Source organism: Somniosus microcephalus, chromosome 7 (genome assembly GCF_052327205.1).
Source record: "Somniosus microcephalus isolate GS21.2 chromosome 7, FLI_Smic_1.0, whole genome shotgun sequence".
Classification (NCBI taxonomy): Eukaryota; Metazoa; Chordata; class Chondrichthyes; order Squaliformes; family Somniosidae; genus Somniosus; species Somniosus microcephalus.
In genome coordinates, this window is record NC_140993.1 from 16,716,887 (window position 1) to 16,861,065 (window position 144,179).

The 144,179-nt window shown below is 45.9% G+C and overlaps 2 protein-coding genes across 2 annotated transcripts; one reads left to right on the forward strand and one right to left on the reverse strand.

Moving 5' to 3' along the window:
- Positions 1 to 11,967: 11,967 nt before the first annotated feature.
- Positions 11,968 to 29,584, forward strand: ttr (transthyretin (prealbumin, amyloidosis type I)). The gene is made up of 4 exons (XM_085992263.1): positions 11,968 to 12,075; positions 15,654 to 15,790; positions 18,596 to 18,731; positions 29,278 to 29,584. Exons 1-4 carry the CDS (start codon positions 12,013 to 12,015, stop codon positions 29,380 to 29,382), a joined length of 441 nt encoding a protein of 146 aa, XP_085848389.1. The 5' UTR covers positions 11,968 to 12,012; the 3' UTR covers positions 29,383 to 29,584.
- A 1,970-nt stretch (positions 29,585 to 31,554) lies between these two features.
- b4galt6 (UDP-Gal:betaGlcNAc beta 1,4- galactosyltransferase, polypeptide 6) lies at positions 31,555 to 119,811 on the reverse strand. Its single transcript, XM_085992262.1, has 9 exons — positions 119,176 to 119,811; positions 65,658 to 65,777; positions 56,073 to 56,186; positions 54,381 to 54,505; positions 52,362 to 52,478; positions 42,602 to 42,789; positions 40,503 to 40,625; positions 39,841 to 39,942; positions 31,555 to 37,660 (listed from the first exon to the last, which is right to left on the reverse strand). The coding sequence occupies exons 1-9, from the start codon at positions 119,282 to 119,284 to the stop codon at positions 37,513 to 37,515; spliced, it is 1,146 nt and encodes a 381-aa protein (XP_085848388.1). The 5' UTR covers positions 119,285 to 119,811; the 3' UTR covers positions 31,555 to 37,512.
- Positions 119,812 to 144,179: the final 24,368 nt, after the last annotated feature.

Sequence of the window (144,179 nt, forward strand, 5' to 3'; positions counted from 1 at the left end):
AGTTTTTATGTTCCCTGCAAGCTCTCATATTCAATTTTCCCCTTCTTAATTCAAATCAAAATCAAATCAAATCAACTTTTATTGTCATTGTTAGTGCACAAGTGCAGTACAACGAAATGTAGGCTTGCGGCTCCCGAGAGTGTACATTTGGATTAAGACATTTAAACATTCAACATACATTTGGCTTGCAGTATATTAGCATAAATATGACCATAATAAAGTGCATTGGCAGATGTGCAGGCTTTAGTGTTTATTTGTGGAGTTCAGTAGGATGACAGCCCTGGGAAAGAAGCTGTTCCTAAATCTGGTCGTACGGGTGCGAATGCACCTGTAGCGTCTCCCAGATGGTAGGAGGGTGAACAGACTGTGGCTGGGGTGGGTAGGGTCTTTGATGATGGACCGTGACCTCCGTAGACAGCGTTTCTGATATATGTGCTCTATGGTCGGTAGCCGGGTGCCGGTAATGCGTTGGGCAGTTTTGATTACCCGCTGCAGGGCTTTCCGGTCATAGGAGCTACAGCTGTCATACCATACAGTGATACAGTTTGTCAGGATGCTCTCTATAGTGCAGCGGTAAAAGTTAGAGAGGATCAGGGGTGACAGATTACATCCCTTCAGCCTCCTCAAGAAATATAGGCGCTGCTGGGCCTTCTTCACCAGAGAGGAGGTGTTGAGGGACCAGGAGAGGTCTTCCGTGATGTGGACTTCAAGGAACTTAAAGCTGTCCACCCTTTCCACCACAGCCCCATTGATGTGGATGGGGGTGTGACTTCCGCCTTTGGACTTCCTGAAGTCCACAATTATTTCTTTTGTTTTCTTGGTGTTAAGGGCCAGGTTGTTGTCGGCGCACCACTTCACGAGATGCTGGACCTCCTCCCTGTAGGCTGACTCATCGTTGTTGGTGATCTGGCCTACTACCGTGGTGTCATCTGCAAACTTGATGATGGTGTTGGAACCATTAACAGCCACACAGTTGTGGGTGAAGAGGGAGTAGAGGAGGGGGCTCAGCACACATCCTTGTGGGGCCCCCGTGTTCAGGGTCAGGGGGCGGGGGGGGGGAGGTGTGGTTACCTAATTTGACAGACTGGGGTCTGTTCGTTAGGAAGTCCAGGGTCCAGTTGCAGAGGGAAGTGTTCAGGCCAAGAGTTTGGAGTTTGGTGGCCAGCTTGTTGGGGATGATAGTGTTGAATGCTGAGCTGTAGTCTATAAACAGCATTCTGATGTAGGCCTCCTTACCATCTAGGTGATTCAGTGCCGAGTGTAGAGCAGTTGTGATTGCATCCTCCGTTGATCTGTTTGCACGATAGGCAAACTGGTGTTGGTCAAGGGCGGCAGGAATACTGGCTTTGATGTGGGCTAAGACCAGTCTCTCGAAACACTTCATTATGATGGGTGTGAGTGCGACAGGTCGATAGTCGTTCAGACACGTCACAGCCGTTTGTTTAGGCACAGGAATAATGGTAGCGGTCTTGAAGCATGTAGGGACTACTGCCTGGGCCAATGACAGATTGAAGATGGCGGTGAAGACATCAGCCAGCTGATCAGCACATTCCTTGAGTACCCGTCCAGGGATGCTATCCGGTCCAGCAGCCTTTCGTGTGTTCACTCCGCGTAGAACACCCCTTACGTCGGAGGTCGACAGAGTGAGCACCTGGTCTTCCGGGGGTGGCAAGGCTTTGGTAGCCGGCTCCATGTTGTCCCTGTCGAAGCGAGCGTAGAAGTTGTTAAGCTCCTCCGGAAGGGAGGCATCACTAACCGGGGGACTGGTGTTTTTGCCCTTGTAGTCAGTGATGGACTGGATGCCTTGCCACATGCGCCGGGGGTCCAAGGACAATCCCTTTGTCCTCCTTTGTTGAATCCTAAACTGCTCCCAATCTTCAGGTTTACTGCTTTTTCTGGCCAATTTATATGTCCTCTCCTTGGATCTTATGCTATCCCTAATTTCCCTTGTTAGTTACGGTTGAGTCACCTTTTTTGTTTTATTTTTATGCCAAACTGGGATGAACAAATTCTGTAGTTCATCCATGCGGTCTTTGAATGTTTGCCATTGCCTATCCACCGTCAACCCTTTGAGTGACATTCCCCAATCAATCCTACCCAACTCGCGCCTCATACCATCGTAGTTTCCTTTATTTAAATTCCAGACCCTAGTCTCTGAGTCAACTACTTCATTCTCCATCCTAATGAAGAATTCTATCATATTATGATCGCACCGACCCAAGGGGCCTCGTACAACAAGATTGCTAATTAATCCTTTCTCATTACATAATACCCAGTCTAAGATGGCCTGATCCCTGGTTGGTTCCTCGACATATTGGTCCAGGAAACCATCCCATAAACACTCCAGGAATTCCTCCTCCACAGTATTGTTACTAATTTGGTTAGCCCAATCTATATGTAGATTAAATTCACCCATGATGACTGCTGTGCCCTTATTGCACGCTTCTCTAATTTCCCTTTTAATGCCATCCCCAACCTGCGCATTACTGTTTGGAGGTCTATATATCATTCCCACTAACGTTTTCTGCCCCTTGGTATTTCTCAGTTCTACCCATACAGATTCCACCTCATCAGAGCTAATATCCTTCCTCACAATTGTGTTAATCCCTTCTTTAACCAGCAATGCTACCCCACCTCCCTTTCCTTTTTGTCTGTCTTTCCTGAATATTGAATACCCCTGGATGTTGAGTTCCCAGCCTTGGCCACCCTGGAGCCATGTTTCCGTAATCCCAATCAAATCATATTCGTTTACCTCTATTTGCGCAGCTAATTCATCCACCTTATTACGAATGCTCCTCGCATTAAGACACAAAGCCTTCAGGCTTGTTTTTTTAACGCTCTTAGACCTACTGGAATTATTATTTACTGTGGCCATGTTTGATTTAAACCATTGATTTCTCTGACTGCCACTTTTGTTTTTCTCCTTCCTATCTTTTGCTTTTATCCTTGTTTCCCTTTCCTCTGTCTCCCTGCTCAGGTTCCCAACCCCCTGCCATTTTAGTTTAAACCCTCCCCCAGAGCACTAGCAAACACTCCCCCTAGGACATCGGTCCCAGCCCTGCCCAGGTGCAAACTGTCCGGTTTGTACTGGTCCCACCTCCCCCAGAACCGGTTCCAATGTTCCAGGAATTTGAATCCCTCCCCCTTGCACCATTCCTCTAGCCACATATTCATCTGAAATATCCTTCTATTTCTACTCTGACTACCCTGAGATTACTACCTTTGAGGTCCTATTTTTTAATTTACCTCCTAACTCCCTATATTCAGCTTTTAGGACCTCATCCCATTTTTTACCTATATCGTTGGTACCTATATGCACCACAACAACTGGCTGTTCACCCTCCCCTTCCAAAATGTTCTGCAGCCGCTCTGAGACATCCTTGACCCTTGCACCAGGGAGGCAACACACCATCCTGGAGTCTCGTTTGCGGCCGCAGAAGTGCCTATCTTTTCCCCTTACAATAGAATCCCCTATTACTATAGCTCTACCCCCCTTTTTCCTCCCGTCCTGTGCAGCAGAGCCAGCCCTGGTGCCAGGAAGTTGGCTGCTGCTGCCTTCCTCTGATAAGCCATCCCCCTCAACAGTATTCAAAGTGGTATATCTGTTTGAGAGGGGGATGTCCACAGGGGGCTCCTGCACTACCTGCCTGCGCCTACTACTCTGTCTGTTGGTCACCCCTTCCCTTTCTGCCTGTCCAAACTTTGCCTGCGGTGTGACCAACTGCTTAAACGTGATATCCACGACGTCCTCAGCATCGCAAATGGTCCGGTATGTATCCAATCGCAGCTCCAGCGCCGCAATGCGGTCTGCCAGTAGCTGCAGCTGGATACACTTCCTGCACACATGGTTGTCAGGGACACAGGAAGTGTCCCTGAGTTCCCACATAGCGCAGGAGGAGCATACCACGGAACCGAGCTCACCTGCCATGACTTACCCTTTAATTAATTCCAATTAAATTAAATCAAATCAATCCCACCAATTACACTACAGTTAAATGATATAATTAAGGGCCCTGGTTTACCAACAGTCCCCGCTACACCACAGAGAGCTTAGAAACTATAAACCAGTTTAAAAAGAGAGAAATACTCACCAACCAAGCACTTACCTGCTTTCTGGTGACGTTACACTTCGATTACTTTTTACTTCTCTCCCTCCCTCTGAGCTCGGAGATTGGAGAATAGTACGCTCTGAGGCCTGCCTGGTCCTCGCCGCTGCTTTATAGCCTCACCGCCGAGTCTCCCGCAGGTCCACCGCTGCCACCGCTTGGAGGAGATTTGATAGAGGCGTTCAAAATCATGAAGTGTTTTTGATGGAGTAAATAAGGAGAAATTGTTTCCAGTGGCAGAAGGGCCAGTAACCAGAGGACACAGATTTAAGGTGATTGGCAAAAGAGGCAGAGAGGAGATGAGGAAATGTTTTTTTACGCAGTGAGTTGTTATGATCTGGAACGCGCTGCCTGAAAGGGCGGTGGAAGCAGATTCAATAGTAACTTTCAAAAGGGGAATTGGATAAATACTTGAAGGGAAAAAAATTACAGGGCTATGGGGAAAGAGTGGGGGAGTGGGATTCATTGGGTAGCTAGTGTCCTGACAAATAGTTATGCTTCAACCATCATCACTGAAACAGATTATCTGGTCTTTATCTCATTACTGTTTCTGAGATCTTGCTGTCCGAACACTGGCTGCCGCGTTTCCTACATTACAACAGTGACTACACTTCAAAAAGTACTTCATTGGCTGTAAAACGCTTTGGAATATCTTGAGGCTGTGAAAGGCGCTATAGAAATGCAATTTCTTTTTTATGGGGGAAATTAGATTTTTTTTAAATAGCTCTAATATAGAGCTACCCCAGGCACAATGGGCCAAAGGTCTCTTTCTGTACTGATAGTTCTAATATTACAACACTCTTAACCTTGCAATCATGTTAATAGCCCTGAAATTAGGATCGGGAGCTTGTCGCGCGTGCAAGCCCCCGATGTGCACTTACCCGGCACGCTGACATTTCAATCCTGGCCCGCATTGCATTTCCTCTCACTGGCCCGCTTGAGGTCCTGCCGCGCTGTGCGTGTGTGACCCAGCGGCGTACTTAGTGCGATGAGCCGGCTGGGATCACGTGAGCACAGGGCAACCAATGGGAGGTTGCAAAAGTTCATTCATGAGTTTGAGAGTAAGAGCTGTCAAACTCATGAAAACTCCTGGCCCCAAAACACTACTTAAACTTGAAAGAAAATTTAAAAAAACATCGCACTACTTAAATGAACCATAAATAACTGTGAAAAACTATTTTAAACAATAATTTTAAAATTTGAAAAAAATTATTATATAAAAAAAAATCGGGGCTAAAACTAAACTTACCTTACTGTAAATTCTTTAAAAATAATAAACTTGTGGAAAAAAATTTATAAATTGTATTAATAGACCACTTACCTGTAAAACTAAGTACTTACGTGTGGTTTTTCAATGCGTAAAAACCGGAGGCCTTTACACGTGCGCAACTCTCTAAAAACAAAGGAAATCCAAGTCGCACGCGCTGCCTGTGTACTCGCACGCGTTCAGCCTCTTAACCCCTTGGGTCAGAGGAGAGGAAATGCCGGTTTTCCCCGCATGCGCTGTGCATGCTGAAAACCGGCAATTCCTCCGGGCACACGCGTGAGTACCCCGTCCGTACTCACGCGTTGGGAGAGGAATTACTGGGCCAATATATATTTTTTACATTGGATATACGGCACAGAAACAGGCCATTCGGCCCAACCAGTCCATGCCGGCATTTATGCTCTACTCGAGCCTCCTCCCGTCTTTCCTCATCTAACCCTCTATTCCCTCTATCAGCATAACCCTCATATGCTTGTCTAGCCTCCCCTTAAATGCATCTATACTATTCGCCTCAACCACTCCCTGTGGTAGCGAGTTCCACATTCGCACCACTCTCTGGGTAAAGAGGTTTCTTCTGAATTCCTGATTGGATTTCTTGGTGAGTTTCTTATTTTGATGGCCTCTAGTTAAGCTCTTCCCCACAAGTGGAAACACTCTCTCTGTATCCACTCTATCAAAACCTTTCACAATTTTAAAGACCTCTATTAGGTCACCCCTCAGCCTTCTCTTTTCAAGAGTTTAAAGAGTGTGATGGAATACTCTCCACTTGCCTGGATGAGTGCAGCGCTAACAACAGTCAAGAAGCTCGACACCATCCAGGACAAAGCAGCTCGTTTGATTGGCACCCCATCCACCACCTTAAAAACATTCACTCCCTTCACCACCGGCGTACCGTGGCTGCAATGTGTACCATCTACAAGATGCAATGCAGCAACTCACCAAGGCTTCTTCGGCAGCACCTCCCAAACCCGCGACCTCTTCCATCTAGAAGGACAAGGGCAGCAGGCGCATGGGAACACCACCACCTCCAAGTTACCCTCCGAGTCACACACCATCCTGACTTTGAAATATATCGGCTGATTGTTCATCGTCGCTAGGTCAAAATCCTGGAACTCCCTCCCTAACAGCACTCACAGAATCACAGAATCACAGAAACCCCACAGTGCAGATAGAGGCCATTTCGGCCCATCGAGCCTGCACCGACACATATCCCACCCAATCCCCGTAACCCCTACGCCAACACATATCCCACCCTATCCCTGTAACCCCACATATTTAATCCCCCTAACACTAAGGGTCAATTTATCATAGCCAATCAACCTAACCCGCACATCATTGGACTGTGGGAGGAAACCGGAGCACCCGGAGAAAACCCACGCAAACACGGGGAGAATGTGCAAACTCCACACAGTCGCCCGAGGCCGGATTCGAACCCGGGTCTCTGGCGCTGTGAGGCAGCAGTGCTAACCACTATGCCACCGTGCTGTGGGAGTACCTTCACCACACGGACTGCAGCGGTTCAAGAAGGCAGCTCACCACCACCTTCTCGAGGGCAACTAGGGATGGGCAATAAATGCTGGCCTTGCCAGCGACGCCCACATCCCATGAATGAATTTTTAAAAATTAATGAAAAGACAGACTTGTATTTATTTATATAGCACCTTTCCCATCCTTGGGGGTCCCACAGCCAATGAAGTACTTGTGCAGCATCGTCACTTAGAAACGCGGCAGCCAATTTGCACAAGAAGGCATACGGGATACTTGCCTTTGTTAGCCGAGGCATGGATATAAGAGCAGGGAGGTTATGCTTGAACTGTATATGATCAGCCATGATCTCATTGAATGGCGGAACAAGCTTGAGGGGCCGAATGGCCTACTCCTGCTCCTATCTTCTATGTTTCTATGTATAAAACACTAGTTAGGCCTCAGCTAGAATACTGCATGCAGTTCTGGTCACCACATTACAGGAAGGATGTGATTGCACTAGAGAGGGTGCAGAGGAGATTTGCGAGGATGTTGCCTGGGCTGGGGAAGTTTAGCTATGAGGAAAGATTGGAGAGGCTGGGGTTGTTTTCTTTGGAACAGAGGAGGCTGAGGGGAGACCTAATTGAGATGTGTAAAATGATGAGGGGCCTAGATAGAGTGGATAGGAAGGACCTATTTCCCTTAGCAGAGGGGTCGATAACCAAGGGGCATAGATTTAAAGTAATTGGTCAGAAGTTTAGAGGGGATTTGAGGAGAAATTTTTTCACCCAGAGGGTGGTGGGGGTCTGGAACTCACTGCCTGAAAGGGTGGTAGAGGCAGAAACCCTCATCACATTGAAAATGTACTTGGATATGCACTTGAAGTGTCGTAACCTACAGGGCTACGGACCAAGAGTTGGGAAGTGGGATTAGGCTGGAGAGCTCTTTGTCGGCCGGCACGGACACGATGGGCCGAATGGCCTCCTTCGGTGCTGTAAATTTCTATGATTCTGTCCCACAAACAGCAATGTGATAATGACCAGATAATCTATCTTTTGTGATGTTGATTGAAGAATAAATATTGGCCCCAGGACACGGGGATAACTCCTCTGCTCTTCTTCAAAATAGTGCCACTTCTCCGTCCACCTGAGAGCGCAGCCAGGGCCTCGGTTTAACATCTCATCCGAATGACAGCACCTCCGACAGTGCGGCACTCCCTCAGCACTGCACTGGGTGTGTCAGCCTAGCTTTATGTGCTCAAGATGCTGGAGTGGGACTTGAACCCACGACCTTCTGACTCAGAGGCGAGTGTGCTGCCCACTGAGCCACAGCTGACACTGTGGTTGGGCACTGGTTTGATCTACGCTGTTGAAAGTTGCTAAGGGAATGGACCAAACACAGGTGAAGAACCTCCATGGGGTGAAGGTGGAGGTAGTGGAGAGAGAAAAGTTGGATGGAGGCTGTGTTTTACTCATGTGCCTCCTGGCTCTAGCAGCAGTCTCATAACAGGACATCTGTCTCTCCCTCCCCAGATACAGTTTGTGCATGACCTGGATATGGTGATTAGGGAAGGGCGAGGGGGGAAGGGGGAGGAGAGGGAGGGAGGAGAGGGTAGGGAGGGGAAGAGGGAGGGAGGAGAGGGAGGAGGGGAAGAGGGAGGGAGGAGGGGCACGGGAGGGAAAAGGGGAGGGGAGGAGGGAGGCGGGGGAGAGGAGGGAGGCGGGGGAGAGGAGGGAGGAGGGGGAGAGGAGGGAGGAGGGGGAGAGGAGGGAGGAGGGAGGAGGGGAGAGGAGGGAGGAGGGAGGAGGGGAGAGGAGGGAGGAGGGAGGGAGGAGATGGAGGGGTGAGGAGGGGGAGGAGAGGGGGAGAGGGGGAGAGGAGGGGGCGGGGAGGGAGGAGGAGGGAGGAGGGGCGGGGAGGGAGGAGGGGAGAGGAGGAGGGAGGAGGGGAGAGGAGGAGGGAGGATGGGAGAGGATGGAGGAGGGGAGAGGAGGGAGGAGGGGAGAGGAGGAAGGAGGGGAGAGGATGGAGGAGGAGAAGGGGAGGGGGAGGGGGAGGGAAGGGGAGGATGGAAGAGGAGGGGGAGAGGGAGGAGTGGGAGGGGGAGGAGGAGGGGGAGAGGGAGGAGTGGGAGGGGGAGGAGGAGAGGGAGGAGGGGGAGGAGTGGGAGGGGGAGGAGTGGGGAAGGAAGAGGGGGAGGGAGAGGATGGGGAGGGAGAGGATGGAGGATGGGAGGAGGGGCGGGGAGGGAGGAGGGGAGAGGAGGAGGGGAGAGGAGGAGGGGAGAGGAGGAAGGAGGGGAGAGGAGGAAGGAGGGGAGAGGAGGAAGGAGGAGAAGGGAGGGAGGGGAGGGGGAGGGAAGGGGAGGATGGAAGAGGAGGGGGAGAGGGAGGAGGAGGGGGAGAGGGAGGAGTGGGAGGGAGAGGAGGAGGGGGAGTGGGAGGAGTGGGAGGGGGAGGAGGAGGGGGAGAGGGAGGAGAGGGGAAGGAAGAGGGGGAGGGAGAGGATGGAGGATGGGAGGGGGGAGGTGGGAGGTGGGAGGATGGGGAGGGGAGAGTGAGGGAGGTGGAGAGGGAGAAGGGGAAGGAGCGGAAGAAGGGGAAGAGGGTGGAGAAGGGAGGAAAGAGGAAAAAATAAAGTTTAAAAACCCTGAAATGAAGGAAACTTCTTTCCACCATTTTATGTAGATTTCGAATACAAACAAAATGTGCTTCTTGCTGAAGATGAACATGACAATTTGTCCAGAACACGACAATCCCCACTTACCAATGGAGAAGGTCAGGTGAATTGGAATCTGTACGGGAAAGCTAGGAATTAATTTAATATAGGCCATTAATCCCTTCCCAAAAGTTACTGGTATAAGATCGGATATAGTAATCGATTGAGAACTCCGCTGATGTAAAAGGATTCAGAATGCAGCAATAAAATAGGACTAAAAACAAGAGCTCAGGGGCTGTGAGCCAATAGAAAGTAACGGTCCAGAAATTCGGGTCTCCACGGGTGAGTACGCACGGGGTACTCACCCGTAGGCCCAACGAAAGTGCAGATTTCGTGCACGCACTGCGCATGCGCGGGAAACCGGCACTTCCGTTCCCCTGAAAGAAGGGATTCAGAGTTTGAACGCGTGCGCAGGAGAGGCAGCGCGTGAGCATCGAACTTACTTTATTTTCCAGGTTTTCCCGGGAGGGTAAGTCTCCAGAAGTTAGACATTTAAAAAGCAGTTGCAAGGCCTGCTTTTAACAAGGTAAGTGGTGAATTAATTAAAATTAAAACATTTTTTCCACAGGTTTATTATTTTTAAATACTTTAAAGAAAGGTAAGTTTATTTTTAGCCCCGTTAGAAAATAAAATTATTTTTTTCAAAAATTTAAATTATTGTTTAAAATAGTTATTTCATGTAATTTATAGTTTATTTTAAAAATGTGATTAAAAAAAAAAATTATTTGAAGATTTAGTGATGTTTTGGGGCTTACAGTATTTATAGGTTTGACAGCCCTTCCTGTCAAACTTATGAATGAAGCATTCCCTGCTCCGATTGGCTCTCCATAGCCCACGTGATCCCAGGGGACGCATCGAACTAACTGCGCCCCTGGGATACGCAAGCACTGCGCGCCGGCAGTTGGAGCAGGCCCAGGACTGGAATCCCACGGGGGCCCACAGCTCAACGGCCGGCGCGCTAGGTAAGTGGTCGGGGGCTTACACCCGCGGGAAGCCCCCGACCTGAATTTCTGGGCCAATGAGTTGTTGTAAAAAAAAATCTTCTAAAACAAACAAGTACTGATGAACATATTAGTTTGCGACAGAGATTGCAATCCAAGGGATACATTAAAATGGGGGTGCAAAACTGTTCTATATATTAAAACTTACCCATCCAAATTATTTGATTATTTACATGTCATGAACAGGTACAGAAAATAATCAAAAAGACTAATGTAATGCTGGCCTTTATATCTGGAGGACTAGAATACAAGGGGGTAGAAGTTATGCTGCAGTTGTACAAAACCCTGGTTAGACCACACCTGGAGCACTGTGAGCAGTTCTGGGCACCACACCGTAGGAAGGATATATTGGCCTTGGAGGGAGTGCAGCGTAGGTTTACCAGAATGATACCCGGACTCGAAGGGTTAAATTACGAGATGAGATTACGCAAACTAGGGTTGTATAAAATTCCCTGGAATTTAGAAGATTAAGGGGTGATCTGATCGAAGTTTTCAGAATAGTAAGGGGAACGGATAGGTAGATAGAGAGACAAACTATTTCCGCTGGTTGGGGAGTCTAGGACTAGGGGACATAGTCTAAAAATTAGAGCCAGACCTTTCAGGAGTGAAGTTAGCAAACACTTCTACACACAAAGGATGGTAGAAGTTTGGCACTTTCTTCCACAAACAGCAATTGATGCCAGATCAGTTGTTAATTTTAAATTTGAGGTTGATATATTTTTGTTCACAAAGATATTAAGGGATGTGGGGCAAAGGCGGGAGTTAGATGGCAGATCAGCCTTGATCTCATTGAATGGCAGAACAGGCTCGAGGGGCTGAACGATCTCCTCCGGTTCCTAATGTAACAGGCTCGAGGGGCTGAACGGCCTCCTCCGGATCCTAATGTAACAGGCTCAAGGGGCTGAACGGCCTCCTCCGGTTCCTAATGTAACAGGCTCGAGGGGCTGAATGGCCTCCTCCTGTTCCTGTGTTCTGATTGCAAAATACACCACTAACAGCAAAAAAATCCAAACACTACACCAACCGTACTACTTTAATGTAAACTTCAATGCAAAGATAGAGTGGAAGCCGGCAATCTGAAGTAAAAAAAAAAATTGCAAACTTAGTTGGAAAAGTAAATTAAAGAGCTGTAGAAAACAGTTTTAAAAATCTTGCATCAACAGGCTGAACTAAAAATGTGGACATTGGCTGAAATGTCACTTTGCCGAACGAAATGCAGCCGTAAAAATCTCAGAAACTGTATTCACGGGAGGCTCTTTGCTGTTGCTGGCATTTCAAATAAATACTCTTTTTTCTACAAGTTACTTATTTTCCTGCTATTTACTGAGACAACAACGTGAGTCAGCAGTTTGCAGGTCAGAGAGCAGGTGACCTGAGCGGGGCTGCACTATAAAATGTCTCCCCTCCAGAAACCAGTGTCACCTTCTCGCACCGACCCTACGGAGGAGGAAGCAGAATGCTGCGCTCAACTTTGTTACTCGTCTTAGCCCTAACTGTCTTTCACACAGTAACAGCGACGGTAAGTGTTTATAATGGGGGGGGTTTCTCGGGTGGTAGCACCAGCTTCGATTGTGATCTTTTTCTTTCTTTCTTGCATTAGGCTGCGGGAGGCAAACACATTTTGCATGGGATGAAATAAGTAGAGAGTAAAACTGCACTGGGTAGGGGCATCAGCTAATCATGACCACTCCGGTTTTCCAAATCTACTAAATGTACAGAGCAATCATTTTTTTTCACAGCTCCCTCTTCTCCGAGTTCATGTCCCACACCAGGGACTTGAGCACATAAATCTAGGCTGACACTCCCAGTGCGGCGCTGAGGGAGCGCCGCACTGTCGGAGGTGCCGTCTTTCGGATGAGACGTTAAACCGAGGCCCCGTCTGCCCCCTCCCAGGTGGGCGTAAAAGATCCCATGGCCACTATTTCGAAGAAGAGCAGGGGGAGTCCTGGGGCCAATATTTATCCCTCAACCAACATCACGATCTGGTCATTATCGCATTGCTGTTTGTGGGATCTTGCCGTGCGCAAATTGGCTGCCGCGTTTCCCACATGACAACAGTGACTACACTCCAAAAAGTACCTCATTGGCTGTAAAGCGCTTTGGGATGTCCTAAGGTCGTGAAAGGCGCTATACAAATGCAAGTCTTTCTTTACTTTAATAGCGCCCTGTGACGCTCAAGCTCAGCTGCTCAAAGTCATCCCTCACTCACTCACTAAGCTGCCGAGACATTTGTTTCAACGACAGATGCTGAGTTTCTGGGAGAGTAAATATGAGTAAAGATTGTAAAATAGTGCCAATCACAACCTAATAATGTCCCAAAGCGCTTTACAGCCAATGAAGTACTTTTTGAAGTGTGGTCACTGTTGTAATGTGGGAAATGCAGCAGCCAATTTGCGCACAGCAAGCTCCCACAAACAGCAATGTGATAATGACCAGATCATCTGCTCTTTTTTATTGATGATATGCAGCAATCTAATCATCTAATCAGACCCTAGTTTCTGAACCTGTGCAACAGGGGAATAACTGTATTTAGCTGGTGCAAACCGCGTTTGGTGTTCATATTTTAATTAGGCACAAAATATTGATCTAGCGTCATACCCAATGTTTGATTCAAAAAACAACTTGGGGCACTGCCGATTGTGCAGTGGGTAAAGGCACTGCAGGCATACTAGATCAGAGGTCGCAGGTTCAATCCTCGGTCTGTGCTGAGTTAGTTAAGAAAGACCTGCATTTCTATAGCGCCGATCACAACCTCAGGACGTTCCAGAGCGCTTTACAACCAATGAGGTACTTTTTGGAGTGTAGTCACTGTTGTAATGTAGGAAACGCAGCAGCCAATTTGCGCACAGCAAGCTCCCACAAACAGCAATGTGATAATGGCCAGATAATCAGTTTTTTTAGTGGTGTTGATTGAGGGACACCGGGGAGAACTCCCCCCTGCTCTTCGAAATAGTGCCATGAGATCTCATCTGAAAGAAACTGTTCCCATTGGCAGAAAGGTCGAGAACCAGAGGACACAGATTTAAGGTGTTTGGCAAAAGAACCAAAGGCGACATGAGGAAAAACATCTTAATGCAGCAAGTGGTTAGGATCTGGAATACACTGCCTGCGAGGGTGGTGGAGGCAGATTCAATCACGGCTTTCAAAAGGGAGTTGGATAGGTACCTGATGAAAAAAAATGTGCAGGGCTACGAGGAAAGGGTGGGGGAGTGGGACTAGCTGAAGTGCTCTTGCAGAGAGCCGGCACGGGCACGACGGGATGAATGGCCTCCTTCTGTGCTGTAACCATTCTATGATTCTGTGATTCTATATTATGTCAATAGGGCTCTGTGTTCCTGTCATTAGAATGCATGAACCCATCTATGTTCAGAGATTTTAGTTCCATAGATGAAAAATGGGTTAAAACAGCAAAGCTATGGAGTATTATTATAATTTATCTTTTATCGCTCGTCTCCACCCCTGCCTCAGCTCATCTGCTGCGGAAACCCTCAACCATGCATTTGTTACCTCTAGACGCGACTATTCCAACACACTCCTGGCTGGCCTCCCACATTCCACCCTCCGTAAACTTGAGGTCATCCAAAACTTGGCTGCCCGTGTCATAACTCGCACCAAGTCCTGTTCGCCCATCACCCCTGTGCTCGCTGACCTACACCGGCTCCCGGTTAAGCAACACCTCGATTTTAAAATTCTTTCATTGTATTCAAATCCCAAATTCTGGTCTCTTGAGCATCCCCAATTTTAATCGCTCCACCATTGGCGGCCGTGCCTTCAGCTGCCTGGGCCCTGAGCTCTGGAATTCCCTCCCTAAACCTCTCCGCCTCTCTCTCCTTTTAAGACGCTCCTTAAAACCTAACTCTTTGACCAAGCTTTTGGTCACCTGTCCCAATATCTCCTTATGTGGCTCGGTGTCAAATTTTGTTTGATAATCGCTCCTGTGAAGCGCCTTGGGACGTTTTACTACGTTAAAGGTGCTATATAAAGACAAGTTGTTGTTGTTTAACCACGAAAGGCTCTGCTTCACTGAATGACTAGGGATGGGATAGCCAGAAAAAAAACCCAGGGTTATAATCTTTATTGGTATGTGTCAGCTTGGCTCAGTGGCAACACTTTTACCTCTAGGCCAGCAGGTTTGGGTATTAGCCCACACCATAGTTTGAGTGCATGGTCTAGGCGGACACTTCAGTGTAGTAGTGAGAGTGCTGTATTGTTGCAATTGCCATTTTTTGGATGAAGTATTAAACCGACTCAGTGGGCAGCACCCTCGCCTCTGAGTCAGCAGGTTGTGGGTTCAAGTCCCACTCCAGAGACTTGAGCACAAAATCTAGGCTGACACTCCCAGTGCAAAAGGTTTGTATGCAGGTACAGCAAGTAATTAGGAAAGCTAATAGAATGTTATTGTTTATTGCGAGGGGAATTGAATACAAAAGTAGGGAGGTTATGCTTCAGTTATACAGGGCATTGGTGAGACCACATCTGGAGTACTGTGTACAGTATTGGACTCCTTATTTAAGGAAGGATGTAAATGCGTTGGAAGCAGTTCAGAGAAGGTTTACTAGACTAATACCTGGAATGGGCGGGTTGCCTTACGAGGAAAGGTTGGACAGGCTAGGCTTGTATCCGCTGGAGTTTAGAAGAGTAAGAGGTGACTTGATTGAAACATATAAGATCCAGAGGGGTCTGGACAGGGTGGATGTTTCCTCTTGTGGGAGAATCTAGAACTAGGGGTCACTGTTTAAAAATAAGGGGTCGCCCATTTAAGACAGAGATGAGGAGAATTTTTTTCTCACAGAGGGTCGTGAGTCTTTGGAACTCTCTTCCTCAGAGGGCGGTGGAAGCAGAGTCTTTGAATATTTTTAAGGCAGAGGTAGATAGATTCTTGATAAGCAAGTGGGTGAAAGGTTATCGGGGGTAGGCGGGAATGTGGAGTAATCAGATCAGCCATGATCTTATTGAATGGCGGAGCAGGCTCGAGGGGCCGAGTGGCCGACTCCTGCTCCTAATTCGTATGTTAATTAAATTCTCTTTGTTTGTGCGCCTTTGCAGCTCCAAAAACTTTTTAATTCATCATCCCCGGTTTGTTTCTGTTCACTTTAGGATCATGGTGGCAGTGACAGAAAATGCCCAATCATTATCAAAGTCCTTAATGCTGTCAACGGAACGGCAGCTGCTAACCTTCATGTGCAAATCCTCAGGATGAACGAGGCCCGCAGCTGGCAGGAGCTCAACACTGGGTGAGTACCACAGCTGAGTGAAGGTTTCTCGGACTCCTCTACCTCTGGACCTACAGCTTTCCGGGTTTCCGTTTTCCAGGGGTTACGGTAGCAGTGGTTATGTTACTGGACTAAGTTCAAGTCCCACCACGGCAACTGGGGAATTTAAATTCAGTTAATTAAATAAATCTGGAATAAAAAGCTAGTACCGGTGATCATGAAACTACCAAACTGTCGTAAAAACCCATCTGGTTCACTAATGTCCTTTAGGGAAGGAAATCTGCCGCCCTTACCCGGTCTGGCCTATTTGGTGACTCCAGATCCACAATATGGTTTACTCTTAACTGCCTCTCTGAAATGGTGATTCATTCTCAAAAGGGCAATTAGGGACTGATCAGTAGTAAATCACACCAGTGCCCATCCACATAGTGTCAGCCGTGCCTCAGTGGGTCACACTCTCGCCTCCGACTCAGAAGGCCGTGGGTTCAAGTCAAACTTCAGAGACTTGAGTACATAATGCTAGGCTGCCACTCTCAGTGCAGTGCGGATGGAGTGCTGCACTGTCGGAGGTGCCATCTTTCGGGTGAGGCATTAAACCGAGGCCCCGTCTACCCCCTCAGGTGGACGTAAAGGATCCCAGGGCACCTTTCAGCTGTGCTGCTCCTGACCAGCACCAGGAATATTGGCCCCGTTACAGTCACTGGAAATGTACTGACTGAACAAAAACAAATCGATTGGCAGATAAAAAGTCAGAGTTAAGTAATTCATTGTGAGTCCAGTTGCCAATTTGCACATTTCACAACCATGTTACGCGATCCCTTGATAGGATCAGACTGGACTGTTATTCCATTGGTAGTGAACCACATGGGAACAGGAGTAGGCTATGCAAGCCCCTCGACCCTGTTCCGCCATTCAATTAAATCATGGCTAATCTGTATCTCAACTCCATCTACTCGCCAAGTTAATTTACTCTTCAGCATTGAATACAAATACATAATGGCCCAGAAATTCGTGTCGGGGGCTTCCCGCGGGTGCAAGCCCCCGACCTACACTTACCTAGCGCGCCGATAGTTGAGGCCTGGGCCTGCGTGGATTTCCTGTCTGTGGCCCGGTTCAGCTCCCGGCGCGCTGTGCTTGCGTGACCCAGCGGCGTACTTAGTGCGATGCGTCGGCTGGGATCACGTGAGCCATGGGCAACCAATCGGAGGAGGCAAAAGTCCATTCATGAGTTTGACATAAGACCTGTCAAACTCATGAAAACTCTGGGCGCCCAAAACAGTACATAACCTTAAAATAAATTTTTTTAAAACATCACACTATTTAAATCAACTATAAATCACATTAAATAACCATTTTAAACAATAATTTACATTTTTGAAAAAAATAATTTTATAAAAAAATCGGAGCTAAAAATACACTTACCTTACTGTAAAGTATTTAAAAATAATAAACCTGTGGAAAAAATGTTCTAATTTTAATTAATTGACCACTTACCTTTTAAAATGAAGTCCTTACGTCTGCTTTCTTAATGTGTAAAAATTGGAGGCCTTCACGCACGGGCAAGCCTGTCAAAAAAAAGGAAGTTCAACGCGCTCGCGCTGCCTCATACGTCGCACGTGTTTCACCTCTTAACCCCTGCTTTCAGGGGACCGGAAGTGCCGTTCTCCCGCGCCCGCGCTGCCTCATACGTCGCACGTGTTTCACCTCTTAACCCCTGCTTTCAGGGGACCGGAAGTGCCGTTCTCCCGCGCCCGCGCTGCCTCATACGTCGCACACGTTTCACCTCTTAACCCCTGCTTTCAGGGGACCGGAAGTGCCGTTTTCCCGCGCACAGCGCTGTGCATGCAAGAAACCGGCACTTCCATCGGGTCCACGCGTGGGTACCCCGTGCGTACTCACGTGTTGGGACCCGAATTACTGGGCCAATGAAGCAGTCCATGCCTGCATGCAGCAAGGCCTGGACGACATTCAGGCTTGGGCTGATAAGTGGCAGGTAACATTCGCGCCACAGACGTGCCAGGCAATGATTATCTCCAACAAGCGAGAGTCTAACCCACCGCCCTTGACATTCAACGGCATTACCATCGCCGAATCCCCCACCATCAACATCCTGGGGGTCACCATTGACCAGAAACTTAACTGGACCAACAAGAGCAGGTCAGAGGTTGGGTATTCTGCAGCAAGTGTCTCACCTCCTGACTCCCCAAAGCTTTTCCACCATCTACGAGGCACAAGTCAGGAGTGTGATGGAATACTCTCCACTTGCCTGGATGAGTGCAGCTCCAACAACACTCAAGAAGCTCGACACCATCCAGGACAAAGCAGCCCGTTTGATTGGTACCCCATCCACCACCTTAAACATTCACTCCCTCCACCACCGGCGCACCGTGGCTGCAGTGTGTACCATCTACAAGATGCACTGCAGCAACTCGCCAAGGCTTCTTTGACAGCACCTCCCAAACCCGCGACCTCTTCCACCTAGAAGGACAAGGGCAGCAGGTGCATGGGAACACCACCACCTCCAAGTTCCCCTCCAAGTCACACACCATCCTGACTTAGAAATATATCGACCGTTCCTTCATCGTCGCTGGGCCAAAATCCTGGAGCTCCCTCCCTAACAGCACTGTGGGAGCACCTTCACCACACAGACTGCAGCGGTTCAAGAAGGCGGCTCACCACCACATTCTCAAGGGCAACTAGGGATGGGCAATAAATGGGCAAGCCTTGCCAGTGACGCCCACACCCCAGGAGTGAATTTAAAAAAATGCTAATATAATTGTAAAACCACAGCTTTTAAATCTTTACTTCATTGCCTTTTCTTTGTAGTGTTACGGGACTGAATGGAGAAGTGCACAACCTGACCACCGAGGAGAACTTTCTTTCAGGATTGTACAAGGTTCACTTTAACACTGGTACTTACTGGAGGAACCTGGGATTTACCCCCTTTCACGAATGCGCTAATGTAAGTTTCATTTTAATTATTTTTCCAGTGTGGTTCAGTGGGCGGCATTCTCTCTCTCTCTCTCTCTCTCACCTCGGAGTCAGAAGGTTGTGGGTCCAAGTCCCACTCCAGAGATTTGAGCAAAATTATCTAGGCTGACACTCCAGGACAGGGCTAAGGGAGTGCTGCACTGTCGGAGGTGCCGTCTTTTGGATGAGACATTAAACTGAGGCCCTGTCTGCCCTCTCAGGTGGACGTAAAAGATATCATGGAACTATTTCGAAGAAGAGCAGGGGAGTTCTCCCCGGTGTCCTGGCCAATATTTATCCCTCAATCAACATCACTAAAAACAGATTATGTGTAATGCAGAATTATGCAGTTTAAAGAACAGAAAGTTGTACAGTAGAATTTCATGCATTTGCCTTCTATAAAAAAAACTAGCATTTATATAGCGCCTTTCACAGCCAACTAAGTACTTTTTGAAGTGAATCAACATCACTAAAACAGATTATCTGGCCATTATCACATTGCTGTTTGTGGGAGCTTGCTGTGCGCAAATTGGCTGCCGCGTTTCCTACATTACAACAGCGACTACACTTCAAAAAAGTACTTCATTGGTTGTAAAGCGCTTTGGGATGTCCCGAGATCGTTAAGGGCGCTATAGAAATGCAGGTCTTTCTTTCTTTCTTATAATCAACACAAAAGATTAACTTTGTAGAGTGAAAAATTAAAGGCTTCAATACTGCAACTACTGTTACAGTTTTCAAAAGAGAAACTCAGTCACATCAGTTCTGGAAATAAATTTCAGTTAACTGGGTTGCCAAACAATAGGAAGAATAAAAGGCCACAATTTCCGGGGATTCACCAATCCCCAGCAGGAATTCTGGATCACAGAATCACCTTCATCTCTTACATAGAATGTACAGCACAGAAACAGGCCACTGGGCCCAACTGGCCCATGCTCCACAGGAGCCTCCTCCTACCCCTCCTCATCTCACCCTATCAGCATATCCTTCGATTCCTTTCTCCCTCATGTGTTCATCTAGTTTCCCCTTAAATGCATCTATACTATTCGCCTCAACCACTCCCTGTGGTGACGAGCTCCACATTCCCACCACACTCTGGGTAAAGAAGTTTCTCCTGAATTCCTTATTGGATTTATTAGTGACTATCTTACATTTATGGCCCCTAGTTTTGGATTCTCATACAAGTGGAAAATATTTTCTCTACGTCTACCCCATCTTCTATTAAATGCTTACGTGGATTTACATAGGTGGCATAGTGGTTAGCACTGTTGCCTCACAGCGCCAGGGACCCGGGTTCAAATCCGGCCTCGGGTGACTGTCTGTGTGGAGTTTGCACATTCTCCCAGTGTTTGCGTGGGTTTCCTTCGGGTGCTCCGGTTTCCTCCCACAGTCCAAAGATGTGCGGGTTAGGTTGATTGGCCATGATAAAAATTGGCCCTTAGTGTTAGGGGGGATTAAATACATGGGGTTACGGGGATAGGGCTTGGGTGGGATGGCTGTCAGTGTAGGGATCGGGTGCTAGGGTTTGGATGATCAGCCATGATCGCATTGAATGGCGGAGCAGGCTCGAGGGGCCGAATGGCCTACTCCTGCTCCTATCTTCTATGTTTCTATATACAGCACAGAAACAGGCCATTCGGCCCAACCTGGCTGGGGAGTCTAGAACCAGGGGTCACAGTCTCAGAATAAGGTGGCGGCCATTTAGGACTGAGATGAGGAGAAATTTCTTCACTCAGAGCGTAGTGAATCTTTGGAATTCTCTGCCCCAGAGGACTGTGGAAGCTCAGTCATTGAGTATATTCAAGACAGGGATCGATAGGTTTTTGAAAATCAAGGGATATGGGGATAGTGCAGGAGAGTGGAGATGAGGTAGAAGATCAGCCATGATCTTATTGAATGGCTCGAGGGGCCGAATGGCCAACTCCTGCTCCTATTTCTATGTTCTTATGTTTATGCCGGCGTATATGCTCCACTCGAGCCTCCTCCCATCTTTCCTCATCTAACTCTATCAGCGTAACCCTCGATTCCCTTCTCCCCCATATGCTTGTCTAGCCTCCCCTTAAATGCATCTATACTATTCACTTCAACCACCCTGTGGTAGCGAGTTCCACATTCTCACCACTCTCTGGGTAAAGAAGTTTCTTCTGAATTCCCCATTTGATTACTTGGTGGCTATCTTATATTGATGGCCTCTAGTTTTGCTCTTCCCCACCAGTGGAAACACTCTGCCACATCCAGTCGTGTATGGTGGTGGACCATTAAACAACTGACAGGAGGAGGAGGCTTCACACTTGGTCAAATGCTGCCTTAATGTCAAGGGCAGTCACTCTCACCTCACCTCACCTCTGGAATTCAGCTCTTTTGTCAATGTTTGGACCAAGGCTGTAATGAGGTCGGGAGACGAGTGGTCTTGGCGGAACCCAAACTAGGCATCAGCGGGCAGGTTATTGGTGAGTAAATGCCGCTTGATAGCACTGTTGATGACACCTTCCATCCCCATCCTCAATGATGGCGGAGCCCAGCACGTGAGTGCAAAAGACAAGGCTGAAGTGCTTGCAACCATCTTCAGCCAGAAGTGCCAAGTGGATGATACATCTCGGCCTCCTCCTGAGGCCCCCGCCACCACAGAAGCCAGTCTTAAGCCAATTTGATTCACTCCACGTGATATCAAGAAATGGCTGAGCGCACTGGATACAGCAAAGGCTGTGGGCCCCGACAACATCCCAGCTGTCGGCCCCGACAACATCCCAGCTGTCGTGCTGAAGACTTGTACTCCAGAACTAGCCACGCCTCTAGCTAATCTGTTCCAGTACAGCTACAACACTGGCATCTACCTTGACAATGTGGAAAACTGCCCAGGTATGTCCTGTCCACAAAAAGTAGGACAAATCCAATCCAGCCAATTACCGCCCCATCAATCTACTCTCAATCATCAGCAAAGTGGAAGGTGTTGTCGACAGTGCTATCAAGCAGCACTTACTCACCAATAACCTACTCACTGATGCTCAGTTTGGGTTCTGCCAGGACCACTCGGCTCCAGACCTCATTACAGTCTTGGTCCAAACATGGACAAAGGAGCTGAATTCCAGAGGTGAGGTGAGAGTGACTGCCCTTGACATCAAAGCAGCATTTGACCATGTGTGGCATCAAGGAGCCCTAGTAAAATTGAAATCAATGGGAATCAGGGGGAAAACTCTCCACTGGCTGGAGTCATAACTAGCACAAAGGAAGATGGTTGTGGTTGTTGGAGGTCAATCATCACAGCCCCAGGACATCGCTGCATGAGTTCTTCAGGGCAGTGTCCTAGGCCCAACCATCTTCAGCTGCTTCATCAATGACCTTCCCGCCATCATAAGGTCAGAAGTGGGGATGTTCGCTGATGACTGCACAGTGTTCGGTTCCATTCGCATCTCCTCAGACAATGAAGCAGTCCATGCCCGCATGCAGCAAGACCTGGATGACATTCAGGCTCGGGCTGATAAGTGGCAGGTAACATTCGCGCCACACAAGTGCCAGGCAATGACTATAAGAAAGAAAGACTATCTCCAAAAAGAGAGCGTCTAACCACCGCCCCTTGACATTCAGCGGCATTACCCATCGCCGAATCCCCCACCATCAACATTCTGGGGGTCACCAGTAACCAGAAACTTAACTGGACCAGCCACATAAATACTGCGGCAACAAGAGCAGGTCAGAGGCTGGGTATTCTGCAGCGAGTGTCTCACCTCCTGACTCCCCAAAGCCTTTCCACCATCTACAAGACACAATTCAGGAGTGAGATGGAATACTCTCCACTTGCCTGGATGAGTGCAGCTCAAGCAACACTCAAAAAGCTCAACACCATCCAGGACAAAGCAGCCCGCTTGATCGGCACCTCATCCACCACCTTAAACATTCACTCCCTCCACCACCGGCGTACCGTGGCTGCAGTGTGTACCATCTACAAGATGCACTGCAGCAACTCACCAAGGTTTCTTCGGCAGCACCTCCCAAACCCGCAACCTCTTCCACCTAGAAGGACAAGGGCAGTGGGTGCATGGGAACACCACCACCTCCAAGTTCCCCTCCAAGTCACACACCATCCTGACTTGGAAATACATCGCCATTCCTTCATAGTCACTGGGTCAAAATCTTGGAACTCTCTCCCTAACAGCACTGTGGGAGCACCTTCACCACACAGACTGCAGCGGTTCAAGGCAGCGGCTCACCAGCATCTTCTCAAGGACTATTAGGGATGGGCAATAAATGCTGGCCTTGCCAGCGACGCCCAGATCCCAGGAACGAATTTTTAAAAAACTCTCTCTATGTCTACTCTATCAAAACCTCTAAGGTCACCCCTCAGCCTTCTCTTCACAAGAGTAAAGAGACCCAGCCTGTTCACCCTTTCCTGATAGGTATAACTATCATTATTCAAGGGATGAGTGCATCAATATTTTAGTGTTTGTGGTACAGCCGTGCGTATGTTGAAGTTAAGTGTAGTTAAAGGTTGACAATTGATTTTGATCCCTGGGATTCCATTAGCCAGGGAACAAAGGGGCCTTGTCCAAGCACTAATCCTGTTGGTTGCGGTTGTTTTTGCTGGCTTTTTCCACCGCCACACCCACTCTGGCGCTGAACACTTTCTTCCACCTAATTTGAATACGATCAGGGGCTTGTGCCAAGTAAGCCTCAAGTGAAGGACCTCAGAATGATTAGCATTCCCTGAAACCCGGGTTCAACATCGCTTTTTTTTTTTATCTATAAAAAAGTTCCATATTGTACAACGGCTAAACTGAATCTTCACTTCCCTTGATTCATTATGTACGAGTGATTTACGAGCATTAAAATATTGGCATACAGCACTGTAGTCCATTAGGCCACCCGTACAATAGTCAAAGCCGATTACTGATTAACTAGACCTCAAATAGCAACAACACACAATGTTACGGATACAAGAAGCTTATCGAGCATTCAAAACTGGAACTGAGCAGTTTCGTAGAATCATAGAATGAGACAGCACCAAAGGAGGCCATTCAGCCCATCGTGCCTGTGCCGGCTCTTTGGTCGAGCTCTCCAATTAGTCCCGCTCTCCTGATCTTTCCCCACACAGCCCTGCAAATTTTTCCTTTTTAATTATTTATCCAATTCCCTTTTGAAAGTTACTATTGAATCTGCTTCCCCCACCCTTTCAGGCAGTGCATAACGGCCCAGAAATTCGGGTCAGGGGCTTCCCGCGGGTGCAAGCCCCCGACCTGCACTTACCTTGCGCGCCGGCCGTTGAGCTGTAGGGCTCCGTGGAATTCCGATCCGGGGCCTGCTCCAACGGCCGGTGCGCAGTGCTTGCGTATCCCAGGGGCGCAGTTAGTTCGATGCGTTCCCTGGGATCACGTGGGCCATGGGCAGCCAATCGGAGCAGGGAATGCTCCATTCATAAATCTGACAGGAAGTGCTGTCAAGACTTATAAATACTACGGCCCCAAAATAGCACTAAGCCTTCAAATAAATTTTTTTAAAACATCACATTTTTTAAATAAACTATAAATTACATGAAATAACTATTTTAAACAATAATTTAAATTTTTGAAATTTTTTTTTTATATTCTAACGGGGCTAAAATTAAACTTACCTTGCTTTAAAGTATTTTAAAATAATAAACCTGTGGAAAAAATGTTTTAATTTTCATTAATTCACCAACCTTGTAAAAAGCAGGCCTTACGCCTGCTTTTTACATTTCTAACTTCTGCAGGCTTACCCTCCCAGAGAAACCTGTAAAAAAAACATAAGTTCGATGCGCACGCGCAGCCTCTCCTGCGCACGCGTTCGAACTCTAAACCCCTTCTTTCAGGGGAACGGAAGTGCCGGTTTCCCGCGCATGCGCAGTGCATGCAGGAAACCGGCACTTCCATCGGGCCTACGGGTGAGTACCCCGTGCGTACTCACCCGTGGAGACCCGAATTTCTGGGCCAATTATTAACTCACTGTGTAAAAAAAAAAAAATTCTCCTCATCTCCCCACTGAATTTTTGCTAAATATCTTAAATCTGTGTCCTCTGGTTACCGACCCTCCTGCTAATGGAAACTGTTTTTTTCCCCCCCATCTATTCTATCAAAAACACCTCTATTAATTCTCCCCATAACCTTCTCCCCTTTGCTCTAAGGAGAACAATCCCAGCTTCTCCAGTCTCTCCACATAACTGAAGTCCCTCATCCCTGGTACCATTCTAGTAATGTCCTCTATTGAACACAATACTCTGGGCTGAGGCATAACCAGTGAATTATAAACGTTTACCAGAGCTTCCTCCCTTTTGTACTCTGTGCCTCTATTTATAAAGCCAAGGATCCCGTATACTTTTTTTTTTTTTAACAGCCTCATCAACTTGTCCCGCCACTGTCAAAGATTTGTGTATTTGAACACCAGGTCTCGCTGGTCCTGCACCCTCTTGTTGAAATTGTACCATTTAGTTTATATTTCCTCTCCTCATTCTTCCTACCAAAATGCATCAGTTCACACCTTCGCGGCATTAAATTTAATCTGCCGTGTGTCTGCCCATTTCACCAGTCTGTCCACGTCCTCCGGAAGTCTGTCGCTATCCTTCTCATTGTTTGCTACATTTCCGATTTTCGTATCATCTGCAAACTTTGAAATTATACCCCCTGTACCCAAGTGCAGGTCATTAGTACATATCAGTGGTCCCAATACCGACCCCTGGGGGACACCACTGCACCACCCCCTCCAGTCTGAAAAGTAACTGTTCACCACTACTATCACAGGGGGTTTCTGTGATCTGCTTTCTGGCCCCTAGCCAATTTTGCAGCCATGTTTCCTGCTCCTATTTTTCTATGCTGCCACTGCCCCTTTAATCCCATTGACTTCAATTCTCCGAACAAGTCTATTATGCGGCACTTTATCAAACCCCTTTTGAAAGTCCATATACACAACATCAACCGCACTACCTTCATCAACCCTCTCCGTCATTTCGTCGAGGAACTCAACCAAGTTAGTCAGAGACGATTTGCCTTTAACAAATCGGTGTTGGCTGTCATTGATTAACCCATGTTCTTCCAAATTAATTTTGTCTCGGGTTGTCATCTCTAAAAGTTTCCCCACCACTGACATTAGGCTGACTGGCCTGTAGTTGCCGGGTTTATCCCACTCCCCCTTGTTTGAACAAGGGTGTAACATTTGCAATCCTCCAGTCCTCTGACACCGCTCCCATATCCAAGGAGGATTGGATGACTGTGGCCAGAGCCTCCACAATTTCCACCCTTACTTCCCTCAGTAACCCAGTAACATCCCATCCGGACCAGGTGACATTTCTACCTTGAGGGCTGCCATTTCAGTACCGCCTCTTTATCTATTTATATCCAATCCAAGTTCTCTACTCCCCTCCTTCTTTACTGTAACATTGGCAGCATCCTCTTCTCTCGTGAGGACAGATGCAAAGTGCTCAGTTAGTATCTCAGCCGTGCCCCCTGCCTCCACAAGATGGTATCTCTTGTTCATTAATCGGCTCAACCTTGCCTTTGACTGCCCTTTTACTCTTCATATGTTTATTAAAAAACTTTTAATGTTCCTTTTTATGTCACCTGCTAATCTTTTCTCATAGATTTTCTTTGCCCCTCATATTTCCCTTTTCAATTCTCCTCTGTACTTTCTGTATTCAGCTTGATTATCTACTGAATTATGAACCTGATATTTATCATAAACCTCCTTTATCTGTTTCATTTTAACCGGGTAGCGCTCTCACCTTTGAATCAGAAGGTCGTGAGTTCAAGTCCCGTCCCCAGAGAATTGAGCACATAAATCTCGGCTGACTCTCCAGTGCAGTGCTGAGGGAGCGCTGCACTGTCGGAGGGGCAGTGCTGAGGGAGCGCTGCACTGTCGGAGGTGCCGTCTTTCAGATGAGACGTTAAACCGAGGACCCGTCTGTCCTCTCGGGTGGACGTAAAAAATCCCATGGCACCAATTTGAAGAGGGGCAGGGAGTTCTTCCCGGTGTCCTGGCCAATATTTATCCTCCAACCAACATCACGAAGAAAAACAGATTATCTGGTCATTGCCGTTTGTGGGAGCTTGCTGTGCGCAAATTGGCTGCTGCGTTTCCTACATCACAACAGTGACTGCACTTCAAAAAGTACTTCATTGGCTGTAAAGCGCTTTGGGACGTCTTGCGGTCATGAAAGGCGCTACAGAAATGCAAGTTTTTCTTTTCTTTGTTTGAATATCTTTAGTCATCCCGGGAGCTCTAGCATTGGATGCCTTTCCTTTCCCCCTCGTGGGAATGTGCCTAGTCTGTACCCAAACTATCTCCTCTTTGACCTGCCAACCTTTGTTTCCAATCCACCTGGGCCAGACCCTTTTTTAACACACTGAGAATACTCAACTGGAAGAGGGCTAATTTCACCTTTGATTGTTCCTCGTCCATTTCCATAGCTACTCTGAACCTAATAGATATTGTGATCACTCTTTCCCAGATGCTCCCCCGCTGAAACATGCTTCACTTGCCCCACTTCATTCCCCAGAACGAGGTCCAGCACGGCTTCCTGCCTCGTTGCTCTGGAAATGTGCTGATCAAGAAAATTCTCTTGTACACGTTTCAGGAATTCCTCCCCCTCTTTGCTTTCAATAATCTGGGATTATTTAAATTGAAGAATTTCTGGATCTTTAAAAGATGTTTCTTTAAGATTATAACATTGTGCGGTCCATGTGAACACTTACTGGAAGGTTCTTGAACTAAAATGTCTAATATTCTTTTGATGATCAATTTGAGTCAAACACTGTGACCATCATCAAAACTACGTGTACTTTTTACTGCAATTCTGCTTTACATCTTCGCTGCACTTTGGGGAACATATAAAACCGTAGAACAGAAAACAAAAGCAAAAACACTGCGGATGCTGGAAACACGAAATAAAAACAGAAAATGCTGGAAGTACTCAGCAGGTCAGGCAGCATCTGTGGAGAGAGACACAGAGTTAATGGCCCAGAACTTCGGGTCTCCGCGGGTGAGTACGCACGGGGTACTCACCCATAAGCCCAATGGAAGTGCCGGTTTCCTGCATGCACTGCGCATGCGCGGGAAACCAGAACTTCCATTCCCCTGAAAGAAGGGGTTGAGAGGTGGAACGCGTGCGTCGGAGAGGCAGCGCGTGCGCATCGAACTTACGTTTTTTTTTGCAGGTTTTCCCGGGAGGGTAAGTCTCCAACAGTTACACTTTTAAAAAGCAGGCGCAAGGCCGGCTTTTTACAAGGTAAGTAGTGAATTAATTCAAATTAAAACATTTTTTCCCACAGGTTTATTATTTTTAAACACTTTAAAGAAAGGTAAGTTTATTTTTTAGCCCCGTTAGAAAATGTAATTTTTTCAAAATTTTAAATTATTGTTTAAAATAGTTATTTCATGTAATTTATAGTTATTTCATGTAATTTAGTTATTTTAAAAATGTGATTTAAAAAAAAAATTATTTGAAGATTTAGTGATGTTTTGGGGCTTATAGTATTTTTAGGTTTGACAGCTCTTCCTGTCAAACTTATGAATGAAGCATTCCCTGCTACCATTGGCTCTCCATGGCCCACGTGATCCCAGGGGATGCATCGAACTAACTGCGCCCCTGGGATACGCAAGCACTGCGCGTCGGCAGTTGGAGCAGGCCCCGGATCGGAATCCCACGTGGGCCCACAGCTCAACGGCCGGCGCGCTAGGTAAGTGCAGGTCGGGGGCTTGCACCCGCGGGAAGCCCCCGACCCGAATTTCTGGGCCAATGTTTTGGGTTGGTGACCTTTGATCAAAACTGGAAAAAGTTAAAGTTAGAGATGCAACAGGTTTTAAGCAAGTGCGGAGGGCAGGAAGGGACAAAAGGGGGAGTTCGGTGATCGGGGGCAGCATCTGTGGAGAGAGAGAGAGAGAGAGAGAGAGAGAGAGAGAAACCGAGTTAACGTGTCGGGTCCAGAAAAGCCCGTTTCTTCCACTACACCATGGCCTCCAACTAATCAAACCCAACCTTTCTGAGGAAGGTGATTTCCACACCAGGTAAAACTTCCAAAATAATCAGCTTCTTCCACATGTTCTTGCCACGCAATGAACAACCCTCCACACCGATCCGTAACATCAGCAAAATACTGCAGAGGCTAGAAATCTGAAATATAAACAAGGAATGCTGGAATTACTCAGCGGGTCAGGCAGCATGTCTGCGGAGAGAGAGAGAGAAACAGAGTCAACGTTTCAGGTCGGTGACCCCTTCGTCAGAACTGGAAGATGTTAAGAGCATAGGCCAGCCAATCCCAAATTATCAGCATCTACATTTGGAATTATTGTTTAAAGGGTCAAATCTAATCTTTTTAGAACTAGGAAACTAAAAAAAAGCAGACACTTACACATCAATGGGACAAAAGCAAAATACTGCGGAGGCTGGAAATCTGAACTATAAACACGGAATTGCTCAGCAGGTCAGGCAGCGTCTGGAGAGAGAGAGAGAGAGAGAGAAACTAGAGTTAACATTTCAGGTCAACAATCTACCATCTGAATGGTTCGGAGATTATTTTTTTTTTCCCCTCTCGTTTCAGGTGGTTTTTCGAGTGGACAGCTCCGCTCATCATCACTACATTCTCGCACTTCTTTTGAGTCCTTACTCCTACTCCTCTACAGGTGTCATCAACAACCCACACTAGGCCGCTTAAATGGGGCAACAAATTCTCCTTCTCCACCTCTGATGGCGTGGCCAGAAACTACAAACTATTTAGCAGGTGGCGAAAATCTTGTTCATGTGAATCAAAATTAAGCTAAATATTTGGTAGCTTTTGGCTTGAATTTCAATCATCTTGGCAACTGCTCAAAAACTGTGTGCAATAAAAACATTTCTTCACACCTAAACTTCTATCTATTTTGTTCATTTTAATCTATTAACAAAAGTTGTGTTCATTACCCATTTGTTAACTCTTATGGTTTAACTCTCCCCATTTACACCAACAAATTCAGTAAACAATACGTGGGGAAGATGCATAGCTAGAGATGAGGTGTGAGGCAACGGTTAACTGAGACAGCACGTCCCGAACGTGCGACTTCCACCATCTAGAAGGACAAGGGCAGCAGGTGCATGGGAGCACCGCCACCTCCAAGTTCCACGCACCATCCTGACTTGGAAATATATCGGCCGTTCCTTCATCGTCGCTGGGTCAAAATCCTGGTACTCCCTCCCTAACAGCACTGTGGGAGCACCTTCACCACACGGACTGCAGCGGTTCAAGAAGGCGACTCACCACCACCTTCTCAAGGGCAATTAGGGATGCCCGTGCATGTTGGTGTATATTTGTGTACTTAATTGTATTCATACGAGTGTGCGCTGGAAAGCAGCATGGGAACGAAAGGTAAACATTGCAAGGGGCTGTAAAAACGTGAGGCTTGAGAGGAGGTCCACGTGCAGGTAGAAGTTGGCAAAGAATGCAAGGGAACCACGGTATGCATTGCATGACTCTTTCGCAATCCAAGAACATTGAAGGTAAGGAGAGTGGTGACGTAAGAAAACTCACTAAGCACTTGGTTGAGTATAAAACAAGGCTTTAATCAACTGTTTCACAACCATGAGATTCTAATTACATCACTAGTTCCTGGTTACAAAAACGTCCTGGGCAAGCTGGGCCCACGCCCGAGTATTTATATTCCTTGGATGGTGCCACCAGTTGGCCGCCCAGTGTTATTTCACGAGTCATTTCTTCATGAATGATGAGATTCATGACAAGTGGTACACTGCATTTAGGGCAGAAGGGTAGGGCAGCATTTTTATTTTTCTTGCCCATATCAGGTCATTAAACTTTATGCCTTCCTGCGCTAGTGAAGTAGCGCACTATTCCCTCCACAACACTTGAGCCACCATTGAGCAGTCCATCACCTCCTTTGCCTCATCAGTCCCAAGAGGAGCGCTAGGTTCTCATCAAAATGGACTGCCTGCTGCTTGGAGGCTGGACACCCTGCCATCCCCTTAGCTGCTCGGTTGCGAGTCCCATAGATGGTAATCAGTGTGGAATCTCTCTCCCAGTTTGCCACAAGGGTCTCTTCCCATTTGCCAACGTGGTCGCCTGCATCTCTTGGCAAACAGAATTATAAGCTCTTCATTCATCCAGGCAGATCTTTGCAATACTGCAGAATGGGGAAAGAAATATGCAATTCTGGCCTTTGCACATTCCCGATTCTCATCGCTCCACCATTGGTGGCCGTGCCTTCAGCTGGCTTGGCCCCAAGCTCTGGAATTCCCTCTATAAACCTCTCCCTCCTCCTTTAAGAACATAAGAATTAGCAGCAGGAGTAGGTCATTTGGCCCCTCGAGCCTGCTCTACCATTCAATAAGATCATGGCTGATCATCTACCTCAACTTCACCTTCCTGCACTATCCCCAGGCGCTCCCGAAAACCTACCTCTTTGACCAAGCTCGTGGTCACCTGCCTTAATATCTTTGTGTGGCTCGCAACGTTCCCTTTAAGCTGTGCAGTGCTCTGCAGCGCTTGCGCAGCCGATGGGCCGGCTTTTAAATTGGAAAAACTGCGCATGTGCAGTATTTTGAATGGGCCGCGCACCCAAAAAAAATTAAATGGAACATTGGTGGCTCGGTACCAAATTTGGTTCCGCAACACTCCTGAAACACCTTGGGACCTTTTACTACGTTAAAGGCACTATATAAATGCAAGTTGTTGTTGTTTAGTGTGGCCACAAAGTACCTTAAAGCACTTATTTGCCTTTGACTACACCAGGTACAGAGGGTAAAACCAAAACATTTGTGAAGACGTCAAGCTTCCTATAAAATAAGATAGAATTGCATGGAGAGAGGTGGGAAAATTCAACACAAAGCCTTTGAGTGCTGGTATTGTTTATTTTCATAAAAGAATGATACAAAATATACAAATATTATTACAAACACACCACAAGACAACAGAGATCCTTAGAAATAATCCATTACGGTGAACAGTGCATTGTACAGCTTAGCATGCCTTTTAATTCTTCCTGCAACATGCTGCAATAAATTATTTTTGCCTATGAACTGTCTTTATACTGTATTTTTAAGGATGTAAAGAACATGTAATTGTATAGTATCTTACACAAACATGTGCTGTTATATGATTGGCAACTCCGCAAGTTTGATTATTGGAATTTGAACTAAAAACTTAAGTGTTGCTGCCACCAGTACATGTTTTCACTGACTGCAAGTGCAGTTTCTTCCCTTCCAGTTTTGGATGCAATACATATACATTTAATATATAAATAATATATCATATACATTTAATATATATTATCATATACATTTAATGTACACTTGATATATATCATATACTATGTTATCATATTTATATATATCATACATTTAATGTATATATATCATACATTTAATATATATACATTTAATATATATATTCTAAATATATATAAAAAATAAATGTGTATGTATGGATAAGAGTTAAAGTGCACAATCTTTTCAGTTACTGAAAAATAAAAGCATCGCACTACACTAGAAAGGCAAAACGTATATAATGATGTGCACTACCTTAAAGTTCTCTAGGGTTATAGCAGATATTGTTAGCAAGTATTCATGTTAAGATTGAAGAAAAACACAAAATAAAAGATGTGCCACGCATGTTAAGGTTTCCTTTTAACTCAAAATTTTAAATAGACTCAACTAGATTTTAGATTTTTTTTAAATAATCTGCCCTTCCATTCAGAGAATTTTAACAAAATGCATGACTAGATAAATATAATTCAGAGGAACAAGGGTGCAGAACAAGGAGGGGCTGGCTTTGACAATTTGATTTGATAGTTTAACGATCATTAATGATTGGTGGTTTAAGAATTAAAAACTTTTGTAAAATTGATTGGTGGATTAAGGTTAGCGAGACATCAAATTATATCAAAAACTATCTAAAGATTCTTAAACTGAGGCTGAAAATTAAAAGTGCAGTACTGCACTTTTAATTTTCAGCCTCAGTTTAAGAATCTTTAGATAGTTTTTGATATAATTTGATGTTTTTATTCACAGAAGTGAATCAATTACAGACATTTCCCTCCCACTTCATACCACTCACTGGTTGAGAGGATAAGCATGCAACTTTTGTCTCGGCCTCTGTCCATTCTGCTCTACCAGGAGAGAGCAGAGCCTGGAATGACAGCCTCCTAAGTTGCTTTTACCCCTTCTCTGTAGAGGACCCTGCAACTTTCAACTCTGTTTCCCCAAGACCTGATTGAGATTGGGATCTTGTCAGGCAATGAAGTGCAACAACGACACAGCTCTTTGGTGCACAAAGGCATTGTAACATGGAATTATCACCGGGAAGAGGGAGACCTATTCTTGAGAAAAATAATTTTATTCATGTGTGAATTTTTAGAATTCAGTATTGAATACCAGAGGCAAAAGCCTCCATTCCTACCTCGGGAAGTTCACGGCAAAGTGTGGGAAGCCCAGGAGCGGACGGTGCTCAAAGAAAATGAACAAGATACTAAAGGCACCCTATATTGTGAAACCTATTCTACAGAAACTAGAAAGGAACAGTCTGCTATTGGTAGGACTAACCTGCGTTATATTCCGTAACATCCCTGTTTGCAGTGAGTTCAGCTGTCCCACATCTCGTGTTGTGCTCCATGCTCCAAATGTCACCCTTAAGCCACAAAAGCCCAAATGAAGGTGAAGCCAGTTGTGAGAGTTGGGAAAGGGGGGGGGGGGCAACTTAAATCAAAGCTAGCAATGGAGAGGGAGGGGGCAAGGGAGAATGCAGTGACCCAAAAATGGGTTGAAACTAAAATCAGCCTAAACTGATTCAGAATAGTTGTAGGAACCCCAAACTCTTACAGCAACACTTTTTTTAAAAAGTGAACATTCATTATAAGATTTATTAGCACATTTTTGTCAAGATGCTTCATCTCCTACACCTCTGGACGTTACTCTTCAGTGCTTGCACAAGTGCAAGGTTCACCGATAATTTAAGCTTCCTTTCCTAGATAGCTAATGTAACCCCACTATTTAAAAAGGGTGGTAGAGAGAAAACGGGGAATTATAGACCGGTAAGCCTGACATCGGTAATGGGGAAAATGCTAGAGTCCATTATAAAAGATGTAATAACAGAGCACTTACAAAACAGTGACAGGATCGGGCAAAGTCAACATGGATTTACAAAAGGTAAATCATGCTTGTCTAATCTACTAGAATTTTTTGAGGATGTAACTGGTAGGATAAGGGAGACCCAGTGGATGTGGTGTATTTGGACTTTCAGAAGGCTTTCGATAAGGTCCTGCATAAGAGATTAGCGTGCAAAGTTAAAGCACATGGGATTGGGGGTAAGGTACTGTCTTGGGAGAACTGGTTGGCAGACAGGAAGCAAAGTTGGAATAAATGGGTCTTTTTCCGAGTGGCAGGCAGTGACTAGCGGGGTACCGCAGGGATCGGTGCTAGGACCCCAGCTATTCACAACATATATTAATGATCTAGATGAGGGAACTAGATGTAATATCTCCAAGTTTGCAGACGACACAAAGCTGGGTGGGCGTGTGTGCTGCGAGGAGGATGCAGAGAAACTCCAGTATGATTTGGATAGGTTGGGTGATTATACTGCATTTGCCATGCATCTGCCCAATGTGGATAAATGCGAGGTTATCCACTTCGGTGGCAAAAACAGGAAGACAGATTATCTGAATGGCAATAGATTGGGAAAAGGGGAAGTGCAACGAGACCTGGGTGTCCTTGTGCACCAGTCGCTGAAAGTAAGCATGCAGGTGCAGCAGGCGGTTAAGAAGGCAAATGGTATGTTGGCCTTCATAGCGAGAGGATTCGAGTACAGGAGCAAGAATGTCTTCCTGCAGTTGTACAGAGCCTCGGTGAGACCACACCTTGAGTATTGTGTGCAGTTTTGGTCGCCTTATCTGAGGAAGGATGTTCATGCCATGGAGGGAGTGCAGCGAAGATTCACCAGGCTGATACCTAGGATGGCAGGAATGACGTATGAGGAGATTGGGTCGATTAGGCTTATATTCGCTAGAGTTTAGAAGAATATGGGGATTTCATTGAAACTTACAAAATTCTAACAGGACTAGACAGACTAGATGCAGGAAGTATGTTCCCGATGGCGGGGGAGTCCAGAACCAGGGGTCACAGTCTAAGGATAAGGGGTAAGCCATTTAGGACTGAGATGAGGAGGAATTTCTTCACCCAGAGAGTGGTGAACCTGTGGAATTCTCTACCACACAAGGCAGTTGAGGCCAATTCATTAAATATATTCAAGAAGGAGTTGGATATATTTCTTAAGGCTAAAGGGATCAAGGGATATGGGGAGAAAGCAGGGACAGGGTACTGAGTTTGGATGATCAGCCATGATCTCATTAAATGGCGGAGCAGACTCGAGGGGCCGAATGGCCTACTCCTGCTCCTATCTTCTATGTTGCTATCCAGTATTCAGTTAGGTGGTTGGGACTAAACAGTACTGAAAAGTTTGCAACCGGCAGACAAACCAAAGCCAGAACTTTGAATGCAGGGTCAAAATCCTGGAACTCCCTCCCCAACAGCACTGTGGGAGCACCTTCACCACACGGACTGCAGCGGTTCAAGGCGTCAGCTCACCACCACCTTCTCATGGGCAACTAGGGATGGGCAATAAATGCTGGCCTTGCTAGCGACGCCCACATCCCATTAACGAATTTTTAAAAACTGTACAGTCACTGGTGATGGCAGTTAATGGGTGTTTTAAGCCATTACCCCAAATGCTTTTCTCCCCCACAGGATGCCAGTGTCCTGTTCAGGTAAATCATCCAACCTTACTGTAAGGATAATTGCGCTCGTTTTTCTTGAAGCACCTGTAGTTTTTCCCCTTCTAGTACTTTTGAAGCAACGTCTTCTTTTCATCAACACTTTTTCAATCTAACTTAATACAAAACGGCTCACTTTTACTACTTGTTATTTGACTATCTTTTGAACCAGTTTGCACGGTTTCGTTCAAGTGCATTCAGAAATATAAAATGTACAGCTGACAAAAGTATAGACCTTAAATCAAAAATAGAGAAAAAGCTCTCGTGTGTGGTTAGTGACGATTGTGACAAGTTACACAGAAAAGATTTGCAAATGCACAACAATGAAAACAAACAATACCAGGCACACCCACAACTGGAGAACTGCTGCCGTCACCCACGGATGAGTCAAGAAAACATTTCTTGGGCTCCTCGATGAAACAACAGATTTCGAACGAAGCAAAGTGAGAAAACAGAGAGATTACTTGCAGCCATCTTGCAATGTTGCCCTTCCCTTATTAGTGGAGTCTAGCGGTTATATCCGTTTCCATCAGATTAAATCAAAGCAAAAGGCAGATTTTTAAAAGACACATTCAACAAATCCCAACTTAAAAATCAAAAGGAGTGGAACATCATCTGAAAGGAAGCCATTTGCACAGAATCATTCCAGCATCTCAGTAGTACTGGCCTATATACAGCGCTCCGATGGGATTTTACTCACTACATGCTTTTATAAATTGGCATACGCATGTTAACTTTAGAATGCTTGACTTCTTTTCTAGGTTACAGAAAGCAGGCTTTCACTTTCCAAATATGAATTCAAGTATGGCAACTTTATCAATGCCGAATTTCTAACATGCAGGAATTCTGCAGGGAAATGAGAATGGATGGTCAAAGCTGCTCTCGTCAGAACAGAGTGGCAGGACATAGATTTGGTTGGGCAAATGAGAAAAGTCAATCGTTTCTGAAGAGCTGATGCAAACATAGGTCAGCACACCCGAAATCCTGCAAGATGAAATTTTGGTTCAGCTCGTAGTTTATCTTCACTCCCATCTTGGCTTTAAACTCATCTTCCCCACTTACACAAATCCATCAGATCGCACGGTACCGCACCTCCGATCGCACGGTACCGCACCTCACCTCCGATCGCACCGCACCTCACCTCCGACCGCACCGCACTGTACCTCCGATCGCACCGCACCTCCGATCGCATTGCACCGCACTGCACCTCCGATCGCACCGTACCACACCTCGGACCGCACCGCACCACACCTCAGAAGATTAACTCAAGCTAAACCCATTTTACTTTCAGAAAGAAAGTACTTTCTGAATCATAACCAGAAGGCTAAGTGACGTGGCAGTGTATAACACTACTGTAACAAGGTATGATTTTAGCTGACAGAAACCAGACAGTATATTGCAATTCTTTCCATTATTCAGTATGGAAAGCAAATGATGTGTCTTAAAGACTATTTACATTTTGTTCTTACATGCCAAGTTACATACATACATACTTCCTTTTTAAAAGGAACATCACACAAATGCATCAAGTTCAATAGTATAAAAAAAGAGTGGCAAAGTGCACAATTTTACAGTATATTTACAAATCCATAGCATTATTTCAAGTGGACCATAAGCCTTCATTTTAGCTAAAAATACAATATGTTATGCAATACCTACAAATGGGAATTCTATTGGCTCTAACACATTTGTACAGGAACAGCTGATCAGGACAAGAAAGCTAATACAATAATGCAAGGGCTTAATAGTGAGAGTAGCCCTGCTTGTAAACCTCTTGATTTCAGGATGATGGCATGTGGTCTTTCGAAATGCAGGATGAATTCATTAGCAAAGCTAGGCACACATGCAGGTACAATCAGCTGTTCAAAATTCAGGACTCAGGCCGTCATTCAATCATCCACAGCTGAGGTGGTTCGGCTGTTCCTCAAGACCCTTAAAGCCCTTCACTGAACCGCCATAGAACAAAATACTCCGAAATCCATAATGTTCCAGGAAAGCTGTTAAAATTCAAGATGGTCCCATCCGCTTTAGCCTTCATCTACAGGAGCCAACTCTGGTGTGAGGTTCACGGTTACATTTTTGTACAAAAAGTGCAGAGTTATATTTGGAGTATACTTCAAGTTGTTCAACCCATCCAGGGGCTGGCGTTCCTTAGAATACCTCAACAATTTATATCTGGGGGGGGGGGGGGGGAGAAAAGCGTGGAAATGATTAAAGGAGCAGTGTAACCCAACATATATCAGAATAAAGTTTATAGAACGATACAGCACAGGAGGCCGCCATTTGGCCAATTGTGTCTGTGCCGGCTCTATGAAAGAGCACTCCAATTAGTCCCACTCCCCCTGCTCTTTCCCCACAGCCCTGCAAATTTCTCCCCTTCAAGTATTTATCCAATTCCCTTTTGAAAGTTACTATTGAATCTGCTTCCACCGCCCTTTTAGGCAGTGCATTCCAGATCACAACAATTTCTCTAGTCTCTCTATATAAAGCTGAATTCCCTCATCTCTGGTACCATTCTAGTAAATCTCCTCTGCCCTTGTAAATTGGCTTACAAACATGAAAAAATATTCAGAGACATTATACACACACTCCACACTGCCTCAGCGATAACCTCACGAGACCAGCTTCTCTCACACTCCACACTGCCTCAGCGATAATCTCACGAGACCAGCTTCTCTCACACTCCACACTGCCTCAGCGATAACCTCACGAGGCCGGCTTCTCTCACACTCCACACTGCCTCAGTGATAACCTCACGAGACCAGCGTCTCTCACACTCCACACTGCCTCAGTGATAACCTCACGAGACCAGCTTCTCTCACACTCCACACTGCCTCAGCGATAACCTCACGAGCCGGCATGTCTCACACTCCACACTGCCTCAGTGATAACCTCACGAGACCAGCGTCTCTCACACTCCCTCAGTGATAACCTCACGAGACCAGCTTCTCTCACACTCCACACTGCCTCAGCGATAGCCTCACGAGAGCAGCGTCTCTCACACTCCACACTGCCTCAGTGATAACCTCACGAGACCAGCTTCTCTCACACTCCACACTGCCTCAGTGATAACATTACGAGACCAGCGTCTCTCTCACACTCCACACTGCCTCAGCGATAACCTCACGAGACCAGCTTCTCACACTCCACACTGCCTCAGCGATAACCTCACGAGACCAGCGTCTCTCACACTCCACACTGCCTCAGCGATAACCTCACGAGGCCGGCTTCTCTCACACTCCACACTGCCTCAGCGATAACCTCACGAGACCAGGTTCTCTCACACTCCACACTGCCTCAGCGATAACCTCACGAGACCAGCGTCTCTCACACTCCACACTGCCTCAGCGATAACCTCACGAGACCAGCGTCTCTCACACTCCACACTGCCTCAGCGATAACCTCACGAGAGCAGCGTCTCTCACACTCCACACTGCCTCAGTGATAACCTCACGAGACCAGCGTCTCTCACACTCCACACTGCCTCAGCGATAACCTCACGAGACCAGCGTCTCTCACACTCCACACTGCTTCAGCGATAACCTCACGAGACCAGCGTCTCTCACACTCCACACTGCCTCAGCGATAACCTCACGAGACCAGCGTCTCTCACACTCCACACTGCTTCAGCGATAACCTCACGAGACCAGGTTCTCTCACACTCCACACTGCCTCAGTGATAACCTCACGAGACCAGCGTCTCTCACACTCCACACTGCTTCAGCGATAACCTCACGAGACCAGGTTCTCTCACACTCCACACTGCCTCAGCGATAACCTCACGAGACCAGCGTCTCTCACACTCCACACTGCTTCAGCGATAACCTCACGAGACCAGGTTCTCTCACACTCCACACTGCCTCAGTGATAACATCACAAGGCCGGCTTCTGCTGCATTGCTGAGTTCCCTTCTCTTGCTCCCGCCCCTAGTTCCCACAGCAGCCTATTTTGTGACCTCCGAATGTGATAACTCATTAGTGCCAAATATTGGCAGTTTTGCGGTTTGGCCTCATGGTCATAAGGAACTGGGTTGAGACTTCTGAAAATTGTTTCAGTTAAGATCCTTTCAGCCAGCATAGATAGCGATTTTCATCCCGTGAATCTAGTCTGGATTCAAACCAAGATTCCAGAAGGGAAGGGTCAATATGCTAATCTATTAAATTTTTGTCTCTGAATCGTTTTTTAGTTTCCAACGCAAATGCATGTATGAGCAATGCATTTTCAGAAGGATGTTGATGTCTCATACTTACACATCAATTACATAATGAACTGTAAAACCAGTTAAAGGAAAATTTACTAATAAATCTAAATCTACAGTACACTGTAAAAATGCATGCAGCAAGCTAAATACTTGCCTGCCTAGAAACTGTACTTCCCCTCGATGATGATGGGGTATAGACTTGTACTTTCCCAGATCTCCTTCTGGTCTTGTCACATTGTATCCTGCATAAAGAACTCTGCAAGGTGAAGGAGGAAGAGAATTAATAAATTCTATGAGGAGAGATTGAGCCGATACTCACTGGAGTTTAGAAGAATGAGAGGTGATCTCATTGAAACATATAAGATTCCGAGGGGGGATTGACAGGGTAGATGCTGAGAGGCTGTTTCCCCCTGGCTGGAGAGTCTAGAACTAGGCGGGGGGGGCATAGTCTCAGGATAAGGGGTCGGCCATTTAAGACTGAGATGAGGAGGAATTTCTTCACTCGGAGGGTTGTGAACCTTTGGAATTCTCTGCCCCAGAGGGCCGTGGATGCTGAATCGTTGAGTATATTCAAGGCTGAGATCACTAGATTTTTGGACTCTCGGGGAATCAAGGGATTATGGAGATCGGGCGGGAAAGTGGAGTTGAGGTCGAAGGTCAGCCATGATCTTATTGAATGGCGGAGCAGGCTCGAGGGGCCGAATGGTCTACTCCTGCTCCTAATTCTTATGTTCTTATATTAAAGTCAGCTCAGCCCTACTCATCTTGGAGTCATCTGCTCCAGCCATAAATCTGCGCCTCTAAATGGGTCCTTACCTACGCCACAGGTCATCGTCCTCTCCACCCCATCCCCAGAAAGCATTGGGAAAGCCATTGATCTTTCTGAATTGCTCCGATGTGAGACCACTGACTCCACCAAAGAATTCGTTGTACGGCAGACTAGAAAATAAGAGGAAATACAGTATATAGGTAATCATTCATAAACTGTATGGCATGAAATTTTAAAAACAAAAAGAATCCAAAAGAAAATGGAAATATAAAACTCACCCATTTAGTTCGTCAGTGCATTAAAAAAGATATTTAATATGTTAACCAGAACATAAAATATACAGGGCAAAGAAACAGCAACTTGTTAAAAGGAAAGCAAATATAGCAGCTGTGTTTCAACTTAAAATATTATTCCAGACAATTAACAGATCGCAGCAACAGAAAAGGATTCTGGATGGTCATATTGATGGTACAACTGAAGATGGAAGCGTCTACAAAGTTACTGGTGAATCAATGTCGTCGATGCATTTAAAAAGACTTGCATTTCTATAGCGCCTTTCACGACCACCGGACGTCTCAAAGTGCTTTACAGCCAATGAAGTATTTTTGAAGTGGAGTCACTGCTGTAATGTGGGAAACACACAGCAAGCTCCCACAAACAGCAACGTGATAATGGCCAGACAATCTGTTTGAGTGATGTTGGTAGAGGGATAAATATTGGCCGGGACACCGGCAAGAACTGCCCTGTTCTTCTCTGAAATAGTGCCACGGGATCTTTTACGTCCACCTGAGAGAGCAGACGGGGCCTCGGTTTAACGTCTCATCACCTCAGACAGTGCAGCGCTCCCTCAGTATTGCACTGGAGCGTCAGCCTAGCTTCTTGTGCTCAAGTCTCTGGAGTGGGACTTGAACCCACAACCTTCTGACTCAGAGGCGAGGGTGCTGCCCACTGAGCCACAGCTGACACTTAAGGGGAAGCTAGCTAAGTACATGAGGCAGAAAGAAACAGAAGAATATACTGATGGGGTTAGATGGAGTAGGGTGGGAGAAGGCTGGTGTGGAGCATAAACACAGGCGACGTTCTCTGTAAGCTGCGTGGCCGCGTATGGCCCAGGGATCCCACGCAGCCAGCTTTTCAATACAAAAACCGCGGTACTTTGAAGGGGCCGCACGGCGCCAAACAAAACTAGAAGGAACCTTGAACATGGGCACTGACCAGCTGGCTCGAATGGCCTGTTTCTGTGCTGTAATTTCTATGTAACTCTGTGCATTTACTCCCAACGGCAGCAAGATACAGGAAACTCTCGTTTAAACGGCACCTAAATATCCAGAATTCTCTATTAACCGGCAAAATTCTCACTCCGAAAACAACACCTCAATAACCGGCAATGTTGCCGAGTCCGAGTCTCCCGCGGTGGCCGAGTTAGTGAGTGGGGGTAGTTCCCCAAACAGCCACTACTCAGCTTCTTGGCGCTGTCGGAAGTCGGAACACCTCAATACCCCTGTAACAGGAGTCTGACTCTCCCGCGCTGCCGGTAGTCTCTTCTGATCCACCATTTTACAGGGGTACTGTGCATCTCCCATGCTACTGGTAGTCATTGCATTGCATTACCCTCAACTGGCAGTACTGTACTTAATCAAGCATCTTCCACCATCCATTTCACACAACATTCTGTAGGTGAGTACCCAATTACTGTACACTGCACATTTCTTGATTTAAAAAAAAATTTCTTTGTTAAAAATAGCCTCGGTAGATAACCCTCTCCGTCATCCGGAATTTTTGGTCAACCGGCAACACGCCGGTCCCGTCGGTGCCGGATACCAAAGAGTTTCCTGTATCTTGGATGTATAACACTGCAGATAATCTTGGGTTACAGAGAAACATTCACGTCCTGACTAACCTAATTTCCACACAATAGGTTTATAGAAAAAAGGGCGAGCAAAAGTAAAAATTTAGCTTTAAAATTTATAAGAATGGTGCAAAAATAGAACTTAAAAATTTCCACAAAGTTTACCGTGCAATTTCAGTACCTGCACTGTGCGGTTTTCTCAGTCCCTCTCCCACCCCAAAAACAATTTCAGGTTTTGCACTCTAGAGGAAGATGGCCAAACTATAGGAGGTGCCAATGGATGGTGCAGATACTTACATGTACATGTACTTGTCCAGCTTTGATGCAAAATGCCGTGGCATCTGCCCACATCCATAGTAGTTGCGGTCACTTTCTGGTATGTGATCGACATCGTGGAAAACGAGGCAGTCCCAATCCAGATCTTTCATAGCCTCCATAAAGCCAACATTAAATAGCATTGCACGATTAAAGGGATAGTTACCAGCCTGGGGGGGGGGGGGGGGGGGGTGAGAAAAAGAACAAATTTAATTGCACGTAATAGAGCTGCACTCAAAACTATTTCAGAGTTATGCAGCGACAGCACGGGAAGTTTCAAATCATGACACATGGTTGTTTTTCTTTCTGAACTACTTCATGGAAATGAGTAAAAAGGTAACAAAAAAGTGCTCGAAGAAAGGTCAACCAAAAATAGAAATTGGACGCCATACAACAACTTGAAGTTAGACCGCGTTTTTGATGTAGAGAAACATCCCAAGGTGCTCCACAGGGGAGGAAAGGAGCAGATATCGAGCATTTGTGAAAGGATTAGGAGACGTGACAAAAAGCTTGGTCAAAAAAATGGGTTTCGAGAAGGGCGGAGGAGAGCATTAGTGCGCAGGGGGCGAGTTGGGGGGAGAAACACAAGAGGGATAGAGGAGAGAGTGCAAGATAGATGGATATGAGAGAGGGGTAAAAGACTGATGGATAGTAAAAATTTGGGGAGGGTTGGGGGAGTGAAGGAGAGAGAAAAAATAATCGTTGCATTTACATAGTGCCTTTTATGACCTCAAACATCCCAAAGTGCTTTACAGCCAATTAAGTACTTTAAGTGTAGTCACTGTTACACTGTAGGGAAATGCGACAGCTAATTTGCAAACAGCAAGGTCCCACAAAAAGCAAACGAGACAAATGACCAGATAATCTGATTTTAGTGCTGTTGGTCGATGGATAAATGTTAGCTGGACACTGGAAGAACTCCCTCACGCATCTTCAAATAGTGATATGGGATATTTTACGTCCAACTGAGAGGGCAGGCCTTTCGGTTTAAATGTCTCATCTAAAAAGACGGTACCAGCAAGTCTCATCCCAAGATGGTACTAGCAACAGTGCACCACTCCCCCAGTAACGCACTGAAATGTCAGCCACATTAGGTGCTGGAGCTCAGGTTCTGGGAGCGCGGCTTGAACCTGAATCAGAGGCAAGAGTGCTACCTCTTAGTGAGAGCGAGAGACAGCACAATAGGGAGGAAGAGAATGAGAGAGATAGTGAACGAGAGAGTAAATGTTACGAGAGAGAATGAGAAACTAACCCATGTCTACAGCTATTGCCATGGGGCAAGCAGTGTGATGAAGAAAAGTCGTGGAATGGTCAGGAGTTGGGCAGCAAGGGGGAAATCGAGGGAGAAGGAAGTGGCTGACATGAATCAGTCAGTCATTCATGAAAGAAAGACTTATGAAATAATACTGAGCGGCCTACGGGTGGCGCTGTCCAGGGAGAGTATAAATACTCAGGCACGGGCCCAGCTTGCGCAGAACATTCTTAACGGGAACTAGTGAAGGACACAACTAGACCTCCATGTTGTAAAACAGTTGATTAAAGCCTTGTTTAACGCTTAGACCAAGTGCCTAGTAATTTTCTTACGTCAGTGGCTGTCCTGGAAAAGGTGAGCTTCAATAGCAGGGGTGGAGCAAGTGGGAGACTGGGGTTCGGTTGAGGGAGGTTTTGAGATAGTCAGCATTGGGGGCAGGGATGAAGAGGCAGCAATGGCAATGGTGGAGACAGTTGTATGGATAGTCTCAATATTTAAGATAAAAAAGACCATATGCTTCTTGCACTTGGCATTAGAAGTGAAGGTGAATGAGGTTCAGGGAAGGTGGTCAGAGGAAGTGGTTTGTTGTTAAGAGTTTGAGATTGTCCTTAGCTGCATGATGACCCTGGAATAAGAAAAGTTGTCTGTAGACAGGGAGGTGTGTTCTTGATCAAGATGTTAAAAGCCAGATATGGGGACATACGACGAGATCAATCATAAGCTTGGTGTACAAGACCCCAGAGGGCTTCAGGCATGAGGGAGCAAAAGTGGGAGCTCTTATCAGGGAGCAGCAAGGGTCAGAAACTGTGAAGAACTTGGTGCTGACGAGGGTGTCAAAAGGAGCACCAAATGAGATGTTGAGCAATGGCGTGACAAATGAGGTCAAAGAGGAAATTGGAAGTGCCTCGATGGGAGTGCCATGGTTTTGTGTGCAGGTGAATGTCCCCACTCCTGAAGCCAGGGGTAGGATGGGGGATATAGATTGTGAGGGAGAGAAGGAGATGGTCAGAGATATCTTCATCATTGATCAAATGCAGTTTGGGTGCCCCATTACAGAAATGAAAACAAAGCCATAGGAAGCATATGATGAGATTTACCAGGATGATTCGCCAGAGATGGGAAAATATTTGACACTTGAAATAATGGGGCTATTTCCCCTAGAACAGGGAAGGAGACTGAGGAGATTTGGAGGTTTTTAAAATTATGAAGCAAAATTTATACAGCACCTATAATGTAGAACAATGTCCCAAGGTGCTTCAGAGAGGTATTGCGGGGGGGGGGGGGGGGGGGGGGGGGGTTGGAGGGGAAAGCAAGCCAAAGATTAGGAGGGATGGTCAAAAGCTTGGCTAAAGACGTGGGTTTTAAGGAAGGTGTTAAAGGAAGAGCAGAAGATATCAACGCAGAGAGTTTAGAGAAGGAATTCCAGAGAGTTGGACCTAGGCGGCTGAAGGCCACCAATAATTGGACAAAAAGATGGGTGATGCACAGGAGGCCAGTGTCCGAGGAACAGAGAATTGTAGGGCTAGAGGAGGTTAGAGAGATAGAGAGGAGTGAGGCCATGGAGGTATTTAGACACAAGGATGGAAGAGGAAAGAGGGATGGAGGGGGAAATTCATTCTGGAGATGTGTTCGAATATGGCAATTAGGGACTGATGTTAGCGGTGACACCCCCACATGTCCAACATCACGACGAATACAGGGCTGCTGGCACCTTCAGGAGTAAAGTGTAAAATAAATTGGAGAAAAAAATACCTAAACCTAGTAAAAAGCTGACATTTCTCACAATTGGGAACATTCAATTGTAGTTTCATCACTTGTGCAGTGTTCAGTCATGCCAGCAAAAAGGAGACTACACAGATCAGCTATATTTTATATAACCATCAAAATACTAGGCGGTATAATATTTAGCACCATCCAGCGAGTCAAAATATCATCTGTACTATTTAAGTAATCCATACTTAGGGCAGAAAACTCTTGCCATTTAAAACCCTTAGTTTCCATTTCAAGGCAGCGATCGATAGATTTTTGGATACTAAGGGAATCAAGGGAGACAGGAAGCAGAGGGTAATGGTCGATGGGTGTTTTTTGTGACTGGAAGGCTGTTTCCAGTGAGGTTCCGCAGGGCTCAGTACTAGGTCCTTTGCTTTTTGTGGTATATATCAACGATCTTGACTTGAATATAGGGGATATGATTAAGAAGTTTGCAGATGATACTAAAATCGGCTGTGTGGTTGATACTGAAGAAGGAAGCTGTAGACTGCAGGAAGATATCAATAAATTGGTCAAGGGGGCAGAACAGTGGCAAATGGAATTCAATCCGGAGAAGTGTGAGGTAATGCATTTGGGGAGGGCCAACAAGGAAAGGGAATACACATTAAATGGTAGGACACTGAGTAGTGTAGAGGAACAAAGGGACCTTGGAGTGCATGTCCACAGATCCCTGAAGGTAGCAGGCCAAGTAGGTAAGGTGGAATGCTTGCCTTTATTAGCCGTGGCATAGAATACAAGAGCAGGGGATGGGTATGTAAGCTCGAGGAACAGCACCTCATCTTTCGACTAAGCACTTTAAAGCCTTCTGGCCTCAACATTGAGTTCAACAATTTCAAACTATAACCCCTGCCCCCATTTTTCACGCTGTATGATTTTGCCATTCCCATTTGCAACATTTTATCTTTCCTGCCTCTTACAAAGGCACAGTATGTTCCTTCAATTCCTTCCCCCCCTCTCCTGTCTCTGCACCTGCTTAATGTTACATCTCCAGCTTTTTCCAGTTCTGATGAAGGGTCCCAGACCTGAAACGTTAACTCTGTTTCTCTCTCCACAGATGCTGCCTGGCCTGCTGAGTTTTTCCAGCGTTTTCTGTTGTTATTTTATATAAAACGCTAGTTAGGCCTCAGCTAGAGTATTGCGTGCAGTTCTGGTCACCACATTACAGGAAAGATGTGATTGCACTAGAGAGGGTACAGAGGAGATTTACAAGGATGTTGCCGGGAGTAGAGAATCTTAGCTATGAGGAAAGACTGGATAGGCTGGGTCTGTTTTCCTTGGAACAGAGGAGGTTGAGGGGAGACCTTAGAGGTGCATAAAATTATGAGGGGCCTAGATAAAGTGGATAGAAAGGACCTATTTCCCTTGGCAGAGGGGTCAAAAACCAGGGGGCACAGATTTAAAGTAATTGGGGGAAGGTTTAAAGGGGATTTGAGGGGAAATTTCTTCACTCAGTGGGTTATGGGGGTCTGGAACTCACTGCCTGAAAGGGTGGTAGAGGCAGGAACCCTAACCACATTTAAAAAGTACTTGGATGTGCACTTGGGATGCTCTAACCTGCAGGGCTACGGACCAAGTGCTGGGAAGTGGGATTAGGCTGGATAGCTCTTTGTTGGCCGGCGCGGACACGATGGGCCGAAATGGCCTCCTTCTGTGCTGTAACTTTCTGATTCCAAAAGTGGAGTTAAGGTGGAAGATCAGCCATGACCTTATTGAATGGTGGGGCAGGCTCGGAGAGCCGAATCCTGCTCCTAATTCTTATGTTCCCCCCCTCCAAGGTGTTGTGTCTGTGTGTTGATAGAGACACTGAAGACAGGAGTGGTTTCATAGGTGTTTACTAAACAAAGTCTGGAGGGGAACTAACTGATACAACACAATATACAGGCTTATATAGCCCGAGTGGCCATTACCGGCATTACAGTACACATGGGGCTCTTAAAGGCACATACACTACAATTCCTCCCCTTTTAGCCAACCAGCACATAATATTTTAAGTAATCATTAATTACATGTTACAAGAAAAATAATCTACACATTGCGGCAGTTAATTATAAGTCAGTCTCTCTGGAGGCTTCCTGACTCGGTCCAGATAACGCCTCGGTGGTGTAGTAGTTTCTGGTGGTGTAGTAGGTTCTTTTGGCAAGGCTGATTCGGCTTGAATGCCAGTGTCGGGTTCATCTGGTTCCAGTATCACCGGATCGGAGGTAGATATGGGTATCTCTACTTCATCATTAGGCGTATAGAGTTGTGGTGTAGGTTGTCCCTTTTCGGATGACTATGATTTGGTCAGCATGGCACCTTATTATGCTTTCTCCGATGTCTACGGTATACATCAGCGGTCCTAGTCGTGTGCAGATAGTTCCAGGCTGCCATTTCTCGGTACGGTAGTCCTGGGCCAAAACTTGTTGACCTATCTGGAAGGTTCTAGTTGGCCTTTCATTCATGCCTTGAAATTGCCGGTTCTCCACGTCCCTTCTGATGTTTGGCTTGATCAAATCCAGCCGGCATCTTAGGTTTCTATTGAAGAACATCATGGCGTGAGTTTGGTTTGTAACCATATGTGTTGCATTCCTGTATGCGAACAAGAAGTTATCCACCTTGTGCTGAAGTTTTATGTCTTCATTACCCATGGCCTTTATGGCCTTCTTGAAGGTCTGGACAAACCTTTCAGCCAATCCATTGGTGGCGGGATGGTATGGGGCGGACGTGTAGTACTTAACCCCATTGTTTTTTTTAAGAACTTCCTGAATTCTTCGGACACAAATTGCGGTCCATTATCAGAACAGATCTGTTCCGGCAGCCCATTCCCTGGCAAATATGGTCCTTAATACTGTGATGGTTTTTTCCGTGGTGGTGGAGGACATCTTTATTACCTCCGGCCACTTGGAGTGTGCATCAACTGCGATTAAGAACATTGAGTCCATAAATGGACCAGCAAAGTCGATGTGTACCCTTTGCCAGGGGGATGAGGGCCACTCCCATGGATGTAGAGGGGCTTGTGGTGGAGCGTTTTGGACCTTCTGGCATCCTAGACAGCTCTTGGTCATTTCTTCGATGTCTCCATCGATACCTGGCCACCATACAACCGCCCTGGCTAGGTTCTTCATTTTCACTCCACCCAGATGCCCCTCGTGAAGCTCCTTTAGAACTTTATCCTGGAGTTTGGGTGGAATCACCACTCTGGATCCACACATCAAGGTTCCTCGGCACACTGACAGCTGTTCTCTTCTTTGCGAGAATGCCGGTAACAGTGGTTCGCCATGTGCTGGTCATCCCTTCACTGTTAAATCGTAGACTCGTGAGAGAGTCGGGTCATTTCTAGTTTCCCTTTCAATGGCAGAATTTGTTACTGGTAGACATTCGACTATGGTAGAGTGGAAAATCTCCACTGGGTCTACGGTAGGTGCTTCTTCTGCCGTTGGCAACGGTAGGCGCGATAACCCGTCAGCATTCCCATGCTGTTTTGTTCCTTTGTATTCTATGTTGTATTGGTGTGCCCCTAGAAAAAGGGACCACCTCTGTAGCCTTTGCGCTGTTATAATGGGAACACCCTTTTTAGGGTTGAATATGGAGATGAGTGGTTGATGGTCAGTCAACAAGGTAAATTTTTGTCCGTGTAGGTAATGGTTGAATTTCTTCACTCCCCATACCAGGCTGAGTGCTTCCCTGTCGATTTGGGCATAGTTACGCTCAGCTGAGTTCAATGAGCGTGACGCAAAAGCTATCGGCCGTTCCGAGCCATCAGGGAATTTATGCGATAATACTGCTCCTACGCCGTAAGGGGATGCATCGCACGCCAGTCTGATTGGCAGTGATGGGTTGTAATGAGCCAAAACTTCTTTGGACGTGATTAAGTCTTTGCATTTATGGAAGGCACGTTTACGGTCTTCGCTCCATTTCCAAATTACTCCTGTTTGTAGCAGTTCATTAAGAGGGTGTAGAAGAGTTGATAAGTTCGGTAAAAATTTATGATAGTAATTTATTAATCCCAGGAACGACCTTAATTGTGAAACATTTTCAGGTGCTGGGGCTTTTATGACCGCTTCAATTTTTTCAGGTGACTTATGCAACCCTTCCTTATTAATTATGTGGCCACAATATGATATTTGATTCTGGAAAAATTCACACTTGGGGCGATTTGCTCATAGGCCCCGTTCTCTCAGCCTAGTGAGCACCTGCTCCAAATTGGCAAGGTGCTCGTTGTCGTTTTCTCCTGTTACAAGGATGTCGTCTAGGTAGCATTGAGTCCCCGGAATCCCTTGGAGGACTTGCTCCATAGCTCTTTGCCAGATAGCTGGAGTGGATGCTACTCCGAAAACCAGTCGATTGTACTGGTATAGGCCTTTGTGTGTATTTATCGTGAGATACTTTTTAGAGGCCTCTTCAACCTCCATCTGTAGATATGCCTGTGCCAAGTCAATTTTGGTGAAACGTTTCCCTCCGGATAGTGAGGCGAAAATATCTTCTATCCTCGGAAGAGGATACTGTACCGTGTGAAGGATCGGGTTTACAGTCACCTTGAAGTCTCCACTGATGCGAATTTTTCTCTGTTCTTCAGATTTATCATTATTCAACGTTTTCTTCATGACCGGGACGATGGGTGTTGCCCACTCGCTCCAATCTATTTTGGATAATACGCCTGCCTTTTCCAAATTCTCCAGCTCTGCCTCGACTGCTGGATGAATTGCGTATGGCACCGGCCTTGCCTTAAAAAACTTGGGAATTGCCACATCTTCCACTTTTATTGAGGCGGTGATGCCTTTCAAGGTTCCTAGTTTCTCTTGAAACACTTACTTGGCGTTGGCCAAGATGTCTTTTAATCGTTCAGGTATGACGTCATCATCATTTTTTTCCTTACTGGTCACTGTCAGTGCCTGAATGGAGTGCCAGTCTAGTCTAAACGTATTTTCCTGATCCATTCACGTCCCAACAGCGGTGGACCACCATCTTGTAGAACGTATAAATATAACTTCTGTATTTCCTTGCTGTTGTATACAACAGGCACCCTTATTTTTCCTTTGGAGTATACTTTCTGCCCCGTATATGTTTTCAAGATAATGGATGTGTCTTTTAAAGGTATATGCGGAAATAGCCGCTCGTAATCACGTCGATTTATGACAGTCAGAGCTGATCCTGTATCTAGCTCCATTTTAACTGGGGACCCTGCTATTGAGGGTAACCCAAATGGTCTGGTAATCTTCTTTGGCAATTACATTATGTAATTTGAGAGAGCTTAGTCTCTTGTTTCCGGAGTCGCTATCGCTCTTCTGGTCTTCGGAGCTACTGTCCGTTATCATTTGTACCTTTCTGTGCTTTTCCTTATTGATTTTTTTTCTGTTAGTGGATTTTTTGTTTCCGGATCGGCATACACGTGTAATGTGTCCCATCTTTCCGCATTGCCTGCATGCTTTGTCCTTGAACCAGCAGTCCCTCTGGTCATGGGTGGATCTGCCGCAACGATAACATCTCTCGAAACCCCGTGTCATTTCATGGGTGCCGAAGTCCTGTGGCTTTTGCTGTATTTCTGCAGCTCCTCTTGCACTGAAAGCCTTGTCCAGTGTCAAATCTTTCTCAGAAAGTAGCCTTTTTTGTGTTCCTTCATTTAGGAGACCGCAGACGAATTTGTCTCGTAGAGAATCTGCCAGTCCTGCCTCGAATTGGCAGTGTAGGGTATCAACAATCTCCTTAAAATTCTTGTCCATCGGTTCGGCTGGAGTGATTACGTTTCGTAACAGCTTATATGTCTTTGCGCCCATTAGATTTAGAAGTACTGAAGCTTTTTTTTCATCTTCTATTCCATTTGCGGTGCAATATACCTCCACTCTTTCCACATATGTGATCCAATCCTCTATCTTGTTATCAAAAGCATCAATATTGCCAGACTTAGGCATCCTAGAAAAAAAATGGCGCTTCCCCGCTGCTGCTGCCGATGACAACGCTGTTTCCCGCGGTTTCCGTTCTTTTTATTTATTCGTTTACAGTTGGAGACTCGTTCCCGCCGGACTCTCTCTCTAGGTCTGAACACCGACCTGCTTGCAGCGCCGGCCGTCTCCCGAGTGCTCTCTCCCCGTCTGTTACTGCTTGCCTCCGCTTTCGCTGCTTGGCCTAGCTGCAGAGCCAGCCGCTGGAGCCCCAGCCCGACGCCCAAGAAGGATTATTGCAGTACCTGCCACCAGCTTGGCTAGCTGGTGAAACCACAGCTTTTTCTTTTTAACTTTGGACGCCAGAGGAATCGATGTCCTTGAGGTGCTGCCGAATTGCAGGTAAGTCCGTTTCCAATTCGTCGCCACTGTTGTGTCTGTGTGTTGATAGAGACACTGAAGACAGGAGTTGGTTTCATAGGTGTTTACTAAACAAAGTCTGGAGGGGAACTAACTGATACAACACAATATACAGGCTTATATAGCCCGAGTGGCCATTACCGGCATTACAGTACACATGGGGCTCTTAAAGGCACATACACTACACAAGGTATATGCACCATTCCCTGGTTAGGACAGCAAGCAGTTGATGCACTCCCAGGTCTCTTGACAATATTCTAGGTAGCTCATTTTCACCACATCTATCATGTGAGGAATGACAGTTCAAATTTATTACGACTTCACACCCATTATATCACTCAAATAGAAAGGTTATGAAGCTGTGGTCCAATTCCTACCTTTAATAAAAAAAACTACCTCTGGTCCAGTTAGCTTCTACAACCTTAATTGTAAAAGTTATTACCTGCTCAATAACATAGAAGCCAAACTGCACTCGTTGTCGCTGAAGCATCGGAATCAAGTGCCGGAATAGAATTGGGAGATGCTCATGACGGTTGCGGAATGGAATAAGTATTGCCACCTGTAAAATACAACAATCTTACAACAACAAGTATTTATATAGCGCCTTTAACGTAGTAAAACGTCCCAAGGCGCCTCACAGGAGCAATTATCAAAGAAAATTTAACACCGAGCCACATAAGGAGATATTAGGGCAGGTGACCAAAAGCTTGGTCAAAGAGGTAGGTTTTAAGGAGCGTCTTAAAGGAGGAAAGAGAGGTAGAGAGGCGGGGAGGTTTAGGGACGGAATTCCAGAGTTTAGGGTCCCGGCAGCTGAAGGCACGGCCGCCAATGGTGGAGCGATTAAAATCGGGGATGCTCAAGAGGCCAGAATTGGCGGAGTGCAGAGATCTCGGGAGGGTGGGGTGGGTGTGGGGGGTAGGGCTGAAGGAGATTACAGAGATAGCAACTTTATCTTGCGCTCGGAATGAATATTTTCCAGAAAGGCTATGCTCATATGACCAACTGGAGATGTTTTGAAACTTTACCCTATTTAAGAGGGTTAGATAAGGGTTCAATACACCAACTCTTTGGACTCAGTCGGTGTCCTAAAAAAGCATTTGCCCCCTCCCCCTCCCCCCGAATACTTAGCCCCCATGCTGAAGGCATCCTTTTTATAAAAAACTGTGTCGCACTTTATATAAAATGCCATTATTGCCAGCTTATGCTCAGTTCGGTGCTACACAAATTCGTAGAATTTTGGTTGATCAAGAATGTCTTATTTCTGGCCCAAAATTTTTAGAAAGTTACAAATGAAAGGTAAAGAAAATTAAGCGGACCATAAATTATAGCATCCCATCAGGAAAACTTGTTAGCTGTAGCATCTTATTGCATTATACTGCATAATTTCCATTCAATTATTTAAGGCACCTCTCGATGATTCAGCTAGCTAAGGCAGTGTTAAACTAAACTATAGACCAAAAAAGTCAACGGGCCAGAACTTCGGGTCCCCACGGGCGAGTACGCGCTGGGTACTCACGCATAGGCCCAACGAAAGTGCCGGTTTTGTGCATGCGCGGGAAACCGGAACTTCCGTTCCCTTAAAGGAAGGGGTTCACAGGTCGAACGCGTGCGCCGGAGAGGCAGCGCGTACGCTGGAACTTCCGTTTTTCTTTTTTGCAGGTTTCTCCGGGAGGGTATGTCTCCAGGAGCTACGCTTTTAAAAAGCCGTCGCAAGGCCTGCTTTTAACAAGGTAAGTGGTGAATTAAGTAAAATTAAAACATTTTTTCCACAGGTTTATTATTTTTAAATACTTTAAAAGAAAGGTAAGTTTATTTTTAGCCCCGTTAGAAACTGTAATTAATTTTTTCAAAATTTAAATTAATTATTGTTTAAAATAGTTATTTCATGTAATTTATAGTTATATTAAAAATGTGATTTAACTAAAACTTTAAATAATTTTTTTTTTTTTAATGTTTTGGGGCTGAATTGTATTCATAGATTTAACAGGTCTTCCTGTCAAATCTATGAATACAGATTCCCTGCTACCATTGGCTCTCTATGGCCCACGTGATCCCAGGGGACGCTTCGAACTAACTGCGCCCCTGGGATACACAAGCACTGCGTGCCGGCAGTTGGAGCAGGCCCAGGATCGGAATCCCACACGGGCCCACAGCTCAACGGCCGACGCACTAGGTAAGTGCAGGTCGGGGGCTTGCACCCGCGGGAAGACCCCGACCCAAATTTCTGGGCCAACGTCTAATCCACGATGCTATGAAATTCCACCCACTCTGCTGGGATTTGCAATCTCAGTTGCACTGATATCCAAGAGTGGCTGGGAGTGGGGGTGGGGGTGCTCTCACTAGCTTTTGCCGCAACTAATTGACAGAGTGCAACAAGACAGGCAATTTTCTTGTAAAAGATTTGTTTACATTAGTATTTTCTGTAAAATCCACCGTTTTAGTTCACAATTTGCTACCTCACCTTCCAGCGGGGTTTGCAGTCCTTTGGCTTCCAGTGGCCTCCATACTCGATTTCTAAATCTTGTGAAAATAAGCGCTGGATTTCTTCCATGCCGATTTCACTCATGTTAACATCAATAAACCCCTCTGAAAAGAGAAAAAAAAAAAGCAAAACAGCGAAGATGAGGAGCATTTTTTGTTTTTACACAGCGGAGGGTTGCACGTCCAAGAGTAGAGAAATTTGTGGCTGAAATTTTTCTACATCAGGTATTTGAGATAAGACAAATGGATTCTTAAAGTTTCACTCTAAAACGCAATTTATCCAAAAACTATGCTGCCAGCGCCCTATCTCATACGAAGTTCCATTCCCCTGTCCCCCAGTGTATTGATTTAAATATCCTCATTCTCATCTGCAAGTCCCACCTCTGCAATTTTCAGCCATCCTTTCTATCTCCCTGCGTACACCCTCTGCTCATCTGACTCTGGTCAGAATTTAAAAATCTCATCCTCATTTTCAAATCCCTCCCTGCCTCTGTAACCTCCTCCAGCCCCACAACCCTCCCCCGAGATCTCTGCGCTCCTCCAATTCTGGCCTCTTGTGCCTCGCCTATTTAAACCACTCCGCCATTGGCGGCCGTGCCTTCAGCTGCCTGGGCCCTAAGCTCTGGAATTCCCTCCCTAAATCTCTCCCAACTCTCTATCTCTCTCTCCTCCTTTAAGGTGTTGCTTAAAACCTACCTCTTTGACCAAGCTTTTGGTCACCTGTCCTAATATGTGGCTCGGTGTCAAATTTTGTCTGATAATCGCTCCTGTGAAGCGCCTTGGGACTTTTTACTATGTTAAAGGTGCTATATAAATGCAAGTTGTTGTCGTTTAAAGTGTTGGGAGAGTCTCTGAATTGTAACAGTATATTCCATTACCCTCAACCTGTTTATGTAATACATTGAGTGCAAAGTTATTTCTACAATGCAAAAAAAAAAACACAATTAGTGTACAGCAACTAATATGGAGGCATCTGTGGTACCCCCAAAGGTCCAACTGGCAGCTCACGCATTCACTAAAAAAGAACTTGTCGGAGAGTAGAATCACTTGTGTGTAAAGGAAATGGTTGGATAACTGGAAGAAAAACTATTGTAAGCATTCTCCCTTTTACAACAACTTGTATGTATATAGTGCCTATAACGTAGTAAAATGTCCCAAGGCGCTTCACCGGAGCTTAATCAAACAAATTTGACACTGAGCCACATAAGGAGAAATTAGGGCAGAAAGAGGTAGGCTTTAAAGAGCATCTTAAAGGAGGAAAGAGCGGTAGAGAGACGGAGAGGTTTAGGGAGGGAATTCCAGAGCTTAGGGCCTTGGCAGCTGAAGGCACGGCCGCCAATGGTGGAGTGGTTAAAATCAGAGATGCTCAAGAGGCCAGAATTGGAGGAGCGCAGAGATCTTGTGGCGTTGTGGAGCTGGAGAAGATTACAGAGATAGGGAGGGGCGAGTCCATGGAGGGATTTGAAAACAAGGATGAGAATTTTTTAAAAATCGAGGAGTTGCTTGATCAGGAGCCAACGTAGGTCAGAGAGCACAGGGGTGATGGGTGAATGAGACTTGGTGCAAGTTAGGATATGGGCAGCCGCATTTTGGATGACCTCAAGTTTACAGACACAGATGGAATGGCAAGTGCTTTCATTTACAGTACTACAAGTTTATTTATATGACTCACTCATAGAAGGTAGTTTTTCTGGACAAGGCAGGCCAGGAGAATATGTGAAATCTTCTGGAAGGTACGTCCCACTCTGACCAAGGTATTCACTGGAATTATACCCTTCAAGATAATCTAGAGGGGAAAAAGATAATGTGGCATGGTCAATAAATGCAACACAACCTTAGTGACGTAAGAAAACGACTAGGCACTTGGTCTAAGTATTAAACAAGGCTTTAATCAACTGTTTTACAACATGGAGATCTAGTTGTGTCCTTCACTAGTTCCTGTTAAAGAATGTCCTGAGCAAGCTGGGCCCATGCCTGAGTATTTATACTCTCCCTAGACAGCGCCACCAGCAGGCCGCCCAGTATCATTTCATAAGTCATCTCCACATGAATGACAAGATTCATGTCACTGAGCACAACTGATCAAAGCACATCACATCTCTGCTGTATTTTATTATCTATTCTATGTGCGAAGGATAGTTGACAAATTTTGTTTCGTTTTAAAAATGGTGTATAAAAACAATAGACACTGATGACCAGCACACTAAACATTCCATTCCCGTATCAGAAGTGCTTCTGTCCCATATTTAACTAGCTTTTGAGCCAGTGCTCTTTGCTTAGGATTATACATGTTAATATCTTTACAGTCCAAAAATGACAATTCTCCTTTGCATGAATATTTCTGTATATTAGGTAGCATGTCAGGGCACAGCCAAGGGAAACGAGCAATGACAGATGGCGCATCAATTTAATCTTGATGGCTGCGGAGAGCATCGAAAGATGAAGAACTTTATATTGGAAGAGCACAGCTATTGTGAGCCCTTTTGAAGTAGTGATCCACACTGGGCTATCTTGTCTAACCTCCTCGTCACCTTGGCTCACTGGTGGCCCCATTCCTGAACTTGAGCACATAATCTAGGCCGATACCTCAGTTCAATACGGAGGGTGTGCTACATTGCTGGGGGGTGGGGGGGGCGGTACTGTCTTTGAGATGTTAAACTAAAGCCCCCTTCTGGCTGCTCAGGTGGGTGTAAAAGATCGCATGACACTATTCAACAAAGAACAAGGAGCTCTCCTGGTATCCTGGCCGACATCTCAATCAACCAACACCAGCAAAACAGTTTAACCGTATTTCTTTGGCTGTGAAGTACTCTGGGACATTCCGTGGACATGCAAGGCATTATATAAATGCGTGCTCTACCTTTACTTTCCTTTCTTAAATAATAGACTGTGGCGGAGCCACCAAAGGACTCAGAGCGGTTGTACATAATTCCTTTAACAGCGATGTAGTTACTGTCTGTGCCTGTACCTTTAATTACACTGTTTGACTGTACAATGCCAGTTACCTTTGCAGCACGTGATGACGTCATGCCGTTAGTCACGTGATGCCCCAACGGCGGGAAGAACGTCATGACGTCACTCTCCTGATCAGGGGATCAGTCCTCGTGGAGTCCTCAGAGAGAATAGACCTGTTATTGATGTCCCCTAGCAGTTTCCAGTTTGAACTCGTTTGTTATCATTAAAGTTCATTAATTTAATAATCTGAGTCGAACTCAGTCTTTTGATAGGAACCTCCGTTCCTACAAGACCAAACGAGCCTCCTTCCAATGCATTGGAACTAGTTGAAAAGCTCAGACCTCAGTGAGTTATTAGATACATGAGGCAGTGGCTGCCACGCAGCATTCCTCATTTCCTTAAGCACTCTAGGGTAAAGGGAATCAGGTCCAGCAGCACAGCCAGATTTAAATGCCTTAATTCGAGCCAATACTGCCTTCCACGGTTACTTCTGTTGAAACAACTCTAGCACATCTACCCAGGGACTGTATCACCTTTAGAAGTAGAAAAGCAATGCCAAGTAGGAGACATGGACAGAAATATGTCGTTTAATTATGGTAGCACCCTCGCCTCCGAGTCAGAAGGTTGTGGGTTCAAGCCCCACTCCAGGGGCTTGAGCACAGAAATCTAGGCTGACACTCCAGTGCAGTGCTGAGGGAGTGCTGCAGTGTCGGAGGTGTAGTCTTTCGGATGAGACGTTAAACTGAGGCCTCGTTTGCTCCCTCAGGTGGATGTAAAAGATCCCATGGCCACTATTTCAAAGAAGAACAGGGGAGTTCTCCCCAATGTCCTGGCCAATATTTACCCTCAATCAACTTCACAAAAACAGATTGTGTTCTGCAGAATTATGCAGTTTAAAGAACAGAAGTTGTACAGTAGAATTTCATGCATTTGCCTTCTATAAAAAAACACTAGCATTCATATAGCGCCTTTCACAGCCAACGAAGTACTTTTTGAAGTGTGGTCACTGTTGTAATGTAGGAAACGCAACAGCCAATTTGCACACAACAAGCTCCCACAAACAGCAATGTGATAATGACCAGATAATCTGTTTTAGTGATGTTGATTGAGGGATAAATATTGCCCAGGACACTGGGGATAACTCCCCTGCTCTTCTTCGAAATAGCATCATGGGATCATTTATGTCCACCCGAGAGAGCAGATGGGGTCTCGGTTTAACGTCTCATTCGAAAGATGGCACCTCCAACAGTGCTGCGCTCCCTCAGCACTGCATTGGAGTGTCAGCCTAGATTTTTGTTCTCAAGTCTCTGGAGTGGGACTCGGACCCACAACCTTCTGACTCAGAGGCGAGGGTGCTGCCACAGTTGATGCTAAAGTGGGCCTCCCGAAGCAGATAACACCTGCTGCTGATCATGCTCGAGATTCGGAGAGAAACTACACATGGTACCGTTAGACACTAGCCCATTGATACTTAATTGAAGCTGGTCTGGCAATCTTGGGAAGGAGAGATAAGAGATCGTCTTCACTCACGTCAATCAATAGAAGTAATGTAGAATACCCACAGTCACTACTCTGCAGTGTAAAGATGTAAAGCTACACACGTGAATAAGACAGCATCAAGTCTGTGTAACTTGGCATATATGGACATTTTGATAAGGAACTTGTAGCTCAGAAAAGGTGCAAAGTGACGGACTGGAATGAGAATTTGGATTCAAAGGGTTTGATCAACCTGGACTGAGCTCAGAACTGTAACACATTTGAGTTCCCATCCATCAGGGTGTCGTTGGAAGTATTACATTGAGTGTATGCCTATGCACTATTGCATGTACTATTTACTTAATAGATCTATGAACGCTTAACTTCAACATTTTAAGAACCTTACTGTTTTGAGGAACAAATATAGCATTTAATATCATAAACATAAATATTTCCTCTAATAGTATTTAGGCAGCTCATCTGCTATATCTTTATCCTACCTTGATAAATCTCTAAGTGTTTACTAACTTGGAACTTAACTAACAAAAAAATGCTTTGCCATCTCTGCTATAATTGCCAATGACCCTGACATGAATCAACTGAGCGGTCTGCGGGTGGCGCTGTCCAGGGAGAGTATAAATGCTCGGGCACGGACCCAGCTTGCGCAGGACATTCTTAACAGGAACTAGTGAAGGACACAATTAGACCTCCATGTTGTAAAACAGTCAATTAAAGCTTTGTTTAATGCTTAGACCAAGTGCCTAGTAGTTTTCTTACATCAGACCCTATTTGCAATGACCTTTATAGCATTAATTCCCATCTTTGGCATAAACACATCGCTACGCTGTACGGTGATTGTTCCCTTTATACCCAGTGAAATACTTTTGATACTTTCTCGAAGAACCTCCTGACTTTGCCATTTAGATTTCATGTCACCATGACCCTTCTTTTAATCTTAGCGACATACTAAAACGTCTTCATCCATCAGCACAGACTTAAATAAACTCCATTGTTCTTCAGTACAGGAAACTCTCGATTTACCGGCACCCAAACAACCGGAAATCTCGGTTAACCGGCAAAATTCAGGAGTAGGTTCAGTTAAGTTTTTCTTCATATTAGTGGCTGTTTCTTGATTCTTGGCTGTGTAATCGGGGGTTTCTGCACTTGTTGCTAAGCAACAGGGAAGCTTGGTCTGTGGCCGGGGTTCTTGCACCTGTTGCTAAGCAACAGGGAAGTCTGGGTTTGTTGCTGTGTACGGAGCTCTCGTACCTTTTAACTATAACTCTCTGTAATCCGGACTTTTTGATAAACCGGCACCACGCCAGTCCCGGATAAAAAAAAGAGTTTTCTGTATTGCAGTTATTTTTGCCTAGCAGATCACGATGAACCTTCTGTAAATCTTCTTTCCCAGGTGACGTCATACTCTCATCAGCATGACATCGAGGTACAGAAATGGCAGAGAGCTGTATATAGCCGATGCTTAAGAAACTGTCTGGTAGACACAGCTCCACAATTCATCAATTGCTGAAAGGATCTGTTGAATAAGCATGGTGTTCCCAATGAAATAGTAACTCTTCACAGCCCACAATATGCAGATGAAAAGTTTAACCAGTTCAGCAGAGTATGGATTCAAGATACCCACAGTCTAACAGAAAGGCAGAAAATAGTGAAGGCAGGGAAATATTTGCTGAAGAAAAACTTGTATTTATATAGCATCTTTGACATTGTAAAACGTCCTAAGGCACTTCACAGGAGTGTTATAAAACAAAAATTTGACACCGAGCCTCACAAGATGATGTTAGGGCAGATGAAGAGGTAGGTTTTAATGAGCGTTTTAAAAGGAGAAAAGCGAGGTAGAGGGGCGGAGAGAATTCCAGAGCTTAGGGCCTTGGCAGCTGAAGGCACGGCCGCCAATGGTTGAGCGATTAAAATCAGGGATGCGCAGGAGACCAGAATTGGAGGAGCGCAGAGATTTCGGTGAGTTATAGGGCTGGGGGAGATTACAGAGACAGGGAGGGGGCGAGGGCCATGGAGGGATTTGAAAACAAGGATAAGAATTTTAAAATGGAGGCGTTGCTTAACTGGGAGCCAATGTAGGTCAGCGAGCACAGGGGTGATGGGTGAACGGGACTTGGTGCGAGTTAGGACACTGGCAGCAGAGTTTTGGATGGCCTCAAGTTTACGGAAGGTAGAATGTGGGAGGCCGGCCAGAAGAAAACGAAAGCCAATGGTCAAAATTTATATTTCGCCTTGCCTGACTATCGTAAGTTGCTTCATGAGTCAGGAACATCTGTTAAGCTACTTATAGATTCTTCAAGATTCCTACTTTGCAGGCAAATAAAAGGAATAAAACAAGTAAAAAATGCAAAACAAGAAGCTACGACAGACGATTGTACTATTTGTTCTTACTAATACAACATGAATGATTAATATAACATGAAAGCACAATGTTTCATACAAGTCTGCTGAAACCCCTATGGATGTAGAATAATGTTTTGTCAATAATGAAGAAGTGGACCATCCTCTATGGGGATCTAAGTAGGTTTTTTTTGAGGGGTTGGTTTGGTTCTAAGATGATGCGAGTGACGGTGGAAGATTCGAACCAAGTCACGTTTCTGTGGTAATCCAATGCCAGAGCGAGGCAGGACCGCACTACTTCAAGGCAATGTTGCTGATTAACCAGCCATTCATGGCACTGGGAGACGTAGATCAGCCTCTGGGGGCTGAAGTTCTTCCCACTTAACTCCAAATAACCCTGGACTATTTCCACCGGAGCAGAAAAGGCTGAGAGAGATTTTTAAAAAATGTAATTATGAAGGCTTTTGACAGGGTAAAAGAGAGAAAGTCCATGTTGGCCTTTATTGCAAAGGGGTTGGAGTACAAGAAAGTCTCGCTACAATTGTACAGGGCCTTGGTGCGACCACACCTGGAGAACTGTGCACAGTTTTGGTCTCCTTATTGGAGGAAGAATATACGGCACAGAAACAGGCCATTCGGCCCAAGCAGTCCATGCCGGCGTTTATGCTCCACTCGAGCCTCCTCCCGTCTTTCCTCATCTAAATCTATCAGCGTAACCCTCTATTCCCTTCTCCCTCATACGCTTATCTAACCGCCCCTTAAATGCATCGATACTATTCGCCTCAACCACTCCCTGTGGTAGCGAGTTCCACATTCTCACCACTCTCTGGGTAAAGAAGTTTCTCCTGAATTCCCTATTGGATTTCTTGCCTTAGAGGCGGTGCAAAGAATGTTCACTAGATTGATTCCTGGGATGAGAGGGTTGTCCTATGAGGAGAGATTGTGTAGAATGGGCCGATACTCTCTGGAGTTTAGAAGAATGAGAGGTGATCTCATTGAAACGTATAAAATTCTGAGGGGGATTGACAGGGTAGATGCTGAGAGGTTGTTTCCCCCTGGCTGGAGTGTCTAGAACTAAGGGTCATAGTCTCAAATTAAGGAGTCGGACATTTAAGACTGAGATGAGAAGGAATTTCTTCACTCAGAGGGTTCTGAATCCTTGGCATTCTCTACCCCAGAGGGCTGTGGATGCTGAGTCGTTGAGTACATTGAAGGCTGAAATTAACAGATTTCTGGACTCTAGGGGAAGGAAGGGGTATGGAGATCAGGTGGGAAAGTGGAGTTGAGGTCGAAGATTGGCCATGATCTTATTGAATGGCGGAGCAGGCGCGAGGGGCTGTATGGCCAACTCCTGCTCCTAATTCTTGTGTTCCTATGTTGTGGTCCTAAAGCCTAGTCACTTGCCACTGAGCTCCTAAGCTCTCTGGACTTAGGAAAATGAGGTGTAGCGCAAAGAAGAGCGAGTGTGCATTCCACACCACGCAAAGAGGAACTGTACTGGTGTGTGGATTTCTCAATAGCTTGGTTTGGAGACCTCTCAAGCACGGTGATGGGTTCCCACGCAGGTGAGACATCTGGCTGACTGAAACAAAGTGTAATGCGTTGTACACCCACTAGATGGAGTGCTGGCCAATTGAATGTTCAGAAGCAACAACAGAAAATAAAAACAGAAAACCTTCCCTTTGATATTTCCTCCCCGCTCGCCTTGCCCCGCCTCCGCACTTGCTTAAAAACCCGTGACATCTCCTAACTTTTTCCAGTTCTGACAAAAGATCATCGACCTGGAACGTTAACTCTGTTTCTCTCCCTCTCTCTCCACAGATGCTGCCCAACCTGCTGAGCAATGTTCCCGCTAGGCTGCGCGGTCACCTGCAGGGTCCCGCGCAGCCCGCTCACAGGTGCAAAAACTTTGAATGGGCCGCGCACTGGGCGGGGGGGGACATTGCTGCTGAGTATTTCCAGCGTTTTCGGCTATTATAGTCAGATTCCCAGCACCCGCACTGCACTATTTTGCTTTTGGCCACTCGGCATCCGTGACACAAACAAAGGCAATTTAACATTTCAAGTGTAAGCCAGTCATCAGATCATAGTTCATAGAATCATAGAAAAATTACGACACAGAAGGAGGCCATTCGGCCCATCGTGTCCGTGTTGGTCGGAAAGGAGCTCTCCAGCCGAATCCCACTTTCCAGCTCTTGGTCCGTAGTCCTGCAGGTTACGGTACTTCAAGTGCATATCCAAGTACTTTTTAAATGTGATGAGGGTTTCTGCCTCAAACACCCTTTCAGGCAGTGAGTTCCAGACCCCCACCACCCTCTGGGTGAAAAAAGTTCTCCTCAAATCCCCTCTAATCCTCCGACCAATTACTTTAAATCTATGCCCCCTGGTTATTGACCTCTCTGCTAAGGGAAATAGGTCCTTCCTATCCATTCTATCTAGGCCCCTCATAATTTTATACACCTCAATTAAATCTCCCCGCAGCCTCCTCTATTAGAGGGTTAGTTAGATCTCACCTACTAACCCGAATGTCATTTTTAATTGTTAAGGAAAGCTGGTGAGAATGGTAACCCGAGCGGCACAAGGTGTGGATTATTGCAGCTACAGAGAAACCGAAAATTACAGACACCTTGGGGACTGGCATCAGCTGTCTTTACCCCCCTCCCCCACCCCCCCAAAGTGTCCCTATATTCAAAGCAGAAAGGAAGCGAGCTGCAAGGGCATAAGAACATAAGAAATAGGAGCAGGAATAGACCATTCGGCCCTTTGAGCCTGCTCCGCCATTCAATAAGATCATGGCTGATCTTCTACCTCAACACCTTCCCGCACTATCACCAAATCCTTTAATTCCCAAACATTTATCGATCTCTGTCTTAAATATACTCAATGACTGAACATTCACAGCTCTCTGCAGTACAGGATTCCTAAGATTCACCACCCTCCGAGTGAAGAAATTTCTCCTCATCTCAGTCCTAAATGGCCGACCCCTTATTCTGAGACTGTGACCCCTGGTTCTAGATTCCCCAGCCAGGGGAAATATCCTCCCTGCATCTACCCTGCCAAGCCCCTTAAGAATTTTATATGTTTCAATTAGATAACCTCGCATTCTTCTAAACTCTAGGGAATATAGGCCTAGTCTATTCAATCTCTCCTCATAGGGCAATCCCCTCATCCCAGGAACCACTCTAGTGAACCTCCGTTGCACTCCCTCGAAGGCAAGTACTCCAGGTGTGGCCTCACCAATGCCCTGTATAATTGTAGTAAAACTTCTTTACTCTTAATACTCTAATCCCTTATCAAAAGCTAACATACCATATGCTTTCCTAATTGCTTGCTGTACCTGAATGTTACCTTTCTGTGATTCATGTACAAGGATATCCAGGTTCCTCTGAATGCAAACATTTCCCAGTCTCTCATCATTCAAAAAATATTCTGCTTTTTTGCTGCCCCAGAGAAAGCTGCAGAGACAGCAGCTTTGCAACAGGCTGTGTCCCTGTGTTTTAAGTTGTAAAGAAAAAGAAAGTCTTGCAATTCTATAGCGCCTTTCATGACCTCAGGACGTCCCAAATGCTTTACAGCCAATGAAGTACTTTTGAAGTGGAGTCACTGTTGTAATGTGGGAAACGCAGCAGCCAATTTGCGCACAGCAAGCTCCCACAGACAGCAATGTGATAACGACCAGATCATCTGTTTTAGTGATGTTGGTTGAGGGATAAATATTGGCTAGGACACCAAGGAGAACTCCCCTGCTCCTCTTCGAAATAGTGCCATGGGATCTTTTACGTGCATCTGAGAGCAGACGGAGCCTCGGTTTAATATCACTGAATATGTTTAAGAAGGAAATAGATGGATTTCTAGACACAAAAGGCATCAAGGGGTATGGGGAGAGCGCGGGAATATGGTATTGAGATAGAGGATCAGCCATGATCGCATTGAATGGCAGAGCAGGCTCGAAGGGTCGAATGGCCTACTCCTGCTCCTATTTTTCTATGTTTCATCTGAAAGACGGCACCTCTGACAGTGCAGCGCTCCCTCAGCACTGCACTGGAGTGTCAGCCTAGATTTATGTGCTCCAGTCTCTGGAGTGGGACTTGAACCCACGACCTTCGGACTCAAGAGGTGAGAGTGCGACCCACTGAGCCACGGCCGACACTAAAGGACTTGGCGCATTGAAGGCTGTCCGTAATTTGCGAGTGTCCATGGTTTCAGAGCGACTCTTGTATATTTCAGCATACAAGTTATTTGGGTCTCTCAAGAAGTCTCTTGAAGTGTCAGTTTTCTGGGAGATTATACAGGTTTCACTGTACAAGCCACAATCATAAATTTCTGGTTAGGATTGATATTATTTTGCCACTAGAAAACAAATGATCGCTCTGGCAGGTGTTAGCATATTTCAAAAGCTGTGTGGGAAACTTAATGCTCAAATAGTTTTTTTTTTTTTAAATGCGTCACGATGATAAAGATGGCCCACCTGTGCCATTAAGAGTGCTATTCCTTTTCGTGTAGCGGTCTCGAATCAGAATTCCTATTGTTCGCACATTGTCCCTCAACATTTTGCCTTGTGCTTGCACCATGAAGAGGTAGGTATTTGCTGAAAGGGAAACAGATAGCACGGTTAAACAAGTCACTTGATAATTGGCAATTCAAACAAAACAATTTTGCAAACAGTTGCCCATAATCTATTGTTGGGAAAAACTGGTGTCTGATGAGTTTCTGCAATCTGATTCGTCCATAATGGATCCATGTAAAACTGTTAAGAACACAATGTGCTTGCTTTCAAATGTTTTGGGTCATATTCTGTGCTGTCAAAGCTATATATACTCCAGAGGATTAACAATTACGAACAGCGATGTAACAACAGGTTTGTTTTTAAACCCCAGAGTTTGGAACTGTCCCAGAATCCTTGCTTCAGCCGGCCCACCCCAGCTAGGAACTGTCCCAGAGCCCTTGCTTCAGCTGGCCCACCCCAGCTAGGAACTGTCCCAGAGCCCTTGCTTCAGCTGGCCCACCCCAGCTAGGAACTGTCCCAGAGCCTGCTCTGCCATTCAGTAAGATTATGGCTGATCTTCAACCTCAACTCTACATTCCTGCCCGATCTCCATATCCCTCGATTCCCCGAGAGTCCAAATATCTATCGCTCTCAGTCTTGAATAGACTCAACGGCTGAGCATCCACAGCGATTCACAACCCTCTGAAGAAATTTCTCAACTCAGTCTTAAATGGCCGACCCCTTATCCGGAGACTATGCACCCCTAGTTCTAGACACTCCAGCCAGGAGAAACAACCTCTCAGCATCTACCCTGTCAATCCCCTTCAGAAACTTGTATCTTTCAATGAGATCACCTCTCATTCTTCTAAACTCCAGAGAGTATCGGCCCAATCTACTCAATCTCTCCTCATAGGACAACCCTCTCATCCCAGGAACCCCAAAAAGCTGGACTACCCCAGCTGGCACCTGTTTTTAAGTAAATATGCAAAGATTTAAGTTACTGACAACACCGTCATCCAAAAAAAAACTTCAAACACAGGAAATGATAACCGAAGTGGAGAAACATAGAAGATAGGAGCAGGAGTAGGCCATTCAGCCCCTCGAGCCTGCTCTGCCATTCAATGAGATCATGGCTGATCATCCAAATTCAGTACCCTGTCCCTGCCTTCTCCCCATATCCCTTGATCCTTAAGAAATATATCCAACTCTTTCTTGAATATATTTAATGAACTGGCCTCTGCTGCCTTGTGTGGAGAGAAAGTAACCACAACACCTTGGGGTTCTCTTTGGCCATGAGCAGCTCCAGACTCTCTGCCCTGGGCTCCTCCAGGTATTGCGTATGGCTGCTTTTTCCAAGTGCATCTCATTTCTACATAAATGTATTTCTAATTACCTTACAAGTGTTTACAGCTCACCATAATTCTGTTCATCAGATTGAATTAATTTTAGCACCATTGGTTTATTCCTCAGTCCATCACTATTTTCCGTGTCATGGGGACCTCGAACACACAGGGTCTGGCTTTTTGCATTAGGCTCAGCGCTCACCGTTATTAAAGTGTAAATCGGACAGCACGCGCGCAGTTAAACGCGGAAAGCAGGAAGTTGTTGTCCGAGATGCCCTGCTCCTCCAGAAGCTGCGCTGCAACAGTATCTCACCAAGAGACTCAGCATTGAAACACATGGAACAGAGTGAAGTTCCTGTACTTGCAGGATAGGTACACACTAAACTCACCAGAAAAAGTTAGGGCTTGTCCATTCCAGTGAAAGCACCATTTTTAACAGCGTGATAAGTCTTAATTACGACCAAACAACCTCTCTGGCACTGAAAATTAACTTTTACAAGTGTCTCATTCCTTGAACTTTTAATTATTGTTGAAGATTTAAAACATTTACGCAGTTGCTTGCCCTGTTCACACAAGACCCAGATCCCCTGTAGCGGGCGCTGTGCCAAAGTGGCTCTCATTACAGCAAGTTCCACTGCAAAAGTCCATAGGCAAGTGCAACTGTAACCAGTGGCAAAATCCGGTCCAATATCTCGTACAAAAGGACAACAACTCGAATAGCAGTGTTCCCTGAGTATTGCAGGGGCGTATCAGCCAGGATCTTGTGCACAAGTCTTGAAACCAAAGCCTGGGCTGGTACAGTATGTTTAGTAAGTCATTGGATACTAAAAATAAACTTGTGAAAGTTACTGCATTTACTATTCTTTATTGACTGATCAAAGAACAAAGCTCAAGTCTCCAGTAAACATTTTGCCTTGGTTACCAACTTCTTACTTTGTTCCAAAACTCATGATCTTCCCTAAAGAGAGTAATAAACAGGTGGAAAAATCGAAGATGGAAAAGGTTGATGAAGTATATGGAAGAAAAACTCAACAAGAATGTAAAAGAGAAAAAGACTTGCATTTATATAGCGCCTTTCACCACCACCTGATGTCCCAAAGCTCTTTACAGCCAATAAAGTACAACAGTGACTACACTCCAAAAGTAATGTAGGAAATGCGACAGCCAAGTTGCGCACAGCAAGCTCCCACAAACAGCAATGTGATAATGACCAGATCATCTGTTTTTAGTGACGTTGGTAGAGGGATAAATATTGGCCCGAACACCAGGGAGGCAGTACAGAGAAAGTTCACCAGGTTGATTCCTGGGATGAAGGGGTTGACCTATGACGAAAGGTTGAGCAGGTTGGGCCTATACTCATTGGCGTTTAGAAGAATGAGAGGCGATCTTATTGAAACATAAGATTCTGAGTGGGCTCGACAGGGTAGATGCTGAGAGGATGTTTCCCCTCGTGGGGAAATCTAGAACTAGGGGGCATAGTTTCAGAATAAAGGGTCGCCCATTTAAGACGGAGATGAGGAGGAATTTCTTCTCTCAGAGGGCCGTGAATCTTTGGGATTCTCTACCCCGGAGAGCTGTGGAGGCCGAGTCATTGAATATATTCCAGGCGGAGATTGACAGACATTTGAACTACAAGGGAGTCAAGGGGTATGGGGAGAGAGCGGGAAAGTGGTGTTAAGCCAAGATTGGATCCGCCCTGATCTTATTGAATGGCGGAGCAGGCTCGAGGGCCGATTAGCCGACTCCTGCTCCTGATCTAACTCCCCTGCTCTTCTTCAAAACAGTGCCACTGGACCTTTTACATCCACCCGAGAGAGCAGACAGGGCCTTGGTTTAATGTCTCATCCAAAAGACGGCACCTCCGACAGTGCAGCGGAGTCCCTCAGCACTGCCCTGGGGTGTCAGCCTAGATTTTTGTGCTCAAGTCTCTGGAGTGGGGACTTAAACCCAGAGGCGAGGGTGCTACCGACTGAACCACAGCTGACGCATTGAAAAATTGAATCAGAAAACTAAAGAACAAATGAATAAGTCATTATGGTGCAGTCTTTCATTACAAGAAAGCCAGCCCTAACAAGTGGGGACAAAAATCTGTTATTTTGGTGACAGCAGCTGGACCAAAATAATCGTACAGCCTTTTTCTACCTCAATACGTAAGCAATAACAAAAGGTGCACACGTCCTGGTGGCATCATGCCAGAAGCTGCCATCATAAAATGCAAATATACATGCAGTTGATTGCCATTAAATTTCACATTTTTAATATCATGTGAGTAAAAGAAAATGAACACTGTTTCATAGCCCAGTGTTATCTAAACTTCACACGTATTGCATCTAGATATAAAATCTTTGAGTTCGTAATGCTACCATACTCGGTAAATTGACATACTTATCTGTAAGTAACAGTTACTTAGCAGTTAAGCAACAACTCGATTTTAAAATTCACATCCTTGTATTTAAATCCCTCCACGGCTTCACCCCTCCCTATCTCTGTAACCTCCTCCAGCCCCACAACCACCACCCACCCGCAAGATATCTGCGTTCCTCGAATTCTGGCCTCTTGAGCATCCCTGATTATAATCGCTCCACCATTGGCGGCCGTGCCTTCAGCTGCCTGGGCCCTAAGCTCTGGAATTCCCTCCCTGAACCTCTCCGCCTCTCCTTCCCATTTTAAGATGCTCCTTAAAACCTACCTCTGACCAAGCTTTTGGTCATCTACCCGAATATCACCTTATGTGGCTTGGTGTCAACATTTTGTTTTAGAACGCTCCTGTGAAGCACCTTGGAATGTTTTACTACTTTAAAGGCTTCATAAAAATACAAGTTGTTGTTGCGCTTTGTATAAATAGAACAATGTGGTGCTCACCATAATTCGCAACTTTGTTGTTTACAAATTATCAAGTTAACACAATCTATCTATCCTCTATATGCAGCCTTCATTGGAAGTGGTTATGAGGTTCAACTGATTGCAAAATGCATTTGTGTTTTGCATGCCAAGTGTTGCATCTGTACCACACATTGAGCTTGCAATGCCCAGCCATTGCAGAACACTAGCATTTCAGTATCTTATAGAATCATAGAATGATACAGCACAGAAGGAAGCCATTCGGCCAATCGTGTCTTTGCTGGCTCTTTGAAAGAGCTCTCCAGTTAGTCTCAATCCCCTGCTCTTCCCCGAGGGTACTACCACCCTCGCTTCAGTAGCACCCTCACCTCCGAGTCCAACTCCCACTCCAGAGACTTTCGGATGAGACGTTAAACCGAGGCCCCGTCTGCCCTCTCAGGTGGACATAAAAGATGCCACAGCACTATTTCGAAGAAGCGCAGGCGAGATATCCCCAGTGTCTTGGCCAATATTTATCCCTCAAACCAACAGTGACTACATTTCAAAAAGTACTTCATTGGCTGTAAAGCGGTTTGGGACGTCTGGTGGTTGTGAAAGGTGCAAGTCTTTCTTTCCCCATAGCCCTGCAAATTTCTCCTTTTCAAGTATTTATTCCATTCCCTTCTGAAAGTTACTAATGAATCTGCTTCCACCACACATTCAGGCAGTTCGTTCCAGATCACAACTGACAGCGCAAAACAATTCTCTTGATCTCCCCCTGAATCTTCTGCTGATTATCTTCAATCTGTGTCCTCTGGTTACTGACCCTCCTGCCGGTGGAAAGTTTCTCCCGATCTACTTTATCAAAACAACTCATCATTTCTAACAGCTCTATCAAATCTCCCCATGACCATCTCTGCTCGAAGAACAAGCCCAGATTCTCCACATACTGAGCTGAAGAGCCCCTCGCCCCTGGTACCATTCTGGTAAACCTCCTCTGCACCCTCTCCAAGGCCTTGACATCTTTTCCTGAAGTGCGGTGCCCAGAATTGGACACTACTCCAGCTGGAGCCTAACCAGTGCTTTATAAAGGTTTGCCTTAAATTCTTTGCTTTTGTACTCTATGCCTCTATTTACAAAGCCAAGGATCCCTTGGCCTAGAAATTCGGTATAGCCGCGTTTGGGGCGCTAGTCCTGGCGATGCGCAAAGTTTAGCGCCAGGCGCAATTTAGCGCCACCTAGCGCGATATTGGGTTGCAGCGCCCCTAAAGGTGATTGCAGCGCTAAATCAGGCGCTGCACGCTACTCTTAAGGCGCTAACCCGGCGGCGCAACCCAATTTCGCGGCGGCGGGTTGCAGCGAGGGTGCTGTCAATAATCACTGTCCCTGAGACACACTGGCGCCGGCCAGCTCTTAAAGGGGCAGGTCAATTGGCATCACCAGACACACTCACTGCCTTGTAGGCCTTCAAAGCGGTGGGAGCCTACCTGTGGCGCACCAGCCTAGCAAGACATGGAAAGGGTGAGGCAGAGGGCGGAACGCCTCACTGATGGGGCATTGGATGCTTTGGTTGGCGCAGTGGAATCAAGGCCAAGGAAGATGGTCGGAATGTGATTTATGTTTTGGACAGTCTCCCGGGTGTGAGAGGCAGTTATGTGTCAGTGTATTCGTTTTGCTTTCTGTTGCCATAGCTTTCTCATGTTGGAAGGAACCACATTTTGTGTAATGAAACACTTTCTTCATTTACAATGGCCATGCCTGCTATTTACATGAATCTTGCCCTTCACAGGCTTGGGGGTATCAGACCAGTTCCATTCCTGTTCTTGGAATGGCAGCAAGCATTCCGTGAGAAGGGCCTAGGAGCTACTTCTGATCAGCCTCTGACACGCAGCCCGAGAAGAGCCGCTCGCGTAGAAGTTCAGGCCAGCAGGCATCTTCTCAGCCACCGACAGAGATGTCCTGCACCTTATCTGAGGCTGCAGATCTGGCTGAAGCAGCTGGCACAGCTCACTCACCACCTCCTTTCTAAATCGCAGCCTTCTGACACACTGCTCCTCCGGCATGTTCATGTAGGAAAACTGCTGTTGGAAAACCCTGCTAGCGTAAGGTCTGCTGTGGCGACGTCTGCTGGCCCTCCTCCGTCTGGCCATGCCCGCCCCCCTCTCCCAGCGTCTCAGTGCCCTTTCCAGATGATTCAGCAGCAGGACGTTCCCCTCCAATGCAGCCCCCATAATAAGTGCCCACAGGAAGGTTCCCCGTTGTCAAGGCTCACCAACAGCAAGGTGATGGTCAGAAGGCTGAAGATCGTCTGCCTGCGCTGGCTCAGTGGTCAAATGGCTCTCAGTGTGCAGCTCAGCAACTCTTTGTAGCTCTCGAGGAAGTTGTGCTCCAAAAATGGCTGCCGCTTTTAAAACACACCAGTCCCCTTTAAATAACGCTCCTCCAGCCCAAGAGCGACTTGGTAAGGTCCAGGTAAGCAGTCACTATTAGCGCCAGGCGCTACGGAGGGGGGCACCACTGAATTTCCGGTCCGGGGCGCCCAAAAGGCGTTGCACACTCAAATGACGTCATAATCGGCCTGCGCCCATGAGCGGGCGCTAAGATTTAGCGCTGGCACTAAATGCATGCTCAATATGGGGCGAGGCGCTAGGTGCCCTGCGCCCACCCGGAAATTGACTAGCGCCCCACTTCTCGGCCTCTTTAGGCGTTAATCGGTGGCGCTAACAACCGAATTTCTCCCCCCTTATGTTTTATTTATAAACAGCCTTGTCAACTTGTCCCGCCACCTTCAAAGATTTGTGTCCGTGCACCCCCAGGTTCTGTTCCTGCACCCCCTTTAAAAATGTAGCGTTTAATGTACATTGCCTCTCCTCAGTTTTCCTTCCAAAATGAAACACTTCACTCTTCTCTGCATTCAATTTTATCTGCCATGTTTTTGCCCATTTCACCAGTCTATGTCCTCCTGGCGGCAGCATATTTTCAACATTAAATTACAGAGATTATTAATATTTATTGATCTATTTTTTCAAACAAATATTCTCTGCCACACAGCAACAAGCAGTTTTTAAAACATGGCAGGAATGTTGCCAGGTTTAGTGCGAACTGTGACAGTGTTGTCAAGAACTTGCTGTAGGAGCAGCAGAATCCCACGCCCGACTGTATTCCTCACTTATGCAAATTGCTGGTGAAAGGCTCCATAAACCAGCTCTTTTGAAGAGTAAAAATAAAGATGATAAACCCAGGCAAGTTCAGGTCGTAATGCTAACTATTCCAGAGGTTTTTCTACCTTTTATGCAAGGAAAGCAGATTTTCTACTGTGTAAAGTGTTAATCGTGATTCAAAACAGCACAAGATCCAGCTCATCAAAGGAAACTAGACCATACCTCCTGGACTGTGGGGCAGCACTTTAATAAGTCATTAGGAATAGTTCTGTCAAGTATTTGCCATTCGAGTGCTCTCCTCAAGTCTCTGTTTAAGTAGTCCCATTCACCAATCTTCATTATTTTGCTGTCATCTTCCAGGTTAATGAGTGCTTCTGGATTCACAATGTGAGATTTTGAGGAGGGTGCTTTATTTCCTTATATTTTGAACATGTCCAGTTCCATCTATATTTGTATATTCTGTGATATATCATTACCTGAATGTTTTACCAAAGAAGTTAACATATTATCATATTTGTCTACTATTGACAATTGGGTGGGGGGGGGGGGGGGGGGGAGTAATCAAGACCAAGGGGCAAGTAAACACTGGGATGTGACAATTAATCAAATACATTTTGAGGAATAAGGATCACTAATTTGAGTAACGCGGTGCAGTACGCCGCTGCACTGTTGGTGAGGCCACGTTTCAGATGAAACATTAAACCAAGGCTCCATCTGGCCTCGCCGGTGAACGTAAAAGATCCCATGTCACGACCGGAAGAGATGGGGAATTCTTCCGATGGGCCTGAAGCTGAATATTGGTCTGAAATCAAATGGGACCGAGCACAGAGGGCAGGCTGGGAGGTTGGCCCAAAAACTTCGCCATCTTCTGGAAAGGTGAAGGGAGCCGGGGAGAGGGGTCAGGTGTCAGACTGCAGCATGGGGAGGCCGCATGCTGGGCAGGCAGGTTGGGGAATTCGGGCTAGAGGCTGCAACAGGAAACAGGAGCAAGACCAGTGAGTGGAACTGGGTGGCTGGCTACAATGCAATAAAGCTGCAAGAAGGGCGACATGAATCTTGTCATTCATGTGGAAACGACTTATGAAATGATACTGGGCGGCCTGCTGGTGGCGCTGTCCAGGGAGAGTTTAAATACTCGGGCATGGGCCCAGCTTGCTCAGGACATTCTTTAACAGGAACTAGTGAAGGACACAACTCGATCTCCATGTTGAAAAACAGTTGATTAAAGCCTTGTTTAATACTCAGGCCAAGTGCCGAGTAGTTTTCTTATGTCAAAGGGTAAGCAAGCCAGCTTAGACTACAATGGAGTTGAGGCAGGGACAGGAGAAAAAGAGGAACTGGGGGCTGCAGGGAGCAACGGGACAGCAGGGTAGGGCCAAGGGGGGAAGACAAGGAAAAGCCTTTTGCTTTGTACAATCATACCTCGTCATTTAATCTCTCCCGCCTTCCACCCGATCTCAGACCTTCCCTTTTGTCCTTTCCTCCCCTCCCCTCTTTCACTGCCTCTGTACTTGCTTAAAACCTGTTACATCTCAAACTTTTTCCAGTGTGGACGAAAGGACACTGACCTGAAATGTTAACTGTTTATCTCTCTCTACAGGTGCTGCCTGACCTGCTGAGTGCTTCCAGCATTTCCTGTTTTTATTTCAGATTTCCAGCATCTGCAGTATTTTGCTTTTGTAAAAGCCACAGAGCTTAGTGGGATGACAGAAGAGGGGCGAAAGAGGGGAAATGGGTTTTGGAAGTAAACTATTGATAAAGCCAAGGATCCCGTATGCCCTTCTAACAGCCTTGTCACCTTGTCCTGCCACCTTCAAAGACTTGTGTCTGTACACAGGAACACAACAACATAGCAGTACGAGGTGGTCATTTAGCCCCTCGAGCCTGTTCCGCCATTCAATGAGATCATGGCTGAGCTGTGACCCAACTCCATAGCCTATGCCCCATATCTCTGAATACCTTTGGGTTAACAAAAATCTATCAATCTCAAATTTAAAATTAACAACTGATCAAAACTGCCGTTTGCAGAAGAGAGCTCCAAAAACTTCTACCACCCTTTGTGTGTAGAAGTGTTTCCTAATTTCACTCCTGAAAGTTCTGGCTCTAATTTTTAGGCTATGTCCCCCAGTCCTAGACTCCCCCAGCTCTCTGTGCTCCTGCACCTACAGGTGCCAGTCATCCTCTGGTACCTCAACCAAGATTGCCCATTCTTTTTATACAAGTCTGAACAGCAAACGTTGCCCGTCTATTTGACTGGAGCCTGATCCTGTTCTGATCAACTTCCACACACACACATCAAACTTCGAGTAGGAGCCACTGGAGAGCGATCAGGAGCAGCAATCCTGGAGGGTTTTGTTTCTCTCCCTCGCCCAGGAGTGATGAAGCCTCTGCTATCGTACTAGTGATGAAGCCAAGTTTAGCACTCTTATGGAGATTACCCAACTTTTAAAAATTATTCGTATATGGGATGTGGGCGTTGCTGGCAAGGCCGGCATTTATAGATCATCCCGGTCTTGTTTCATGCGGGCATGGACTGCTTCAATATCTGAGGAGTTGTGAATGGCACTGAACACTGTGCAGTCATCAGCAAACATCCCCATTTCTGACCTTATGTTGGAGGGAAGGTCATTGATGAAGCAGCTGAAGATGGTTGAGCCTAGGACACGGCCCTGAGGAACTCCTGCACCGATGTCCTGGCGCTGAGATGATTGACCTTCAACCACCACAACCATCTTCCTTTGTGCTCGGTATGACTCCAGCCAGTGGACTGTTCCCCACCCCCCGTCCCGATTCCCATTGATTTCAGTTTTACTAGGGCTCCTGATGCTACACTCATTCAAATGCTGCCTTGATGTCGAGGGCAGTCACTCTCATCTCACCTCTGGAATTCAGCTCCTTTGTCCATGTTTGGACCAAGGCTGTAATGAGGTCAGGAGCCGAGTGGTCTTGGCAGAACCCAAACTGGGCATCTGTGATTGGCGAGTAAGTGCCGCTTGATAGCACTGTCGATGACACCTTCCATCACTTTGCTGATGATTGAGAGAAGACTGATCGGGCGGTAATTGGCCGGGTTGGATTTGTCCTGCTTTTTGTGGACAGGAAATACCCGGGCAGTTTTCCACATTGTCGGATAGATGCCGGTGTTGTAGCTGTACTGGAACAGATTAGCTAGAGGTGCGGCTAGTTCTGGAGCACAAGTCTTCAGCAAGACAGCCGGGATGTTGTCGGGGCCCATAGCCTTTGCTGTATCCAGTGCGCTCAGCCGTTTCTTTTGGCTGAAGACTGGCTTCTGTGATTGTGGGGACCTCAGGAAAAGGCTGATATGAATCATCCACTCAGCACTTCTGGCTGAAGATGATTACAAACGCTTCAACCTTGTCTTTTGCACTCACGTGCTAGGCTCCACCATCATTGAGGATGAGGATATTCATGGAGCCTCCTCCTCCCGTTAGTTGTTTAATGGTCCACCACCATTCATGACTGGATGTGGCAGGACTGCAGAGCTTTGATCTGATCCGTTGATTGTGGGATCGCTTAGCCCTGTTTATAACATGCTGTTTCTGCTTTTTAGCATGCATGTAGTCCTGTGTTGGAGCTTCCCCAGGTTGGCACCTCATTTTTAGGTATGCCTAGTGCTGCTCCTGGCATGCTCTTCTACACTCCTTATTGAACCAGGGTTGGTCCCCTGGCTTGATGGTCATGGTAGAGTGAGGGATATGCCGGGCCATGAGGTTACAGATTGTGGTGGAATACAATTCTGCTGCTGCTGATGGCCCACAGCCCTTCATGGATGCCCAGTTTTGAGCTGCTAGATCTGTTCTGAATCTATCCCATTTAGCACGGTGGTAGTGCCACACAACACGGCGGAGAGTGTCCTCACTGTGAAGACGGGACTTCATCTCCACGATGTCTGTGCGCTGGTCACTGCTACCAATACTGTCATGGGCAGATGCATCTGCGACAGGTAGATTGGTGAGGACGAGGTCAAGTAGATTTTTCATCATGTTGTTTATCTCACCACCTGTCGCAGGCCCAGACTGGCAGTTACGTCCTTCAGGACTCGGCCAGCTCGGTCAGTAGTGGTGCTACCGAGCCACTCTTGGTGATGGACATTGAAGTCCCCCACCCAGAGTATGTTCTGTGCCCTGTATAAGGGCACTCAGTACAAGCTTAGGATCAAATCTGGGACCTCCCTATTCTATATAACATAGTACCTCACTAGGCGATACAGTCACCCAATAGACCACTACTTGTATTTTTTTCCCCCAATCGTTCTGCTTAACCTTGATTTAGTTATCAGAATTTAAACAATAAGGAAAGCTTAAATTAGTTAGATTTGCTTTCCTGGAAAATGAGGCAACTTCAAAGCGATCTAGTTGAAGGGAATGGGAAAAAATTGATCCATGTATTCAAGTAACAGAGGACTCAAAATAAAATTAGGAATTTAGCAGGAAACGAAGAGGCCAGGTGGAACTTTTTCATCCGAAGTGTAATAGAGCCGACAAATAGGTTCCCAGAGATAGTCGTTGAAGTCGATAGCAGGAATGGGTTTCAGCAAACAATTAGATGGGCAAAAAAACAATTCAGGAATATGATGTGACGGCAGATAGGCGGGGTTGATTGCTGAAGAGGGGACAGGCTTTTTGTGTCTAATGGCCTTTCCAGGTCCTAAAAATTCTCATTCAAATCACTGCGATATTGGTCTTCCTATTTTCTCACTTCTTTTCAATGTCCCTTAAAGTAATTAGAGGACAACACGGAAATATGAAAAAAGGAAAAAAGAAAAGAAAGACAGACTTGCATTTCTATAGCGCCTTTCACGACCTCTGGACATCCCAAAGCGCTTCACAGCCAATGAAGTACTTTTGAAGTGTAGTCACTGGTGTAATGTAGGACATGTTATAAGCTGGTTCTTTGATTCATTCATTCATAAATCAAGGTTAGCTCCGTAATCTTATTGGTATTCAGAAGTATATTTGGAAAAGGTTCTGGACATTGAATGCATTTTCTCTTCAGTCAGGTTGCGCGAGTCAACAACCTTTCCTCTCGAGACGTGGGGCCATGTTCCATCAATCCATCCCAGACATAACCTCCTGCTGACAATTGTACACAGCATGTACTTCACCCTGCTTAGATGCAATTCTGACTCCCTTCAACACAATCAGATGGTTCTCCAACTGGCTGAATGTTTTGTGACTCTCAATAAGGTTTTCCCCCTTTTAATAAAGTACTCATTAAGTACTCATTAGCTTTGGGCAATACTGGTCACTAAATAGTGCATATTTGGTTTACTCTGAAATGTGAGAATATACCTCCCGACTCCCCAAAGCCTTTCCACCATCTACAAGGCACAAGTCAGGAGTGTGATGGAATACTCTCCACTTGCCTGGATGAGTGCAGCTCCAACAACACTCAAGAAGCTCGACACCATTCAGGATAAAGCAGCCCGCTTGATTGGCAGCCCATCCACTACCTTAAACATTCACTCCCTCCACCACCGGCGCACCGTGGCTGCAGTGTGTACCATCTACAAGATTCACTGCAGCAACTCGCCAAGGCTTCTTCGGCAGCACCTCCCAAACCCGCGACCTCTTCCACCTCGAAGGACAAGGGCAGCAGGCGCATGGAAACACCACCACCTCCAAGTTCCCCTCCAAGTCACACACCATCCTGACTTGGAAATATATCGGCTGATCCTTCATCGTCGCTGGGTCAAAATCCAGGAACTCCCTCCCTAACAGCACTGTGGGAGTACCTTCACCACACGGACTGCAGCGGTTCAAGAAGGCGGCTCACCACCACCTTCTCAAGGGCAATTAGGGATGGGCAATAAATGCTGGCCTTGCCAGCGATGCCCACATCCCAGGGACGAGTCAAAAAATACAATAAACTTGTTATAGCTGTGCAAGAAAAAAAACATTTTGGTAAAAATCCCAGGGGGGAAACGAAGAGTCCTGGTACACAATCAAATGGCATCTCAGTACAGAACAAAATCATTCTATACACTGATTATAATAATTCACATTAGTTACCCAGTGAGATAACAGATGGTTACATGTCAGTAAACTATACCCGACTCACAGGGGCGCAGGCAGCCACTGCTGTGAATCGGCAATGTTGCACTGTGTATTCAATGCTATGAACCCAGGTGGTGGTATGAAATTTTATCTCAGAATCAGGACAATTGTATATCTTGTTAAGAAAACTATGTTTAATAAGTGGGCTGAGGCGATCAGATGAACGAGGCAAACAAACATCAAGAATTATTGCCCGCCCCAGGGGTGGTGGGGGGGGGAAAAAGAGAGGCAAATATCTTTAAGTGAAATAATGCATTCAGATATATGTTGTTCTTATTAAAAAATACCACCTTGACTCAGGATATTCTTTATAATAGAGATTTACGGCACAGAAGGAGGCCATTCGGCCCATCGTGTCCGTGCCGGCCGACAAAGAGCTCTCCAGCCTAATCCCACTTCCCAGCTCTTGGTCCGTAGCCCTGTAGGTTACGGCACTTCAGGTGTACATCCAAGTACTTTGTAAATGTGATGAGGGTTTCTGCCTCTCTCATCCTTTCAGGCAGTGAGTTCCAGACCCCCACCACCCTCTGGGTGAAAAAAGTTCGCCTCAACTCCCCTCTAATCCTTCTACCAATTACTTTAAATCTATTCCCCCTGGTTATTGACCGCTCTATACCCATTCATTCTAGGATTTTTTTTCCAATAATTTAAAGTGCATCAGCGAGAGCTATTTTTTAAAATGCTAATTTCGTCCTGTATTGCAATATGAAGCACAATTCTTCCCCACCTCAAATTCAACCTTTGAATGGGGGCCAGGGGCACAGGGGAGCCGCCGTGTTTTGCAGATGCTCTCAATTGGAATGCAACAGTAAAAAATCTTAAAGCAGCAACCAACATTAACTTTAAACAAATAGAAAAGTTTTCATCTATAGGCATAATTATATTTTTCAGAATAAAAAGCACTTAGTAAAGTAAAAGTGGACTAATGCGCACCAGCAACAGGCAGAGTCACAACAGCAGTGCTTACTTACAGCAGTGGTAAATTGTCATTCAGTAATGGTACATAGTAGGAATGTCACCAAGATTTCCATGCTCGTGGTTGAATTGAGCGAGGCTAAAAAGCCATGTGTTCGCCAATTTCATAAGACAAGACAATTAAGAGAGCGAGGAGCGGAGTTGACTGCACTGCAGGGCACAGCCATAGGTTGAGCTCAATCAAATCCAAGGGAATACAGTTACGTGGCTAGACTGGAGAAGCTGGGGTTGTTCACCTTGGAGCAGAGAAGGCCAAGAGGAGATTTGACAGAGGCGTTTAAAATCATGAAGGGATTAGATAGAGTAAATAAAGAGAAACTGTTTCCAGTGGCTGAAGGGTCGAGAACCAGAGGGCACAGATTTAAGGTGATTGGCAAAAGATCCGGAGGCGACATGAGGAACAGCTTTTTTTACACAACACATGGTTAGGATTTGGAAGGCGCTGCCTGATAGGGTGGTGGACACAGATTCAATAGTAGCCTTCAAAAGGGAATTGGATAAATACTGGAGGGAGAAAAATTGCAGGGCAATGGGGAAAGAGCGGGGGAGTGGGACTAACTGGATTGCTCTTCGAGGGAGCCGGCACAGACTCGATGAGTGAATGGCCTCCTTCTGTGGTGTGCTCATAGAATCATAGAAAGCTACGGCACAGAAGGAGGCCATTCGGCCCATCGTGTCCGTGCCGGTCGACAAAGAGCTCTCCAGCCGAATCCCACTTTCCAGCTCTTGGTCCGTAGCCCTGTGGGTTACGGCACTTCAAGTGCATATCCAAGTAATTTGTAAGTGTGATGAGTGTTTCTGCCTTGACCACCCTTTCAGGCAGTGAGTTCCAGACCCCCACCACCCTCTGGGTGAACAAAGTTCTCCTCAACTCCCCTCTAATCCTTCTACCAATTACTTTAAATCTGTGCCCCCTGGTTACTGACCTCTGCTAGGGGAAATAGGTCCTTCCTATCCACTCTATCTCAGCCCCTCATCATTTTATACACCTCAATCAAGTCTCCCCTCAGCCTTGTAAACTACATGGGTACATCAAATGCACTACCCTCATCAACCCTCCTTGTTACCTCCTCAAAAAATTCAATCACGTTAATCAGACACAACCTTCCCTTAACAAATCCATGCTGACTGTCCTTGAAACATCGAAAAATAGGAGCAGGAGTCGGCCATTCGGCCCTTCAAGCCTGCTCCGCCATTCAATATGATCATGGCTGATCCTCCATCTCAATACCATATTCCCGCTCTCTCCCCATACCCCTTGATGCCTTTTGTGCTAGATTAATCCGTGCCTTTCTAAATACGGTGTCTCAGAATTTTTTCCAACAATTTGCCCACCACCGAGGTTAGGCTGACTGGCCTGTAATTACTCGGTCTATCCCTTTCTCCATTTTTAAACAACGGTACGATGTTAGCAGTCCTCCAGTAGCCAGGCACCACGCCTGTAGCCAGAGAGGATTGAAAAATGATGGTCAGAGCCTCCGCTATTTCCTCTCTTGCCTCCAGGGATACATTTCATCTGGGCCTGGCGACCTATCAACTTTCAAAGATGCTAAACCCCTTAATACATCCTCTCTCACTATGTTTATCTCACCTAATATTTCACACTCCTCCTTAACTACAACGTCTGTATCGTACTTCTCTTTTGTGAAGACAGACCCAAAGTATTCATTAAGAACCATACCCACGTCTTCCGCCTCCACACAGCTTTCTTTTTGGTCTCTAATAGGCCCTACTCTTTTTTTAGTTATCTTCTTGCTCTTTATGTATTTATAAAAACATCTTTGGGTTTTCCTTGCCCTCTCTTTGCTTCACTCATTTCCATTTAATTTCACCCCTGCACTTTCTATACTCCTCTGGGCTTTCTGCGGTATTTAGCTCTCGGTATCAGTTATATTGCCACCGGGATCTGAGGAGGAGATCCCTCCAGGTGAGAGAAGTGCAGAGGCTGCAGAGGGTCCAATTAGCTAAGTAACAGGAAAGAGAGAGAGTAGTGGTGAACGGTTGTTTTTCAGACTGGAGGAAGGTATACAGTGGTGTCCCCCAGGGGTTGGTTCTAGGACCACTGCTTTTCTTGATATATATTAATGACTTGGACTTGGGTGTACAGGGCTCAATTTCAAAATTTGCAGATGACACAAAACTTGGAAGTATAGTGAACAGTGAGGAGGATAGTGACAGACTTCAAGAGGACAGAGACAGGCTGGTGGAATGGGCAGACATGTGGCAGCTGAAATTTAACGCAGAAAAGTGTGAAGTGATACATTCTGGTAGGAAGAGCGAGGAGAGGCAATATAAACTAAAGGGTACAATCCTAAAGGGGGTGCATGAACAGGGAGACCTGGGGGTATATGTGCACAAATCATTGAAGGTGGCAGGGCAGGTTGAGAAAGTGGTTAAAAAAGCATACGGGATCCTGGGCTTCATAAATAGAGGCAGAGGGCAGGATTTTCATTGGGCCGTGGAGTCGGGATTGGAGGCATGTGGGGGTTAAAATCCCGAAATCAGGGGTCCCAACCACATCCCGCACCCAAACCCGCCTCCATGCCAGTTTCAAAGGAGGCGGGTACCCGCCCCGCACTGGGACCTGCCTACCTGAGGCGGGAAGGGATTAGTGCCAATTAACTGCCTGTTAACAGGTAGTTAACAGGCAGTTTTTAGCCTAATCCCTATTTTTAAGGTTGAAGTGTGGGATTCCCGACGGCTCCAAACCACGCCAAGTTAGAAGAGGCGGGCCGTCGGGTTGAAGGACTTGGAGGGGTTGAGATGTCGGTGTTCAGGTGAGTGATGTGTGCATGCAGGGAACAGCACCAACCGCTGTACATGGCCTTCTTTGATCTCACAAAGGCCTTCGACACCATCAACCGTGAGGGATTATGGAGTGTCCTCCTCAAATTCAGCTGCCCTCAAAAGTTTGTTACTATCCTCTGCCTGCTTCACGACGACATGCAAGCCGTGATCCTGACCAACGGTTCCACCACAGACCCAATTCACGTACGAACCAGGATCAAGCAAGGCTGTGTCATCGCACCAACGCTCTTCTCGATCTTCCTTGCTGCAATGCTCCATCTCACCCTCAGTAAGCTCCCCACTGGAGTGGAGCTAATTTACAGAACAAACGGGAAACTGTTCAAACTCCGTCGCCTCCAGTCCAGATCCAAGGTCGTCCCATCCTCTGTCATCGAATTACAGTATGCAGACGATGCTTGCGTCTGCGTTCACTCAGAGGTCGAACTCCAAACCACCATCAACACCTTCACCGAAGCATACGAGAGCATGGGCCTTACACTAAACATCCGTAAGACAAAGGTCCTCTACCAACCTGCCCCCGCCACACAGTACTGCCCCCCGATTATCAAAATCCATGACAAGGCCTTGGACAACGTGGACAACTTTCCATACCTCGGGAGCCTACTGTCAACAAGGGCAGATGTCGACGACGAAGTCCAACACCGCCTTCAGTGTGCCAGTGCAGCCTTCGGTCGCCTGAGGAAGAGAGTGCTTGAAAACCAGGACCTCAAACCCGCACTAAGCTCATGGTCTACAGAGCAGCAGTGATACCCGTCCTGCTGTATGCCTCAGAGACATGGACCATGTACAGCAGGCACCTCAAAGCACTGGAGAGGTACCACCAACGCTGCCTCCGCAAGATCCTGCAAATCCATTGGCAGGATAGGCGCACCAACGTCAGTGTTCTTGCTCAGGCCAACATCCCCAGCATCGAAGCTTTGACCACGCTCGATCAGCTCCGATGGATGGGTCACATTGTCCGCATGCCCGATACGAGACTCCCAAAACAAGCGCTCTACTCGGAGCTCCGACACGGCAAGAGAGCCCCAGGTGGGCAGAGGAAACGCTTCAGGGACACCCTCAAAGCCTCCTTGAAAAAGTGTAACATCCCCACCGACACCTGGGAATCCCTGGCCCAAGACCACACAAAGTGGAGGAGAAGCATCCGGGAAGGTGCCGAACACCTCGAGTCTCTTCGCCGGGAGCAAGCGGAAGCCAAGCGCAGGCAGCGCAAGGAGCGCACGTCAACCCAAGCACCCCACCCACCCGCCCCTTCAACCACCGTCTGCCCCACCTGTGACAGAGACTGTAGGTCCCGCATTGGACTCATCAGTCACCTGAGAACTCATTTTTAATGTGGAAGCAAGTCATCCTCGGTTCCGAGGGACTGCCTAAGAAGAACTTTGCCGTATTGCTGACCCTCTTCCATGCTTGAGAGCTTTATAACTCCTTACCCTTTGCTCGGGCTCTCCTACTCCTTTCTTCTATATCACTCAATTTTTCCTTAAGAAAGTTATTTTCCAAAACCCAAACCCTCAGTTCCTCAACTATGCTCTCACACCAAACTCGCTTATCTCCTGTGTCCGAAGACACTTCTTTTCCCATCCTTGATTTCAACTTGGTTTGTGTTCTATCGAGCTTCTCTGGTTTGTCCCTACTTCTCTCTGTGACATCACACACCTTTTCTATCTCAAGACTTTTCTTCCTTACAGCAGTCTAGCTCCATTTGAGTTCGCATTAATGCCTTCTGACTCTCTACACTATTTTTTTTCCTCAGCTAGTCTTGGCTTGACTTCTAGAAATGTTCCCTGGAGTAGAACGTCCCATGTTTTTTTTGGGGGCTAACTGTCATCTTACCTCCTGTGTGGCTAGCTCTTTCTGGCTCGACTGTTGTGTGAACGCCAGTGCTTTCCGGCTTAACTGATGCCAAGTTCTAACTCCCGCTGGGCTAGCTACTGTTTAAGCTCCTTCTAAGCTCTTTCTTTAGCCTGAGCCAAGTCCCCTGGTTATTCATTCGTAGATATTCAAACCGGTTTAATATGTCCTGTTGTGCCACTAAATTTGCTTCATCCACCCTGGCTGCCATTTTCTTTTCTATTACCCACTCTTCTAAAGTATTCCTTGGAGCGAGTTCATGCATCAGATGGAGCTTTTCATCCCATGGTATTGGCAGGAACGTGATTCTGTCATTACAGGATTCTATTCCCCCTCAAGCTTCAGGCTAGGGCTTTTACTTTCTAAGCTGCTTGTTGTAGCTACCTCCACATCCAGTTTCACAGACAACTCTGCGGGGTACTAGTAATAATTAACCCTTTATTTTTCTGGTCTCACAATACTCCTGGGCAGCGCCTTAGGACTTTTTATTACGTTAAAGGCGCTATCTAAATACAAGTTGTTGTTGAAGTCTGTCACTATCCTCCTCACTGTTCACTATACTTCCAAGTTTTGCGTCATCTGCAATATTTGAAATTGTGCCCTGTGCTCCCAAGTCCAAGTAATTAATAGACATCAAGAAAAGCAGTGGTCCTAGTAGTGACTTCTTGGGAAACACCACGGTACACCTTCCTCCAGTCCGAAAACAACTGTTCACCACTACTCTCTGTTTCCTGTCACTTAGCCAATTTCGTATCCATGCTGCCACTGTCCCCTTTATTCCATGGGCTTCAACTTTGCTGGCAAGCCTAGTTACTCTACCAATCTCCCTTCTTGTGGAAAGGAAGTCTGATGGCCCATTTCTTTCAACAGGGACAGAGAAGAACATGCGGCAGCAATGTAAAGAATTTCCCAAACACTTGATGCAGAGGAAAGTACCTGGTGTTGGTAATTGGGTCTTTGTTAAATTTGAATGTATAGCATCACATTGGGGAGGTCTTCTTTGCCCAACTGACTTTGCTGCACAACTTGTGAAGTGTGCCTGGGACCCAACTATGCTGCCGAGAGCCCTCAAAATGAATCCCAAAAGAATGGTCATCCTTGAGTTGGCCCATAACTTTGAGATTCTGCCATAACTTGTCCGGCCTCTAACTTCCTTGCCAAACAGACCTTTTGTTATTAAAACGCACTTCAAGTAGCTTCAATCATAGCTCCACTGGGAGGTCAGAAATTCATAACCAATCATGTCAGCATTAAGCACGTATTAAACAGGAACTCATACACTTAGCGCAAAAGGCATCAGCCAGAACTTGCTGCTGCAGCAAGGGACATTGGAAGTGCATTTAGTACAAGGCTTGGGTCAGTGCTCATCATGCCAAGCCTTACGCTCATTTAATATTGAAGATGCAATTTGTAAACCTGAACGTTTCCACCAAGCTCAGGTTACAGATAGCATCAACTTCACTGACTACCCTCCTCCAAAACAAATGTTATCACAGTAATTACCCCAGACCTCTGATCGTTGACGATCTGTAAAATTGTTTTTAGATAGACTCAGATGGAAAGCATTAAACAGTAAGTATAATGGCAATCTGGTCTTGATCAAAGTTACAGACTTAAATAGACTGACTTTTTAATCCTCTTCCAGTTTCTCCCCACTGTTCCTGAAGGCATCAATTCCCACTGGAATATGGGTCCACGAGTGCTGCCTTTTAAGTCTAGCCAACAATTGTCAGTAGCTTATTCATCCAGGGCCCCTACCAGCAACCCCTACCAACTCCAAATAAACCAACAATCGGATCTGGGAGCAGCCTGGTTCATACGTCCTAATTTCACACACTCATTAGTGTCCGTACCACGTGACCCAGCAGAGGAACAATTTATACTTTACTGAAATATTAGATTGCCGTCTCCCTTCTCACTCCGCGTACATCTCAACTCCAAGTAGCAGTCAGCAATAATGAAAAGAAGAATGAAGCAGCAGGTGGGTTTCCATGTTAATGTACACAAGGGAAAGTAAAAAGCTCCCACAGGATATTACATTGCGACAAATGTGTCTGCTATTGGTGAGGTTGACAGCTCTGTTACATCACATGTGACCTGGCTGGTTAAACAGAACCGTAATTAGTTTGTGTCATGGAGGCACAAATAGCCCAGTGATCATCAGTGCTAATAGAAACATAGAAGATAGGAGCAGGAGTAGGCCATTCGGCCCCTCGAGCCTGCTCCGCCATTCAATGAGGCTGATCATCCAAATTCAGTACCCGGTCCCTGCTTTCTCCCCATATCCCTTGATCCCTTTAGCCTTAAGAAATATATCCAACTCCTTCTTGAATATATATAAAAACAAAGCAAGTGCTAAATCAAAATTTATATGATTAAAGAACGTTAGATAAAAAAAAAAATTTTTATGATGTCCATTCCATTTGTATGTTTGTATGATATAAGTCTGCTGTTACAACTTTACTTTTCACTTATTGTGCAAGTTTGAGTGGGATTTAGAGCCAAAAATAATGAAAACATAAGAAAGAAAATAAAAAAGGAATAATTTGCCATAATGCAATTCTTAATAAGTTCCCCAACTCCCCCTGCCGAGCATCCTGGGCCTGGAACCCCTGCCATACCCAAACTTACCTTTGGGCTTGATAAAAGATATCAGATAGAATCATAGACATTTACAGCACAGAAGGAGGCCATTCGGCCCATCTTGTCCGTGCTGGCCAACAAAGAGCTCTCCAGCCTAATCCCACTTTCCAGCTCTCGGTCCATAGCCCTGTAGGTTACGGCGCTCCAAGTGCATATCCAAGTACTTTTTAAATGTGATGAGGGTTTCTGCCTCTCCCACCCTTTCAGGCAGTGAGTTCCAGACCCCCACCACCCTCTGGGTGAAAAAGGTTCTCCTCAACTCCCCTCGAATCCTTCCACCAATTACTTTAAATCTCTGCCCCCTGGTTATTGACCTCTGCTAAGGGAAATAGGTCACAGAAACACAGAAACCCCACAGTGCAGATAGAGGCCATTTCAGCCCATCGAGCCTGCACCGACACATATCCCACCCGATCCCCGTAACCCCTACACCAACACATATCCCTTCCTATCCACTCTATTTAGGCCCCTCATAATTTTATACACCTCAATTAAGTCTCCCCTCAGCCTCATCCATTCCAAAGAAAACAACCCCAGCCTATCCAATCTTTCCTCATAGTTAAAATTCTCCAGTCCTGGCAACATCCTCGTAAATCTCCTCTGTAGCCTCTAGTGCAATCACATCCTTCCTGTACTCTAGCTGCGGCCTAACTAGTGTTTTATACAGTTCTAGCATAACCTCCCTGCTCTTATATTCTGTGCCTCGGCTAAGAAAGGCAAGTATCCCGTATGCCTTCTTAACCACCTTATCTACCTGTCCTGCTACCTTCAGGGATCTGTGGACATGCACTCCAAGGTCCCTCTGATCCTCTGCACTTCTCGGTGTCCTTACTGTGTATTCCCTTGCCTTGTTAGCCCTCCCCAAATGCATTACCTCACACTTCTCCAGATTGAATTCCATTTGCAACTGTTCTTCCCACCAGACCAGTCCATTGATATCTTCCTGCAGTCTGCAGCTTTCTTCTTCATTATCAACCACACGGCCAATTTTTGTATCATCTGCAAACTTCTTAATCATACTGCCTACATTCAAGTCCAAATCATTGATATATACCACAAAAAGCAAAGGACCCAGTACTGAGCGCTGCAGAACCCCACTGGAAACAGCCTTCCAGTCACAAAAATACCCTTCGACCATTACCTTTTGTTTCCTGCCTCTGAGCCAATTTTGGATCCAACTTGCTACTTTGCCTTGGATCCCACGGGCTTTTACTTTCATGACCAGTCTGCCATGCGGCACCTTATCAAAAGCCTTGCTAAAATCCATATAGGCTACATCAAACGCACTACCCACATCGACCCTCCTCGTTACCTCCTCAAAAAATTCAATCATACAGCATAGGAGGAGGCCATTTGCCCAGTAGTGCTTGCGCTGGCTCTTTGGTAGAGCTATCCAATATTAGTCCCATTCCGCTGCTCTTTCGCCACCACCCTGCAAATTTTTCCTTTTCAAATATTTATCCAATTCCCTTTTGAAAGTTAGTATTGAAATCTGCTTCCGCAGCCCGTTCAGGCAGTGCATTCCAGAGCACAACAACTCGCTGTGTAAAAACAATTCTCATCTCTGGTTACCAACCCTCCCACCAGTGGAAACAGTTTCTCCTTATTTACAAAACCCTTCAAAATTGTGAACACCTCTATTAAATCTCTTCTTAACCTTCTCTGTTCCAAGGAGAACAATCCCAGCTTCTTTAATCTCACCAGCTAACTGAAGTCCCTCATCCCTGGTAAAATTCTAGTAAATTAATTGACACAATGAACAAAAATAATGAAAGATCAGAATTTTCTGTTGTTAACTGCCCACGGACAAAAATGGCACACTCAGAGGAGTTTGTCGCCCGACCCGTATTAATAAAAATTAGAGGGAACATTGGTAGCAGGACAGGTAGATTAGGTGGTTAAGGCGGCATACGGGATATTTTCCTTTATTAGTTAAGGCATAGAAGAGAGGTTATGCGTGAACTGTTAGGCCACAGCTAGAGTACTGCATACAGGTCTGGTCACCGCATTACAGGAAAGATGTGATTGCACTAGAGAGGGTGCAGAGGAGATTTACCAGGATGTTGCCAGGACTGGAGAAGTTTAGCTATGAGGAAAGATTGGATAGGCTGGGGTTGTTTTCTTTGGAACAGAGGAGGCTGAGGGGAGATTTAATTGATGTGTATACAATTATGAGGGGCCTAGATAGAGTGGATAGCAAGGACCTATTTCCCTTAGCAGAGAGGTCAATAACCAGGGGGCAGAGATTCAAAGTAATTGGTAGAAGGATTAGAGGGGAGTCGAGAAGAACTTTTTTCACCCAGCAAATGGTAAGGGTCTGCAACTCCTCAGCACCTTCTCAAGGGCAATTAGGGATGGGCAATAAATGCTGGCTTTGCCAGAGATGCCCACATCCCAGGGACGAATATTAAAAAAAAACTCACTGCTTGAAAAGGGTGGTAGAGGCAGAAACACTCATCGTATTGAAAAAGTACTTGGATATGCACTTGAAGTGCCGTAACCTACAGGGCTACGGACCAGGAGCTGGGAAGTGGGATTGGGCTGGAGAGCTCTTTGTCGGCCAGCACAGACACGATGGGCTGAATGGCCTCCTTCTGTGCTGCAACTTTCTATGATTCTATGGCCCAGATTTTGCGTTCCCCATGACGGCGTACACTGAATGTACGCCATCGTAAGCCTTGTAAAAGGCCCCACAAGTTCCGGGTTTCCACATGTGCTGGGCATGCGCGAAAACCCAGAACGTGCAATCTGTCAAGGTTCGCCTTGACAGATCGACCGCACCAACCCAACAATCACTTTCGCTGGTGCAGGGTTGGGCTAGTTGCCCAACTACTGTCCAAAAAATGCCCACAAAAACTTTATGCCTGGTAAAAGCAGGCATAGGCCCAGCTTTCACCAGCGTGAGGGTTAATATAAATCTTAAATTAAAACTTTAAAAATAAAAAATCATGCATAAACATTTAAAATTAGTATATGTAAATTTTGGCCTGGATTAAAATGTTTAAAATTATTTTTCAAAAAATTAAAATTTTTTTTTATTGTCAATGCTTTATTGGAGGGACTTTTAATTAAATTGGAATTTGGGAACATTTATTTTTATTCCAGTTGTATAAATTATTTTATTATTTGGGGATTCCTCATATTTTTATAGGATTCCATCAGATATACGGCACAGAAACAGGCCATTCGGCCCAACCAGTCCATGCCGGCGTTTATGCCGTCTTTCCTCATCTAACTCCATCAGCGTAACCCTCGATTCCCTTCTCCCTCATATGCTTGTCTAACCTTTAATGCATCGATACTATTTGCCTCAACCACTCCCTGTGGTAGCGAGTTCCACATTCTCACCACTCTCTGGGTAAAGAAGTTTCTCCTGAATTCAAATTCAAATTCAAATCGCTTTATTGGCATGATAAGGTACATCTTATGTTGCCAAAGCATCAAAATACATTTATGGTTGAACACATAAACGCAGTTCTATTCATAGTGTATAAACAGGTATATCCCTGAGTGTATAAATATACATTCGCATTGTTTATATATACTCTTTTCTTAGTTTACTGGTTGTCCCTCTGGTCATGGCAAGCTGTAACATAGTGTGCCGCCAGTGTTACACAGCTTCTCTCCTCCCCCAGTAGGAATGGGAGTTTTTGGTTGTCATTCAGATTTCTGAATTCAGGGCATATTTGTGAGAATTTTTGGTAGAAATTCTCCCTGATGCCCTGATATTTTCCACAGGCTGTGAGGAAGTGCATCTCTGTCTCCACTACTCCCTGACTGCAGTGAGAGCATATCCTGTCTTCTCTTGGCAGCCTGGTCTGCCTGTGTCTGCCTTTTTCGATCGCTAGGCTATGTTCGCTAAGTCTGTACCTTGTCAAGGTTCTTCTCAGTTTGTTATCCTTTACCATGGTCAGGTAATCAGCTATGTTGTATTGTCTGTTTAGGGCCAAGTAACAATTGAGTTTGCTTTGGGTTTTTGTTGTTTCTGCCCAATATGTCAGATATTTTTCCTTTTGCTTAGCGACGATTGTGTTGGGTCGAATTCTTTGTGTTACCCTGTCACTGTCCTGGGGCTGGTTATTGTTAGTATTGTTAGTATTCCCTATTGGATTTCTTGGTGACTATCTTATATTGATGGCCTCCAGTTTTGCTCTTCCCCACAGGTGGAAACATTCTCTCTGTATCCACTCCATCAAAACCTTTCATAATTTTAAAGACCTCTATTAGGTCACCCCTCAGCCTTCTTTTTTCAAGAGAAAAGAGACCCAGCCTGTTCATCCTTTCCTGATAGGTATACCCACGTATTTCTGGTATCATCCTTGTAAATCTTCTCTGCACCCTCTCCAGTGCCTCTATATCCTTTTTATAATATGGCGACCAGAACTGTACGCAGTACTCCAAGTGTGGTCTAACCAAGGTTCGATACAGGTTTAGCATAACTTCCCTACTTTTCAATTCTATCCCTCTAGAAATAAACCCTAGTGCTTGGTTTGCTTTTTTTATGCTCACCTGTGTCGCAACTTTTAGTGATTTGTGTATTTGTACTCCGAGATCCCTTTGTTCCTCTACCCCACCTAGACTCGCACCCTCCAAGGTGATAAGTGACCTCGCTATTCAGCCTACCAAAATGTAATCCCTCACATTTATCTGTGTTCAACTTCATTTGTCAATTATATGCCCATTCTGCAAGTTTATTAATGTCCTGTAATTTGTCGCAGTCTTCCTCAGTATTAACTATCTCCCCCAATTTGGTGTCATCCGTAAGATTAGAAATTGTATTTTTGATTCCAAAGTCTAAATCGTTAATATAAATTGTGAACAGTGGTCCCAGCACTGATCCTTGTGGAACACCACTACCCGCTTTCTCCCACTGTGAATAGCTACCCTTTACCCCTACTCTCTGCTTTCTGTCCTGAAGCCAGTTCGTAAATGGAATCCCCTGAAGCGTATTAGGAAGGCAGCGACTGCTGCCAGCGAAGTTGAAGTAGTTGCGCATGTGCAGTTTCAGTGTTTATTTGGTTGCTCGCTAACTGAAAGAGAAAGGAGGGGAGGAGGTGGTATAAAAGCGATCGCTGCTGCCGAACACAGCCATGTCAGGAAAAGAAAACCTGTGCCAGAAAAACACAGTAAACGTCAATTTTTTATTAATTTTCTTCTCCTTTCCCTTCAGATGGAGCTCGCGCACCGTACAAATAAATCTCCACAATCCTCCCCCTGCGAAGTTACTATACTGTGGCGGAGCCACTAAAGGACTCAGATCGTTTGTATATAATTCCCTTTAACAACATGTTAGCTACAGCCTGAGTCTGTATCTTTATTTATACTGTTTACTTGTACAGAGCGTGATTACTTTAACAGCGCGGGTAAACACGATGACATCACGCCGTTCATCACGTGATCCCCCACTGGCGGGAAGAACGTCATGACATCAACCACGGGACCAGCCAGCAGTCCTCGTGGAGCCTCCGAACTGAATAGACCTACACTCGATGTTCTCCTGCAGTTACTTGTTTAAACCTGTTAGTTTCCATTAAACTTCGTTTTGTTTGAGCGCCTGAGCGGACCTCAGTCTTTGGATAGGAACTAGACATTCCTACAATACGCTAATACTTAAACCAACCCGCGTTATTATGCATTATTAAACCAACCCATAGCTCCATAGGTTTAGGCATGCGATATGACTATTATTATACATTCACACTTAAGCCACCACAAATTTATGCGCAGAACGTGTCTGTGCAGCTTCCAGCCATTGGCAGCAGCTACCGGGTTCGTTGGCAGCAGTCACTCTGCATTAGGAATCCTTCTTTCCGATTGGAGGACCTGGCCCATGCAATTCTGTTTTATTGTTTAAAATTAGTTATTTCATGTAATTTATAGTTTATTTAAAAAGTGATTTTTAAAAACATTTATTTGAAGATTTAGTGATGTTTTGGGGCTTATAGTATTTATAAGTTTGACAGCCCTTCCTGTCAAACTTATGAATGAAGCATTCCCTGCTACCATTGGCTCTCCATGGCCCACGTGATCCCAGGGGACACATCGAACTAACTGCGCCCCTGGGATACGCAAGCACTGCGCGCCGGCAGTCGGAGGAGGCCCAGGATCGGAATCCCACGCGAGCCCACAGCTCAACGGCCGGCGCGCTAGGTAAGTGCAGGTCGGGGGCTTGCACTCGCGGGAAGCCTCCGACCCGAATTTCTGGGCCATTAAATCGGCTAGGAGGCGTACTCCGGAGGTATGCCTCCGAACGCAAATTCCAGCCTAGTGATTCTATGAATGGCTTCCCTCATCCTTAATTATCTTGTTGGTTTGGATATACGGGGCACTGTATTAAAATTTGCACTGGACGAAAAGCAGGGAGTATGGCTAACTCTGAAGAGTGTTCGGGGAAATATGTACAGCTTAGAAGATTGGGCAGATAGATGTCAGCTGAAATTTAATGCAGAGGTGGCAAATCTCCTCTCATTCTCTCTGCCAAAATGTAACTAAATGGATTTAGGGATTCAGATATACAAGTCTTCAACATTGGGAGGACAAGTTGATCAAGCAGTAAAACAAAATAGACAAGCCTGAGTTTTATAAATAGGGGTACGGAGTACAAAATTGAAAGGTTTAATGCTTAAGCTACACAAATTACTGGTTAGACCACTCGTGGAATATTGTGTCTAGTTTTAGATTCACTAAGATTATAGCAGAAATTAGAGGCTTTAGTTATTGGGAGAGATTAGAGACATGGGGGCTCTTTTCATCAGGAACGGTAGCAGCGTGGTTATGTTACTGGACTAATAATCCAGAGGCCTGGACTAATGATCCGGAGACTCGAGTTCAAATCCCACCACGGCAGCTGGGGAATTTAAATTCAGTTAATTAAATTTTAAAAAGCTAGTGTCAGTAATGGTGAGCATGAAACTACCGGATTGTTGTAAAAACCCATCTTTAGGAAGGAAATCTGCTGTCTTTACCCGGTCTGGCCGACATGTAACTCCAGACCCACAGCAATGTGGTTGACTCTTAACTGCCCTCTGAAATGGCCGAGCCAGACACTCGGTTGTACCAAACTGCAGCAACACGGACTGCAGCGGTTCAAGAAGGTGGCTTTCCACCACCTTCTCAAGAGCAAGTAGGGATGGGCAATAAATGATGGCCTTGCCAGCAATGCCCACATCAACATGAATGCATAAAACAAATTACACTAGTGAAGGTTGAGGGAGATCTTTTAGACGGTGTTCAAAATTATGAACAGAAACCAGAGAGCATATATTTACGAACAAAAAAAAAGTGAGGTTAGAACTATTATTTTTTTTTTTTTAACGGAGGGGTTTTAGGACATGGAATATACAAGAAACAGCGGTGAAAGGAGGAGCCATATAAGCTTTTAAAGGGAAGTGGATAAATACTTTTAAAAAAATAAACGGAAATGCAGCCACAGGCACAATGGCTGGATTAGTGCTGTAACATTCTAAGGCACTAACTAATCTGTTGAAAACCCAAATGTCATTTTCATTTGCAAAAATCTATAGTCTAGATAAAGCATAAAAGTGCTTGAAATTAACCAGAATACATAATTTTTAATGTAAAAAAAATTACCAGGGAAGCATGTCCCAGGACACCCTAGAAATGCTCCACTAATTTTGTGTCTTCAACATTTGGATAACCCCTTCAGATTTTAATATAATTTGAATAGGGTCTTTTTGGTTTACTTCTATTGGAAGAAAAAAACCACGCCCTCTACCACCTAGAAGGACAAGGGCAGCAGGCGCATGGGAACACCACCATCTCCTAGTTCCCCTCCAAGTCACACACCATCCTGACTTGGAAATATATCGCCGATCCTTCATCGTCGCTGGGTCAAAATCCTGGAGCTCCCTCCCTAACAGCACTGTGGGAGTACCTTCACCACATGGACTGCAGCGGTTCAAGAAGGCGGCTCACCACCATCTTCTCGAGGGCAATTAGGGATGGGCAATAAATGCTGGCCTTGCCAGTGATGCTCATCCTAGGAACGAATAAAAAAAAAAAGGCAAAGTCATGAATGACATTCCCTATGACTGCAGCCAGTGTATTATTCCTCCTTGCCACCAGCACAGCATTCAAAACAGATGGCCACACTGTTATGTTCATTAATAAATAGACATTCTTATTATGAACACAGCTAGCTTTTGCTAGTTACTTTATTGAGCACATGTGGACTTGTACAGCATCTTGTAGAGGCTTCCATCTTGACTGCTGCCTTGTGGGTAGCCTAGCCTCATGGGTAATGTAGTCTTAATATATATATATAGCTGGGTAGTGTAGTCTTATACATACAGCTATATACAGCTCTACGACTCCACCTAGTGTCCGCTATAGAATGACATGCTATTGATCACTACACACATCATCCACCTCCAGTGCCTCTCCTCAATCACCAAGCTCCATGGGGCTGCCCTTGCAGGTTTTCATTTCACCTATCAGATGTAGCCAGTGCATTTCCAACAATGGTTTCACTATCATCGCCCATACATCACATCCTCTAAGGTCCCTCAAGGATCTATTGTTGGCCCTCTCCTATTCCTTATCTACATGCCATCCCTTGGCAACAACTGGCACAGGGTGCGCTTTCACATGTGTGCCGATGATACCCAGCTCTACCTCTGCCACCACTTGTCTCAATCCCTCCACTGCCTCTGTGCTGTCAGACTACTCATCTAACCTTGTGTCTTGGACAAATCACATCTTCCTCCAGCGCAACATCAGGAAAACTTACACCATCATCTTGGGCCCGGGTCCCTACCACAAAACTCTGGTCCCTTGTCACCGATTGCATATCGATGCCTGTCCATTCTCTCAAGCTAAAGGGAACCATTTTCAATCTTGACATCCTCATTGACCTGAAGCCGAGTTAATTAAACTACATATCCTATCCATCACAAGACCACTTACTTCCACCTCCACGGCAAGGCCTGGCTCCACCCCTTGATTCCAAATCCCATATAGACATCCAGGCCTTTGCCATTTTCAGACTCTGCGATTTCAATGCTGTTCTGGCCATCCTCCCATCCTCCATGCTCTGTAATCTTCAGCTTATCCTATCCTGCACCAAGTGGTGCTCACTGGCCTACATTGGTTCCCAGTCCCCAATGTCTCCAGTCTAAAATTACCCGGGTGTTTAAATCCCTTCATGGCCTTGCCCCTCCTTTATCTCTTCATCCTCCTCCAGCCCTACAGACACTTCCCACCCACCCCGCCACCCCCAAAAGGACTCTCCACTCTTCCGACTGGCCCCTTGTACATCACCCTCCCTTCACCTCACCATTGATGACCGCACTGTCTGCCATCTAGGCCCCATGCTCTGAAATTGCCTCTCTAAACCCCGTCGCTTCTCTAGCCTTCCGCTCCTCTTTTAAACCTGCCTTAAAACCAACCACTTTGTCAAACCTTTGATCACCTAATATCGCCTTCTTTGGCTCAGTGGCCATTTTTGTCCAATTATGCCTCTGTGAAGCACCTTAGGATGTTTTTCTACATTAAGAAGGTACTTATATATAAACGCAAGTTGTTGTGGTTGCTGCTGTGTTATCTTCAAACACGACTACTCCAATGCTCACTTTGCTGTCTTTCCATCCTCCATAAACGGCAATGTGTCCAAACCTCTGCTCTTCTCCTGTCCCACACCAAGTCTTGCTTGGCCATCACCCCTTCCTAGGTGACCTACAGAAACTCCCTGCCCTTCAATGCATTCATGTACAAGTCCTGGTCTATAAAGTCCTCAATATTCTTGCCGCATCCTCCCTGTGGAATGTTTTAGCCCTATTTCCTGTTCCCAACACTCCATTCTTCGGTCTCTGGCCTTCTCTACGTCTACCCACCACTGGTCACAGAATATACCTGCAGCTTGAAGTTACAAAGCCTGTACAACTGCTTGCTTCTTGCCTCAGGACCAGGCTTGAATTGTTCGAAATTTTTTAGGATTAATGTGGCAGCTTTGTTTTTTAAGTTATTGGTCAGCTTTTGCTAGTTTTCTGGGTTGGCACATGTATATACACACATACCTGTACATATATACACACACACACACAAAAAAAAGTGAATCACCTGTGGTGTTACTCACAGATGAGCTGTTGGTGCTATGCAACATAAAATATCAGGATCCCTGATTTACAGTTTTATCACACTGCTGTTTGTGGGAGCTTGCTGTGCGCAGATTGGCTGCCGCGTTTCCTACATTACAACAGTGACTATACTCCAAACGCACTTCAATGGCTGTAAAGCACTGTGGGACATCCTGAGATCGTGAAAAGGGGCTGTAGAAATCCAAGTCTTTCTTTATTAAAAGAGCACAAAAGATGCTTGTGATATTTGCAGGACAATGTTTTGTGATCGGAGTATTTACATGGAAACTAAGGGGGCGATTTTCCCACTGGAGGGGCGGGTTTCAGTTTGGGTGGGTTTCAGACTTGCCTCCACTGATGGGAAAATCGCAAATTTTTGAAACCTATGATTGGCCACTTGATTTCAGAGGTGCGGGATGCCCTTGCTCAATTAGTGCTTTAGGACTGAAACTCGCCTCTGTTGACAGCACTTTTCCAGTCTGATTTTATGGCTTCTTGCTCCCTTGGCTCATTCCACAGCATTTCTGCATCTCCTGCACCACCTCCAGCATCTTTTGAGAAACCACTATGTCCAATTCCAAGGCAAGGGCCTACCCGAGGCTCTTGGATGAGGCGCTGCAAATCTTGTTGGAGGGGGTGACGGCCAGCATGGAGGTGCTCTTCCACTCATCTCGGAGGACGGGGCCTGCCAAAGAAACCAAGGCTGTGTGGGTACTGTTGGCATGGGATATAACCTCCAGATCTGTGTGCAGATAGGGAAACTGTTTCTGTGTATTGATGAAATGCCATCCCTGTTGGAAAGTATTAAAATGATTTGAAGCCAAAATGTTGGCGTTATGCTGTCTGTTCTTTTGCCTTAGGCAGCTCCGCATTGCGGGCTCCGCCACACTTGCATTGTCAGGTTGGTGGCCTGAGTGAAAGGAGGCCAGGGAGTCATGTCCATTGTCAATGATGTCCTAGGATGGAGCCAAGGACATGTGCCAACTTGGGCAACCTATGCAAATCTGGCCATGATAAGCTCATCCCTTGCATCCCAGGCAGCCATGAGCTTGCGTGCTGCCGCTGCTTGATACACTGACGCTCTGACCTCCTCCTCCTCCTCCAGATCCTCCTCCTCATCATCCTCATCTGAGGTCGATGCAGAAAGAAAATGAATGGTTCCCATTCTGCTTGTAGATGGCCCCTTTGGGGAAGCGCCCATTGCAAGCGGGGAGAGGGTCTTCCAAGGAGGTCCCACAGTTGATGGAGTCAAGCTGCAGCACCTCCGACTTCGGAAGACCTTCTAAAATTGCTCAGAGACCTTTTAAGGTCAAGGTCTGGCACCTGCAAGTAATCCTTGCTGCAATAAACGATGTCTTGTTAGACCTGCAGCTGTGAGGAGGCCACCCACGAGTCAGCCCGCCAGGTTTACCTGGCGTGGTTCAGGAGGTGCGTGGAGCACACTGAAACGCTGGAAAACTCACGAGGGCCTCTCAAAATAGGCTTAGAGAGGCCCTTAATGAGCATTTAAGGAGGTTAAATAGCGCAATGGCCAGCTGGAGGCAGGAGCCTTTCCCGCCTCCAAAAACGTCAGAAAATTGCCCCCTAAGTCATAGGTTAAGAGAATCCTACCTCAAAAGGCTTCCCTAGGCCACTGGGAACTTAATCGTATTTTCAGAACATTTATTACCAATAGTATTTACCCAGCAAGAATGGTGGAGAGAAATGCTCATGGTCAGAAAGCACTGGAGCATAGGATCCCATGTCTTGGAACCACTGGGGGGGGGGGGAGAATGGGTTTCCGGAGCACTGCAGGGTGACGAGGGCAATTATCACTGTAGAGGGGCATTATTAGTGTTCAAGAACAGTTTGTAACAGGTCACACACTGTCTCTCTTCACACTCGTCTTTCTCAAAGTCTCATTCTCTCTCAAAGAACATAAGAAATAGGAGCAGGAATAGGTCACTTGGCCCCTCGAGCCTGCTCCGCCATTCAGTTAAGATCATGGCTGATCTCGGGCTCAAAGCCACTTTCCCACCCGCTCCCCATAACCCTTCACTCCCTCATCTTGCAAAAATCTGTCTATCTCCACTTTAAATGTATTTAATGACCCAGCTTCCACAGCCCTCTGGGGCAGAGAATTCCACAGATTTATGACCCTCTGAGAGAAGAAATTCCTCCTCATCTTAGTTCTAAAAGGGCGACCCTTTATTCTGAAACTGTGCCCCCGAGTTCTAGATTTCCCCTCGAGGGGAAACATCCTCTCTGCATCTACCTTGTCCAGCCCCCTCAGTATCTGATCACCTCTCATTCTTCTAAATTCCAATGAGTATAGGCCCAACCTGCTCAACCTTTCTTCATAAGTCAACCCCCTCATCTCTGGAATTAACCGAGTGAATCGTCTCTGAACTGCCTCCAATGCAAGTATATCCTTCCTTAAATAAGGAAGCCAAAACTGTACGCAGTACTCAAGGAGTGGCCTCACCAATACCCTGTACAGTTGTAGCAGGACTCAACTTGTTCCTGCCCCTCGCTCCATCTCCCCTTCTCTTGCACGCTCTTCCTCTCTCCGGCCTCACTCTCTTCCCCACCTTGCAACATGCTTCCTTGCTTCACCCACACTCACTTGCTTCTGCTTTTCCTCTCCCCTTCTTGCCCAACCTGTCTCTACTACCTTCCTTCTCCTCTCCACTCCCCCTTAGCGTTTCTCGCTCCCTCTCCTACATTCCTCAACCTCCTTAGGTTTGTATCTCCCCCTTTCCCTTCTGTTCCTTTTCTCTCTCTATCTTCCCAGTAGATGGAATTGAGGAAAATGTGGCTTGTGGCTGGATTGGCAGTTGGAATGCAGAAAACAAAGAAGGGATAAACAGTGATTTCATAGATTGAAAAATGTGGCGAGTGTTCCGCCAGGGTCTTTGCTGGGGACACTCTTATTTAATATAAATCATCTTGGATATTAAGGAAACAATACTGACATTTTCTGATGACAAAATTGAGAGGGATGGCAAATTGTGAAGAGGAATGTGGAAAACCGCAGAAGCTGGGCCTGCAGATAAGTGACAGATACAGCTCAACCTTAAAAAAGTGAAAAATACATTTTGGAAGAATAAGGAACGGAAATGCATTTTAACGGGTGAGATTTCAAAAGAAGCAGCGAGCAGATGAACCTTGATTATGTGGGTGCACAGGTCATTAAAAAAAAGTACTGCACAAATCGACAAGGGTATAAAAAAAGACAAGCAGAATTATTAGCATCAAGAGACGTTGAATACAAATAGCAAAGGAGGTAATGGTGAACTTGTACAAGGCCTTAAATTAAGCTGCATTTGAAGTGGTGTGTGCAGTTTTGGGTACTTTATTATAGAATAAATATTAAAGCAATAGAAAAGGTGCTGCATATAGTCACCACCAGAGAGGAGATTTGAGAAATTAGAGGTTTTTAAAAAAAAACTGAAGAGCTAAGAAAATGAAGTGTGACCTCTGAGGCTTTCAAGGTTACAATAAGGCAAATAGTGCGAGATTGTGCCCTCTCATTACTCAGCAGAAACAAAGTAAAGGGGAATGTTAGGAGAAAGATGTCTATACTTAGAGGATGATTACATTTTCAAATTCTCTGGCGCAGACTGTTGAAGTGCGCACAAATTCTCTTAAAAGGGGAATGAGATAGTTGTTTCAAAAATAGGAAAATTAAAGGATATATTGGGAGCGAGCAAAAGAGTGGGATTAGACTAGATGGCTACATTAAAGTACCCTCCAGCCAGACTTTGATGGACCAAATGGCATGTTTTGATGAGGTAGCATTAAACAAAATTGCTACCATTGACTGACCATGTCCAAAGCTAGAGAGAGAGACCTATAGAGCACCATGGTCAAATTCACACAGTAGACCATTGGTGACTTTGCTTCCAGCAGTCTTGGTGCTGTTGTGGTAGCACCGAAGCCAGATTGAAGGTATTCAAACAGCCATTGCCGGGGGAAGGTGGGCATGAAGTTTGGTGGCAATAACGCCTTTTAGAAACTTGGGAGAGGAGCAGGAGGTTGGCGATGGAGTGGGAGTTAAAAGATGGTGGTGGGGTAAATGATGGACTTTTAAAAAGGAAAAGGTAAAAAGGAAAAGGTAGTCAGCACTTTTGGTACAATGCCAGAGGACAGTGAATTGTTAATAGAAACATAGAAACATAGGAGCAGGAGTCGGCCATTCGGCCCTTCGAGCCTGCTCCACCATTCAATATGATCATGGCTGATCCTCTATCTCAATACCATATTCCCGCTCTCTCCCCATACCCCTTGATGCCTTTTGTGTCTAGAAATCTATCTCCTTCTTAAATATATTCAGTGACTTGGCCTCCACAGCCTTCTGTGGTAGAGAATTCCACAGGTTCACCACCCTCTGAGTGAAGAAATTTCTCCTCATCTCTGTCATAAATGTCCTACCCCGTATCCGGAGACTGTGACCCCTCGTTCTGGAGACCCCAGCCCAGGGAAACATCCTCCCTGCATCCAGTCTGTCTAGCCCTGTCAGAATTTTATACGTTTCAACGAGGTCCCCTCTCATTCTTCTGAACTCTAGTGAATATAGGCCTAGTCAACCCAATCTCTCCTCATACGACAGTCCTGCCATCCCAGGAATCAGTCTGGTGAACCTTCGCTGCACTCCCTCTATGGCAAGTATATCCTTTCTAAGGAAAGTCACCTTTAACAGGTGATGGACCTTGAGAGGAGTTTAGTAAGGGCTGGAAGAGAGAGGGGTGGAAAAGCCAAAACAACATTTTGAGATGGAAGCTGGGACAAGAGAAACACGCAGCAGCTGAGGAGTAATCCATGAACTTGACATCAAATGCAAAGATGGCAGATTTTTGGAAGAGGGAGATTGAAGGAAGCTGTTTAAGATAGAAAAAGAGGAGAACTTAGGTTTTTTTCTTGCCTTCCAATATGACACTGGAATAGGAGGGTTTTGGTAGCGGAGAGGGAGAGGCATTACATCAGAAATGAAAAATCAGCAGGTTGCATACATTGCAGAACGCAAGAGGTAAGGTAACAATCACTTTTCTCCTTTACCCATAAAATACAGAGACGAACTGGGCTTACAGGTGAGCTTGCAATTTTCATGATTAAAATACAGGTCAAACTCTGGAGTGAACATCCCACAAACTACATGTTCAAGATTGTATATGATTTTCACAGCTCTCACATTCTTTAGGCAGAATTCCATCTCGCACTATACATGAAATTAATAAGCTATTCAACAATATAATAGCAAAATACTGCGGCTGCTGGAAATCTGAAATAAAACAGAAAACGCTGGAGACACTCAGCCGGTCGGGCAGCATCTGTGGAGAGAGAAACAGCGTCAACGTTTCAGGTCGATGACTTTTCGTCAGAACTCGATTTTAATCAATCATCGACCTCAAACATTAACGCTGTTTCTCTCTCCACAGATGCTGCCTGACCGGCTGAGTATCTCCAGCATTTTCTGTTTTTATTTAAGCTATTCAACAGGTTGAAATAAAGAAAACCTGCTACGGTATAAGTTAGAGGAGCTTCAACTGCCAACCGTGGAAAGGGAACAGCAGTGTGATTATTAGCAATTAAACAAATGCATCCAGTTAAAGTGATGCTATCAACAAAAGGAATTAGTACCTCATTAGTATCCAATTATAAATTGAAACAAATTACTTCCAACCACAGCTGTATGTCTCGTTGCTACAGCTATATTTGAAACATCATGATCTTGGATAATTTACCTTTACCAGAACATTGATATGCAATGTGGCGGTTCGGAGAACAGCAATAAATAGAGCTCAGGAACTTGAATCGAAGTTATAAAGGCAGCCACAACAGAAATGAAGAAAACAAAATGAAGGCTAGTAATCCAAAATAACAAAAAAATGCTGGACCAACACAATGAGTCAGTCAACACATGAATTAGAAAGACAGGTCATCGCTTCAAGTGAGACATAGAAGATCGGAGCAGGAGTAGGCCATTCGGCCCCTCGAGCCTGCTCCGCCATTCAATGAGATCATGGCTGATCATCCAAGTTCAGTACCCTGTCCCTGCTTTCTCCCCATATCCCTTGATCCCTTTAGCCTTAAGAAATATATCCAACTCCTTCTTGAATATATTTAATGAACTGGCCTCTACCGCCCTCTCTGGGTGAAGAAATTCCTCCTCATTTCAGTCCTAAATGGCTTACCCCTTATCCTTAGACTATGACCCCTGGTTCTGGACTCCCCGGTGTAAGAATTCGCAATAATTTACAGTTCTGAAGATTCACGTTTTTGATTAAAGTATCCCTGGGCAATGTGCTTTTTAAATTTTCAAGGATAAAATGGCTGTCACACCACATGGCCGAAGGACAAAAGAGGTTTGGAATGCAGCTTTCTGTGTGGAAGTAAGGTTCAATGAAGACAAAGGACAATGCTTTGTTTACAAAGCAACTGAATGCTATTAGCATTTGTTTAGATACACCTGAAACTGCAGAAGAGACGTTTGCACCTTGAATGGGAAGCGTTAACTTTAAATGGGTTTCCAATCACCCAGTACTGGACTATAGAGCAGATGTATCGCCCTTTTGTTTCAGCAAAGGGAGCTCTGAAAATCACATTCACTCAATCTAACCACTCTGAGTTAGCCTATCACAGGGAAATTTTGAACACAGCCTGCAAGGCAGGATATGAGGGGCTCACCAGGTATAAAGATAGATGCTGAAGCCAGCTCTTTCTCTTGACTTCCTGGGACGATAAGGTGAGCTCTCTCTCGCTCTCTCTCTTCGCTGGACCACGTGAGCAGAGATTTTCTGACTCTCAACAAGGCAACCTAGCAGGAGTTAAGGGGGGGATGGTGATTTAAGGGAATTGCTAAGATTGTTTAAATACATTGTAGCCATTGCACCCCTCGTTTTTGCCGTGTGTACCCCCTTGATATATAGTTTTACAATTTTACTGTGTTCGTGTGGGATAGTTTGATATTGTGATTGTAGTTTCTTTTAGTTAATAAAGATTGATATTTTTCTCTCATCCAAACCACGTGTTCCGTTTTAATATCATTAATGATAAGTTCCTCCACTCAGAACTAAAGGAGGGGTAGTGATTCGAAACCGCTGTTTGTAAATTGGTTTAGGGTGCAGCAGCAAAAAGACTGCTGGCATGGTAGATTACCTTAAACCAGTTAAAAGAAACCCCGAAATCCTTACACCGGCCATCAGAAACATCCTTCCTGCATCTAGTCTGTCCAGGCCTGACAGAATTTTATAGGTTTCGATGAGATCCCCTCTCAATCTTCTAAACTCCAGTGAGTATAAGCCCAATCGACACAATCTCTCCTCATACGTCATTCCTGCCATCCCAGGTATCAGCCTGGTGAATCTTCGCTGCACTCCCTCCATGGCAAGAACGTCCTTCCTCAGATAAGGCGACCAAAACTGCACACACTACTCAAGGTGTGGTCTCACCAAGGCCCTGTACAACTGCAGCAAGACATCTTTGTTCCTGTACTTGAATCCTCTCGCTACGAAGGCCAACATAACATTTGCCTTCTTAACCGCCTGCTGCACCTGCATGCTTACCTTCAGCGACTGGTGCACAAGGACACCCAGGTCTCGTTGCACTTCCCCTTTTCCCAATCTATTGCCATTCAGATAATAATCTGTCTTCCTGTTCTTGCCACTGAAGTGGATAACTTCACATTTATCCACATTATACTGTATACTGTATTTGCCATGCATCTGCCCAATCACCCAACCTGTCCAAATCATGCTGGAGCTTTTCTGCATCCTCCTCATAGCACACACGCCCACCCAGCTTTGTGTCATCTGCAAACTTGGAGATATTACATCTAGTTCCCTCGTCTAGATCATTTATATAGACTGTGAATAGCTGGGGTCCTAGGACCGATCCCTGTGGTACCCCACTAGTCACTGCCTGCCACTGGGAAAAAGACCCGTTTATTCCAACTCTTTGCTTCCTGTCTACCAACCAGTTCTCTATCCAAGACAGTACCTTACCCCCAATCCCATGTGCTTTAACTTTGCACGCTAATCTCTTATGCGGGACCTTATCGAAAGCCTTCTGAAAGTCCAAATACACCACATCCACTGGTTCTCCCTTATCTATTCTACCAGTTACATCCTCAAAAAATTCCAGTAGATTAGTCAAGCATGATTTACCTTTTGCAAATCCATGTTGGCTTTGTCCGATCCCATCACTGTTTTCCAAGTGCTCTGCTATTACATCTTTTAAAATGGACTCTAGCATTTTCCCCACTACCGATGTCAGACTTACCGGTCTATAATTCCCCATTTTCTCTCTACCACCTTTGGGGTTACATTAGCTATCCTCCAATCCATGGGAACTGTTCCAGGGTCTATAGAATTTTGGAAGATGACCAGTAATGCATCTACTATCTCTAGGGCCACTTCCTTAAGTACCCTAGGATGTAGATTATCAGGCCCTGGGGATTTATCGGCCTTCAATCCCGTCAATTTCCCTAACACCATTTCCCGACAAATACTGATTTCATTCAATTCCACCCTCTCATTAGACCCTATGTTCCCCGACATCTCTGGGAGGTTATTTGTGTCCTCCTTTGTGAAGACAGAACCAAAGTATGTATTTAAATGGTCTGCCATTTCTTTGTTCCCCATTATAAATTCCCCTGATTCTGACTGCAAGGGACCTACGCTTGACTTCACCAATCTTTTTCTCTTCACATATCTATAGAAGCTTTTACAGTCAGTTTTTATGTTCCCTGAAAGCTTACTCGCAATCTATTTCCCCCCTCTTAATTAATCCCTTTGTCCTCCTTTGCCGAATCCTAAACTGCTCCCAATCCTCAGGTTTGCTGCTTTTTCTGGCCAAATTATATGTCCTCTCCTTGGATCTAATGCTATCCCTAATTTCCCTTGTTAGCCATGGTTGAGTCACCTTTTTTGTTTTATTTTTATGCCAAACAGGGATGAACAAATTCTGTAGTTCATCCATGCGATCTTTAAATGTTTGCCATTGCCTATCCACCATCAACCCTTTAAGTAACATTCCCCAATCCATCCTAGCCAACTCGCGCCTCATACCATCGTAGTTTCCTTTATTTAAATTCAGGACCCTAGTCGGAGTCAACTACTTCACTCTCCATTTTAATAAAGAATTCGATCATATTATGATCGCTCCTCCCCAAGGGGCCTCGCACAAGATTGCTAATTAATCCTTTCTCATTACATAATACCCAGTCTAAGACGAAGACTCATCTCAAAACATTAGCATTTCACAGAAGTGAAGTGAACTTATTTCAACTGAGGAACAAGTGAAATGGGCATGTCTTCATTCTATAAAATACAGGGATAACATTGATAGAAACAAGTTATTTAACTTAAACTGTGAGCACACACAGCTAGAAGGTACATGTACAAAATTAACCAGTCCCAACTGAACTTTAAGATGTTCTGCTGCATGAGCTGTTTTAATTAATTTGATGGGTCATGGAGATATTTCTGAGAGCTTCCAACTTCTTGGAAATGTGGTTAATGGCCTCTTTCAAAGAAATTTAATTATTGATTATAATCTATAACATTGCAAACTTGACATGGTCTGTTGAAAATGGACATGATGCATCATTTTTTCCCCTCATTCCACACATTTGTTTATTGATTTGACCAGCAGCTAGTAACCAAAGAAAAGAAAGATCTTATATAGCGCCTTCCACAACCTCAGGATGTCCCAAAGCGCTTTACAGCCAATGACATACTTTTGAAGTGTAGTCACCGTTGTAATGTAGGCAAACGTGGCAGCCAATTTACACAGAGCAAGGCCCCATGAATGAGATAATGACCAGATAATCTGTTTTAGTGATGTTGGTTGAGGGATAAATGTTGGCCAGGACACCGGGGAGAACTCCCCGCTATTCTTTGAAATAGTGTCACAGGATCTTTCTCATCAACCCAAGCGGGCAGACGAGGCCTCAGTTTAATGTCTCATCCAAAAGATGGCATTCTTGACACTGCAGCATGTTGGGCTGCTTTCTTGTTTCTTTTCGTTGCTTTAAACATCAAATCACTCACACTCAGTTGTAGTAATGCAGGATTACGTCTTTATTGAAACCTCATTACTACACAAACCAGCATGAGCTGCTAAGACACACACTTTCCATGATTCCAGTGTGAGCTAGCTGTTTTTGAGACACACACGAGCCAATTCCAGTGTGAGCTACTAAACAGTGTTCCCTTACATTTCTTACACTAATTTTCCCCTTTGATCACTACATTCCATACATACTAGCAATCAATAATAAATCCTGGTACATCAAAGGTCCATCCAAATGTCACAGAATAACAACATAAACTAAACATCCAGGCTCTCAAGTCTTTTAATTGTTTTATTGCCACAATAAAACCCTGCAGGGGGTAGTCAAAACTGCCCAACGCATTCCTGGCACCCGGCTACCGACCATAGAGCACATATACCAGAAACGCTGTTTACGGAGGTCACGGTCCATCATCAAAGACCCTACCCACCCCAGCCACAGTCTGTTCGCCCTCCTGCCATCTGGGAGACGCTACAGATGCATTCGCACCCGAACGACCAGATTTAGGAACAGCTTCTTTCCCAGGGCTGTCATCCTACTGAACTCCACAAATAAACTCTAAAGCCTGCACATCTGCCAATGCACTTTATTATGGTTATGTTTATGTTAATGTATTACAAGCCAAATGTATGTTGAATGTTTAAATGTCTTCATCTAAATGTACACTCTCGGGCGCCGCAAGCCTACATTTCGTTGTACTGCACTGTGCACTAACAATGACAATAAAAGTTGATTTTGATTGAAAAAAAAAACCTCACTCCCTAAACAGAGTTATCAAGTTGATTCAGATATGGCTGAAGGACTTACACATCCTATTATCTTTCCCCTGAAGACATCTTTTCCCCAAAATCCTCTTAGCCAATTTTCAACCCGTGCTCAGCAGCAAGCGGTTTGAACTTTTAACCCAGCACGTACTGGTCTCACAGACTGCGCTGAAAGAATAGCGAGGTATTCGGGTAATACGGGCTTTCACTCCCACATTCCCCACCGATTCCTCTCTCTGTCCTTTCTGCCCGGCATCATCTGTGTAATGCTACAATGTACCGTAATATCAAGTAATCATCGACTGAAAACATTTCTCCAGCTCTCCTTACCATTATCCATCTTAAGGATATTCTTGCTAAGTATCATTTCCCCACTAGCTTTCAGTTATCACAATTTCATTGCTAACTTAAAGGAATTCAATCTTGAATTTTTAAAATGCAAATTCTATATCTGGATCGGGTGGATGCGGGGAGGATGTTCCCGATGATGGGTGAAACTAGAACTAGGGGGCATAGTCTTAGAATAAGGGGCTGCTCTTTCAAAACTGAGATGAGGAGGAACTACTTCACTCAGGAGGGTGGTAGGTCCATGGAATATGCTGCCCCAAAAAGCTGTAGAAGCTACATCATTACATAAATTTAAAACAGAAATAGACAGTTTCCTAGAAGTAAAGGGAATTAAGGGTTACGGGGAGCGGGCAGGAATTTGGACATGAGTCTAGGTTCGGATCGGACATGGCCCTGTGGGTAGCGGAGCGGGCCCAGGGGCCGTGTAGCCTGATCCTGCTCCTATTTCGTGTGTCTAATTCTGTTAGATTCAGGAGATGGTTCTGTGATAGTAGATTGGCGGTTAGGATCAGATCAGCCATGATCTTATTGAATGGCAGAGCAGGCTCGAGGGGCCGATTGGCCTACTCCTGCTCCTATTTCTTATGTTCTTATTCCCCCCCCGATTCCTCTCTGTCCTTTCTGCCCGGCATCATCTGTGTAATGCTACAATGTACCGTAATATCAAGTAATCATCGACTGAAAACATTTCTCCAACTCTCCTTACCATTATCCATCTTAAGGATATTCTTGCTAAGTATCATTTCCCCACTAGCTTTCACAGAATCACAGAAACCCCACAGTGCAGATAGAGGCCATTTCGGCCCATCGAGCCTGCACCGACACATATCCCACCCGATCCCCGTAACCCCTACACCAACACATATCCCACCCTATCCCCACGTATTTAATCCCCCTAACACTAAGGGTCAATTTATCATAGCCAATCAACCTAACCTGCACATCTTTGGACTGTGGGAGGAAACCAGAGCACCCGGAGAAAACCCACGCAAACACGGGGAGAATGTGCAAACTCCACACAGACAGTTGCCCGAGGCCGGATTCGAACCCGGGTCCCTGGTGCTGTGAGGCAACAGTGCTAACCACTATGCCACAGTTATCATAATTTCATTGCTAACTCAAAGGAATTCAATCTTGAATTTTTAAAATGCAAATTCTATATCCCACCTTACTTTTAATGTCACTTCCTCGGATAGGTACCAGTATGTTTAACTCTATATTGTTTCATTAAAAGTCAGTTTCGCTTTGGAGTATGTTATCAGTGCCTTTAAAAATTGTCTCACTCTCCTGAGCCACATTAATCATTTCATGTCGTGCTGTTATCAAATAACTGAGCACGTCAGAGACCCATTCTTCAGTGCATCGTCACCGTGCATTTCCGCATATAGTTGCCTCATGCGCAACATATCGCGTTTGCACACACGGTATCCCAGTATCATACCACACTTGACATCAGTTACAAGCCATTCCTGGGATTTTAAGTTCTCTTGCCAAAAGATTGGAGGTCTTCTTCTCATCGCTCCCTGCATGGTCCCAGTGTCTCGTGTAGTGGCCAGGCTATCATGTACATTTTCCTCATTGTTCAGTATAGGCAAATATACAAACATCTCCAAGAGAAACCTAGTCAGTCATAATGGCACAGAAGGAGGCCATTCGGCCCATCGAGTCCGTGCCGGCTCTCTGTAGAGCAATCCAGTCAGTCCCATTCCCCCCCCGCTCTGTCCCCGTAGCCCTGCAAGTTTATTTCCCTCAAGTGCCTATCTAGTCTCCCCTTGAAAACATTGAGTGTCTCCGCTTCCACCACTTCCGTCGGCAGCGAGTTCCAGGTCCTCACCACTCGCTGCGTAAAAAGGTTTTCCCTCGCATCCCCCCCTGTATCTCTTGCCCAAAACCTTAAATCTGTGTCCCCTAGTCCTTGTACCATCAACTAGTGGGAACAGCCTTTCCCCGTCTAGCCTATCCAAACCCGTCATAATCTTGTACACCTCGATCAATAATCACCCCTCACCCTCCTTTGCTCTGATGAAAACAAATCCAGCTTCTCCAACCTGTCCATTAATTAGCTTCTCAATTAATGATTCTCACCTACACTTTCCTGACTTTCAATAGAATGTACCTAGATACCAAACTGAAAATCCTTTCATGAATCATGCCCATGTGGTTTATATTACTCAGGGATGCACTCGCCCATCTTTTGCTCACCCCTGCTTTGAGTTCCTGAAATTCACCCATAATCACCTAGTAAAATGATTTATTTTTAAAATTCCCATTATATTACCATCTCATCTCATTCAGGAGCCCTGGAGAAACTTTAATGTCCAATACAATATCATTACCACTTAACCTCTTCCCAAATCAATCCCAAGTTATAGAGCAAATTCAGTCTGCAAGATGGGGGATGTCAGTTCTCTAACACAAAAACTTCTTTCTGAACACACAGTTTAAACAGAAGCACATAGACTGGACCTTTTCAAAAATGAAATTTGATTATCCCCTTAAATTTCAGATAAGTTTCCCTTCCCGAGTGCTCAAGCAGCAACAACTTAGCTAATCAATTTTAATTTCTCAAACAAATGATGTCCAGGCTTGTGATTTAACAAAAGAAAACAAAAGTATTTGCATGTAAGTCCTTTATCTTCCCTCTCAAACAATCTGCCTTGGAAGATAACACGACTCCAAATAGTTAATTCCAAGCACTAAAAAAGCAAAGTCTTAAGAAGTCCATTTTTGTCACCATACTGGGACATGAGAGCCATCAATGTCTGCAGAGAAGAACTTACATTTTGAACATTACTGGAGCTCCCATTGCACTTTTCCAGCAAAGGTCAAGCTCCCTAACACTTTGAAGTCATTTCTATATCAAAGGACAGGGAGCAATCTAGAGTAAAAATGTTTAACTGGGGGAAAGCCAATTTCAGTGGGATGAGAACGGATCTGGCCCGGGTAAACTGGAATCAAAGACTGGCAGGCAAAACTGTAATGGAACAACGGGCTGCCTTTAAAGAGGAAATAGTTCAGGTACAGTTGAGGTGCATTTCCACTAGGGGGGAAAGGCAGGGCAACTAAAGTCAGGGCTCCCTGGATGATGAAAGAGATAGAGAACATGATGAAGCAGAAAAAGAGTGCGTATGACAGATGTCAGGTTGCAAATACATCGGAGAATCAGGCTATATGTAGAAAGGTCAGAGGAGAAGTGAAAAGGAAAAGAGGGACAAAGAGAGGGTCTGAGAACAGAATGGCAGCCAACATAAAAGGTAATCCAAAACTCTTCTACAGGTATATAAATAGTAAAAGGGTGGTAAGAGGAGGGGTGGGGCCAATTAGGGACCAGAAAGGAGACCTACGCATGGAGGCAGAGGGTATGGCTGAGGTACTAAACGAGTACTTTGCATCTGTCTTCACCAAGGAAGAAGATGCTGCCATAGACATAGTAAAGGAGGAGGTAGTGGAGATACTTGATAAGATAAAAATTGATAAAGAGGAGGTATTAGAAAGGCTGGCTGTACTTAAAGTAGATAAATCACCAGGAGCGAATGGGATGCATCCTAGGATGCTGAGGGAATTGAGGGTGGAAATCGCGGAGGTACTGACCATAATATTCCAATCCTCCTTAGATACAGGGGTGGTGCCAGAGGACTGGAGAATTGCAAATGTTACACCATTGTTCAAAAAAGGGTATAAAGATAAACCCAGCAACTACAGGCCAGTCAGTTTAACCTCGGTAGTGGGGAAGCTTTTAGAAACAGTAATCAGGGACACAATCAACAGTCACTTGGATAGGGGTGGATTAATTAAGGAAAGCCAGCACTGATTTGTTAAAGGCAAATCGTGTTTAACTAAGCTCTTTGAGGAGGTAACAGAGAGGGTTGATGAGGGCAATGCGGTTGCCATAGTGTACATGGATTTCCAAAAGGTGTTCGACAAAGTGCCACGTAATAGGCTTGCCGGCAAAGTTGAAGCCCATGGAATAAAGGACAGTGGCAGCATGGATACGGAATTAGCTAAGTGACAGGAAACAGAGAGTAGTGGTGAACGGTTGATTTTCGGACTGGAGGAAGGTATACAGTGGTGTCCCCCAGGGGTCGGTACTAGGACCACTGCTTTTCTTGATATATATTAATGACTTGGATGTGGGTGCACAGGGCACAATTTTAAAATTTGCAGATGACACAAAACTTGGAAGATAGTGAACAGTGAGGAGGATAGTGATAGACTTCAGGAAGACATAGACAGGCTGGTGAAATGGGTGGACGAAATTTAACGCAGAAAAGTGTGAAGTGATACATTTTGGTAGAAATAATGAGGCGAGAACATATAAACTAAATGGTACAATCCTGAAGGGGGTGCACGAACAGAGAGACCTGGGGGTATGTGTGCACAAATCGTTGAAGGTGGCAGGGCAGGTTGAGAAAGCGGTTAAAAAGGTTTACAGGATTCTGGGCTTCATAAATAGAGGCATAGAGTACAAAGGTGTGGAAATGATGATGAACCTTTATAAAACACTGGTTCAGCCCCAACTGGAGTACTGTGTCCAATTCTGGGCACCGCACTTTGGGAAGGATGTGAAGGCCTTAGAGAGGGTGCAGAAAAGATTTACGAGAATGATTCCAGGAATGAGGGACTTCAGTTATGTGGATAGACTGGAGAAGCCGGGGTTGTTCTCCTTGGAGCAGAGAGGATTGAGAGGAGATTTGATAGAGGTGTTCAAAATCATGAGGGGTCTGAACAGAGTAGATAGAGAGAAACTGTTCCCATTGGCGGAAGGGTCGAGAACCAGAGGACACAGATTTAAGGAGATTGGCAAAAGAACCAAAGGTGGCGTAAGAAAACACTTTCTTACGCAGCGAGTGGTTAGGATCTGGAATGCACTGCATGAAAGGGTGGTGGAGGCAGATTCAATCGCGGCTTTCAAAAGGGAGTTAATCATAGAAATGTACAGCACAGAAGGAGGCCATTCGGCCCATCGTGTCTGTGCTGGTCGACAAAGAGCTCTCCAGCCTAATCCCACTGTCCAGCTCTTGGTCCGTAGCCCTGGAGGTTACAGCACTTCAAGCACATATCCAAGTACTTTTTAAATGTGATGAGGGTTTCTGCCTCTCCCACCCTTTCAGGCAGTGAGTTCCAGACCCCCACCACCCTCTGGGTGAAAAAAGTTCTCATCTCCCCTCTAATCCTTCTCCCAATTACTTTAAATCTATGCCCCCTGGTTATTGATCCCACTGCTATGGGAAATAGGTCCTTCCTGTCCACTCTATCTAGGCCCCTCATAATTTTACACACCTCAATTAAATCTCCCCTCAGCCTCCTCTGTTCCAAAGAAAACAACCCCAGCCTATCCAATCTTTCCTCATAGCTAAAATTCCCCAGCCCAGGCAACATCCTCATAAATCTCCTCTGCACCCGCTCTAGTGCAGTCACATCCTTCCTGTACTCTAGCTGCGGTCTAACTAGTGTTTTATACAGTTCGAGCATAACCTCCCTGCTCTTCTATTCTATGCCTCGGCTAAGAAAGGCAAGTATCCCGTATGCCTTCTTAACCACCTTATCTACCTGTCCTGCTACCTTCAGGGATCTGTGGACATGCACTTCAAGGTCCCTCTGATCCTCTGCACTTCTCAGTATCCCACCATTTAATGTGTATTCCCTTGCCTTGTTAACCCTCCCCAAATGCAGTACCTCGCACTTCTCCAGATTGAATTCCATTTGCCACTGTTCTGCTCACCTGACCAGTCCATTGATATCTTCCTGCAGTCTACAGCTTTCTTCTTCATGATCAACCACACGGCCAATTTTTGTATCATCTGCAAACTTCTTAATCATACTTCCTACATTCAAGTCCAAATCAGAGATGGATAAATATATGAAGGAAAGAAATTTGCAGGACTACGGGAAAGGGCGGGGGAGTGGGACTAGCTGAGGTGCTCTTGCAGAGAGCTGGCACGGGCTCGATGGGCTGAATGGCCTCTTTCGGTGCTGTAACCATTCCATGATTCTAACCACTCTTGGTAGTCTTTGCACCATCAACACTCGTCTGGTCTCCGTGCTTAAAAGAAAATAAACAGAAAATCCACTGTGGCTTTTCTGCCAGGGTTAACTCGTCAATTCCTGATTCCCTTCCGTCACTGTGGGGAAACATCCACTCAAATTAAAAAACATAAAAATGTAACAATGCCCAAAATGTTTACGAAGCACTTGGTGAAACAACTCCCCACACAACAGTAACATTTCCCTTCTTTTCCCCCTGATCTCACACATACTTGAAATTGGTCAGAAATGTAAATTTTTTTTTTTTTAAATGCCAATTGTTGATGTGATTGCCTCAGGTCCAGAACTAGAGGCTTTCACACAATTTACACCAAGCAGAATTTCACCATGGTCACAATAAAAGTCTGGTTTTAATAGGTTAATTTCTGATGTTTTCTGTTGAATTCCATTCTGAACTGATTCAAAATCTTAAACTCACAATTTCAAGCTTGTTACTTCCTACACAGTTCTTATCACTGTCCTCTGGTGTATAGTAGGAGTGTAATGACATAGATATCTGCGCTCCTCTAATTCTGCCCTCTTGAGCATCCCTCATTTTAATCGCTCCTCCACCGGTGGCCGTGCCTTCAGCTGCCTAGGCCCTAAGCTCTGGAATTCCCTGCCTGAACCTCTCCGCCTCACTACCTCTCTTTCCTCCTTTAAGACGCTCCTTAAAACCTACCTCTTTGACCAAGCTTTTGGTCACCGATCCTAATTTCTCCTTATGTGGCTCGGTGTCAAATTTTTTGTCTTTTAATACTCCTGTGAAGCACCTTGAGACGTTTTATTGCGTTAAAGGTGCTATATAAATACAAGTTGTTGTTGTTATCAATAAATCATGGTACATCAAAAGGTACATACAAATGCCACACAACAACAACATAAACTAAACATCCAGGCTCTCAAGTCTTTTAATTGTTTTATTACCGCACTCCCTAAACAGAGTTATCAAATTGACACATTCAGATATGGCTGAAGGAATCTTACACATCCTATTATCTTTCCCCTGAAGGCATCCTTTCCCCCAAATCCTCTTAGCCAATTTACAACCTGTGCTCAGCAGCAAGCGGTTTGAACTTTTAACCCAGCATGTGCTGGTCTCACAGACTGCGCTGAAAGAATAGCGAGGGATTCGGGTAATACGGGCTTTCACTCCCATACAGCACTCCCCCAGTATTGCACTGAAGTGTCAGCCTAGATTATGTACTCAAGTATTTGCAGTTGAACTTGAAGTCATAACCTTCTTACTCAGAGGTGGGAATGCCTTCATGGTTGTACACTCGCCTCTCAGTCAGAAGGTTGTGGGTTCAGGTCCCACTCCAGAGACTTGAACACATAAATCTAGGCTGACGCTCCAGTGCAGGGTTGAGGGAGTACTGCACTGTCGGAGGGGCCGTCTTTCAGATGAGACGTTAAGCCGTGGCCCTGTCTGTTCTCTCAGGTGGACATAAAAGATCCCAGGGCACTATTTCGAAGAGGAGCAGGAGAGTTATCTCCAGTGTCCTGGGCCAATATTTAACCCTTAACCAACATAACAAACAAACAGTTCCGACAATGGGTCATCGACCTGAAACGTTAACTCTGTTTCTCTCTCCACAGAGGCTGCCTGACCTGCTGAGTATTTCCAGCATTTTCTGTTTTTATAACAAAAAACCAGATCATCTGGTCATTATCACATTGCTGTTTGTGGGAGCTTGCTGTGCGCAAATTGGCTGCCGCGTTTCCCACATCACAACAGTGACTACACTTCAAAAGTACTTCATTGACTGAAAAGCGCTTTGAGACATCCGGTGGTCGTGGAAAGCACTGTATAAATGCAAGTATTTCTTTCTTCTTTTTTTCTTTCACAGCCAACATTTTTTATTATAAAAGTTTGTTGCGTCTATAATTTTTCCCACCTGGGTCATTCCTGCACTATTAAATTCCTGTCAAGCTGAAGCTTTAAATGCACTTGCATGTTCACGGTTCACTCCCCAATCTGCAGTCAACAGAACACGTACAAAAAAAAAAAAGAGGCCTCAGAACACTTTCTTCGGCCTTATGTCTTTCCTCAATAGAGTGGATAACTTTTAAAACATATATAAAACTATTGGACATGTTACAGAACTTACTCACATAAACTAGCTTTCGAACCAATTAGTAAAGAGTGAAAACCTAATTCCCCCGGAGATGCAATTTTGTAACGGGAGGAACTGACTATTTTGACACAGCTCATTTGCTTCTGCAGTTGTGAGCTGATAATCTAGCGCTATATGGCATGCTGTCTGGAAAGTGAGATCAGTCCATAAATGGCCAGAGACGTTCAGTCTATCCATATCAAACAGAGAATTGTGCAGCTGCTACTCTCATTTTCAGAATAGGATATCTGAAGTACTTCAACTTAGTTGATAAAAGACTTGCAATTATAGAGCGCCTTTCACGACCTCAGGACGTCCCAAAGCGCTTTACAGCCAATTTAATGCTTTTTGAAGTGTAGTCACTGTTGTAGTGTAGGAAACGCGGCAGCCAATTTGCACACAGCAAGCTCCCACAAACAGCAAATGTGTTAATGACCAGATCATTTGTTTTTGTTTTTAAAGCGATGATGATTGAGGGATAAATATTGCCCAGGACACCGGGGAGAACTCCCCTGCTCTTCTTCAAAATAGTGGCCGTGGGATCTTTTACGTCCAACTGAGAGAGCAGACGGGGCCTCAGTTTAACGTCTCATCTGAAAGAAGGCACCTCCGGCAGTGCGGCACTCCCTCAGTACTGTACTGGAGTGTTAGCCTAGACTTTTTTGCTCAAGTCTCAGGAGTGGGACTTGAACCCACAACCTTCTAGACTCAGAGGCGAGAGTGCAGCCCACTGAGCCACGGCTGACACTTAATAATAACTTAATATGGTCAAAAATCTGCTTTATAAAAAATGCATACTTTAGCCACCCTATTTTGCTATTAAAATATACAAGTATTAAAAATATGAAAACAAATTCAATGCAAAGTAAAGACTTAAAGCGACGTACAAACTTAGTCGCACTTTGAAAAGACTGCACTTGCACTCCACTTTCATATTGTTTCCTCCTCTGAGATGTATACACTTTACCAAAAGGAGATACCCCAAATACAGCAGCCACGGTATCACATGAAATCATTAAATTTCAAAATGTTTTTACTTGTCATGGCACGAGGCTTGTCATTTTCTGCTAGATACACAAAGGGTTATATACTGCAGTATTTGAGCACACTTCAAAAATTTCACTTTGCAATGAATCAGGCCCACTTGCGATGCCAACTGGCCGCTGTGAAGAAGCGTCTTGGAGAATGTTAATCATTTTAGTGCAGCACAAAAACCTGCAGTAACAGATAGCAAACCAGCTAGGCATACACGAATGACGGGAAAACACCCCACAAAAACTGGTCTTGTATAACCTTTCATTAATTCCAAAATATATTTTTACAATCGCCTTCTTTGCACAACACACCATCTGACATTCCTCCCAATAGATTAAGAAATAAACAGCGAAAAAAGGTAGTGCAATAACTAGGGCCAATTACTGCTGTGCCAGTTCCGAGAGCGCTATTTAACAGGCGAGCACAAACCCAGAAAAATAACCATTAAGAATCGGCACATTGTCTGCAAAAACATCAGATTGATTTGATTTCATTGCTGGATACAAATAAAATCATATGTTTCCCCTATAGTACAGTGCAACATTTAGTAACACTAAACATCTAGCAGCTATTTTACACAGTACTGTAAGTTTTAGGATTAGCAAAGCATATGAATCTGACAAGAGAACTGATGTCATTGAAGGAAATGGGCAATTCTTGTACGGAGGGAAATGGGCAATTCTTGGACACGCACGGAGGGAAATGGGCAATTCTTGGACACGGAGGGAAATGGGCAATCCTTGGACACGCACGGAGGGAAATGGGCAATCATTGTGCACGGAGGGAAATGGGCAATTCTTGTACGGAGGGAAATGGGCAATTCTTGGACACGCACGGAGGGAAATGGGCAATTCTTGGGCACGGAGGGAAATGGGCAATCCTTGGGCACGGAGGGAAATGGGCAATTCTTGGGCACGGAGGGAAATGGGCAATCCTTGGGCACGGAGGGAAATGGGCAATCCTTGGGCACGGAGGGAAATGGGCAATCCTTGGGCACGGAGGGAAATGGGCAATTCTTGGGCACGGAGGGAAATGGGCAATTCTTGGGCACGGAGGGAAATGGGCAATCCTTGGGCACGGAGGGAAATGGGCAATCCTTGGGCATGGAGGGAAATGGGCAATTCTTGGGCACGGAGGGAAATGGGCAATTCTTGGGCACGGAGGGAAATGGGCAATTCTTGGGCACGGAGGGAATCATGAGCAATTCTTGGGCACGGAGGGAATCATGAGCAATCAGTGTACAATCACACAGTCAGGTTTCAGGTTAACAATTATCTTCAACTGCCTTTGCCCACCTAAATATTGTATCATGTTTTTAAATAGAAAAAAACTGCAAGCACATGGATGATTAAAAAAAAACCATTTTGGGTCAAACTCTCTTACCTATTCCGGGTGCCACATAGATGAAGTAGAGGCATGACGAAGACAAGGAGAAGAAGAAGATGAAGGCGAAGAAGGAACGGTTGGAAACACGCAGGACTTTCTTCAACATCCTGGGGAAACGATTCAATTAACTTCTCACTCAGAAAGGAAATTCCTACCCTTCCCTTCTTCCCCCCCCCACCAATTTAAATCCTTGAAAGCTTGGTTGTTTTTTTAAAGTGGAAGAGTTAAAAATGCAGAAGATGTCAAGGCTGCACTGGCAGCATCCTGCAGCACTGGAGGGCTCTCCTCTCCTCTCCTCTCAGCTCCTTGCTCAGAGACCACTCAGGCCAATGGAGGAGTGACTGGGTGCCAGTGAAGAGATTTCCACGCCAAATAACACCGCGGCGATTTTCCAAAAAGATTAAATCATCTGAGGGGTTATTATTATTTTTTTTAAATCGTCCCACACGCATTAAAGAAAGCTTCTTTCCCTCCTGCGGCTCCGCCAGCCGGGCTGTGTGAGGAGGCCCGGCCCGGGAGGCTCAGGTTGCTGTGTGTGGTTGGGGGGGAGGGGGAGGAGGAGGGGCCAGGGCCTCTAGCTGGTCGCCATGGAGATCCCGTCAGCCGGTGATCTCACAGAGCAGGCGCGCAGCTTCGCTTCACTTCTCGCCTCGCCTCGCCCCGCCCCCCCTGACGTTGCAAGCCCGTTTGTTTGAATGGAGCGGCGCGCGCTTTCAGGAGGAGTGCTGGACGTGCTGACGTTGAGGAGGGGGGGGGGGAGTGCTGGACGTGGTGACGTTAAGGAGGGGGGGAGCGCTGGACGTGGTGACGTTGAGGAGGGGGGCGTGCTGGACGTGGTGACGTTGAGTGTATATGTTATCCAGAAAGGTGTCCAAGGTCCCCCAATGGAATCCCCGTACTTTAAAGAGGACACCTTCTCCAACATTGAGAGGGAGATTACCCAATTCCAGGCCCAGGGGAATGTGTTGATCTGTGGTGACCTCAATTCAAGAACTGGCGAAGAACCAGACTTCACCAATAATCAGGGAAACAATTACATATTCGGGAATAACCACTTCGATATCCCTTCCCATCCATACAGGCATAACTGCGACAAACAGACAAATACTAACGGAAATCAGCTCCTGCAGCTCTGTCGAAGCCTGGGTCTGTACATTGTCAATGGTAGGTTCATGGGAGACCTCCTAGGAAGATCGACCTATTGCTCACCTCTTGGCTGTAGCACCGTAGCCTATATGATTACGGATTTGGACCCATCCTCTTTCAGAGCATTCACAGTCAAACCACAAACAACACTATCAGACCACAGTCAAATTACTATGTATCTTAAAAAGACAGAAACAACCAACACAGAAACACAACCCAGTAAGCTGTACAACACCAAAAAATCATACAGATGGGCCAAAAACAGCACGGAAAAATACCAGAAAGCAATTAGCAAAACTCAAGCTCTCTTGGACACCTTTCTGGATAACATATACACTCACAATAAAGAAGACGTAAACCGGGCAGTGAATAACCTAAATAATATTTTTGATAATTTGGCAACAAGGTCAAACTTGAAAGCTCGCAAGAACAAACCCAAAACAAAAAACTATGAAAAATGGTTTGACCCAGATTGCCATAACATGAGGAAAAAACTTAGAAAAATATCAAACCAAAAACACAGACAGCCAGAAAACGAGGAATTACGCCTTACTTATTGTCAGACACTAACACAATACAGAAACACACTCAGAACCAAAAAAGAGCAGTATATTAAGAATACACTCAGCTCCATTGAGGAATCCATTGATTCCAATTGTTTCTGGGACAACTGGAATACATTACACAAAAAACAACACGACGAATTGGCCATTCAAAATGGAGACACATGGGAAAACCACTTTGAAAAATTATACCAGAAAAACACACTAAGGCCAAAGCAACACCAAATATGCAAAAAACTGGAAAAGCTCGAAATGGCCATAAAAGATAACCAAAACCCGCTAGACTCCATAATAACAGAAAAAGAACTATTTGAAAAACTCAAGGACCTGCGACCTGTAAAAGCTTGCGGTGCAGACGGCATACTAAGCGAGATGATTAAACACACAGACGATAAAATGAAACTGGCTATCCTAAAACTCTTCAACTTGGTTCTGAGTGTTGGTTACTTCCCTGATATCTGGAACAAAGGACTCATAACGCCCATATACAAAAGTGGGGACAAAGTCGACCCAAATAACTATCGAGGCATCTGTGTAAACAGTAACCTGGGGAAGGTATTCTGTAGTATCATAAACAAAAGACTTATAAACTTGCTTGAGGAGCACAAAGTCTTGAGTAAAAGCCAAATTGGATTCCTACCAAACGATAGAACATCAGATCGGTTTCCTCCCACAGTCCAAAGATGTGCGGGTTAGGTTGATTGGCTATGATAAAATTGACCCTTAGTGTTAGGGGGACTAAATACGTGGGGTTACGGGGATCGGGTGGGATATGTGTCGGTGCAGGCTCGATGGGCCGAAATGGCCTCTATCTGCACTGTGGGGTTTCTGTGATTCTGTGATATCTTCACCCTACAGACCCTAATTGACAAACATGTTCATCAAAACAAAAAGCAAAATCTACGCATGCTTTATAGATTTCCAGAAGGCTTTCGATTCCATCTGGCACGACAGTCTATTCCTGAAACTTATCGAAAGCGGGGTAGGGGGAAAAACATATGTAATTAAATCAATGTATACAAACAACAAATGTGCAGTTAAAATTGGAGACAAACAAACAAAATACTTCCCACAGGGGCGGGGGGTGACGCAGGGCTAGCCCATCTCACCGACACTCTTTAATATTTACATAAATGAATTGGCAAAACTACTTGAACAATCTACAGCACCCGGCCTCACCCTATATGAATCCAAGGTTAAATTCCTCCTCTATGCAGATGACCTGGTTCTGCTGTCACCAACTAAGGAGGGTCTACAGCAGAACCTGGATCTGCTGGAGTCATTCTGGCCAGACCTGGGCCCTGACAATAAATCCCCAAAAAACCAAAGTCCTTGTGTTCCAGCAAAGATCCAGACATCAGGGACCCAAAATAAATTTCACACTAGGAACAACCAAAATTGAACAAACCACTAACTACACATACTTGGGCTTAAAAATCAGTTCTACGGGAAATTTTCATCTGGCTGTGAATGAACTGAAAGAGAAAGCAAGAAGGGCTTTCTATGCCATTAAAAAATCAATCCAAATAGAAATACCAATTAGCATTTGGCTCAAAATTTTTTAATCAGTAATTGAACCAATTGCACTCTATGGCAGTGAGGTGTGGGGACCGCTAACACAACAAGAATTTGCAAAATGGGACAAACACCCAATTGAAATCCTACATGCAGAATTCTGTAAAGTTATCCTCCGGACTCAAAGGAAAACCATAAACAATGCATGCAGGGCAGAACTAGGCCAATATCCATTAATAATCACTATCCAAAAAAGAGCCACCAAATTTTGGAAACACCTAAAAATGAGCAACCCCCAATGCTATCATTACGAAGCCCTGAAATGCCAAGAGAGGACCATAAAGAAGAATACCCTCAGTCAACTAGTCCTGGGACTCAGTGAAGTAACTACTAACACTACTAACAATAACCAGCCCCAGGACAGTGACAGCGTAACACAAAGAATCCGACCCAACACAATCGTCACTAAGCAAAAGGAAAAATATCTGTCATATTGGGCAGAAACAACAAAAACCCAAAACAAACTCAATTGCTACTTGGCCCTAAACAGACAATACAGCATGGCTGATTACCTGACCATGGTAAAGGATAGCAAACTGAGAAAAACCTTGACAATGTACAGACTTAGTGAACACCGGGTTCGAATCCGGCCTGGGGCGACTGTCTGTGTGGAGTTTGCACATTCTCCCCGTGTTTGCGTGGGTTTTCTCCGGGTGCTCCGGTTTCCACCCACAGTCCAAAGATGTGCGGGTTAGGTTGATTGGCTATGATAAATTGACCCTTAGTGTTAGGGGGATTAAATACGTGGGGTTACAGGGATAGGGTGGGATATGTGTTGGTGTAGGGGTTACGGGGAATCGGGTGGGATATGTGTCGGTGCAGGCTCGATGGGCCGAAATGGCCTCTATCTGCACTGTGGGGTTTCTGTGATTCTGTGATTCTGTGATAGCCTGGCGATCGAAAAAGGTAGACACAGGCAGACCCGGCTACCAAGAGAGGACAGGATATGCTCTCACTGCAGTCAGGGAGTGGTGGAGACAGAGATGCACTTCCTCACAGCTTGTAGAAAATATCAGGGCATAAGGGAGAATTTCAACCCAAAATTCACAAAAATATGCCCGGAATTCAGAAATTTGAATGACGACCAAAAACTCCCATACCTACTAGGGGAAGAGAGAAATTGTGTAACCTTAGCGGCACACTATGTTACAGCTTGCCATAAACAGAGGGACAACCAATAAATATAAGAAAAGAGTATATACAAATTATATGAATGTATATTTATACACTCAGGGATATATCTGTTTATACACTGTATGGATAGATCTGTATTTTTTGTGTTCAACCATGAATGTTTTTCGATGCTTTGGCAACATAAGATGTACCTTGTCATGCCAATAAAGCGATTTGAATTGAATTGAAAATTGAATTGAGAAGGAGGGAGGGGGGGAGAGAAGGAGGGGGGGGAGAGAAGGAGGGGGGGAGAGGGAGGGGGGAGAGGGAGGGAGGGGGAGAGGGAGGGAGGGGGGAGAGAGGGAGGGAGGGGGAGAGAAAGAGAGGGAGGGGGAGAGTGTGGGAGGGGAGGGGGGAGGGGGAGAGGGAGGAGGGGAGGGGGGAGAGGGAGGAGGGGAGGGGGGAGAGGAAGGGTGGGAGTGGGGAGAGGGGGGAGAGAGGGAGGGAGGGAGAAAGAGAGGGAGGGGGGAGAAAGAGAGGGAGGGGGAGAAAGAGAGGGAGGGGTAGAAAGAGAGGAGGGAGAAAGAGGGAGTGAGGGAGAAAGAGAGGGAGGGAGGGATGGAGAAAGAGGGAGGGAGGGAGAAAGAGAGAGAGGGAGGGAGGGAGAAAGAGAGGGAGGGATGGACGGAGAGAGGGAGGGGGGAGAAAGAGGGAGGGAGGAGAGAGGGAGGGGGAGGGGGGAGAGAGGGAGGGGGAGGGGGGAAAAGAGAGGGAGGGGGGAGAAAGAGAGGAGGGAGAAAGAGAGGGAGGGAGGGAGAAAGAGGGAGGGAGGGAGAAAGAGGGAGGGAGAAGGGAGAGAAAGGGAGGGAGGGAGAGGGGGGAGAAAGGGAGGAGGGAAAAAGGGAGGGAGGGAGAGAGGGGGGAGAAAGGGAGGGAGGGAGGGGGGAGAAAGGGAGGGAGGGAGGGAGGGGGGAGAAAGGGAGGGCGGAGGGAGGGAGGGAAGGAGGGAAGGAGGGGGGAGAAAGGGAGGCAGGGGGAGAGAAAGGGAGGGAGGGAGACAGAGAGGGAGGGAGACAGAGGGAGGGAGGGAGGGAGAGAGGGAGGGAGGGAGGGAGGGAGAGATGCACTTCCTCACAGCTTGTAGAAAATATCAGGGCATAAGGGAGAATTTCTACCCAAAATTCACAAAAATATGCCCGGAATTCAGAAATTTGAATGACGACCAAAAACTCCCATACCTACTAGGGGAAGAGAGAAATTGTGTAACCTTAGCGGCACACTATGTTACAGCTTGCCATAAACAGAGGGACAACCACTAAATATAAGAAAAGAGTATATACAAATTATATGAATGTATATTTATACACTCAGGAATATATCTGTTCATACACTGTATGGATAGATCTGTATTTTTGTGTCCAACCAAGAATATTTTTCGATGCTTTGGCAACATAAGATGTACCTTGTCATGCCAATAAAGCGATTTGAATTGAATTGAATTTAAATTGAGGAGGGGGGAGTGCTGGACGTGATGACGTTCAGGAGGGTGGAGTGCTGGACGTGGTGACGTTGAGGAGGGGGGAGTGCTGGACGTGGTGATGTTTTTTTTTGGCACTCTTCCTCAGAGGGCGGTGGAAGCAGAGTCTTTGAAGGCAGAGTTAGATAGATTCTTGATAAGCAAAGGGGTGAAAGGTTATTTTTTTTAATTTTTTTAAGGGTCACAGTCTAAGAATAAGGGGTAAGCCATTTAGGACTGAGATGAGGAGGAATTTCTTCACCCAGAGAGTGGTGAACCTGTGGAATTCTCTACCACAGAAGGCAGTTGAGGCCAATTCATTAAATATATTCAAGAAGGAGTTGGATATATTTCTTAAGGCTAAAGGGATCAAGGGATATGGGGAGAAAGCAGGGACAGGGTACTGAATTTGGATGATCAGCCATGATCTCATTGAATGGCGGAGTGGGCTCGAGGGGCCGAATGGCCTACTCCTGCTCCTATCTTCTATGTTTAACGCAGACTTCTCCAGGCCCCAATATCTCCCTGTTTTTTTTTGGAGGGTTTTTTAAATTTAAAATTTGAACATTTTACAGTAAATCACATTTACACAGCTCAATTCTCAGCTCTTTGTTCAAAGTCACAAGCCCTGACGTGGGGACGTTAAGGAGAGGGAGGTGGGGGGGCGTGTGCTGGACGCGGTGACGTTTGATAAGGAGGGGCCGCGTGCTGGACGCGGTGACATTTGATAAGGAAGGGGCGTGTGCTGGACGCGGTGACGTTTGATAAGGAGGGGGCATGTGCTGGACGCGGTGACATTTGATAAGGAAGGGGCGTGTGCTGGACACGGTGACGTTTGATAAGGAAGGGGCGTGTGCTGGACACGGTGACATTTGATAAGGAAGGGGCGTGTGCTGGACGCGGTGACATTTGATAAGGAGGGGTGTGTGCTGGACACGGTGACATTTGATGAGGGGGCGTGTGCTGGACGCGGTGACATTTGATAAGGAGGGGGCGCGTGCTGGACGTGATGACGTTTGATAAGGAGGGGGCGTGTGCTGGACGCGGTGACGTTTGATAAGGAGGGGGCGTGTGCTGGACGCGGTGACGTTTGATAAGGAGGGGGCGCGTGCTGGACGTGGTGACGTTGGGGAGGCCGTCTGTCGCCATTTGATCCCGGCGGCCGCTTCAATCACAATCTCTGGTTTGCAGGAGGGTGAGGGGAAAAAAAAACAAATGAAAATCGCAGCGGCAGCTCCTTTGTTGTTTTCAAGTGAGGTGACAAAGCTGCTGCGATCGCATTTCTTCCATGTTAGCAATTCTGCTCCACGTCAGCCTCCTTCTTCCAGCTCGCTTCATAATCAGCGGCTCCTTCTGCCCCTCTGGCCCCTGAGCCAGCGAGTTGGAGTCGGGCCTGGACTCAGGGCCGGAGTCCTGGGGGGGGGAAACTCAGTTGTTTGCGCCTCCCGTTAGCGCCTTAAGAGGGCGCTAATGGGGTGCAAAGCAACTAGCGCCCGGGTGCGGCGATGTTTGCGCCGCTCGCGAAATTAACTAGACATTTTGCGGCGGCGCTAAACACTACCGCCACGATCCCCTGCGCCGGCAGATCGTGATGTCAGTCGAGTGCGCAACGCCCCGTTAGCACCCCGGACTGGATATTGAGTGGCGCCCCCTGCCTTACCGCCTGCCGCTAGCAACGACAGGTTGAGGGGAGCGTTTTGCAGTCAGAAACGGACTGGGAGAGTGCTATTTAAAGGTGACCGCTTCCTGCCTTTTTTTGTTGGTGACATTTTTGCACCACGCATTCTGAGAGAGAGAGAGACTTCTGGAGAGATTCAATGCTGTGTGAAGGAGCTTTGGGTACTGAGCAGCACTTTGCAGGTTTATTTTGATTTGCCCTTCCTTGTATCGATTTAAAAGAGACTATGGAGTCTGCACTCTGAGCTCTTTCCCTGGGTCTCTCCATTGTTCTTTCCAGCAGATTTGATGTACAGGTCTCTTCAGGCTGAGATTCAAGGCTGCAATGAACAAGGTGTGGATGGAGAGCAAGATCGACCCTCCCCTTTAAGAATTGGCCGGCGCCAGTGTGTCTGTGTTCCATTGTTGACTGACATCACATGAGCTTCGCCAGCGCTCTGAGGTAGCATCTCGCTCCTCGGCCTTTGCGCCTTAAGACAGGTGTGTAGCGCCTGATTTAGCGCTCCAACCACCTCCAGGGTCGATAAAAGCCAAGTTTGCAGTCGTAGGCGATAATTAGCGCCAGGCGCTAATCTTTGTGCCCGGCTGATAATTGCACCCCAAATGGGACGATACTGAATTTCTCCCCCATAGAGTCATAACGGCACAGAAGGAGGCCATTCGGCTCTCTGTAAAGCAATCCAGTCAGTCCCATTGCCCCGCTCTATCCCCGTAGCCCTGCAAGTTTATTTCCCTCAAGTGCCTATCTAGTCTCCCCTTGAAAACATTGTGTGTCTCCGCTTCCACCACTTCCGTCGGCAGTGAGTTCCAGGTCCTCACCACTTGCTGCATAAAAAAGTTTTTCCTCACATCCCCCCTGTATCTCTTGCCCAAAACCTTAAATCTGTGCCCCCTAGTCCTTGTACCATCAACTAGTGGGAACAGCCTTTCCCCGTCTAGCCTATCCAAACCCGTCATAATCTTGTACACCTCTATCAACTCACCCCGCAACCTCCTTTGCTCTAATGAAAACAAATCCAGCTTCTCCAACCTGTCCTTGTAGCTAAGATCCCCCATCCCCGGAACCATTCTTGTAAATCTCCTCTGCACCCTCTCGAGGACCTTCACATCCTTCCTAAAGTGTGGTGACCAGAACTGGACGCAATACTCCAGTTGTGGCCTAACCAGCGCTTTATAAAGGTTCAGCATAACTTCTCTACTTTTGTACTCAATACCTCTAATTATGAAGCCCAAGATTCCATATGCTTTGCTAACCAATATGTCCCGCCACCTTCAGGGACCTATGCACATTAACTCCCAGGTCCCTCTGTCCCTGTACACTCTTTAAAACTGTGCCATTAAGTGTATATTGCCTCTCCCTTCTGCCAAAATGCATCACCTCACACTTCTCTGTATTAAATTCCATCTGCCACTTGTCTGCCCATTCTGCTAGCCTTTCTATGTCCTGTTGCAGTCGATTGGTATCATTCTCACTGTTTGCCACACCTCCAAGTTTGGTGTCATCGGCAAATTTAGAAATTCTACTCTGTATTCCAATATCCAGGTCATATATCAAAAAAAGCAGTGGCCCCAACACTGACCCTTGGGGAACACCACTGTCTACCATCCTCCAGTCTGAAAAACAGCCATTTACCACAACTCGCTGTTTTCTGTCCTTAAGCCAATTCCTTACCCAAGCTGCCACTAACCCACCTATTCCATGAGCCTCAATTTTGTTAACCAGCCTTCTATGTGGTACTTTGTCAAATGCCTTCCTAAAATCCATGTAGACAACATCCATTGCATTCCCTTCATCAATCCTCCCTGTTACTTCATCAAAAAATTCAATTAGATTAGTCAAACACGATCTGCCTTTTACAAATCCGTGTTGGCTCTCCTTAATTAGCTTAAACCTCTCCAAGTGCCCGTTCATTTTTTCCTTGATTATTGTTTCTAAAACTTTACCCACCACTGATGTTAAACTGACCGGCCTGTAGTTACTAGGATTGTCCTTACACCCTTTCTTGAACAATGGTGTCACATTTGCCACTTTCCAATCCTCAGGCACCTCTCCCGCATCTAGGGAAGATTGGAAAATTATGGCAAGCCCTTCCGCTATCTCCTCCCCCAATTCCCTTAGCAAACTGGGATGCAAGCCATCTGGACCAGGCGACTTATCCACTCTAAGCATACCCAGCCTTTCTAGTACATTCTGTCTATTAATTTTCACCCCTTCCATTGCTTCTACCTTTTCCACCTCTACCGATATTTTGTCAGCATCCACCTCCTTTGTAAACACCGATACAAAGTACTCATTGAGTATTCTAGCCTTGCCCTGCGCCTCTAAGCATATATCACCTTCTTTGTCCCTAATAGGCCCCACCCCGCCTCTTACTACCCACTTACTGTTTACATGCCAGAAGATTTTTGGGTTCCCTTTTATGTTAAGCGCCATTCTACTCTCATATTCTCTCTTTGCCAATCTTATTTTCATCTTCACATCCCCTCTCAACTTATTGTATTTGGTCTGGTTCTCCCTTGAAGAATTCACCTGACATTCATCATACACCCTCTTTTTTTGTTTCATCATCTTCTCTATCTCCCTCATCATCCAAGGAGTCCTTGCTTTGGTTCCCTTACCCTTCCCTCTTGTTGGAATGTACCTAGCCTGTACTTGGAACATCTCCTCCTTAAAGATCACCCATTGTTCCGTTACAGTTTTTCCCGTCAGTCTTTGGTTCCATTTTACCCTGGCTAGATCCTTTCGCATCCCATTGAAGTTAGCCCTATTCCAATTTAGAAGTTCCACTCTAGATTGTTCCTTGCTAATCCATTGCTAATCTAAATCTTATGATACGATGATCACTCGTACTCAAGTGTTCACCCACAGACACTTGGTCGACCTGGCCCACCTCATTCCCCAGCACCAGATCCAGCAATGCCTCCTTCCTAGGACTCGCAGCAAACAGTCTGACATGAATCTTGCAATTCATGTAGAAATGACTTATGAAATAATACTGGGCGGCCTGCTGGTGGCGCTGTCCAGGGAGAGTATAAATGCTCGGGCATGAGCCCAGCTTGCTCAGGACATTTTGTAAACAGGAACTAGTGAAGGACAACTAGACCTCCATGTTCTGAAACAGTTGATTAAAGCCTTGTTTAATACTCAGACCAAGTGCCTAGTAGTTTTCTTACGTCACTGTCTATTTTACAGCAAACAAAGCCTGCTTCAACAGCAGTCTACAGAGTCTATTTTAAAAAGAGCCTCTATGAACTGCAGCAAACAGAGTCTGTGACCCAAACCGCAGCAAGGTCTCCCGATAAAAGCAGGGTGATTTCTCCAACAAAAATTCAGTGAGTGGAGTATAGTTGTACGATAGAAATTACGGCCTGGAATTTGCGGTCCGGATGATGGCGAACTGGCAGCATTCACCATCATTCCACCTTTGAAACTGACCACAACTTGGAAATCCTGAAGTTGCGGTCTGTCATTGACGGGTCCGAAACTGGCTGCTTTGTGGTCCCCAACAGAGCCAGCTGGCCGAGTCCTGAAGGACATAGCTGGCAGTCTGGACTTGCGACAGGTGGTGAGAGAACCAACATGAGGGAAAAACCTACTTGACCTCGTCCTCACCAATCTACATGTCGCAGATGCATCTGTCCATGACAGTATTGGTAGCAGTGACCACCGCACAGTCATAGTGGAGACGAAGTCCCATCTTCACACTGAGGACACCCTCCATCGGGTTGTGTGGCACTACCACCGTGCTAAATGGGATAGATTCAGAACAGATCTAGCAGCTCAAAACTGAGCATCCATGAGGCGCTGTGGGCCATCGGCAGCAGCAGAATTGTATTCCACCACAATCTGTAATCTCATGGCCCGGCATATCCCTCACTCTACCATTACCACCAAGCCAGGGGACCAACCTTGGTTCAATAAGGAGTGTAGAAGAGCATGCCAGGAGCAGCACCAGGCGTATCTAAAAATGAGGTGCCAACCTGGGGAAGTTGCAACACAGGACCACATGTATGCTAAAAAGCAGAAGCAGCATGCTATAGACAGGGCTAAGTGATCCCACAATCAATGGATCAGATCAAAGCTCTGTAGTCCTGCCACATCCAGTCGTGAATGCTGGTGGACCATTAAACAACTAACGGGAGGAGGAGGCTCCATGAATATCCCCATCCTCAATGATGGTGGAGCCCAGCATGTGAGTGCAAAAGACAAGGCTGAAGTGTTTGCAACCATCTTCAGCCGTAAGTGCCGAGTGGATGATCCATCTCGGCCTACTCCTGAGGTCCCCACCATCACAGAAGCCAGTCTTCAGCCAATTCGATTCACTCCACGTGATATCAAGAAATGACTGAGCGCACTGGATACAGCAAAGGCTGTGGGCCCCGACAACATCCCGGCTGTCGTGCTGAAGACTTGTTGTCCAGAACTAGCCGCGCCTCTAGCCAAGCTGTTCCAGTACAGCTACAACACTGGCATCTATCCGACAAGGTGGAAAACTGCCCAGGTATGTCTGTCCACAAAAAGCAGGACAAATCCAATCCAGCCAATTACCGCCCCATCAATCTACTCTCAATCATCAACAAAGTGATGGAAGGTGTCGTTGACTGTGCTATCAAGCGGCACTTACTCACCAATAACCTGCTAACTGATGCCTAGTTTGGGTTCCGCCAGGACCACGCGGCTCCCGACCTCATTACAGCCTTGGTCCAAACATGGACAAAGGAGCTGAATTCCAGAGGTGAGGTGAGAGTGACTGCCCTTGACATCAAGGCAGCATTTGACCGAGTGTGGCATCAAGGAGCCCTAGTAAAACTAAAGTCAATGGGAATCGGGGGGAAAAATCTCCACTTGCTGAAGTCATACCTAGAACAAAGGAAGATGGTTGTGGTGGTTGAAGGTCAATCATCGCAGCCCCAGGAGATCGCTGCAGGAGTTCCTCAGGGCAGTGTCCTAGGCCCAACCATCTTCAGCTGCTTCATCAATGACCTTCCTTCCAACATAAGGTCAGAAATGGGGATGTTCGCTGATGACTGCACAGTGTTCAGCGCCATTCACAACTCCTCAGATAATGAAGCAGTCCATGCCTGCATGCAACAAGACCTGGATGACGTTCTGGCTTGGGCCTAAAAGTGGCAGATAACATTCGCGCCACAGAAGTGCCAGGCAATGACTATCTCCAACAAGCGAGAGTCTAACCACCGCCCCTTGACATTCATCGGCATTACCATCGCCGAATCCTCCACCATCAACATCCTGGGGGTCACCATTGACCAGAAATGTAACTGGAATAGCCACATAAATACTGTGGCAACAAGAGCAGGTCAGAGGCTGGGTATTCTGCTGCGAGTGTCTCACCTAACTCCCCAAAGCCTTTCCACCATCTACAAGGCACAAGTAAGGAGTGTGATGGAATAGTCTCCACTTGCCTGGATGAGTGCAGCTCCAACAACACTCAAGAAGCTTGACACCATCCAGGACAAAGCAGCCCGTTTGATTGGCACCCCATCCACCACCTTAAACATTCACTCCCTCCACCACTGGCATACCGTGGCTGCAGTGTGTACCATCTACAAGATGCACTGCAGCAACTCGCCAAGGCTTCTTCAGCAGCATCTCCCAAACCCGTGACCTCTACCACCTAGAAGGACAAGGGCAGCAGGCGCATGGGAACACCACCACCTCCAAGTTCCCCTCCCAGTCACACGCCATCCTGACTTAGAAGTTTATCGCCAATCCTTCATCGTCGCTGGGTCAAAATCCTGGAACTCCCTCCCTAACAGCACTGTGGGAGTACCTTCACCACACGGACTGCAGTGGTTGAAGAAGGCAGCTCACCACCACCTTCTCGAGTGACCGCAAATTTCGGGACAGTGTGTGTAAAATCAATTCCAGTCACTTACAGCAGTGCGGTCAGGTATGATTGAAGGGAGGAAATTGCACAATCATCTCCATTCTGGCTGTGATGAAATATTCCATTCATCACTCATCAGTATTTCTCTGCCTGTGACTGTGGTTGGTTTCAGTTTCATTTCCATTGTATTGTACTGTGTGTAGGGCTCCGCCCATACCTGGCTCCTATGTAAGCTGGTTGAGCCTGCAGCACATCCAGTACGGCAGACCTCTGGATGGAAGATACATTCTCCTCTGTGTGTTACCTTCTAAGTCAATAAAAGCCTTGTTTTGTTTCGCTAACATCGAGTCTCGGATTTATTGAGGCACATCACTGGCCAAGGATAATGGTGTCACAATATGCAGCTATTCCTTACTCATGTGTTTATCTAGCTTCCCCTTAAATGCATCTATGCGATTTGCCTGAACTACTCCATGTGGTAGCGAGTTCCACATTCTCAGTACTCTGGGTAAACCAGTTTCTCCTGAATTTCTTGTTTGCTGACTATCATATTTATGGCCACTAGTTTTGGACTAAAAAAAAAACAAAATTAATAACTTTATTGTGAAATAACTTACTGTAGAGTTGTCTACTAATGAGTCAGAAGGTTGTGGGTTCAAATCCCACTCCAGAGACCTGGGCACATAGTCCAGGCTGATGCTTCAGTGCCAGTACTGAGGGAGTGCTGCACTGTCGGAGGTGCCGTCTTTCGGATGAGACGTTAAACTGAAGCCCCGTCTACCCTCTCGAGGACATAAAGATCCCACAGCACTATATCGAAGAAGAGCAGGGGAGTTATCCCCGGTGTCCTGGTGCCAATATTTATCCCTCAACCAACATCACTAAAACAGATTATCTGGTCATTATCACATTGCTGTTTGTGGGAGCTTGCTGTGCACAAATTGTCTGCCTCGTTTCCTACATTACAACAGTGACTCCACTTCAAAAAGTACTTCATTGCGATGTCCCGAGGTTGTGAAAAGCACTATGTAAATGCAAGTCTTTCTTTTATTTCTGATGTATTGAACTCTATTTCATACTAAGTGGCATTACCAACATGAAAGCTTAACGTTTTTCATTGATATATATTACGAGTCAATCTTTCATGGCATTGCACATGAAGAGTCAGGACCCATGTGGTCTTCAGGTGAAGCAGGGTTAGATGGCAGAAGACAATTGGACCATGAGGGGCAGCTGCAACTTATCCCCCATTTTAAGATCAGACATTCTACCCTTATATATTCTGTCCTATGGTGCATTATCCTTCTTCTGTAGCCTTTGACACCATTAATCACGCCATTCTCCTCCAGTACATTTCTGTTTTCCAGCCCCATGGGACTGCCTTCACTTGGTTCCATTCCTACCTATTCGCTGGAGTTTAGAAGAATGAGAGGGGATCTCATTGAAACTTATAAAATTCTAACAGGACTAGACAGACTAGATGCAGGAAGGATGTTCCCGATGGCAGGGGAGTCCAGAACCAGGGGTCACAGTCTAAGGATAAGGGGTAAGCCATTTAGGCCAGAGATGAGGAGGAATTTCTTCACCCAGAGAGTGGTGAACCTGTGGAATTCTCTATCACAGAAGGCAGTGGAGGCCAATTCATTAAATATATTCAAGAAGGAGTTAGATATATTTCTTAAGGCTAAAGGGATCAAGGGATATGGGGAGAAAGCAGGGACAGGGTACTGAATTTGGATGATCAGCCATGATCTCATTGAATGGTGGAGCAGGCTCGAGTGGCCGAATGGCCGACTCCTGCTCCTATCTTCTATGTTTCTATCCGTCATAGGCAGAGCATCTCCAGCAATAGCTACTGATCCCATTATTGCATAGTCAACTTTGGAGTTCTCCCAAGGATCCATCCACCCTTGGCCCACTCTTCCTCATCTAAATGCTGCCCCTTGGCAACATCAGCAGCAGTCAAGTAGTTTGCCTACAAATGTACATCGAGAGACCTCAGCTCTACCTGTCAGCTGGGGCTCAGTGGGTAGCACCCTCCCCTCTGAAGATTGAGGGTTCAAGTCCCACTCCAGAGACTTGAGCACAAAAATCTAGGCTGACACTCCAGTGCAGTATTGAGGGAGCGCTGCAATGTCGGTGGTGCCGTCTTTTGGATGAGATGTTAAACCGAGGCCCCGTCTGCTCTCTCAGGTGGACGTAAAAGATTTCATGGCTCTATTTTGAAGAAGAGCAGGGGAGTTCTCCCCGGTGTCCTGGCCAATATTTATCCCTCAATCAACATCACTAAATAAAACTGATTATCTGGTCATTGTCACATTGCTGTTTGTGGGAGCTTGCTGTGCGCAATTGGCTGCTGCGTTTCAAAAGAAATTCATTCAGTAATTAACTGTAAAGCTCTTTGGGACGTGCTGAGGTGGTGAAAGGGGCTATATAAATGCAAGAGTTTCAAGTCTTTTTTAACAAGCCCCTCAAGTCCTTATATTAATATAGTTCATATCCATCCTTTTATAGGCATTTGTTTTAATTGTAATTACCTTTCAGTCTTTTTATGATGGAAACAAGACACGGAGCACAACTAAAAGCTGACTTTTTGATCCATTTCTGCTTACTGCTCAATAGACTTCCCAATGGAAAATATACCCTTAGTTTCTTGCCTGCAGGGCAAGTCGCTGAGGCAAGATTTGCCATATTAATTATACATTTAAAAGACACAATAGAAATAACTCTTCTGTTTCCCCGTCATCAATATTTTATCGTGCATGTAGTTACTTCATTACTAAAATATCTCATAAAGGCTATATATCTTTATTGAAGAAAGCAAGATGCCATTCAACTTAATGTAGGTTCTGGCAGCCAAATTGCATAGGGAGTGTTTGATTAAGGATCTTGGCTGAAAGAGGTGGAGCGAGCAGATAAAAGAAGCAGCCTGACGGCATAGATTATAAATATTTCAGGTGTGATGCTGCACGATAGGATGCAGCTTTGTGCTGACGATTCCCCACAGGGGGAGTTCCTGCTGTGAAGCAGGCTGTCAAAGAGAGATAAAGCACTTCCATGCTGTACGAGAAGGAAAATTAACCCGATTCAACCTTTACCACTTGTGCACTTTCTAGTAGCTGTTAGAGAGCCCCATTGGCAGACACCCCAGAATGGCTTATCTGCCAGGCCTGTTAAAGAATAAGAAACACAGAAACATAGAAGATAGGAGCAGGAGTAGGTCATTCGGCCACTCGAGCCTGCTCCACCATTTAATGAGATCATGGCTGATCATCCAATCTCAGTACCCTGTCCCTGCCTTCTCCCCATATCCCTTGATCCCTTTAGCCTTAAGAAATATATCTAACTCCTTCTTGAATATATTTAATGAATTGGCCTCAACTGCGTCTGTGGTAGAGAATTCCACAGGTTCACCACTCTCTGGGTGAAAAAATTCCTCCTCATCTCTGTCCTAAATGGCTTACCCCTTATCTTTAGACTGTGACCCCTGGTTCTGGACACCCCCGCCATCGGGAACATCCTTCCTGCATCTAGTCTGTCTAGTCCTGTTAGAATTTTATAAGTTTCAATGAGATCCCCTCTCATTCTTCTAAACCCCAGCGAGTATAAGCCCAATCGACCCAATCTCCTCATACGTCATTCCTGCCATCCCAGGTATCAGTCTGGTGAATCTTTGCTGCACTCCATGGCAAGAACATCCTTCCTCAGATAAGGCGACCAAAACTGCACACAATACTCAAGGTGTGGTCTCACCAAGGCCCTGTACAACTGCAGCAAGATATCCTTGTTCCTGTACTCAAATCCTCTCGCTACGAAGGCCAACATACCATTTGCCTTCTTAACCACCTGCTGCACCTGCATGCTTACTTTCAGCGACTGGTGCACAAGGACACCCAGGTTTCGTTGCACTTCTCCTTCTCCCAATCTATTGCCGTTCAGATAATAATCTGCTTCCTGTTTTTGCCACCAAAGTGGATAACCTCGCATTCATCCACATTATACTGCCTCTGCCATGCATCTGCCCAATCACCCAACCTGTCCAAATCATACTGGAGTTTCTCGGCATCCTCCTCACAGCACACACGCCCACCCAGCTTTGTGTCGTCTGCAAACTTGGAGATATTACATCTAGTTCCCTCGTCTAGATCATTAATATATATTGTGAATAGCTGGGGTTCTAGCACCGATCTCTGCGGTACCCCACTAGTCACTGCCTGCCACTCGGAAGAACATAAGAAATAGGAGCAGGAATAGGCCACTTGGCCCCTCGAGCCTGCTCCGCCATTCAATAAGATCATGGCTGATCTTGGACTCAAAGCCACTTCCCCGCCTGCTCCCCATAACCCTTCACTCCCTTATCTTGCAAAAATCTGTCTATCTCCACCTTAACTGTATTTAATGACCCAGCCTCCACGGCTCTCTGGGGCAGAGAATTCCACAGATTTATGACCCTCTGAGAGAAGAAATTCCTCCTCATCTCAGCTCTAAAAGTGCGACCCTTTATTCTAAAACTGTGCCCCCGAGTTCTAGATTTCCCCTCGAGGGGAAACATCCTCTCTGCATCTACCCTGTCAACCCCCTCAGTATCTTATATGTTTTGAATAGTGGGGTAGCTAATGTTACCCCACTATTCAAAAAAGGTGGTAGAGAAAAGGCAGGGAATTATAGACCGGTAAGCTTGACATCGGTAGTGGGGAAAATGCTAGAGTCCATTATAAAAGATGTAATAGCAGAGCACTTGGAGAGCAGTGACTGGATCGGACAAAGTCAACATGGATTTACAAAAGGTAAATCATGCTTGACTAATCTACTGGAATTTTTTGAGGATGTAACTGGTAAAATAGACAAGGGAGAACCAATGGATGTGGTGTATTTGGACTTTCAGAAGGCTTTCGATAAGGTCCCGCATAAGAGATTAGCGTGCAAAATTAAGGCACATGGGATTGGGGGCAAGGTATTGACTTGGATAGAGAACTGGTTGGCGGACAGAAAGCAAAGAGTTGGAATAAACAGGTCGTTTTCCGAGTGGCAGGCAGTGACTAGTGGGGTACCGCAAGGATCGGTCCTAGGACCCCAGCTGTTCACAATATATATTAATGATCTGGATGAGGGAATTGGATGTAATATCTCCAAGTTTGCAGACGACACAAAGCTGGGTGGGAGGGTATGCTGTGAGGAGGATGTCGTGAAACTCCAGCACGATTTGGACAGGTTGGGTGATTGGGCAGAAACATGGCAAATGCACTATAATGTGGATAAATGTGAGGTTATCCACTTTGGTGGCAAAAACAGGAAGGCAGATTATTATTTGAATGGTAATAGATTGGGAGAAGGGGAAGTGCAAAGAGACCTGGGTGTTCTTGTACACCAGTCGCTGAAGGTAAGCATGCAGGTGCAGCAGGCGGTTAAGAAGGCAAATGGTATGTTGGCCTTCGTAGCAAGAGGGTTCGAGTACAAGAACAAGGATGTCTTGCTGCAGTTGTACAGGGCCTTGGTGAGACCACACCTTGAGTATTGTGTGCAGTTTTGGTTGCCTTACCTGAGGAAGGACGTTCTTGCCATGGAAGGAGTACAGCGAAGATTCACCAAGCTGATACTTGGGATGGCAGGAATGACGTATGAGGAGAGATTGTGTCGATTGGGCTTATACTCACTGGAGTTTAGAAGATTGAGAGGGGATCTCATCGAAACCTATAAAATTCTGTCAGGCCGGGACAGACTAGATGCAGGAAGGATGTTTCTGATGGCCGGGGAGTCCAGAACCAGGGGTCATAGTCTAAGGATAAGGGGTAAGCCATTTAGGACTGAAATGAGGAGGAATTTCTTCACCCAGAGAGTGGTGAACCTGTGGAATTCTCTGCCACAGAGGGCGGTGGAGGCCAGTTCATTAAGTATATTCAAGAAAGAGTTGGATATATTTCTTAAGGCTAAAGGGATCAAGGGATATGGGGAGAAGGCAGGGACCGGGTACTGAATTTGAATGATCAGCCATGATCTCATTGAATGGCGGAGCAGGCTCGAAGGGCCGAATGGCCTACTCCTGCTCCTATCTTCTATGTTTCTATGTTTCTATGTTTCTATGAGTGTAGGCCCAGCCTGCTCAACCTTTCCTCATAAGTCAACCCCCTCATCTCTGGAATTAACCTAGTGAATCGTCTCTGAACTGCCTCCAATGCAAGTATATCCTTCCTTAAATAAGGAAACCAAAACTGTACGCAGTACTCAAGGTGTGGTCTCACCAATACCTTGTACAGTTGTAGCAGGACTTTCCTGCTTTTATACTCCAACCCCCTTGAAATAAAGGCCAACATTCCATTTGCCTTTTTGATGACTTGCTGTACCTGCATCCTAACTTTTTGTATTTCATGCACAAGGACCCCCCAGGTCCCTCTGAACTGTAGCATTTTGTAATCTCTCTCCATTTAATTAAATAATAATTTTGCCAAGTGCAGGATAGGGAAAAGCAAAGATAACCAAAAATGAGCAGGAAAATAAATACTTTATTTAAAGAGATGCTCCATTCCAGGAGCCACTATTCTAACTACTAAAAGTCACCACTAAAACCAGTGGTAGGAATGTTTCTAAACCTCAAGTTGGCAAAGATATGCCACAAACCAAATTATGGTTCCAATGGAAAATGTTGTTACATCCAGTACCTGAATACAGCGAGCGAAGAATTATCGCCCAAGTCCGTATCATTTAATTGCTAGAGCTAAAGTTCTCTTCAGTGCAAAGTTGAAACCACTCAGCAATCTCACTGTCTGTGACACCTCTTTTTCTTGTGCATCACTCAAGCACTAAAGGGTGCTCGCTCCTTTAAGGCACAAATAACAGTTACTTAGGAACTCAGCCCCTTGAGTCTGTTCCACCATTCAATGGCTGATCTGCATCTTAACTCCGTCTACCCGCCTTATAGAATGATACAACACAGGAGGAGGCCATTCGGCCCCTCGTGCCTGTGCCTTAGTTCCATAACCCTTAATACCCTGTTAGTTTTAAAATTTAAGAAGTCACACAACACCGGGTTATAGTCCAACAGCTTTATTTGAAATCACAAGCTTTCGGAGCGCTGCTCCTTCGTCAGGTGAAGTGGAGAGATGCATAAAGACACAGTTTATATAGTCAGAGAATAATGTCAGATGTTTACAGGTAATCTTTCCAGCTGCCATTTATCACACCTCGGCAGAGAGATAATCACAGCAATCAAAGGTGTGAATGGTGTCCAAACAGGACTGACTTTTCTGTTGCTCTCATCATATCCCAGTGAGAATATATTTAATCTTAAAATATTTTAGAGCATGTTTTAAACATGTTTGTCTCTAAAATGGCGACAAATGTCGAGCCATAACTACAATCTTCTTGACTTCAGTCACAGTTTTGTTTAGTCTCCACAGGCAGCAGAGTATTTAGTGTTACAAAACTTAATGGCACTGAACATTATAAGGAAGCACTAAACAGACAATTAAGGCTTTGAAGTAGCACATTCTACTTCAAATGCAGCTTCCTCCTATGTAATCTTAGTTTGGAAATGGACCCCATGGGCTCAGTCGTGATCTCCGGCCCCGGGGAAGAGTCGCGATTCTGGGGTGTGGGGGGGGGGGGTCTGACCCCCGATCCCAGGGGGTGCAGGCTGATGGTGCGGGAGCTTGGGGAGGTTCTGAGAGGAAGCACTCCTGCTCCTCCCGGCCCACAAGCATTGCTCCCCGAGGCTGCGGCCGCCACGTTGCAGCCACCGGGAATCCCGAGCCCCGGGATCCTCGGCCGCCTGCTGTAAAACCTGCAAAGCAGGTTAAAAGAGAGGCTTCAAGCCTCATTATCATATAGCAGCGGGTTGGCTACCTGCCCCCCCTGTGTGAAAGGTGAAAGTGGGCGGGTTGGGGTCAAGGTTCACATTTTTTCAACTTTCACTCCCCCCCACCCCCCCACCCCACGCCTCCCACCCACCCATTCTCACCTCTGTAAATTCCAGCCCATGTCTCCGGATCATTAGTCCAGGCCTCTGGATTACTAGTCCAGTAATATAACCACTATGCTACCGTACCCCCTGCTGATTCTCACACTGATTTGCCGTAACTTTGGCGGAAGAACTGTGGTAACCCCAGAGCATTGGTGTAAAACCATTACACCCTGTTTTTCCGGGTTTTCCACAACTCTTCCCCTCATGTTATGGTGCACAAGGAAGTGAACTGCATCCCGTGGAAATTCACCCCCGTACCCCAAGCTCCTGGAGTTGAGGTCGAAGATCAGCCATGATCATATGGAATGGCGGAGAGGCTCTGACTGTGGTATGCCTCGTGCTCCACCAAGACCTGCAGGCGCAATCAGCCAACTGCAATGGAAGTGAAGGTTGCACTGCCCTCACCTTTAATACTACAGAACCAATCTATTGAGTAGATTCCGCCTGTACTCTCTGGAGTTTAGAAGGATGAGAGGTGATCTCATTGAAACATATAAGATTCTGAAGGGGATTGACAGGGTAGATGCTGAGAGATTGGGCTGGAGAGTCGAGAACCAGGGGGCACAGTCTCAGGGTAAAGGGGATCAGCCATTTAAGACTGAGATCAGGAGAAATTTCTTCATTCAGAGGGTTGTGAATCTTTGGAATTCTCTGCCCCAAAGGGCTGTGGATGCTGAGTCGTTGAGTATATTCAAGGCCGAGATCGATAGATTTTTGGACTCTAGGGGAATCGAGGGATATGGAGATCGGGCGGGAAAGTGGAGTTGAGGTCGAAGATCAGCCATGATCTTATTGAATGGCAGAGCAGGCTCGAGGGGCCGTATGGCCGACTCCTGCTCCTATTTCTTATGTTCCAGGAATCTGCATTTCAAGAGTTAGTGGTGTTGATTTTAACTTGTTGCGTCTGGCAGTAATGGCCTCAAAATAGGGTCGGTAGTCTTACCGCCTGTTAACCTGAACCTCTGAAGCACCTCACAACTACCCTCTTCTCTCTCTCCTTAACCTCAAGGAGATTAAAATTCATTCTTGCCTTCTACCTTCCCTTCCCGCAGATCCACCACAGCAGCACAGAAGAAGGAGGTTGATGGTGAAAAAGACGATGAGGCTCAAGTCATCCAGGAGTCGAAGCTGCATGATACTGCCAGCACTCAGCGGCAGCAGTACATGCCTGGCCTCCAGCCATGAACCTCAGAGCACTAAGCCAGTGGACATGAGAGGCAAGACCAGGCTGCCTAGGAGCCAGTTGCCATAGGACAAGGGCCACCTCAGTTCCATGACCCTTCTATTTACCATCTCCCGCGATCCTGCCCTCAGGTGGCACCCAGGAGAAGCACGAGAATAGGTGCTGATAGGGAATGCCATACCGCCTCTTGAGTACCCCGGATGTTGGGTAGAGAGGGGTGCAAGGGGCCTGAAAATCTGCCAGTGGTCAGACCCTTTGGGAAGCAATCAGAAGCAAATGCAGGTATTGAGTGGAATGGGCCTATATTCTCTGGAGTTTAGAAGAATGAGAGGTGATCTCATTGAGACGTAGAAACATTATTAGAGGGCTTGACAGGGTATATGCTGAGAGGCTGTCTGCCCCTGGCTGGAGTGTCTACAACCAGGGGTCATAGGGGGGAACTTTAACATGGGTAAGCGGGTGGGATTGGGTGCGGGTGGGGGGGTGAAATGGGCAAAAATTCCGAGCGGGCCGGGAAGCTGGCTCCAACCTGCTGATTTCCGGGTTTTACTGAGGTGGGACAAGGGGCGGGCAGGAGGTGGGTTGGCATTTTAAATATGTTAATAAGGCTGGAGGCCTCAGATTTAACCTGCTTTGCAGGTTTACTATGGCCAGTTGGGTTTGGGAAACTCGGCAGCTGCAGCAAGGTGAGGACAGCCTCGAGGAGAAGGTAAGTGCCCTCACAGCACTCCTTCTGGGGCCCGGAGGAGCAGGAGTGCTTCCACCCGGCTCCGCGACCATCAGACCCCCCCCAATACAAACCCCCCCCCCCCCCCAAGGATCAGACTCCCTCCCCCGGCACCGCTGGAAGGGAAGCATGTCAATGAGGCTGACTTCTGGGCAGGGAACCTATCAGGGCCAAAAGTCCGCACTCAAGTCAAAGGGTAAAACACCACGGTGTGCAGGTTAACCCAGACTTCCGGGTTTCCTGTCCGAAACTCCACCTCCCTGCCTACGCAATCTGTCGGCCATTTAGGACTGAGATGAGGAGAAATTTCTTCACTCAGAGGACTGTGAATCTTTGGAATTCTCGACCCCCAGAGGGCTGTGGAGGTTGAGTCGTTGAGTATGTTCAAGACTGAGAGCGATAGATTTTTGCACTCTTAAGGGAATTAAGGAATATGGGGATCGGGCAGTAAAGTGGAGTTGAGGTCGAAGATCAGCCTTGATCTTATTGAATGACGGAGCAGGCTCGAGGGGCCAAATGGCCGACTCCAGCTCCTATTCCAATCTTCAGTAAAAGATTGGCAGGATCTTCCCGATCAGGATCTCTTCACATCTGGCTTTAACAGCTGGTCCTGAAAGCTGCTGCACCTAATACAACAGGTATAACTTACCTCCGCAGTGCCTCAGAAAATGCTTAACAATGTTTTTATCCCTCTAATTAGGAAGGGAATTTAAAAAAATATTAAAAAGCCTGAAGTCTAAATTTAAAAAATTTATATCGGCATTCAGCTGGGAGATGAAATGTGGCCGAGTGTCAGGAACAAAAGCATCAGCACCACTCTCCCACGAACCAGGTCTTTACCACCTGGGGATCTACAAAGCCTTAAAATGGGAACATTGTGACCTAGAAATTGATCCATGCAGCACACGTTTGTCAGGCGCTACTCGGACTACTAAGGCCCCAATATGGCGAGCAAGTAATGTGAGCACATCTTTGGCTGGAAGTGCGCCGCCTGCCATATTGGGTAAAGACAAATAATAGACGTCCATTACCCATGCCTGAAACAGGAGTCGGGCCTTTTACATATGCAAGTTTGTTTTTTCGTTTATGGGATGTGGGCGTCGCTGGCAAGGCCAGCATTTATTGCCCATCCCTAATTGCCCTTGAGAAGGTGGTGGTGAGCCACCTTCTTGAACCGCTGCAGTCCGTGTGGTGAAGGTACTCCCACAGTGCTGTTAGGGAGGGAGTTCCAGGATTTTGACCCAGCAACGATGAAGGAATGGCCGATATACTTCCAAGTCAGGATGGTGTGTGACTTGGAGGGGATCTTGGAGGTGGTGGGGTTCCCATGCGCCTGCTGCCCTTGTCCTTCTAGGTGGAAGAGGTCGCGAATTTGGGGGGTGCTGCTGAAGAAGCCTTGGCGAGTTGCTGCAGTGCATCTTGTAGATGGTACACACTGCAGCCACGGTGCGCCGGTGGTGGAGGGAGTGAATGTTTAAGGTGGTGAATGGGGTGCCAATCAAGCGGGCTGCTTTGTCCTGGATGGTGTCGAGCTTCTTGACTGTTGTTGGAGCTGCACTCATCCAGGCAAGTGGAGAGTATTCCATCACACTCCTTACTTGTGCTTTGTAGATGGTGGAAAGGTGAAATAACAAGAGAAAATGCTGGAAGCACTCAGCAGGCCAGGCAGCATCTGTGGAGAGAGAAACAGAGTTA

What these genes read in the sequence shown, in the direction of transcription:
- b4galt6 (XM_085992262.1), bottom strand. Translation starts at nt 119,284, where the DNA reads ATGTTGAAGAAAGTCCTGCGTGTTTCCAACCGTTCCTTCTTCGCCTTC. An exon ending in ACTGCAAACCCCGCTGGAAG is followed by an intron (nt 52,479 to 54,380) that starts GTGAGGTAGCAA and finishes TGTATTTTACAG; the next exon opens with GTGGCAATACTTATTCCATT. An exon ending in GAAGTACAGTTTCTAGGCAG is followed by an intron (nt 37,661 to 39,840) that starts GCAAGTATTTAG and finishes CCCCCCCCCCAG; the next exon opens with ATATAAATTGTTGAGGTATT.
- ttr (XM_085992263.1), top strand. Translation starts at nt 12,013, where the DNA reads ATGCTGCGCTCAACTTTGTTACTCGTCTTAGCCCTAACTGTCTTTCAC. An exon ending in TTCACACAGTAACAGCGACG is followed by an intron (nt 12,076 to 15,653) that starts GTAAGTGTTTAT and finishes TGTTCACTTTAG; the next exon opens with GATCATGGTGGCAGTGACAG. An exon ending in CCTTTCACGAATGCGCTAAT is followed by an intron (nt 18,732 to 29,277) that starts GTAAGTTTCATT and finishes CTCTCGTTTCAG; the next exon opens with GTGGTTTTTCGAGTGGACAG.